Source organism: Haliotis rufescens, unplaced genomic scaffold, assembly GCF_023055435.1.
Source record: "Haliotis rufescens isolate VD_foot unplaced genomic scaffold, xgHalRufe1.0.p SCAF_12, whole genome shotgun sequence".
Classification (NCBI taxonomy): domain Eukaryota; kingdom Metazoa; phylum Mollusca; class Gastropoda; order Lepetellida; family Haliotidae; genus Haliotis; species Haliotis rufescens.
The window spans coordinates 38,557,462-38,672,405 of NW_025963802.1; the positions used below are offsets into that span (position 1 = coordinate 38,557,462).

General features: G+C 38.1%; 3 protein-coding genes across 7 annotated transcripts; all 3 read left to right on the forward strand.

Moving 5' to 3' along the window:
• Positions 1 to 5,438: 5,438 nt before the first annotated feature.
• On the forward strand, positions 5,439 to 30,139 carry LOC124136553 (benzoate carboxyl methyltransferase-like). Of its 2 annotated transcripts, XM_046502470.2 has the most exons (3): positions 5,439 to 5,501; positions 15,112 to 15,169; positions 27,285 to 30,139. In XM_046502470.2, exon 3 carries the CDS (start codon positions 27,337 to 27,339, stop codon positions 28,558 to 28,560), a length of 1,224 nt encoding a protein of 407 aa, XP_046358426.2. In that variant the 5' UTR covers positions 5,439 to 5,501; positions 15,112 to 15,169; positions 27,285 to 27,336; the 3' UTR covers positions 28,561 to 30,139. The 2 variants fall into 2 exon arrangements, with proteins under 2 accessions (XP_046358426.2, XP_048249571.1); XM_048393614.1 differs by lacking the exon at positions 15,112 to 15,169 and having other exon boundaries at positions 5,443 to 5,501.
• Positions 30,140 to 32,836: 2,697 nt separating this feature from the next.
• LOC124136505 lies at positions 32,837 to 97,107 on the forward strand. 2 transcript variants are annotated; one of them, XR_007220160.1, is made up of 4 exons: positions 32,837 to 32,912; positions 54,542 to 54,637; positions 61,500 to 62,303; positions 93,927 to 97,107. XR_007220160.1 is itself a non-coding variant. In XM_046502424.2 (3 exons), the coding sequence occupies exons 1-3, from the start codon at positions 32,856 to 32,858 to the stop codon at positions 62,040 to 62,042; spliced, it is 696 nt and encodes a 231-aa protein (XP_046358380.2). In that variant the 5' UTR covers positions 32,837 to 32,855; the 3' UTR covers positions 62,043 to 62,307. The 2 variants fall into 2 exon arrangements, 1 of the variants encoding a protein (XP_046358380.2); XM_046502424.2 differs by lacking the exon at positions 93,927 to 97,107 and having other exon boundaries at positions 61,500 to 62,307.
• LOC124136504 (benzoate carboxyl methyltransferase-like) lies at positions 48,469 to 108,132 on the forward strand. 3 transcript variants are annotated; one of them, XM_048393615.1, is made up of 3 exons: positions 98,576 to 98,725; positions 99,287 to 99,376; positions 106,103 to 108,132. In XM_048393615.1, the coding sequence occupies exon 3, from the start codon at positions 106,538 to 106,540 to the stop codon at positions 107,273 to 107,275; it is 738 nt and encodes a 245-aa protein (XP_048249572.1). In that variant the 5' UTR covers positions 98,576 to 98,725; positions 99,287 to 99,376; positions 106,103 to 106,537; the 3' UTR covers positions 107,276 to 108,132. The 3 variants fall into 3 exon arrangements, with proteins under 3 accessions (XP_048249574.1, XP_048249572.1, XP_048249573.1); XM_048393617.1 differs by lacking the exons at positions 98,576 to 98,725; positions 99,287 to 99,376 and adding an exon at positions 48,469 to 49,833; XM_048393616.1 differs by lacking the exons at positions 98,576 to 98,725; positions 99,287 to 99,376 and adding an exon at positions 102,843 to 104,459.
• The last annotated feature ends 6,812 nt before the right edge of the window (positions 108,133 to 114,944 follow it).

Here is a 114,944-nt window from a genome sequence, read left to right on the forward strand (position 1 = left end):
AAACGAGGTATAACACCCAAGCCAATAAACTTCGCTCAGGAACACCAGAGTAAGTCAGTACAAGATTGAAAGCTGCCCCATAATTAGGTATGACAGGCTAGTCGGGTATTGCTACATGTATATGTGAAAACAATGTTATTAAAATGAAGAACAAAACTGATGAAAATTACCAATAAACGTGTATAAGTGTTATATCGTCACTGCAAAAATAATGAGTGTTTGTCTTTAGTATTAACATTCAATAACATTGTCTTAGTTCCACCGGTGAGTAAGCGTCAGCCTTACTATCTCGTAGTATAAATAATGAAAGAAATTGTATTTCTGAAGACATCACGATACAGTTTTTACGATGCATCACGTGTGCACTCGCCCTTGATAACAGCCTTTTGTTTGGGTGTTTCAGTAGTTTAAATCGCTGCTCTTGATTTTGTTGATTAAACGTTGATATGATGAACAATATAATGTTATATGAGAGTATGACTTTAGAACGGTAACATGCGTTAATGTATTTAAAGGATGACATGAATAGAACAATGAGTAGTACGTCCAACATTTGATAATTAAATTCATCAACTCCCCTTTTAAGTCTTTTTTCCTGACTTAAAAGTAAATGCAAGAACACAATCGGCCGGAATTCAATGTATAATTCTGGTCCACTTCCATATGACTATATAGCATACACTAAGCTTTCGGGTCCCGTTTGGATCGGTTTGGGTGGCAGCCTAGATAGCCATACAATAGGTTCATCTCGGAATCTCCCATATCACTGGGGCTTCTCTTCAATTTAAATGGAGTTACTTGTTTCTTTTAAAACTATACAGTTTTAGAGACTAAGCATTAGTCTGAATAGACATCACCCGTTTGGAATTTTAAGATTCCGAACTTATCACGAGACTGTGTTTATGAATCGTTGTCAAATAGTGGTAACATTAAATCTAGGAAACAATACGCGAAATCGCGCCTGCACAGAACGGAAAATTTGGACAAGGCATTAAGTAATCCGCATGCGCAGAACGATTGATTTCAGTACTTCCGCTAAGCGCTTTAAGGCGCCAAAGACGACTGGGCCACCCGTGATCAAAGAGAATGAGTAATGTCGCAGGTAATGAAGATCTTACCTACAATAACCTTAAATTTACACTGAGGTTCTCACACCCTTCATAGAGCCAGTTCCTCCTTGGAATTCAAGTATCAACAATCTTCTGAGCAGTAAGAGATCTGAACAGACAACTAGTCAGTAGTAATTAGGGAATCATCTTGTGACATGTTTATGGCTAGTGTGTCAAGTCAGTGCTAGCAGTAGCTCGCCTGTATTCAGTTGTTTGAGCCCTCAACAGACCAATGAACCCCCCAGTATAAACTATCAATTTCCACTTTCCCCAGTTTGGCTTTAGCAAGTCTAGAAATAGACAGATACACACTTCCAAGGAAGGTTGTAATACATCAATCTATACAGATGTTCACAGTTCAACCTAGGACATTTTATACAGAATATCATCATACAATCTACACTTAATGGAAGGTTAAGATTTGTTCTTGACTGTTGATAGTAAATCACATTTCAAACTTGTGAGCAGAACCTGAGTGCCATGGGTCAATATTTCTAATTTTAAGATATTTTTGACTATATTATTACTCATCTTGCCTTGACCAGAAATGGGATAACACCTTTAAACTTTACAATTAAGGTAATCTTAATATTTTCTTTTGGCTGCGGATAGTATATCACATTTCTAGCTTTTGAGCAGAATCTGAATGCTATGGGTCAATATTTCTATTTTTAAGAAATTTTCTACTATATTATTACTCATATCACCTCGACCAGAAATGGGATAACACCTATAAAATCTACAATTATTGGAATCTTAAGATTTCTTCTTGGCTGATGATAATAAATCTCATTTCAAACCTGTGAGCAAAGCCTGAACACTATGAGTCAAGATTTCTAATTTTAAAAGATTTTTTTACTATATTATTATTCATATCACCTTGACCAGAAATGGGATAACACCTTTAAAATCTACAATTAATGAAACTTAAGATTTCTTCACTGATGATAGTATATAACATTTCAAACTTGTGAGCAAAATCCGAATGCTATGGGTCAATATTTCTAATTTTAAGAGATTGTTGACTATATTATTACTCACATCCCCTCGACCAGAAGTGGCATAAATGTAATGCTTTCAAGAATGAAAGGAATCTTGAGAGTTTTGTTTTCTGAACATTGTCATCCACATTTACAACCTTTGAGAAACATGTACTTTGACAATAAGCTTTGCATATAAAACTACACAGTTTGAAAGAAAGCTTCGTCCCCTTCACAGCTGTAATAGGCTAACTGATCATCATGGAGGGACTGACCGCACAATGTATGACATTGTGCTAGGTCTATACCTGCCTTGATAGAAACCACAGAAAAAAAGTAAAAAGTAAAGGTATAATGACTTACCTACACATTCTCGTCTTTCAAAGATAATTATCTTAGAAACTTCAGCCACTTGGCCTTCAAAAGCAATTACCAGACGACCATTTTGATCAAGTTGTGAAGGGAGGATAACTCTTACTGTTGCTTTGTCTTGCAAATATTCATGTCAATGATGACAGAGTATGAGATAACAAGTTCAGTTCTCTATTAGTAATGGGTTTATTAAATATATGTTATCTGTCTTAAGTTGGTAATTTTGAAACCTTTCTAAATATTTCAATCATATTAAATAATATCATTTAGATTCAATATGGTCTCCCCAGAAATCTGAGGACATTTTGCTGGCAAAACGGCTATGAAAGCTTCAACGTATATATGTCAATAAGCTACCAGGAATGGTTCAATGAGTTTCCCAGTTATTTTAATGCTGACCAGGAAGGAGATTTTGTCATACCGGGTATTACATATGGTATTTTTTCCTTTAAAACAATGAGAAAAAGAACAGGGTGGTAGGTGAATCAAAGGAACATTAAAGAAATTTTTTTCAACAAGAGAAATCTTTTTCAACAATTTCTACTCTAATATTTCTATATGTAATTATTTTCTTTTATTTTTTAAGTTAGACTTCTCAGATGAAGCACAAACTCTCTCACATCCTGCATCTGCTATGCGTGGAAGCAGTTTCATACACCTCCACCATTAATATAAAAAATAGTTCCTTTTATCATCATGTACACAATAATCAAATGGAGTGATTTTGAATAATTGTTACCACTAAAATCTAACATGATAATGATAGTAATATTTACAAAAAATGACTTTGGGACTTGAGAATACAAACAAAAACACACGCATCAGTTGCCAGAGGGCTGTGAGGTGTTGGTGCTTAGAAATCCCTTGAATAGTACAAATTTAACTGTACCCCTTTCAACTCTGACATGTTGAGTAGTCATTGTTTGATGTTAAATGACACACTTAGTTATATTCAAAATACTTAATATTATTATATTGATGTACATACCCTCCCAAATATATTTTGTGAACATCATCGCCTATTGTACAATGTCATGAGTATTTATTCCTAGATATTTACCTGCTGTGTTACTGTGTATGAGAAGAAATATGTCCAACTCTCATAACTCTTGAAAAATAGCATAACACAAACATCCTAGGAACTTGAATTATTACACTTGTATCCCCACCAATGAGTGGCAAAACATCTTTAAAATACATAAATTAGAGAATAATTTTATTTTCATTTGGCTTTTGCTATTTTGTAGGAAAACACTGTGTTCAGAAGTGGCCAAGATAGCTATTTAACAGAAAACTTACTCTGTTATTAAACATGTCTACACCTCACCAAGGTTATGATGTGATAGACAATTAAATAATACATTTGGGAGTGATATCATGGTTAGAAATTAAACATGGCAATGGGCAGTAATTACAGATAATAAGCAACACGACCATTTTTATAGGAATTGCATTTTTTCATGAGCGATCTGCATAAAACTATATATATATTTAAAATTATAAGAACCACAAGTGTAGCATTTTGGTACTGGTGATTGCTGTTGCAGGATATTTTCACGTATGGAACAATTTGACCAGTCATCCTAGGGACTTCCCGTGCTACATGTATTTCGATTGCGAAAACGTTATGTTGGCATATATTAGCCAAATTGCCACAAATATGACTTTTGACGAGTGAAAGTAGGGCCTTTTTTTCATATATGTATCCATTCTCTAGCAACTAAAATTCGTTTCAATGCGTCAAAAGCGGTAATCTGACCGTGGTTGCTGTATCTCTTCACACACGATTTCACCTAACTTAATGAAAACAATATTAAATGAAATTTTGAGTAAAATTAATAAAATATATTACCAACACAAGTCAAGATATATAATGAACACGTTTTAATAACAAGATAGTATAATAATGGTATTGAATTGCGTTCTTCAGCTCGGACTTGCTGACTTGTATTTCCATTGTTATGTGCTTGCGGGGATCAGCTGATAATGTTTAATGAGATGGGGAAAAACATCTGTCGGTGTAAAACCTGAGCTTATTTAAAATGTAAGTACGTTTTTGGGAGCCATGTGTTACCGCGCGCTATAACAAAGTTAGCGGTTTATTGAAAGGCACAATAGCGAGGAAACGCTGTACTTGAGATTTGCGTTCCGTATCGTGGCGTATCGATAAATGGGCCCACGTTTATCGTATATCGTATCGTGGGTCAAGTATCGCGATGCATCAGAATATCGGTGTATCGTTTCACTCTTAATTATTACACTTGTATCCCCACCAATGAGTGGCATAACATCTTTAAAATACATAAATTAGAGAATAATTTTATTTTCATTTGGCTTTTGCTATTTTGTAGGAAAACACTGTGTTCAGAAGTGGCCAAGATAGCTATTTAACAGAAAATTTACTCTGTTATTAAACATGGCACCACCTCACAAAGGTTATGATATGATAGACAATTAAATAATACATTTGGGAGTGATATCATGGTTAGAAATTAAACATGGCAATTGTGAGTAATTACAGATAATAAGCAACACGACCATTTTTATAGGAATTGCACTTTTTCATTAGCGATCTGAATAAAAAGAAGCATTTGTATTCCGCTTTAGTTCCGCATTACCACTTTTATACGCTGCTATATTTAGCTGCAAATGTCGGATATCGAGTCAGTAGCATTACCATTGGCGCACTTTGCAGAACGGAGTAAAAATACAAAACAGAAGAAGTGCAGATGATTTTGCTCTTATTAAATGTTTGTGAATTAAACACATAGTTGCATGCCAGAGATATAATTCTCTACGGTGTTTATCCCAGTTCTGGTCGTATCCCAGTTCTGGTCGCTACACACGTCTCGTCCTGCTTTCTGTTCGGACTAACTTTCGTTCCGGTCCGTTGAATATTTAGATATTGTTACGACGCACGTTTGCAGGTTGTTTGAAAGACTGTTAAGTAGGTCAGACTGCTTATTTTGTGCTTGCTGGTGGAGCAGTCTGGTTGTGTGCATTTGGAGGAGCTGCACTTATAGAGAAAACGCCTTTGAATGTAAGTGTATACGAATGTGTGTTCATGCACGTGTTGATAGACAGGGAACTGTTCACCTGAAAAAACAACACGGAATCATATAAGCAAAATAGAGAATTGGATCGGACATAATTTTGGTCCGGGTTGCTTCAAATTTGGAAATGTCCTCTTTATGTTTACCATAGAACTTTGTGGAAGCCTTACCAAGGCATTGACTGTTATCATGATCAAACGACTTTTGAGCAAGAGTTGTATGGCGCTCTTTAAAATCTTCGTACAAGAGCATGCTTTACCTCAATGGAGATTCTTGAGGTTCTTGAACAACAGTCGAGATAAAGGGAAAATTGACTTTTGGAAAGATAAAGTCATCCATCTTGTCATACAGTCTTGTGGGGAGGGGAGTTTTCGTCACTCCTTACAATGATAAATATGATGCAGATGTGACAGCTAGAACGCCGAGGTTCAAGAAAACTATTGACTTTTTATTGACTATTTATGTTAAAAACACGTCCCATTTTAATTCTGGAAACCCAATAGTCCAGAAACTCTACAACACGTCCCATTTTAATTCTGGAAACCCATAAGTCCAGAAACTCTACGGTCTTTGCCCAGTCTCGGTTAAAGGTATTTACAAAACATGCTGGTTTCATGGGAACATACCAAGGAAGAAAAAAAAAAATTGTTCAAAAACTCAATATTTACACTGGGCGAAGACTGGCCCATGGGCAGGCCCATGGGCGAGAATATGTTCCTTTACTCAAAACTCATGTTTTTGTTTCGCAAATACATTAAATGTATTTATTCAAGTATCATGACACAAAATTTAACTCCTTTTAACTTAATTCAACGATTTTATAGCGATATTGAAATATTTCGCCCATGGGCGAGAAAAAGGTAGAAATGTTCCTTTACTCAAAACTCATGTTTTTGTTTCGCAAATACATTAAATGTATTTATTCGAGTATCATGACACAAAATTTAACTCCTTTTAACTTAATTCAACGATTTTATAGCGATATTGAAATATTTCGCCCATGGGCGAGAAAAAGGTAGTAAAGTTCCTTTACTCAAAACTCATGTTTTTGTTTCGCAAATACATTAAATGTATTTATTCAAGTATCATGACACAAAATTTAACTCCTTTTAACTTAATTCAACGATTTTATAGCGATATTGAAATATTTCGCCCATGGGCGAGAAAAAGATAGAAATGTTCCTTTACTCAAAACTCATGTTTTTGTTTCGCGAATACATTAAATGTATTTATTCGAGTATCATGACACAAAATTTAACTCCTTTTAACTTAATTCAACGATTTTATAGCGATATTGAAATATTTCGCCCATGGGCGAGAAAAAGGTAGAAAAGTTCCTTTACTCAAAACTCATGTTTTTGTTTCGCAAATACATTAAATGTATTTATTCAAGTATCATGACACAAAATTTAACTCCTTTTAACTTAATTCAACGATTTTATAGCGATATTGAAATATTTCGCCCATGGGCGAGAAAAAGGTAGAAATGTTCCTTTACTCAAAACTCATGTTTTTGTTTCGCAAATACATTAAATGTATTTATTCAAGTATCATGACACAAAATTTAACTCCTTTTAACTTAATTCAACGATTTTATAGCGATATTGAAATATTTCGCCCATGGGCGAGAAAAAGGTAGAAAAGTTCCTTTACTCAAAACTCATGTTTTTGTTTCGCAAATACATTAAATGTATTTATTCAAGTATCATGACACAAAATTTAACTCCTTTTAACTTAATTCAACGATTTTATAGCGATATTGAAATATTTCGCCCATGGGCGAGAAAAAGGTAGAAATGTTCCTTTACTCAAAACTCAAGTTTTTGTTTCGCAAATACATTAAATGTATTTATTCAAGTATCATGACACACAATTTAACTCCTTTTAACTTAATTCAACGATTTTATAGCGAAATTGAAATATTTCGCCCATGGGCGAGAATATTTTCCTTTACTCAAACCGTATGTTTTTGTTTCGCAAATACATGCAGGTGTTCTAACCATTTTCATGGCACATGATGTAACTCAATTTTACTTAATTCAGCTATTTTATAGCGTTATTGAAATATTTCGCCCATGGGCGAGAATATTTCCCTTTGCTCAAAACTTGTGTTTTAGTGTCGCATATATATAAAGGTGTTCTTAGAAGTTTCATGTCACATAATTTAACAAATTTAAACTCAATTCAACTATTTTACGGCGTTATTGAAATATTTCGATACATCACACTGGGCAATTACGTGACACTAGGTATGCAATATACAGGTACGCGTGCACGTATTTTAATGGAAAAACTATTCGTCTTTTAATGCATAAAGTTTGGCTGAATATCTTACATTCTAACTAACGAAATAATTATTTAATTACATGCGGTGTCCGTAGGAGTAAATTAACACCTTCAGCGCTTTCCGCGGAAGGCGCCCTATGAATATTCATGAGCCTATTGTTATGCTGATAGACATGCATGACGTCACAATGAGAACGGAGTCATTATGCATGCATGTTAAGAATGTCAAGAATGCGGCCTTTGTTAAGAATGTCAAGAATGCGGCCTTTGTTAAAATGTCATAGTTGAGGAATTCTTTAGGAATGCCAGCTATGTGGAATTCTTTAGGAATGCCAGCTATGTGGAATTTAGTCGGGGTAGAATCCTTCAGATTTATACTAGAATGATCCTCATCAAATGGAATGTCATCCCTTTCGTAAAGAAATTTGGAATTCTTTAGGAATGCCAGCTATGTGGAATGTAGTCGGGGTCGATACTTTCAGATGTATACTAGAATCATCGTCATCAAACGGAATGTCACCCTATCGTGAAACAATAGCTACTCATTAATAAGTAGAATGTCGTCATCGAGACGAAGAGGAGAATGTACGAGTTCATTCACCATTTGATCATCACAGTCGACTGCGAGGAAATATATTTTTTTGTCTAACAAAATACAGACGGACCTTTCATTTTTGGATGGAAAAAAGCTGATTCAACCAATACCATCAATCATGTTCACTAAAATAAATGAATAAAAAATAGTAGAGTTTTATAAAATATTTCTCTATTTTATTCACGCCGTGATATATTTCGTTGTAAAAAGTCAGTCTTATTCTTATTTTCAATCTTAATTTTCAACTTTGTGATATATTTCGTTGTAAAAAGTCAGTCTTATTCTTATTTTCAATCTTAATTTCCAACTTTGTGATATATTTCGTTGTAAAAAGTCAGTCTTATTCTTTTTTTCAATCTTAATTTCCAACTCTGAAAGATTTCCTGTTTAGAGATAATACGTTAGTATGTACTCTGAAAATAATGTTTACCTCATCCGACATCTGTATGAATAAAAAATAGTATAGTTTTATTAAAAAAATCTCTACTTTAAAGTCGTAGTAAAAAACTAGTATATGGTCAGAACAAAGCCCAAAACCTCCCGTTGTGGTAATAGGAATGTCTGGAATGTGGGGAAGGGTATGGCACGTCTGGTCTATTATGGAATGTTTGGAATGTTGTAGAATGTCTGGAATCGTATGGTACGTCTGCTCTGTTATGGACTATTGAGAATGAGTATTGGCATGTCTGGAATGTTGTAGAATGTTAGAATCGTATGGTACGTCTGCTCTGTTATGCTCGGAATATTGAGAATTGGTATGGAACGTCTGAAATGTTATAACACGTCTGATCTTTTATGGAATGTCTGCAATGTTCTAACGCACCTGATTTATTATAGAATGTCGCAAATATGTACCCCCAGTTTCATTACACAGATATATTCAACAAAAGCTTTGTACGTTAATTTCCAACTCTGTGATATATTTCGTTGTAAAATGTCAGCCTTATTCTTATTCTTATTTTCAATCTTAATTTCCAACTCTGAAAGATTTCCTTCACTCATATCGTACCCTAAGTTTCCCATCTAAACCCTAAATCCGACCATACACGTTCTTCTTAATTTATATCCGGTTCACATCACATATTATTCACCGAACATGTGATAAATGAATGTAAGTATGTTGTAAAAGCTAGGTTGAAATGAAACACCCCCAGTTCTTTTTAAGGATACATGAACAGTTTCCAAATCCTATTGAAATTCACGAAACACATATCTTCCGTGTAGCATGTATGGGCTTTAAGAATTTTTACCCACCTCAACCCTACGCTGTGATATACCACCGTACATGGTCTTATAGAAATTGCGGGCCTTCGTCTCAAGCAGTTACATGTAACACCTGTTCCAAAAGTTTCAATCGTAAAGACAATTTAGATTCGCATACGAAAACGTACCATTTACATGACAGAGATAATTTGACGTGTCAATTTCTGTCATACCTTTCTTCCGAACTATCCCACCTATAGAAGTCATGTTTCTCACAATCATTGTGGTTCAAACAGTACTCAATCTGCAAGTACTAGCTCTGCTTCTACCAATTAAACGTTTAATTGTAGAACGTGTTCCAAATCTTTTCCTTCCACGAAAGCTCTCACGTCGCACTTAAAACGAAACCATCTGTCTTCTCAAACTGGTCGTGGGGCAGACTCGGCAGCCAAACGCCGGAGACCCAACGAGGCTTTGCAGGGGTGCTATTCTCGACAAGCATAAGGAGGCCGGGCTAGGGAATATGATTTCATTCCTCATGGTAGGGAAGGCCACGATCCATATTTCAGTTTATTGAAAATTCAACCCATTGTTATTCAACATTTAGAATCTGAATTGGCGCAAAAACGAGCCATCAAATGGGGCTTATGCGTCAATTTTAAACTGAGTAAGACTGGACCAACAGGCGAGAAAACTTATATCACGCCTTATTTCAGAACTAGAATGGAACCGACTACTGTAGCCGACGATTTAGACACGCAATTCTTATCATACACGAATAAAATCATGAGAGATTTAGACAATTTTGAAGGGGATAGTTCCAATTTAAACTTTGAAGAGGTCATCAGTGTGAAATTATCCGTTGTGAAATTTCAACCTTTTCGCGGCTCTTCCTACATTCCCCTTCCCAGTCAGCTGCAATGGAAACGTTCTCTGTTGAATATTAAAAACACAGAGGACGAGAAATGTTTTCTGTATTGTGTACTGGCTCACCTGCTCCCTGTTGGGTCAGAGCATGTGCGAGAACAAGTGCATTTTTTCACGGCACATGAGTCTAAACTTCACGTCAAGGGCTTTAACTTTCCCATGCCGTTGAACGATATCGGTCGTTTTGAACCAGAACTAGGATAAACACAATAGAGAATTATATCTGTCACATGCAACTATCTGTTTAATTGTCAAACATTTAATAAGAGCAAAATCATCTGCACTTCTTGTGTTTTTTATTTTTACTCCGTTCTGCAAAGTGTGCCAATTGCAGTGCTACTGACTCGATAACCGTCATTTGTAGCTAAATATAGCATCGCATAAAAGTGGTCATGCGTAACTAAAACGGAATACAATTTCTTCTTTTTATACAGATCGCTAATGAAACAATGCAATTCCTATAAAAAAAGGTCGTGTTGCTTATTATCTGTAATTATTACACATTGTCATGTTTTATTTCTAACCATGATATTACTCCCAAATGTATTATTTGATTGTCTATCATATCATAACCTTCGTGAGATGGTGACATGTTTAATAATAGAGTAAAGTTTTTTGTTGAATAGCTATCTTGGCCACTTCTGAACACAGTGTTTTCCTATGAAATAGCAAAAGCCAAATGAAAATATAAATTATTCTCTAATTTATATATTTTAAAGATGTTATGCCACTTCTTGGTGGGGATATAAGTGTAATAATACAAGTTCCTAGGATGTTTGTGTTATGCTATTTTTGAAGATTATTTTAATTATTCTTCTCATACACAGAAACATAGGAGGAAAATATCTAGGCGTATACACTCATGACATTGTACAATAGGCGATGATGTTCACACTATATATGCAGGAGGGTATGTACAGTAATATAATTATATTATTATTTTGAATATTACTGAGTGTGTCATTAAACATCAAACAGAGAATATGATACACAACAGAGTTAAAAGGGGTACAATTACATTTGTACGATTCAAGGGATTTATAAACCCCAATGCCTCACAGCCATCTGGCAACTGATGCGTGTATTTTTGTTTGTATTCTCAAGTCCAAAAGTCATTTTTTGTGCGTAAATATGATTATTTCTATAATGCAAGAATCTTGTGGTAACAATTATTCAAAATCACTCCATTTGATTATTATTTTTTATTATTATGATGATAAAAGCAACTATTTTTTTTATTAATTTTGGAGGTGCATGTAACTGCTTCAAGGCATAGCAGATGCGGAATGTTAACGATGAAACTCATTGGACCATTCCTGGTAGCTTATTGACATATATACATTGCAGCTTTCATAACCATTTTGCCAGCAAAATGTCCTCATATATATGGAGAGACCATTAAATATTTTATGGTCTCTGATACATATGGAATCTAAATAATATCATTTAATATGATTGAAATAATTAGAAAGGTTTCAAAATTACCAACTTAAGGCAAATAACATATATTTCATAAAACCATCACTAATGGAGAATTGAACTTGTTATCTCATGCTCTGTCATCATTGGCATTACAATTTGCAAGACAAAGCAACAGTAAGAGTTATCCTCCCTTCACAACTGTAATAACCCGCAATTTCTCTGATGCCTAACTAAAGCTCGTTTGGAGCTGTATACCTTTTGACAAAACACACAGGTATAAACAGGGGTGGTAAAAGGGGACGACATGATGAAGTGCAATAACAACCAGATAAGAAACCTACAAAATTGTCTAGTTGCTGAAACAGACAAACGTAAATATCAAGGACAAGAAAACGAGGGAGATCGTATGTTACAAAACGTCGTGAACAGTAGACAGTGTTTCACGATTTACATAATTTTCTTTGATTACAATTTCATATTACTAATACCATGACAATGTTTCTTAAATTTGAGAGAAACTAAGATAAATAAACGTGATTTACTGTATCGTTTACGCCTGAATGTAAACTGAGAGTTTTGTTTTTCCTGTCTATTTTCATAGGTCTTATCAGTAGCAGTGCCCACATGCGCATGTGTTACGAGCCGAGATCATTTCGCCTAAAGCTGAACTTCTTGTGAAATACTATGGGTTCGCGCGCTCTTTTAACACTTGAAACGTTTGATGCGTGTCATTTAAATGCATTATAATATCGTTGGATGAAAAGGGTTAACCTCACGATCATTTGCTACCAACGAGACAAGCCTGCGTGGTTGACTGGTCAACACTTCAGTCTAGAGAGAACTTAAGAATTCCTGATAAACTATTCAAAGTGACATTCCACTTCGCTCAGCCACTCAACATGAAGAGAAAGATGGAAGTTTGGATCAACTATCCAGTGCGACATTCCAATCCATTTAATGAATACCATTTTCAAAATGATAAAACTTTTTTTCGACACGGGTGACCCACATCGTCTCCCAAAGTGGCAGCCTGTATCAGCCTCAATCAGTACAAAGGGTGTCCCGCCCATTCATACAGCCGGATATCGGATGAGGTAAACATTATTTTCAGAGTACATACTAACGTATTATCTCTAAACAGGGTACTGTAACTAAAACAAGGGTTATCATAAGGTATGTGTGTGTGTGTGTGTGTGTGTGTGTGTGTGTGTGTGTGTGTGTGTGTGTGTGTGTGTGTGTGTGTGTGTGTGTGTGTGTGTGTGTGTGTGTGTGTGTTTGGGGGGCGGTTATTACTATAAGACCATTTACGGTGGTATATCACAGCGTAGGGTTGAGGTGGGTAAAAATTCTTAAAGCCCATACATGCTACACGGAAGATATGTGTTTCGTGAATTTCAATAGGATTGGAAAACACTATCGGTGAGATAACGTGTTATAACATTTCAGACGTTCCATACCCATTCTCAACATTCCGAGCATAACAGAGCAGACGTACCATACGATTCTAACATTCTACAACATTCCAGACATGCCAATACTCATTCTCAATAGTCCATAACAGAGCAGACGTACCATACGATTCTAGGCTTTCTACAACATTCCAAACATTCCATAATAGACCAGACGTGCCATACTATTCCCCACATTCCAGACATTCCTATTACCACAACGGGAGGTTTTGGGCTTTGTTCTGACCATATACTAGTTTTTTTACTACTACTTTAAAGTAGAGATTTTTTCAATAAAACTATACTATTTTTTATTCATACAGATGTCGGATGAGGTAAACATTATTTTCAGAGTACATACTAACGTATTATCTCTAAACAGGAAATCTTTCAGAGTTGGAAATTAAGAGTGAAAATAAGAATAAGACTGACTTTTTACAACGAAATATATCACAGAGTTGAAAATTAAGATTGAAAATAAGAATAAGACTGACTTTTTACGACGAAATATATCACAGAGTTGAAAATTAAGATTGAAAATAAGAATAAGACTGACTTTTGCAACGAAATATATCACAGAGTTGGAAATTAAGATTGAAAACAAGAATAAGACTGACTTTTTACAATGAAATATATCACGGCGTGAACTATACTACTTTTTATTCATTTATTTTAGTGAACATGATTGATGGTATTGGTTGAATTAGCTCTTTTCCATCCAAAAGTGAAAGGTCCGTCTGTATTTTGTTAGACAAAAAAATATATTTCCTAGCAGTCGACTGTGATGATCAAATGGTGAATGAACTCGTACATTCTCCTCTTCGTCTTGATGACGACATTCTACTTATTTATGAGTAGCTATATCAAGAGATCGAGGACTGTTTCACGATTCAGATATACAACCGGTATAAAACTGAGAACTGAGATGCCAAGTACAACCTGCATTCACACACGGGAGCAATATACTTGTGTGTATGCCCTCTCCTCTGAAAAATGTATCACAAAAGTATTTGCATTGTAATAAATATAGTTTATAGTTTAGATAAAACTTGGTAATTTGGTAGGTCTCCGACAGATATGATTTTCAGTTTTTTTACACCTTTGATTGATACGGATTACGTACATGTAGTCTAGTCACTGTCTCTAATGTATCTGCTTGTTAGAAATTTCAAATGTCCTGTTATAGCACTGTTCCTAATATAAGGCAGTTTCTTTTATCGGGTATAAATAGTTGATTCGTCTTGTCACGCAGTCATTTTTACTTGATCGAATGATTTCCACAAAAAATTCCGGCAGAGAGTTTTGTATTTTATTATATACTTGTATTGTTATTTGTAGAAGATGCTTACATCACTGTATCTCAGAACGCAAAACTGATAACATTCAAACATGTAATTAGTACACAGTTAATTGTTACATATAATTTCCTTCATATTCCTTTTTGAACAAAAAGCCTACATGTATACTGAAATCGGTGTCAACTGTTAAAAGACTATTAGTGCAGTTAGCCATGGTAAATGGAGAGACAATAATAAGGTGATTAATTATACTCTGTTGCAGAATATGCGGTATAAGTGTAGTCATTTATACATATACACATTATACATATACAGATGAAATACACGATATGATACAGTGCAAGAACAAATTAAGATACGGGTAATATTAAAAATAATTATACGATTATGAATTTAATTAGCATGTTTAAATTTTCAGGCCAACACGGTTGAGATACAGCATCGGCATACTCAACTGGAGTTGTTTTCTGCAGGTCGTAAGTTCATTGTTTGACTGAGCACACTTGTGTCGGGGTTGCGATATTTTCTTCTCTTTGTTGGCATTCTGCCACCGGCCTGAATTTTGAGAAAGGTCTCAGCATGGGACTGTTAATTTCTTCTTAATGATGTCTACAAGCTTACAAACTTGTAGATGTTGGGGCGGTTAGGACCAAACTTGTTCAGCTCAGAGTGTTAGTGGCCCTGGAACCCATAGTGTCAAACAGGTTCTGCACAATACGTCCATCAGATTCTACTGTTCAGCAACATTGTCACTGAAGCTGTCAATCCCTTATAACAACGGTAACAACAACCAGGGTGAGGACACAGTAAGGTTAAACCGTGTCCAACAGACAATCTCAGGTGGCTAACGCCATATCTCCCATCAAGTCAGCTCTGTTTTTAAGCGCATAATTATGTTTTTACATATTGAGATAAAAGGAATTAAAAAAATCATATTTAACAAACCTACACATTACCAAATACAAAACTTTATAACCCTTTCTAGACTTCGTTCCAATTAACCTGGATCATTCAACACGCTCGCGAAGGTCGTTACGACTTTAAAATGAATACGTCTAAAGTGTACAAGTAAATTTTAACTGTATCATATATACTCATGATAAGCAATTATTTTCGTTCCTAATTCGAATGAGCACATTCTGACGCTAAATCTGCAAAAGGACAGACAAAATATTTTTTGTACAATGCAAACGATACAAACGTAGCGGCTGATAATAGAGACAATGATTTAATAATCTGCAATATATCATTTGTTCTCGTTCAATCTATTGTACAAATTGAAGTGATTATAAAGTTTCAAGGAGTACTAAAATGTTGTGGTATTATGAATGTATTTAGAATATGAATAGCGAAAAACAGTCACCATATCGGATGTACATGTATAACTTGTCTTCCAACACCACGCTTGTGCCGAGGCCCACGGACATAAAACTAATGGGTCCCATAAAAGGAGCAAATAGTTTCGCAGATACTACTTGCTATGGTTCACTCGGAATTGTCAGACGACATAATCATCAGTCAGACCAGTCAAGTGTGACCAGCGTGCCTGCCTGGTTTTACCTCCTCATTACTGAGCTGCCCAATACTGTCATACTGTGGGCAGTGTAAGCGGCTCTAACTCGTTGAGTGTTACAGATTAACCAGATTATGATTGTGTTTGTAAGTTGCGTTTAATCTGTGTCGGGTTGCAGTTGTTTTATAAGGCAAGATCAGGGGTAATTTTTTCAATGAAACCTTTTAGCCGTTGAGTTTGTTTTACATTCATTTCATTAAATACATTGTTAGGTAGAATAATAACACGTTATATAGATTAAACATCTCCCTAACCTGAGTATAATCTCACATGTACTCTAAGTACCGTACTATATTACTTTGCGGAGACACTGAGTATAATTTTTGAGTTGGCATTGCATGCTGTCTGAATGACTTCACACAAATCCCTGCGTCAATGGACCCGTGAAGATCTTCAACAACCCATTCTTGGCGTAAATGGGCGACAGCGCTTGTCGTAAGAGGCGACTACCGGGATCGGGTGGTCAGGCTCGCTGACTTGGTTGATGCATGTCATCGTATCCCAATTGCGTGGATCGATGCACATGATGTCAATCACTGGATTGTCTGGTCCAGACTCGATTATTCACAGAGGGCCGTCATACAGCTGAAATATTGCTAAGTGCGGCGTTATACAACTAACAAACAAACAAAACTTTAAAAATTTGAGGAATTCACAACAATCACTATGACGAGGTATGCATATCTTGCAATCAACCTGAATCCAGTTACTGGAATGTCAAACCCGGGCTTGGTTAAAACAAGAATTGCAGTTAGATCCGCTATATGCTGTAGATCTCCTGTAGTCAAGAGATGCAATAGCGAGGCAGAACTATGTAAATTTATGAGGGACAGACAACTACTCGAACATATATAAACATAGCAGCCAAAGATAAAAACGAAATCATATCATGTACGAAAAAAGAAATCATATCAACACAAAAAGAGAAAGTGTATGAGTACTAAAACTTGCAATAGATATGCGTACCCTACGTACACACATGAGTCCCATTCGACAGTCTACAACACACGAATAACTGTCAAACAAGTTTGGGTACCCCTTCTGTTCAGGCAAGTTATTTAGTTCAATAATTTTGTATTAATATCCTTTTCAATTTGTTTTCACCATTTTCCCTAATCCATGCATGTTTATGTTGCTACATCTTATTGCTCATGTTTCCAAGTAGTGTAAAACACTTTAATGTTTCTCCTTCTTAATCTAACGTTATAACATTTCAGGTCATTACCATCATCTAATACACAAGAGATGATACCAAGACATATTTTATTCGGTTTTATGGTCTATGCGGTCTTACAATTGATTTTATTAGTCTTTAAACCTTATGTCTAGTAAATATTTTCACAAACAGGGCTGTTAGCTGATACAAGGAATGTAACATCCAGTTGAGGACTGAATACGACGTACGTTAGTCTGTTAACGACGTATCTACAATTAATATTTTGAATAAGCCGATAATACGCCAGTTGTGACAGGGATGATGGTATGGTAGCTGTTGCAGACAGATTGACAGCCGTTGTTACGTGAGTCACTAGGTTATTAGTACGGCATTGGCCTTGTTGATTGTTACTATACTTTGAGGATTTCTGTGGCCAGTGGCGGACGTAATTCAAACTCCTTCCACACTGACATCGCACCAAATATATTTGTGTACCGATGACATAACTCTTACTGACAGGGTAGGGTGGTAGTTCACGCGAAACGGACGACACTGTGTAAATTGAGCGGCTCCTTTGATATCGCCTCACAACATACTTTTAATGAATGACCCATTAAACGATGATACACATCAGGATCGCGGAGAAAACACAAGATTCGTTCTCGTTGAATATATATATCAAGGCACTAATTCATCTTTCATAAACTTTTTGTGTCGTTGTGCTTAATATATCCACATATCAACGAAAATAAGTAATACATGTATCCACAAAAAAATATACATGTACAGGCTAGGTATTTGCCCACAGCAACACATGCATAACTGTTTATTCACGCGTGATGTGGCAGATTGTAATTGACCGAGAGCAAGTATTGTAGAATCACCTGTAAATAAGGCCGACACTGTCATTAGACAAAACGTACTAATGAGAATATGAGAATTATCATAAGAAGGCTGTTGCGTTTTTCTTAACTATTACCATTTTCATACCAAAAGTGACAATGCAGTTTAAAGGTGCTTTAGTGTCACAATATTCACTCACGTTTTCCTCAATCGCATTGAAACATAATTGCCACTGGTCAGTTCGACACCGCATGTAATTAAATAAATATTTCGAGATTTCGTTAGAATGTAAGATATTCAGCCAAACGTTATGCAATAAAATACGTATAGTTTTTTTCCATTAAAATACGCGCACGCGTACCTGTATATTGCATACCTAGTGTCACGTAATTGCCCAGTGTGATGTATCAACGGGACATAAAATGGGAAATGAAATAGAAACTAACTAAACTTTAATGTTGTGGAAAATAACTCCAATGAATTTGAGTACACGCACATGAAATCGTATGATAAACTGTCAAAACGTTTTGAGAGGTAAGGCCGGGTTCATTAAAGATCGCTATAATATGTAAAACAGGTGAAATTTGTAGAACTTCTATAAAGGAAACATCCAACCAAATGCCCTTTTTGAATAGTAATGTAATGATATAATATAAAGTATATTTCACATGATACAGTACACTTTGCACACAGTTAGTTGATGCTTTAAAGGGACTGACGAAAACATGGGAGAAATATTTTAATAACGCCGTAAAATAGTTGAATCATGTGTCATGCTTGTAGATACACCTTTATGTATTTGCGAAACTAAAACTGTTCAGCAAAGGAAAATATTCCCGCCCATGGGCCAATCTTTCTCGTCCAGAGCGAAATATTTCAATAACGCCGTAAAATAGTTGAATTAAGTTAAAATTTGTTAAATTATGCGACACTAAAACACTAAGAAATCTTTTTCAACAAGAGAAATCTTTTTAAACAAATTCTGCTCTAATATTTCTATATGTAATTATTTTCTTTTATTTTTTAAATTAGACTTCTAAGATGAAGCACAAACTCTCTCACTTCATGCATCTGCTATGCGTGGAAGCAGTTACATGCACCTCCACCATTAATATAAAAAATAGTTGCTTTTATCATCATGTACACAATAATCAAATTGAGTGATTTTGAATAATTGTTACCACTAAAATCTAACATGATAATGATAGTAATATTACAAAAAATGACTTTGGGACTTGAGAATACAAACAAAAACACACGCATCAGTTGCCAGAGGGCTGTGAGGTGTTGGGGCTTAGAAATCCCTTGAATAGTACAAATTTAACTTACCCCTTTCAACTCTGACATGTTGAGTAGTCATCGTTTGATGTTAAATGACACACTTAGTTATATTCAAAATACTTAATATTATTATATTGATGTAGATACCCTCCCAAATATATTTTGTGAACATCATCGCCTATTGTACAATGTCATGAGTATTTATTCCTAGATATTTACCTGCTGTGTTACTGTGTATGAAAAGAAATATGTCCAACTCTCATAACTCTTGAAAAATAGCATAACACAAACATCCTAGGAACTTGAATTATTACACTTATATCCCCACCAATGAGTGGCATAACATCTTTAAAATACATAAATTAGAGAATAATTTTATTTTCATTTGGCTTTTGCTATTTTGTAGGAAAACACTGTGTTCAGAAGTTGCCAAGATAGCTATTTAACAGAAAATTTACTCTGTTATTAAACATGGCACCACCTCACAAAGGTTATGATATGATAGACAATTAAATAATACATTTGGGAGTGATATCATGGTTAGAAATTAAACATGGCAATGGGCAGTAATTACAGATAATAAGCAACACGACCATTTTTATAGGAATTGCACTTTTTCATGAGCGATCTGAATAAAAAGAAGCATTTGTATTCCGCTTTAGTTCCGCATTACCACTTTTATTCACTGCTATATTTAGCTGCAAATGTCGGATATCGAGTCAGTAGCATTGCTATTGGCGCACTTTGCAGAACGGAGTAAAAATACAAAACAGAAGAAGTGCAGATGATTTTGCTCTTATTAAATGTTTGTGAATTAAACACATAGTTGCATGCCAAAGATATAATTCTCTACGGTGTTTATCCCAGTTCTGGTCGTATCCCAGTTCTGGTCGTTACACACGTCTCGTCCTGCTTTCTGTTCCTTACTAACTTTCGTTCCGGTCCGTTGAATATTTAGATATTGTTACGACGCACGTTTGAAGGTTGTTTGAAAGACTTTTAAGTCGGTCAGACTGCTTGTTAGTGCTTGCTGGTGAAGCAGTCTGGTTGTGTGCATTTGGAGGAGCTGCACTTATAGAGAAAACGCCTTTGAATTTAAGTGTATACGAATGTGTGTTCATGCACGTGTTGATAGACAGGGAACTGTTCACCTGAAAAAACAACACGGAAGCATATAAGCAAAATAGAGAATTGGATCGGACATAATTTTGGTCCGGGTTGCTTCAAATTTGGAAATGTCCTCCTTATGTTTACCATAGAAGCCTTTGTGGAAGCCTTACCAAGGCATTGAATGTTATCATGATCAAACGACTTTTGAGCAAGAGTTGTATGGCGCTCTTTAAAATCTTCGTACAAGAGCATGCTTTACCTCAATGGAGATTCTTGAACAACAGTCGAGATAAAGGGAAAATTGACTTTTGGAAAGATAAAGTCATCCATCTTGTCATACAGTCTAGTGGGGAGGGGAGTTTTCGTCACTCCTTACAATGATAAATATGATGCAGATGTGACAGCTAGAACGCCGAGGTTCAAGAAAACTATTGACTTTTTATTGACTATTTATGTTAAAAACACGTCCCATTTTAATTCTGGAAACCCAACAGTCCAGAAACTCTACGGTCTTTGACCAGTTTGGGTAAAAGTTATTTACAAAATTAAACATACTGTTTTCATGGGGATATAAAAGGAAGAAAAAATATTTAAAAAAAACTCAATATTTACACTATGTCGCCCATGGGTAGGCCCATGGGCAGGAATATTTTCCTTTGCTCAAAACTCTTGTTAGTAGTGGAAAATGTATAACTTCGAATTCATGAAAAGAATAGGGGAATCCTCTAAACAAATAGACCGATGAATAGACAGACGACGGGGTACAATGGAGCGGGTAAATATTGACGGAGGGTTTGGGGAGGATTTAGAACAATGGCCGGTGACCTCACCGTGGCCTATATAGATAGCCCGCGTCGTGTATCAAAGCCGCTGACTTTCCGCACTGTACACACGTTGAAGTTTATAGGTCACCAGTGTCATGAAGGAAACGGGTGAATGTGGTAGCCCTTACCCGCTGTGTAAACAGTCAGTAGTTTATTCAGTAGTACGACCACATGACCTACTCAGTGCTGGTAAAGCTGTAGTGAGGTAAATATCTTAATCTAATACTTGAGTACATTGTTGCGTATGCTTGACACGGAGTGTGTTTACTGTCGAGAATCAGCGACTATTCATGAACAGCTGTAAGTTGACTTTCACTGGTTTTTAATATGATAAAACAGTCGTCTGAAAACCTTTTTCATCGTCACAGAATGAGACCACGAAGAACTACAGACCGTACGTAATGCAGTTATGTGCAGTTGATAATGTTAACTGTTTATTTCGAGTACTACGGATACAGTTATTTTCCAACCCTGAACAAAATTTGAAAAGAAGGAATCTCGATCATACATACATAACTTAGGGTAAGTAGTACCAACTTATACCAATACAAACGTACACACACACACACACACACACACACACACACACACACACACACACACACACACACACATACATACATAATAATATATATATAGTAATAATTTAATAAGTGGAGTAAGATTGAACACAGTTTTAATTGGTTAGCGCTTTCACCTCATACTACGTTCGAGTCTCATCAGGCCATAACTGAATAACGGACATGAAGTAGTAACATATAGTTACGTGACGTCATAACATTTAGGAGAACTATGGCGTCACAATACCAAGGTGACAATGGACAAATAAATTACGCCTTTACATTTCACTTAGGCGCGTATTTATGAATGAAATGTTGCTCTTTTTGAAACAATGTAGGTTCATGATCAAAATTTAGCTTATATAGCGGGAAAACTAAAAAGTTGCCACTTCCACATGTATCTAAATGTTCACTGAGTGGAATCGTGCGGTTGTGTGGCTGCTTTATTTGTGAACGGTGAAGATTCATTCTTCTTTTTAATTTAAGTTCTGTCTTTCCGATATACTTTTGATTGCATCCACTACAAACAATCAAGTAAATAACATTTCTAGTATCACAAGTCATATTTTGTTTAACAGTAAATTTAGTGTCCTTTGAACAGCCTTCAATTATATTGCTGCAAGTTAGGCAACGTTTGTCGCCGCACTTAGAAACCTGTGGAGTGATGACAACAGAATCAAATTTAGAACTTGTCAAAATCTTTCTAAGATTTTGGGGTTGTCTTTGGCTGTTGATAATTTTGTATTTGCTCAATATCTTCTCCATTTTAACACTTTGATTCAAAATAGGCAGGTATCGTTGAACCATTGATAATGATTTTTCATGATTAGGGTTGAAGGTAGATACTAGAGTTAAATTATTCCCCATATTGTTTTCTTCAAACTTTTCTCTCAGTTTTAGTTGCTCAATACTTAGCGCCTTCAGTATGCTATCTTCAATTAGCTTTGCGGATAATTTTGATGCAGTAGGAAACTCTTAAGTTCTGCAAGGGGGGTAGTTTTAACATCATTCCCAGAAACAATGGTACAAATACGTCTTCCGAGACAGTGAGGGATATTACGTTTTGTATGATACGGGTGACATGATCCAAATTCCAAATATTGGTGCGTATCAGTATCTTTATAAAAGATATCAGTTTGTACAAATCTCCCAGATATTAAATTGATTCTTACATCGAGAAAGGTAAAACTGGATTTGCTTTTTTCCATAGTGAAATTGAGTGACGCATTAAGTGAATTTAAAATTTCATGAACAGCTGTAAGTTGACTTTCACTGGTTTTTAATATGATAAAACAGTCGTCTGAAAACCTTTTTCATGAATATTCAATTTGTTCTTTCATAGATTCACCAAGAGTATCTCTCACCTTACCATAAAACATATTCTCTAAAAATCCAAACACAAGGGTGGCATAAGTAGGGGCTACCTTAGTACCCATGGCTACTCCTTTCTTTTGTGAATAATAAGATCCATCAAAATAAACCATGTTATTGGTAATAACCAACTTCAATGCATCAATGACTCAAAATATATATATACAGGTTAGGTATTTGCCCACAGCAACACCTGCATAACTGGTGCATAACACGCGTGGTGTGGCAGATTGTAATTGACCAAGAGCAGGTATTGTAGAATCACCTGTAAGTAAGACTGACAGTGTAATTAAATACAACGTATTAATGAGTGAATGAGTAAAATGAGAATTATCATAAGAAGGATGTTTTTTGTCTGAACACATTTTTATACTAAAAGTGGCAACGCATTTAAAAGTTGCTTTTGTGTCAAAATGTTCACTCAAAATTTCTTCAATCGCCTTTATTGGTCAGTTCGACACCGCATATAATTAAATAATTATTTTAGGATAATGCTTTAGCAGAAGTAGATGCTGCACCATTGCAAGAAAAAACACAAAGACTTGAGTTGGATGTAAGGCCACAGGTTTATATACAGAAAAGTACAAGGACTGGAGAACTCTCCAGGGCTGGGAAACGCTAAACACGGCTGACTGTCAATCCGAAGGTGCCCGGACAGAACAGCAAACGCGGCTCCGAGGGTACAAACCATACGGAGCCAAATGATCGGACCCCCTCAGGGAAAAGCACATAGGGGGTCTGCTGTAGGCTCTACAACCACCATTATACAATAGGGCCTAGAGGGTAAGCCTCAAATACCTCCAAAACACCAAAATCACTACTCCCAGCCCAAAAGTGTTCCGCGACGCATACAAACCAATTGTCGTGCGATGTTATGTGTAGAATGTGCTAATCCATGATCTTCACCTGTTGTGCACATACAAACCCCTGTGACTTGTTCGACGCATGTTTATGCCAGGACAGCTCTTGCCTCGCATATACTGAATTGTCCAAAACTTGCCACAACTACAATATAAAGGTAAACAAGCAGCAGTACATGTTACCGACACATACAAATACTTGAAATTAGATTAACTATCAACTGAGGAAAAGTTATACAGATACATTGGCGGATACAGAGGGCGCGGGGTGTATGGGTGGTGGTGGGGGTGGGGGTGGGGGTGGGGGTGGGGGTGCGGGGGTTCGCACACACCCCTTTTTATTTCGAAAAAAATCTTTATTTCTGTATAAATTACCACCAAAGAAAATAAATAGATCTTAATTGTGCACCCCCCCCCCCCCCCCCCCCCCCCCCACCACCCAACCCCCCTTTTCAAAAGAGCTGTATCCGCCCATGAGGTATATATGTTTAAAAAGAGAAGTAATGGGAGGGATGGGAGGGAATAAACGTGTTACCGGTGTGGTTGTGTGGATGAAAAAGAGGATGTAGCAACTAAATTCAGCTGCAACACGGGTTACTTCCCATGTGAAGAACAATTCCTTGATAGTACACTGATAAGGTACCTTGCACTATTAAACCAGGAAGAGTAGCTTCCCTTGCACTATTAAACCAGGAAGAGTAGCTTCCCTTTGACCGTGGAACACAAATGCAGGGGGAGAAAGCCCCTTGAATTGGAATAATGTAAGATTACCAAAATAATGCATTTTATTAATTAATAATATATTTAGTTATTTCGAGATTTCGTTATGCAATGAAAGACGAATCGGGGTTTTTTTCCATTAAAATACGCGCACGTGTACCTGTATATTGCATACCTAGTGTCACTTAAATTGCCCAGTGTCATGTATCAACGGGACATAAAATGTGAAATGATAAAGAAACTCACTAAACTTTAATGTTGTTGAAAATAACGCCAATGAATTGGAGTACACGCGCATGAATTTGTATGATAAACTATCAAAACGTTTTGAGAGTTTGGGCCGGGTTCATTAAAGATCGTTACAATATAAAAAAAGGTAAAATTTGTAAAACCTCTATAAAGTAAACATCCAACCAAAGGCTCTTTTTAAATAATAATCTAATGATATAATATAAAGTATATTTCATAAGATACAATATACTTTGCACACAATTAGATAATGCTTTAAAGGGACTGACGAAAGCATGGGAGAAATATTTTAATAACGCCACAAATTAGTTCAATTAAGTAAAAATGAGTTGAATCATGTGTCATGCTTGTAGACACACCTTTATGTATTTTTGAAACTGAAACTGTTGAGCAAAGGAAAACATTCTCGCCCATGGGCCAAACTTTCTCGTCCAGGGCGAAATATTTCAATAACGCCGTACAATAGTTGAAATCAAGTTAAAATGAGTTAAATTATATGTCATAAAACTTCTAAGAACACCTTTATGTATTTGCGAAACAAAACCACGAGTTTTGAACAAAAGAAAATATTCTCGCCCACGGGCCAAACGTTTTCTCGCCCATGGGCGAAATATTTCAATAACGCTATAAAATCGTTGAATCAAGTTAAAATGAGTAACAATAACATTATGGGTCATGAAACTTGTAAGAACACCTGTATATATTTGGGAAACAAAAACATGGGTTTTGAGCAAAGGAAAATATTCTTGCCCATGGGCCAAACCTTTTCTCGCCCATGGGCGAAATATTTCAATATCGCCATAAAATCGTTGAATTAGGTTAAAATTAGTTAAATTGTATGTCATGAACTTGTAAGAACACTTGTATGTATTTGGGAAACAAAAACAAGAGTTTTGAGCAAAGGAAAATATTCTCGACCATAGGTCAAACCTTTTTTTCGCCCATGGGCAAAATATTTCAATATCGCTATAAAATCGTGGAATTAGGTTAAAATGAGTTAAATTTTGTGTCATGATACTTATAAGAACTACATTTATGTATTTGGAAAACAAAAACATGATTTTTGAGCAAAGGAAAATATTCTCGCCCATGGGCCTACCCATGGGCCACACTTCGCTCATGGGCAGGCCATAGTGTAAATATTGAGTTTTTGAACAATTTTTTTTCCATGTTTTCTTTCTTAGTATGTTCCCATGTACAGCATGTTTATTTTTGTAAATACCTTTGACCCAGTTTCTGGACTATTGGGTTTCCAGAACTTAAATGGGACGTGTTAAAATGAAATACAACGTGAAAACGTCACTGCTACACATACAAGGCGGTTTCACTGATCTCTTTCATTTCCAGGTCAGATGGATAAAACAGTGGAAGGGAATGATCTGTTTGAACATTATTGAACAAAACGTCAGGAAGCCAGTATACAATCATGTAAAGTCAACTTCGAAATGTCAGAAACCTGAAAATGAAATCAGATCAAAATACATTTAGCAACACCTAAATTTGGTAATTAATATCCAATCAAATAATACTATGTATATCATTATTCAGTATCTACAATCATCCTCAACAAGATCACTAAGACTAACCAGTCATCTTCAGCACATGTAATTACTTATCCCTCATCTAAGAAGGGACAGTCGTGTGGTGATATGCATAATTCTTCTTATCAATAATCATCCTCAAATTCATACTCATGTAGGACTGTATGTCTTTGTTTGGTAACATAAATACAGGCTAATTGTGCGCTATATGTGTCCAAGTAAGCCCTCAGTCAATGACAGAAATGATTGAGTTGCATTAGTGAACATACACCTTTATATTTTCCTGTACAGGTTCGAAGTTCCTGAAGATGTGCATTTGAATCTTTTGTACCTAATCTAACATAAAGAGAACACATAATAGTGCATTTACATTAAATGCTGTTTGCAAATCCTACCTTCTAATTTTATCATTTACATAGAACTGGAACATTTTGACAAATATATACTTAGAAGTGTGTATTTGTTCTACGCATGAAATTTGTTATGCTATTTTATACTTTCAGCATTTTTACAGATAAAACAAAAGAAGGCTGACGAAAGACCTGCATCTCAAGGATGTCCGTCCGTATACTCTCTTCAGCGATACGAACACATTTACATATTCACAAAATACATACAGCTGTATCTGTGAGATACTATGCAGGTCGCCCAAGAGCATATGTGCCATATGGAAAAACAGGAGACGGAAATTATGGATCAACACTCGGAAAGCAGAATGCTGGCTACATGGAACCAGTACGAGACAAGATCCTTAACTTGGTCAAATCCATTCCATTCACTGCCAAAGACTCAGTGTTCAACATAGGCGACTATGGCGCAGCTGATGGCTCTGCTTCCATGGTCTTCATTGGGCAGATGTTGGCAACTCTGAAAGATCAGCACGGTCCAGAGGCACAATTCCAGGTCATCTATGAAGACTTGGAAGTGAATGATTTCAATTCCCTGTTCAAACGTATGTCAGGAATCATTCCCGAACCTCCTTCATACCTTCTGGAAATGGACAACGTCTATGTTTTCGCTGATGGGACAAACTTCTACAAACAATGTGTACCTTCAAATTCAATGCATTTCATCATGAGTATGATCTCTGTTCACTGGCTGTCGAAGACTCCAACAAACTTTAAGGACTCAATTTACAAAACCCCTGAGAGTAGTGCTGAGGAGAAGATGGCTTTAGAAAAACACTCTGAGATCGACTTCGAGACCTTCTTACTTTGGAGAAGTCGAGAAATGAAAAAGGGAGGCCTGCTTATTCTTGGTGCCGGATGTGAGACTGTAGACAAGAACAGTGGAAAAATCAAGTATATTGTTGAGACGTTCATAACGTTACTCACTAAGGTTTGGCAGGAATATAGAGAATCTGGGAAAATCTCAAAAGAAGAATTTTTGAATACAAATCTTTCATTTTGCCTTCACAGCATGGCTCAGCTGAGAAAACCATTCGATGACAAAATGTCAGCAGTTTCCAAATCCGGACTCTGTCTCTTGTCAGCTGAAACGGTTATCAACCCTGACATATTTTACACAACATGGAGGGAAAAGAAAGACAAGGAAGGGATTGATGACAGTGAGGAGTTTGCTCGGATGTACACATCGGCCCATAGGAACTGGAGCAATAGCACCTTCATGAACGGCCTCTCAGACTCCCGCTCACAGGAGGAGAAGAAGAAGATAGTGGATGAGTTCTATGACAGTGTTGAAAAACGAATTTCAAAGCTGAGCCCCGAAGAATTCAAGGATGATTTGCGATTCACATATCTTGTGATCAGAAAAGAATAGCCAGCTTACAATCCTCAAGAAGAGCAAGACTTTGTATCATGTCCACATACATACATATAAATGCATAATAACTAATACTATGTTATCGATTTTAATTCTTTAATGTCCCACAATACTTGAAATTTCAAGAAGCACGTTTCAATTTCGAACACCACACGAACACCATTTCACCCAAGTTGTTTAACTTTAGGAACAGGATATGGATTTGGCATCTTGTGATGTAATTCCACTACTTGTGGCTGCCAAGACTGATTATACTGCTTCCAACACGTTGGTCATGCATACAAACTGGTGACTTCTCTAATATTGACAACCTTCGTCAGTTATTCAAATGTGAATCAACATGTCGTAAGGAGCCTCCTGTCCGTTGAGATTACAACTTTAAAATAATGATGGATACTGTCAAAGAATCTGCCAACACATTATTCCCAAGAGCAGAGGAACCTGTTTTTCAGAGTGTGTTAGGTCAGTACGTGATGTTGTCATTGGGAGAATGAAATTGAAAAATGGGAACCAGAACTGGAGTAAATATATTCTGTTCCAACCAGATGTCATCTAAAGTCTGGTTTCCCTCCCTATATGAAATGTTTGCAGTTTGTCCCACTGCAAAGGTCTCAAATAACATAACCATTATATCTTATGTCATTACAATTAATAACATTAGAGGAAAATATGAAGAGTGTATATCATTTTATTGAGGACAGAGCAGGATTACATGCTTCTCATCTTCTAAAACAGAGCATTTAATACAAAGAATATCATTAATATGTACAGTACTTCAACGTATTCGTAGTTTCTGTAAGCTAATACATTATACCCACTTCCAGATTGTTAATTACTTCTATGTGATATGTGCAAATATCAATAGACAGATATGTCACCGACATATTGAGCAAACCATAAGAAAGGCAGAGTAGCCCAATTTGGGTATGTTCTATTGCAGGTTTGTTGCAGCGTATCATATTATTGAAATATCTTGTGGCAGTGAAACCTGATTGAGTCAGTCCCGAATAAGACTCACTGAACTTTCGGTTGACTAATTCCGTAATATCTCTTTGTGTAAATTCTCATATCTCACTTCCATAAGTACAATTTCCTGAATAAATTTTCGAAAGCATTTATGAGTTACATTTCCTCCAATACGTATTACAATTAACAACACTAACACCACAAACATTGGAGAAGTACTATCAGACCCTATTTAGTGTAATCTTCAGTTTTAGAAAACCGATTTCATTATAAGAAATTATTTTAAGGGAATTTACACTATGAAAGATCTCTGTAATGAAGATGAGATAGTGCCCTTTAGTGAACTGAAAACAAAATACTAAATTAAAATTAGTGACTATTACCAAGTTCTATTAAACATACCAAAATCCTGGAAAGATACTATAAGAAATAATCACATTATCTTATATAATCAACATTTAAATACAAATTTGATGGACTTGTTTGTAGCGCCTAAAGGCTCCAGATATTTTGATATGCGTGTTTTAGTGCTGACATTGATTTAATTTTGTTGATATGACTCATGTCATTTGAATTGTTAGTGCTGTAAATAAACATATGAGTAACAGTTTGTGGTGTTCTTTCCTTACTCCTTACTGGCTGACAAATGGATGAAGAAAGGACTGAGTCGTAGGTAACAGGCATGGGATTAGTAATGAATCAACCATTACTAAAAGTGTCTAACAAATGGGATGTCTGACAGATGTCTAACAATGAATGTAAAGACACAAGACAACGACGACCACCGGACTTTGTCGGATGGTGCCGGAAGACAGACAATTAAGCGAGAGGGAAACGGTACGGTCACTAGACCGTGACTGTACTGTTTTTCTCCTTTTTTCCAACATTTGAAATAATTGGTTCACGTTTCTTTGTTCCCACATATGTTGATACCTTTGCCATCAAGGCTCATATGACCCCACCCCCCGTCATAAAGTTGTCCTTTGTAGTGAATTCAATATGAAATCGGCTGTTAACTCAAGGTGTGAAAGTCTTTCTTGTTTTATTTCCTGAAAGATGAGGATAAGTTGTCCTGCTTTTGATTTAATAGAAGTTAGATCAATAGTTGAAGTCAAGTTTTTGAAGATAGCAAATGGTAGTTTTCGATCGAACTGCCACCAAAACTACATCATAGAATTCTAAGTCGACAGTCTTGGTGTTTTCGTTGCTGGTTAGCTTTTACAGGTCAAAAGCAAAGTTAATCGCATTACTTTCGTAGCGCATTTTAGGCTGTCATACAGTTCCTTAACCAAATATATCCGATACAGCCGATGCAAGTCAATAATATTTGGCAAGACTAGATTACTGCAGTTATATATTTTATTAATATAATTAAACAATTGTTTTTTAATTTTTGTAAAATATGTTCATTTCAGAAACTAGATGTTAGTCTAGCCAGCGGTCTAAACTCGCATTAATTTGGTTACACGTTTCATGATTTACAGTATTCGTGAAGAATATTTAACAATTAGCCACAATTAGAGCCTTTGGTAGGAGTAGAGGGAATGATAAGCATAGACTTGCTAAGTATTTTCTGATATTCATGCTAGCTCAAAAGAAACTTTGATTTATGATTGTAGTACACCCCCCAAAACAGGGATTACACAAGTGATATATTAAGATGACATACAACTTATACATACTTACGTGTATAAACTACTATCAAACAGTGAGGATGACAGGTGTTTGCAAAAAGGTGAGCGTATCCTGCAAACACATGCAAAGGCAAGCAGAGAATTTCATCGGACATAACTCCATTTGCTACTTCTGTGGTAGTCACCAATCAACCCATTTATACTTCCAAAAATAGCTTTAAACAAAAAAAAGCTTTTGAGAAATTCAAAAGTATGGGTATGGTCTGACAAAGCAAGAAGCACACATGGGGCATGTTTCGGCCAATGATAAGGAGTTTTCTTGCAAGTCTAAGGGTCCAACTGGAGTTATTTCTGCGACATGCTATTTGAAAACCCAAAATTCAGAGTGCTATTTATGAAACGAAAAAATGAAATAATACAAGTATAAATTCCTTCCAGGTGAAGGCTATCGATTGAAATCAAAATAACAAAGCAGATTTTAGTCAAAGACACATCTCTTGTAATTGGGGTAGAAGTTCATCTCTGTCACCATTCTATGGTATTTCTGGAAAGGAAAGTTAACATACAAAGTTGTAATATACGTGAAAGGCTGAATGTTGCTGATTAAGCGCAAAGATATAAACTCTCACTGACTGCTCAGTAACATTCATGTAATATTAATAATATATCCCGGGCTGTTACGTTTGGGATATCTGTCCTTCAAACACAGGAGTCCATCAGTAGGTCCACAACACTTTATTTGTGATATAACAGTTACAGCATGAGCATAATCACGATTGTGGTAATGGGACAGACATGGCCAGGCAGCATATCAGAGGCGTCAGAGAGCCAACCTGCCTAGCCGCTGTCCGAGGGACAAGTCCCGACTCACAGAAAGCGTACTATCTTTAACCCTCACTGTCAGACTGTAATGTATCGTGTTACGTTACATACATGGTCAGCCTGCAGTATCCCGCACCTCATCCGCAAAGTTAAGCTTCAGTGGCCAACCGGCCATTCTCTGGCACTAATTAGGAGCCACTGACCTGCACATGACTCTGTTCTGTTGGCCATAGTAATAATAGCCCAGCTGGTGTTATAATTTGATTTGGGCATCGATGTGAATATTTATCTATATATATATTTAACTTATTTAACTCAGGGAATATATAAGACATATATATATTCGCTGATAAAACCTATACTCTGCCAAACTGCCTACGATAAATATTCAAATAATTGTACCTGCTCTTGGTGTGTGTGACGTGGATACATATATATGTAAGCAACCAATGTATTATGATCAGGGTCCATTGGTATCCCTTCAGCAAGTGCGAATCAGGTCCTGACATATCTGTTTTGTCATGTATCACGCGCTATACAGTCAAACCTCGCTTATCCGGACAATTGCTTTTTCTAAAATGATGTCCGGATAAACGAGTTTCTAGAGATCTGAATACCTTGTGAACTGACCAGAAGTCCTTCCCCTACCTCAATTCTACCGAGGCATATGTGAAATGAATGGCCAAAATATGATTTATGAAGGATCGACCAATAACTAATAAAATACATTTTTACTGTACAGACCTACGCAGCATGCTGTGACAGCGCACTGCATTATTGAAACAGCTGAAGAAATGCATATGTGACCTAGTTTAGACAATGCACTTGTTTGTACGGATGTGACGGCGAGGTTAGGGCAACCTGACACACATGAGTATTAATAGCCACGTTTACCTGTACGAGTGGACTGCCAAGGTTGTTTCGCAGGTAGGTTTTGTTAAGATTTGTTATCTTGTCCTCTCTCTACCCTCTACTTCCTTAATCCCAATTTAAATCCTAAATAGACTTTCGGGCTTAACACTGTCGCTATTTTAGACCCTCTGTTTCTGTTTTTACTCGAGCTCATTTCCCCTAATGTTTACATCATATCATAAGACTAAGTCGTCAATGATGTCAAAGCTGCCTGACATGTTTCTTATGAGCAGTTTATGAAGCTGAACAATGTCCAAGTGACTGAGGCAAAACAATACGCGCTATCTATTTGATCGACGTTTGTATGTGCTTATTGGGGAGAGGAGGTGCTGACTACTAGTTAAAAACAGAGATCATATTAGATTACTAATGAGATGGTGATAAGGCTCGGGTTTTGAAACAATCTGAACTCACAGTCTTGAATTACTACACAATACGCTGCCTGGGACCCCAGCTTCGATGGCTAAAGTGTGCAAAGATTGTTTGTGAATGAGATAAGCTATAAGCTATATTCTCCGGATAGTAGTCCTTGAAATGCATGACGTAGCAGTCCCCCCATGTACTCAATATATGCTATTTCAGTATCCAAGTATATTCAGGCGACATTTCCCAGACAGTGGAAAATATTCATCCTTATTCAAACACAATATTTACAAGCAAATGAGGAAAAGAGACAAACGATTTCTGTGATGAGTGAAGCACTGTATGTGTGTGTGTGTGTGTGTGTGTGTGTGTGTGTGTGTGTGTGTGCGTGCGTGCGTGCGTGCGTGCGTGTGTGTGGCTATGTTTGTGTATGTGTGTGTATATATATATATATATATAATTCTTGCAAAATACTACACCTCTATCACATCATTGCCGTAAATTCCTGTTTATGCTGAGAACCACACTATAAATTTTTATAAATTTTCAACAGACGTCCACTACACTGCCAACATATCCATAGTTGTGAGGAAAACCCTATCACTTGCCATGGACGCTACCGCGCATGCGCAAGGCGGGAATCTAATCACTTCTTTCCTGTGTGTCTTGATGACAACAAGGAAAAATATTTTGGTTGCACATCAGTACATGTGATTGAGTTCCACACTACTAAGCAAATTGATCTTCAAGAATCACAGTCTGCAAGCAGTGAACAGTTCTACTAGAAAGGGGGTATAAGAAGATCGGACGATCTCGTAAGTAATTAGTTTATGGGAAGTGTTGTGGGATGAAATCCTCATCTCAAAAACAGACACCCGTCTGTTCGGGCTGTGGCCAACACCAAGTCCCTGGTGACCCTCACCCCAGATGTCTTGCTTGCAAGAAAAGCAGTTGTACACAGAAGTCTAGATGCATCTACTGCGAACCTCTATCAAAAGAAAAATTTGATAAGCTCGCCTAGGCATGGGCCAATAATCCGGACTATAAAAAGTGTACTAGAGCGTCTACTTCTATTAAAAGGAAAGTGATTAAACCATCGGGGTTTTTGATCACGTGGGTGACAAGAAAGTGTCGCGAGAGGATGAGGTTAAAAGACCTCGTGCCTCATCCCACTCACCCACTCAAGTTAAGGAGCAGATGTATTTTACCGAGTTCGAAGATCTCCCTAACTTACATCCGGCGGCGTTAGGCATGGCTGATCGTCGTAAAAACGACGTTCCCCCGCTGCCGCATCACCCCTTTAACTTAAATGAGTTCACGGACAAGCTAACTAATTCAATGTCTGTTATGATTGACAATCGAATGCAATCTATGTCTCAAGAAATATCAGAGCTAAAAGATTCTTTGTCTCAAACCCGGCATGGCCAATCAAGGGTTGATAATGAATTTAGACAAAGATCTAAAGCTGTTTATGAGCACACCTTCATACAGCAGAAATACACAAGGCTACGTTAAATCAGATTATGAGGACAATAGGAGAGTCATTCATAGAGACAGAGAGTATCAGAGATTATCTCCCTACCATGAACATCATAGGGCGCACCGTGAATCACGGACTAGGCATAGAGATACCATCAATCTCCCTCTAGCTCCTATGACAAAAGATCTGACATAGACCGTGCATATCAGCATAGAAAACCTAGGCGTTCGCCTTCCCATACGGTATCTAAATCCAGATCTAGGGACAAAAAAGCGAGACAAGGATTACGTCACCTTCCTCCAGTTACAGAACACGTGACTCCCACTTAGCTTATAGTAGGTCCGACAGTCGGGATTACGCAACCCCCAGCCATTCGTCTCACCCCCAGCGCAATCAGAATAGGGGGTGCGGGTCTTTAGGTCTTACTGACTTTTCAAGCTATGGGGACACTACTATTGATGATGAATTCAGACCTAACAATTATTCTCTTATAGACATCGTTGCTGAACTTTATGAGCTAATTATAATGCCGTCATTAAAACCAGAAACGGATAAGACTACTAAACCCTTGTTAGAACGTGCAGGATATGAGGAGCCCGGCAGGGGGACTGTGACGACGTTATCAAGAAAACAGAACATTCTTTGAATTTTACTACGGGCACTAGCTCAAAATTGAGGTCTACGTACAACAAATATGCGTACAAAATTCATGATGATCCCTTTGCAGAACAGATTAGCATTGATGATGAATATCATGAGTTGGTTAAGAAACCTAACCCCATGATGCGCACTGAAATGTCCAAAATCAAGTACTTAGACAAAATCAACAAACAGATGATTAATGTCAGCTCTTACATTAACTGGTTAGCAGCGGGCAATCGCCACTCTTTACCCTCGTACAACCAGACCACTGATCTACCATTAGACGCTCCCTTGGAGATGTCACATCACGAGGCTCGTTTCATACACAGTTCATTGGACCACATACTGAGGATGCAGGAAGAACTACAAACTTCACAGGTATGGATGTCAGCAAAGTTTCTGACCAAGCAAAGAAAACACTTAATACATCAAATTAATCATGCTATACCAGAACCGTTAAAGAACTTATTGATGGCACAGTCTATTACTTCACCTAAGATGTTCAACGGTAGATTGGAATCAGTGAAGGAAGCCATTGCCTCTTCTACCAGTCAGAAATTTCAAGAATCCACCATATCGTTAGCCTCCAGTTTGCATAGACGTCCTACAGAGATTCGTCACCAACAGAATCCTAGACGTCGACGTGTCCAGTCTGACCGGGATTCTTTTCGTCCCTCTACGCAGAAGTACAGATCATATCAACCCAGGTACAGGAACTCCAAAGAGCATTATCCCACTTCACAGAGAGGTGTTAGCAAAGGAAGAAGCAGTCGCGGAAGGGGCCTCCTCCGGAGATGACTCAACCAAGATTCTACAGACACGCCCAGACCCTATCGACATCGCCTGCCCAATGGACAACGATTTAGATTTACGGAAGATCAAAGACATGACCACTTTAGATCCAGTCGAGCTAGCCGGTCTCACAGACATCGACCCAAGACTACCCAAGTTCAGCATTCATCCTTCTCCGGGTACAGTAGGAGGCAGTCTTATGAAGTACGCAGACGAAGCAAGTTGTAAGAAGAGGCTACAAACTTCACTTCTTAAAAAGGCCAAGGCTAGTCACCCATCCTACCGGACCTAGATATCACCTATCAGGACCGAAATTGATTGCAGCAGAAGTGGCCTTAGGAAAACTTCTTGCAAAAGGAGCTATCAGCATCCTAGAAGAATCAGACACCACTCTCGGATTCTACTCCCCAGTATTCCTGGTACCAAATAAAAATACAACAGAGATGCGACTTATCATAGACCTGAAAGTTCTGAACAAAGGATATCTGGAAAGACCACCCGAGTTTCAGATGGAGTGTATAAAGAAGTTGAAGAGCTCTTTAAGACAAGCAGATTGGATGACAAGTATAGATCTTCAAGACGCGTATCTTCACGTATCTATCCATCCAAGTCATCGGCGGTACCTACCGTTGCTGTCAACGGCCAGAGATACCAGTTCAGGGTACTTCCATTCGACATATCCATCGCCCCATGGCTATTCACCAGGATCACCAATCCCGTCATCGGTTTCGCACATCTAAAGCTCATAAGACATCACGGCTACATAGAAAATTTTCCTATCGGCCGATCAGGACAAATCGCAAATCAGCTTAAACACAATGTGTATCATCCAACTTCTCACTCATCTAGGATTCCTGGTTCATCCCCAAAAATCAGAGCTAGTACCTACTCAAGACATCACCTACATAGGCGCAAGATTTATACTCAACAAGGGCAGAGTAGCACCTCCAGAGGACAGATATGCAAGAGTAGAACACATGATAACAAACGCTCTCGATCAACCCATTAAGTCAAGACGCTGGTGGATGTCATGTCTAGGCACGCTCACATCTATCCAAGATCTAACCTACAGAGGCAGAATACAGTTACGACCTCTACAGATTTGGATGAACACCACCACACACCTAGAGCTGGAAGTATTAATCCATCCTCCACAAGATCGCATATCAGAACTCCATTGGTGGCTAAATCGTCAAAATGTCATGCCAGGCATTCCACTCTATTACCCCACCCCTCTACATCAACTCTACACAGATGCGTCAGGAGAAGGTTGGGGTGCCCATATGGACGATGTTACCATTCAGGGAAAATGGTCCTCCCAAGAGAAAGAATTACACATCAATTGTCTAGAAATGAGAGCGATTTATCTAGCATTAACAGCATGGCTAGATCGACTACACCATTCGTCTGTAAAAATCGCCACAGACAACTCAACCGTGGTCGCTTATATTCAGCACCTAGGAGGCACAAGATCCCTATCTTTACTGAAGGAGGTTACACGTTTATATGCCTTGGTAGACTCAGTAAATTGCAAGATCGAAGCAAGACACATACCCGGGCAAGCTAAATATCCTAGCAGATTATCTATCCCGACAGAACAAGATAGTACCCACGGAATGGTCACTACCTCCCGAGGTGTTCAAGTGGATAACCCATCTATGGGATACTCCGAACCTAGATCTTTTCGCCACAAGTCTCAACAACAAATTACCAGTCTACGTCAGCCCAGTACCAGATCCACTAGCACTCCAGGTTGATGCGCTCTTCATGGAATGGGAGGGGATGTTCGCGCACACATTTCCCCCTTGGGCTCTCCTAGACAAAGTAGTGAAGAAAATAGAGGAAACAGACTGCGTCATTATCCTCATAGCCCCGGCATGGCCGAACAGAACTTGGTTTGTGAGATTACTACAACTACTGATAGATTTACCTCTGAAACTCCCAGTACGTCACGACCTATTGAGACAACCAAAGACGGACATATTGGGGTGGTGGTGAAGATTTCAGAAGTACCTCATGAACTCAGGGTAAGTTGACCTTTCTTACTGTGCAAAGCTCAGGGCAGGCAACACTGAAATCATAGATCGTAGGATTAAGTGATATTCGGTAGCCACCGGAAGTGACGGAAGAGACAACCCACCGGTCTAACGTCAGGATACGTTAATATCACTATCCACAATGGAAATAACGGTAAATTACGTCATTGTGATATGGAAATGGAAGACACATACCACAAGAAACACCGGAAGTGACGTCATAGATAACGTCATCAACGGAAGTGACGTCACAGATGACGTCATCACAGGGAATGACGTCATTATATGTCTAAATATCACAAGGGAGTATATATTATATACCCTTCATATGACGAAATTTGAAAATGATATATGTCTAGTCTTGTAAGTGTCCATTAGACACAGCCGTTTACCCCTTTTTTGGGCATATAATCCTTAAGTTTTACCACTTCACTAGCCAAATATCTAAGGGATGCTAGATACCAGAACCCACCGGTCCCTCTGGTGTATACTGACAATGATGTGATGGAGGTGTAGTATTTTGCAAGAATTATCAAACAATAGTTATCATTGTGAAAAATTCTAGGAAATACCACCTCCATCACATCAGGAATAATCCCTCCCACCTCCCCAAATAAAATATCTGCATCTAGTTGATGAGAAAAATGGGTTGAAAAGAAGTGATTAGATTCCCGCCTTGCGCATGCGCGGTAGCGTCCATGGCAAGTGATGGGGTTTTCATCACAACTATGGATATGTTGGCAGTGTAGTGGACGTCTGTTGAAAATTTATAAACATTTAGTGTGGTTCTCAGCATAAACAGGAATTTATGGCAATGATGTGATAGAGGTGGTATTTCTTAGAATTATTCACAATGATAACTATTGTCTGATATATATATATATATATATATATATATATATATATATAGTGCACTATGTTTCCCAAATGACTTCAAGTGTAAAGTGTTCATTTCCGATGCGAGATATTATGTTTAATTGTAATTAGCGTGGAAGTGGCAATATGTATGGCGCTTGTGCCCCATCACTCTGTCTCCTTGGACAATAAAATATATTTGGAACAAATAAAAAAAACCCACATACATCATACCATATTACATGTCTCTTATTCCTGCGTGTAGTATATTAGACACACTGCAAAAAAAACAGAACAAGTAAGTGTGTAGACTTTATGGTCAAATGCACGGAGCGGATGAGCAGTCGGAGGTGATTGCATTGGCGGTGACTTCTTTATTATAATCACTTGAAAGTGTTGAAATCGATTTGTGCTGAGCTCAGATTGGTTTGTACGGGATGCCGCGAAGTGATTTGTAACATGCTCTCGTGCGCATAGCAGATTAGCCAACTGAGTGGATTGCACAGAGGATGAGAGCTATATCATTATTACTTAAAGGTGTTGAATTTGGTTTGTACGGTTTAATTGTACGGTAAATATTGTTATAATGTGAAATCTCCGCGGAAAATCGCGTTTTTTGAAACAGCAGTGCTCGGAAAAATCATCTTCCGCGTAAAAATATAATCAAAGATGTAAAAGAAAATACTCCGAAAAACCGTCGCGGATTGTCCTGTTTTTGATCAGAGCTTTCAGCACCAAACATGCCTTTATTATTATTCATAACACAATACTATTATTATCTGATCTTAAGTTTCCGGATATCATACGTTTTCTATCACGAATACTTGCACTATAACGAGGGGTGTAGCACACAGAAATTGTAAATACTCCGATCATGGCTTGTTTTTTTATGATAACGTTGTCTTTTATAAATGAATGAGATGTTTTACAGTTGATCATGTGAAAAAAAATATGAATGTTTATTCAGCGTCCGAAAACTCATAACACGGGGATATATGTTGTATTAATGTCTTATGTTTTACAAAAGGTCAGTAAGTACAAGGTAAGCTTTTCTCAATATGCTTTAACATGGGAAAGGGTCAGACATTGCACGTTTGCAGCAGTACTGCTCGCAGGCCTTGGCGGTGCGCTGAAGCTATTCCCAATTTTTTTAAAGTTCTGATTTAACTTGGAAATTTTACTGTATCCGCCATCTTTGTTTATTTGACTTTTGCAACTGACTTATCACATTTGTTGGTATGAATATTGTCCAAACGGCACGAAATTGCTAAAAATGCAATGTTTAAAAAATTTCTGGGGGCTCAGTCAACAAACTACGACCGTAAATGTATTGTACAACCGATGCAATAAAATAAAAATAAAATAAAATGTTACAAATCCAAACTATTAACAAGTGGAATATGAATACTAATACCTGTACTTTCTAGAACAAGAAATTTACAAATAGACGTATTCAGATTTAATTGATATTTTGCTTTACTTATATCAATGCGAATTGTATTTATTGTGTTTCTTCATCTACAATTCCACGAGGCACAAAATTGCTTAAATATAAAACAAATAATACTCTGGTTATTGCGCAAAGAAGAATCCAGTACCAATGAAAGTACCAAAGCAATCATATAACATATCGCAACTCATTGTTGTTAACAATCAGGCCGTCAACATAATGACGGTTGTTTAGGCACATCGTAGTATTTGAAGTTAAAAAAAGATAACTTCATATTTATACTCATACAAAATGAACTCTTATATTTGTACAGTAATTGAGTACATGCTTTCATTGGCAGCTTCAAGAGATATATTTTGTATGATTAAAATAGATGAGAGAACAACAGTATCGCTAAATGATTCCCCGTTCCGTACCATTTCCAGGAAACGGGTGAACAGTTTGGTATCAACTTTTTTGTTTCGCAAGGTTCATAAAACATGGTTTTACACATAGGCTCGTTTCGTATTTTATTAATCGCCTCTTTTATGCAAACCCAATTATCTAAAACGAACGGATGGACAATGAAAAACATTATTTATATTAAAGAATTATAAGTTATAGATTTGCAAAACCCGATAAAAATGAGTTACAGTTTTAAGTAAGGATATGTTGCCTACGTGCAAACATTTTTGAGATAAGTGCGGCAAGAGGTTTTATATATGTGTTACAGTTCATTAAGAACACTGTCTGGTCCACAGGAGAAAAAATAAATATAGGATCAGACTTTATAATTCTCGACCATAAATCATATCTTAAGGCAGAATAAAATGGAAAGTTAATGAGAAAATGTATCTTCTACAGCTTTATTATCACATAATTTACAAATTCTATCCTGTAAAGGCGTGATAGGTTTAGCAAATCTACCAATTTCAACTTGTAAGGGTAATGTGCCGCAGCGTAACTTGCTTAGGATACTACGATGAGACCTGTTCATAATACATGTAACATAGGGTTCAGCAGACAGCGAGGGTTTGAACAATCGATAAGTACAAAGCTTATTTCCATTTTGTAAACCTCTATCATTCCACAATTCTGAATACAAATTATGCTCATCTAACGCTAATAACTTATATTTTAGACGGGTAAATTCGAATTGGGTTTAATGCAGACCGTCAGAGACAGTAAGATCTAAACTATTAGGCAAATCCAAAATATTGTTTACCCAGGATTTACGGAATTTTGTAGACCATTTACTAATCGAACAAAGAAGTCTATTGGGATCGACCGCTTGAATTCGCCGCCAAAAACGAAATATTTCAATATGCTGTTTTGTAAGTGGGCTTGTTCATCATGATTTGCCACGGACTGATAGATTTGGAGTTTTGTAATTAACCGCAAAGTAGAAACGAGCAGCTCTGTTTTGAACAGAATTAATACAGCTGAATTGCCTGAAGCCCCTGATAGCCGAACCGTACGAAAGTATTGGCTGAACAAGATTATCATACAGTTTATTAAAAACTGAAAATGACAAACCACCCGCTAATTTAAATTTAAAGATAAAAACACCAAGAGCTCTATTTGCTGACATGTAAATATATTTCCGATTATAGTACTTGTTGTTCATGCATATGTTCTAGCAATAATCAATTTGATAAATATTCGGTTTGCTTAATTTCTACTTTGAAAAGCTTCGTTGGTCTGTATAATTTAGCACGCGCATGGTTGGGTGCAAACCAAATTATGTTTATTTCTCATAAATTAATCCACTAGCGGCGGTACTGGAGCATATATCTAATGTCATACAATACAGAGTAGTACATCAAGGATGCAGTTTCCATGTAAAGATTATATATTTTTCTGAAGCTATGTACAATATATCTTGATAACTGTGTTTAATCTTAAATCTTTTGTGACAATAATAGTGGAAATGGTTGAGTACATGAACTGGCTGAGTGACGTAATTTACGTGATTTACAAATGTACATCATTAAAATATAAAACAATCTACACAGTGATACAAGTATAAATGGCGAGTTGTGATTTATTTAAGAAGGAAGTCAGTAATTGGGGATTTAACCTGCGCTTTCCGACATTATGAGTTTTTCGCACACGGTTAAGAACGAATTGTAATTCATCTATTCATACCAAGTACGAATGCATCAATCCCCCCGTGTTGTATCAACTTACATGTTCATTAATGCCAAAGCTTAAGGGCACCAACATCACAGGACTAAGTAAATAGTTTGTTGAATGTTGTTTCGTGAATACACATATTGCGTAACACATTCCCAGAGCACAAGCACAAATGGGCCGTCCCTTTGTGACAGGTATTAATTGGGGAATGTATTGCCACCACATTATGTCCCGGCACTTTTATGACATGTAATGAACCTACTGAACAACTTTATAACATCAAAGTAACATGAATGTTACGTAATTCGTATTAAATAAAAAATCGACTTCAAAACGACACAGAGTATAGTCTTTTTCTTACTTTGTGGAGCCCCAATGGTTCCCGAACAAGAGGCAATGACTCTTCCAAATCAATGGTATTATTTGGCCTTGATCTTTTCTTTTGACCATGGCTGCGTCATCATGTTTTGGTGTGAAATGGTGTTGGTATGAGAAAATGAAACTTTTTGTGTTTCCTGAAATTTGGAGTATTGTGGGAAATTAACATAGTTAAAATCGATAACATAGTATCAGTTATCATGCATGTATGTGGAGCTGTTTCAGAGTCCTGCTCCTCTTAAGGATTGTAGTTGACTATTTTTTTCTGATCACAAGATATATGAATCGCAAATCATTCTTAAATCCTCGGGGCTCATCAACTAACTTCTTCTCCTCTTGTGAGCGGGAGTCTGAGAGGACGTTCATGAAGGTGCTGTTGCCTCAGTTCCTATGGGCCGATGTGTACATCCGAGCAAACTCCTCCCTGTTATCAATCCCTCCTACCTTGTCTTTCTTTTCCCTCCATGTTGTGTAAAATATGTTAGGATTGATAACGGTTTCAGTCATGGTTTTGAAACTGCTGACATTTTATCATCGAACGGTTTTCTCAACTGAGACATTATGTGAATTTGAAGGTACACATTGTTTGTAGAAGTTTGTCCCAGTAGCGAGAACATAGAACGTGTCCATTTCCAGAAGGTACGAAGACGGTTCAGGAATGATTCTTGACATACGTTTGAACAGGGAGTTGAAATCATTCACTTCCAAGTCTTCATAGATGACCTGGAATTGTGCCTCTGGACCGTGCTGATCTTTCAGAGTTGCCAACATCTGCCTAATGATGGCCATTGAAGCAGAGCCATCAGCTGCGACATAGTCGCCTATGTTGAACACTGAGTCTTTGGCAGTAAATGAAATAGATTTGACCAAGTTGAGCATCTTGAGCATCGTACTGGTTCATGTAGCCAACTGTCGGCTTTCCGATTGTTGATCCATACTTTCCGTCTCCTGTTTTTCCATATGACATGTATGCTTTTGGAGGACTTCCATATTATCTCACAGGTACAGCTGCATGTATTTTATGCAAATGCAAATGTGTTCGTATCGCTTAAGAGAATAAACGGATGGACATCCTTGAGTTGCATGTCTCATGCATGCCTTCTTTTAGTATATTTGTTAAATACAGAACGTATCAAATAATACCTCCTACTAAGTATATATTTACCAACATCTTCAAGTTCTACATACATAGTTAAATTGGAAGTTAGGATTTGCAAACAGCGTTGAAACTATAATGTATCCTTTTCATGTACAAATAAAATCAAAAGCACATCTTTTGTCACAAACACGGAAATCTACAGGAACATATACAGGTGTATATTGAATAATACGACACAATGCTCCCTGTCATTGAATGAGAGCTCACTTGGACACATTTCGCGCACATGTAGTGGTAGCCCACTGAGATATCATGCTGCAGTTTAATATGGATACCACACTCAGAAACAATATACTGACTCCAGTCCTTGTTTTAGCCCCTTAATGCCGAGCACCCTGAAAGGTAACAACAAGTACCGTCTTTTAACGTCTTTTGGTATGACGCGGCCGGGGATCGAGCCCCCGAGTTTCCGCTCTCCGGGCAGACGCTCTATCCACTGGCCCATGGAGGCAGTCTTCCTGTGGTGTATGTGAATGGTCGTCTCTAATATATACATCAGCATTGTTCAGGACGCTTGTAGATGTGTATTAATGTTTGAACAACAAAACACCTATAATTTGATAAGATATTGATTTGGGTGTTGCTAAATGTATTTTGATCTCTGTTCATTTTCATATATCTGGTGGTTCGACGTTGAGCTATGACTCTATACAGGTTTCCTGACGTATTGTTCATCAACGGTCAAATGGACCATGCCCTTCCACTGCTCTGATCTCCATGTATGTAGAAATAAAGGTGACCAATGAAACAGCGTCATCTGGTTCATATTTAGATCTATGCCGCAGGACTGACAAACATATTATCCACAAGACCGTATGACAAGAGGGATGATTTTTCTCACGTGTCGGTTCTTCTCATTTTGACAACCACCCTCTTGCTACTCGACCTCAGTAAATGGATGGCAATGCCATGCTTCATCGTTCGCATGCAGTCGTGGATTACATGAGGGCCAATGCAATAACGACTCTGCCCTGGCCAGCAATGAGCCAAGATTTGAACCACCTTGAACATGTTTGGGATATTCTGGGGCGTCGCATACAGGCACGAGATCCTTCTGTACAATATTTACGCCAATTGGAAGCAGCATTGCATCAGGGGTGGTTGTTGTTGACCCATCAACAGATCCAAAGTCTGACTGGAGGCATGAGACGTAGGTTGGAATGCGTCATCCGGGCACGGGGTACGTCTGATCTGTTTTACGTGTCATGTCAAGTCATGAAACATCAAACGTAAATCGTTTACTTAATCCTGCAGCTCCATACGTTTTTGAGGTGTAGTCTAAGGTCAAAAACAGTACCTGTGTTACCATCATGTTTTTTTCAGTAAATTTCAATCACAACTCACCATTATCGTCTTTATTTATTGTCAAATGTTTGTTCTATCCGATGACATTGGTATATATATGAACACACATTCTTATAAACTTACATTCAAAGGCGTTATTGCTATAATTGTGGCTCCTCCAAATGCGCACAGCCACACTAGGTCAGCACAAAGTACAAATATAACCTTTCAGACCTAGATAACATTCTGACCTTGACAATCTTCAAACGATCGTCACAACACTATCTAGAGGGGGCAAACGAATGTGGAACGGAAAGCAGGATGGAACCTGCATACTACTCATAATAATGTAACCCTACACAAATAGGTTTGTCATATAACGAGGTCTCCATTCAACCAACTTTATGCTTGAAATAAATACATGGCTGTTTACACGTTTAGCAGTCATGCCCATGTGCTTGACTCTCCCAACCCATACCAGTCGGCAGGCGGTATAAATCGGAATGGAGAAGCGCTCAATAATTTTGCCAGTACATGACATATCCCCCTTTTATAGAGATTGTTAAATCTTACACCATGTTCACATGATCATCAGGTCATTCCAAATAATCCCTAAAACTTATGAAAATTGTGAATTAAATCTTTAAGGGTGTCGTTGAAATTTTCATATCACTGCCTGTAAAAGAGTAAAGAACTTTCCCAACAACACATCTCTATTCTAACTTCAACACAGTTAAATGTTGATTAGAACTCCACGTAACAACTGAAAGGTATTTCCTCATAATGTCCCTGTCCATCAGTAATATTACACTCATTAAGAAAAATGCTTTGATGCATTGATGAATCAACCTGATCTGGTTGTTAGTGTCTCAGTAATCTGGTATCAGTGGGGTTAAGTCCTGAAGTAACCACTGAACTTGGAGTGTTGGGCTTGGCTGGCTTGGTAGGGGTTGCTGGGACAGGCAACTTGTTTTCGCCTGTTGTGCTGTTGAGTGACCTATCTGGAAGAATATGACAACGATATCTCCTGTAGGCTCCCCGGGGAGTAGCAACAACATATTTTCTCTTCAGCGGGTCACCGGACAGCACAACACCCTGAGCTGACCACTATTTCTCATCGTCCAACCGAAGACGTACTGGCATTCCTTGTTCTGATACTGGTAAGGTCTGTGTAGAATGTCTCAGGTTATAATATTTCTCATACGACTGCTTCATCGCATCTTCCCGAGGCAAGGGAATTTACACAACTATAAAAGTCCAGTTTCCACCCTTTCGAACTAGGCTGGAATTATGGAATTTTGGCTGGACTAACGTTATATAAAAGTAGAAAACAAACTTACTTTTAAAATGTTTTCACAACAATGACTTCCTGAAACGTTTGTTATTGTTTTTAAGGAACATGGGGAATTAAGTTGACACAATCATAGTGGTATACATGATACTGTTGACATTGATACATCTACAGTGGTAAAGTTCTTAATAGTTTTTCATAATAAATCTTTTCAAAGTAACAATGTTGTAATATTGTTTTATAATAAAGAAGCTCTGCACATGGAGCCATGCGGATATTGTTAAAATTGAAACCAACAACGTTGTGAGTGCGTTTGTTATTTATAACCATAGACAATACTTGTCTATGAGAGTGACCTCCCTGATGGTAATATGTGTACTCCTGTAGCCTGACTCGCCAATTATTCACACTGTCCAAAAGTGCTAATATCTCGCTACACGGAAACTGGGTCAACGTTATCCGCATAGCGATTGGACTGTTCCCGACCCTCTCATATGTTTCCCGCATATCGATATGCTGTTGGCCTGTCCCCGTTCCGCTTGACAGTCAGACCCGATTCACAGAAATGGGTCAACGTTAAATCCGTAACATAATGTTGTATGGGGAAAAAGGTCGGATGCGCCGGACTGGTAGCCTGCATATGGCCTTCTAGCGGCTGCAGGCGAGGATCGCAAGCGCTCTAGTGCAGGTAAACCAGTCTAGGACAGGACGTGACTCCCTGTTATGAATGTTGCCGAATAACCTAAACATGTTTAGTGTAATAATTTACAGTTAGGAATGTTTTAGAAAATATTTTCAGAATTATTTACTTTTGTATTTCGTATGTACGCATATCTTTTTACACATGTGAGACAAATATATAGCTTCTTTTAAAAGTTTGGTTACATCTTTCCAAAGATTACTCATCCCCATTGCCCCCATGTACTTTTCTCAAACCCATAACAAACAAGAAAACTTTGATGCATCTGAGTTGACAGTCCATTACATGATATGTCCAGGTATTTGAGTATCTCCATTCGCACTTGGAGTGGATCATATATAATAATGGTAGAATCGATCTATCACAATCTATTAACGCCAATACCAAAAGAGACATAAAAATGCGCATTACTACCATAGCTTTAGTTAATCCACAAACCATTGAACAACACTCACTGCGCACATATGTGTCTCTGACTTGCGATACTATTTGTCCAGTTTGTCAGTGTCACGTGGAATGAGATATCACTTGCTTGCCAGTTGTAACACATATGGTTTGTTTATGGGTAAACAAAAATCACCCTTTCCCTTTAAATATGTACGAAAGCACATATTTTTCCACTTTCCATACACCGTACTTGTTTCGGAAACATAATTGAATTTGCATAACTATTCTCATTATTTTGAACAAATAAAATGCAGGCTGTAAATGTGTATATCCTAAGTGTTTTTGGCTGACAGTTATGATCACATAAGTTAAATCTATAACAATGTAAAAATATTACACATTTGGTGAGTCATCTGTAGGACATGAAGTTAAACGTATACATAACAAGGAAATATCTGGACTTTATGTATAAAGACATAAATTAAGAAGTCTAGAAATATACTAACGGAAAAAGTAACTGTGCTTCATATAAAGATACAAATACATAGAGGTTATCACGCAATGTATTTAGCGAGCCTTGGCGAGCTAAATACATAGTGTTTATTCCTAATGCAGGATATTTACCATCCCCAAACACACGAGCGTGATAACCTCTTTATCATATAATGTCATTCTTAACTTTTACCGTTGAAAAAAGTATTCTCATCTCCCACAAACATTGCAAGTTTTCCTGAAATGTGCGCATTAATATATTACGTCACACAGTAAGTGATAAGTCACTTAGACTGGTTCCCGTTCGTTCAACCGGACATAGACAACAGACAATATAGTTCCAACAGAAACTTGTATTTTTAGACACTGATTATTGGCATCTGAGACTAATTATTTGATAATGAAAACAAAAACGCGTTATGAAGGGAGAATGTGCTTCAATGAACGTTTGAAAATAACAACAAAGGTTTGTTTTGGTTCAAATTTCTGCACGTGGGCAGTGTAACGGGTCATCAAGTTAGGAGGCGAAACAACGACATCAGTCAAGAGTTTCCTGGCTACTGTCTGAGTCAATTATTGCCAGACGCCGGTATTTTCGCGGTGGTGAGGGTTTCTGCTCAGGAACAACATTCACAGTGATTTTTCCCCCCATGACAGGACCTGCGAACAAAGTGTTGACACCGCCTGACACATTCACAGTCATTTCGTTTTGTGACCTAGTTGTGGAAGTCGCACATGGCGCGGCCAAGCTAAAGGTGCCGATCGGTGGGACAGGATAGCACAAGACAGGATTGAATGAACTGAAACTGGGTCTAGTTGTATCTGACAGAACTCGGGAGATGTCACGATGTTGCTGTTCATTTAGTTTACTGTAATTGTTTATTGATTGCATGTTTTTGTGCCCCGAAAGCTGCATTATTTGATTGGGAGGGACGTTGCAGTCTGACAGTTTTTGAATCAGATATTTCCTTGCGCTGTGGTTTGTAAGGCGTTTGGATGTTTCGAGTGCTGCCGACTCATTCATGGATTTCATAAGTGAACACAGTTTTCTATCTCCAATTGGTTGGCGACGAAACCATGTGTTGGAATCACCATATTGTGCGTTTGGACCAAGAGTGTTTGTCGAAATGTAAAAAGGATCATTTGGTTCATTATAATCAAGCGGACGTTTTGCTGCATACACCTTGTAGATTTTAACAACACACCTATCAGGATCCTCAAGATTTTCCCACATTTTGGGAGTAACATCCCGGATATCCTTTGGATTTGTACCTGGACGTGTCTTGGTTTGTTTTTCATTGAAAGTGAGAAACTCCAACCCGTTTGAATCACGTTTCAACAACACATCTCCCCAACACATGGATCGATGCTCGTCCCCACCCCTGAGGCCAAAGTGGACTGTGTTGTGAAACCACAATGTGTTTATGATTGCATGGGGAGAGTGTGCGCCAAACTGACCCGTTTCCCAAAGTTTATTCACTTCTTCGTCGGATAACGGATCTGATCTGTTGGGTAAGTTGCCTTTCCCTTTCTTTTTGAGAGCTATTTGTCGACATTTCAGAACTTCCCGTACTTTGCCAAACTCTGGGGAGTGGGAAAGTGTACTTCCATATTCTTTTCGCTTCAAATATCTGTCAATGCTTGAAATGTATGTCCGAAGGGTTAAAGGTTCGGGGTCAGAGCCGTCTTTCTTCGTTATGCCAACGAGAAATTTGCATATGTAAGGTGAAAGTTCACATGGGGGGATGGTGTCAATAGGCCTATGTTCATTTTGAGAGGAAAGAAATTCGCCCACAAGGTTCATTGTGTACAAAGTCTTTTTTGCGGTGTTTTTGTTTTCGTTTGTCTCAATGATTTCATCGATATCCTCATCTACAACTAAACGAAACCTTGTATTCGTCTGCTCGGATACCGGCATTATCGGAGGTGTGACTGGACATGGAATCTTACTTAAACGATGTCGATCAAGTCGTCCTTCGTAATCAGTCCCATCGATCAAAACAAAGAAGGACTTCTCAATTGAACTTCGATCTATAATTCCAGTAACGACTCCACATCCGCGATTATCAATTCTGACTCGATCGCCGATTGCCAAGAGCGACGCCATGTTTGTTTGTAAACCGTGAAAGTAGTCCCTACTTAACCTTTGATATTTGCATCTTTATCCGCATATGACCCCAACGGATATCGTTTTTATCCGCTAGATTTATCCTGCCGAGAAACCTACCCATTATATGATAAATATAGTTATTCTGAAATTAAATAATTCATCTTTTAATACATATTCATGAAGACATCTCCACGACATGAATGCCATATTCGGTTGGTGCATCTACGGAATCGATACCAAACTGGAACGTTAACTAACATCTCGGGCAAGTCCTGGGTTAAGACCAATTTGTGTCAGAGCCGTACGCAACTTCCGACCACGACGTCCAGTAATGCGCCTAATTTTGAGTCCAGGAGAAGGGTTTGCTCTCGTCCAGGAGAACTTTTCGAGAAGCTTGACTTACTCATCTTCGTCAGTTTTGTGGTGGAAGTGTAACAGTATGGGATGGGATCACAACTCAACGCAAGATCATGTTCTGCCCTTTGTTCTAATGCAGGGACGTAACGTCACATTGCCAAATATGACACGCCAAATATTGTGTTGCTACTTCCAGAACATAACATCTACACTAACTTATATAAAGCACAGTTACTTTTTTCCACCAGTATACGTTTCAAGCGTTAAATTTTAGAATTATTCTCAGAAAGCCAGTACGCAGACATTCAATGTTAGCGTCAAACGTGTAGAAATAGAGAAAATACGTATTTACAAAAAATTCACACAGTGCACGAAAGATTACATATGAAATCTAACTGGTGCACAGGCTTTTCAGTGATATGATACTATCGCGTGCTTGTCGAAATAGAACAGGCTTTACAATTGTTGACCTTGTTGACTGTGTGTTATCTGACCCTGATGGCGGGCATGTTGTACGTGTAATCAGACGTTTTCTCGCTATTCCTGCACCATTGTTGAATTGCCACTCTTACGAAAGGACGAGCTTCGTACTGCTTTCTGTTCGTCCCGGTCCTTTGAATATTTTGATATTGATACGACGCACGTTTGAAGGTTGTTTGAAAGACTGTTAAGCAGGTCAGACTGCTTGTTTGTGCAGTCTGGTTGTGTGCATTTGGAGGAGCTACACTTATAGAGATAACGCCTTTGAATGTAAGTATATACGAATGTGTGTTCATGCATATAGATAGACTAATGATGAATTGTCACCACTACTATTATATCAAGCTCATTTGCGAGCGAACATATTCACGAACACGACGTCTTGTATCTTTGATGTGGCCTCATTGTGTTCCATTTTTTATTTGAGTGTGTCATATGAAGATGTGTTGCCTGCTTTATGCTTCATTTGCAGCTGTTCTGGTGCGATCTTTTTTTTTTTCATGTGACATATCACTATAATGAACGGTTGCCTATATACATGTTTTAATTCAGTTACATGTTATATAGCACAATTATATGTTCAGACTTCACATGAAGTGTTTAGAAAAGGTACTACTAGGAACATTTCAGACATTATAGCTGTGTTGTGTCGCGGTTATACATTTCAAGGTTTAACTTGTCAAATAATTTCATTTCAAATTTGTTTCTCCAAATTGGCTGATTTGCTAATTTCATTTTCGAATATCAGTTTATGAATCTTTATTGTAGTTGGAGAAAACATGTTAATGATAAATATAGGCTAAACATATTTTCCAAAATCAGTGTAAGTGTAAGTCAATTGTCCGATTCCGTCTATACCATAAACATGTGTTCATGAATTGTTGTTAAATAGTGATTGTGACGGATCTGGGGGGTTCGCTTATTTATACATGATGCCACAGTTAGCCTTTTCCAAATAACCACAGAACAAGATATCTTTGTTCAACAATACAACTGTAATTTATTTACATGAATTAACCACTCAAACTATATTAATAAAGATTTATATATATATCCTATTCTACTTAATACATACATGTACACAATGTATTATCTCCAACAGTGCCAAATATGAATTGGTGGCAGCGTGTTAATACATACTTACAATCTCATGCGACCGACTCCGTTCAGTCCTCCTCTCAGTCTCACTCATCTAACCGTAAAAAAACAGCAAAGGACGTCACAACCAGCTGATCGGCTCTAACGGTAAACAAAACGTGACGTCACAGCTGGTCACTGAACGAATAACTGAGATATTATTTTATAACACAAAGCATACGACTAATATAATAAATTAAGAAACTGACTGAAGTAAAGGAAATTAAAATACGGCACTTTATGCAATAATTGTAATGTAACCGAGGGAACACAAATATCGATGACGTCATGATCCCAAAATGGCGCGGCCAGGTAGCCTGGCATGTCGCTCTGTGCAGTCCGTCATCGAAATACAAACTTACGGTAATTTACGGCAAATAAACATAATCCCTACGTCAATTAAATTGTTACTCACGTAAACACAAATGTTATACACAAATTAACTTGGAATAGTGCCTATAACTGGAGATGAACGAAAACAGGACAATGTTACGCGCGATATATGAGAACTCTTGCACATAACAATACCCCTTCTTTTTTAAATCTTAACTCGTCCGCGAGTTTATACTAATATACTATCAGGGCATATCATTTACAAGGAGAATTATCTGAAACAAGTACAAAATATCTGTCATAAACACTGAACATGCTGGAGATTGAAATTATCAGTTTCACCCGATGATGACTCTAGCACACATGAATAATCTGATGTTATCAGAATAAGATATATTGTAACGGCGATAATGAGACACATATAAGAGAACGGTTGATTTTATACTTACACTTATTATACAAAGAATACTAAAGAATCACGTAAATCACAACAATATCACATACAATCAATTTTACAATCACCACTTAGAACATTTCAATTTCCTGATTTCATTGTCTGCTGCCCGTGTCTGCTCTCTCTCTCCTCTCAATCTCTTCGCCTCTGCCGCCTGCAACACCCTCATACTCTCCCAACCGTCTCTCACAAACTCGTCTATCCTCCTGTCTGGTATGTCCTCGAACTTGGGCCATCTAATGCTGACTTCCATAGTAGCCGCCCTTGCCTCTGCTGGAGCACTCTCCAGGGCCACATTGTGCTCTTCAAGAGCAGCAATGCGACCTCGGAGGCTCGCTTCCAGAGATGCTGAACTTGGAGTCCCTGGAACAGGCGCTTTGGTGACAGTGCTGATAGGTCTGTTGGTTTTCTGTTCCGGCTTGGCCACTTGCTTGGTCCCACCTCTACCCCCTCGTGGCCTCCACTTTTGCCAGGACAGGGCAAAGGTCCCAGGGTCAATACAGTTCTCATTTGTCTCCATTGTTATCTCGGCCCCCGAACAAAACTTTTCAACTTCCGCATTTATTATTCTTGTCTTCATATGCACATTTGCGGCATGGAATTTTAGGGCCCTTTTTGTTGATTTAATTGTTCGGCAACCACTCTGAGGGCAGGCAAAGTGCTTCTGAAATATCAGATTCACCTGCGCCCGGTGAGAATCGAGGTGGTTTTTCTCCTTGTTGTTTCCCATCCTGCACACAGGACAGGTCATGCCTGGACAAAAATTTAATGAAATTTGTCCCTGCCCCCCCCCCCCCCCCCCCCCCTCAATGTCTCCATCTAACTCCCCGAACTCCCTGTCGTCTACCTTGACCTCAAGGTCTTCCATATTCCTGTTAGAATAATAGGGATAAATCTATTGTATCATATTGACACAATCCAACATCAATAAAAATATTTAAAAACTATAAGTTATCATAATTCCTAGGTTTGGTCCAACTCCAAAAATATCTAGTAATTATCTACTCAAAATAGCTACACAAAAGTTTAGTGGGGAAAGCTTCCGACAAGCACAAATTTTAAATCTCCCACTAACACGTTGATGGTACTATCTTGACTAATTAACTTTTCCATCATCTGCATACTTATATGTACCATGCATCCAACATGCATCTCTACTATTGATGTAGTAAACAAGCTCAAATCTTTCATAAATCTCTAAAGAGATTAAAAGAACAGGCAAGGCAAATAAGGTCAGCATCTTTAGTGCGACCATTTTTGAATTTTCAAGTTTATTTTATGTAATTATGTCTATCAGAAATAATCTGTAATTGATTTTGTCATAACTCTTTCATTATAATTCTTAACAGATCCACCAAGTTGGCGGATCGTTCCCCTGGCATGGCATTAGTCTATCAACATGTACCACCCTAGGTGTATTGTCTGGACACTCTTGGAACCTAAAGGTAATGTCATCAATTTTCTTTGTAATGACCAAACCTTTTTTCCAACAAGTGACAAATTTCTTCCTTTTTGACAAGTCTTGTTTGGGTTGTATAACCAAACAGGTTGACCAACTCGCAGGTTTGATTGTTTTAAATGAAGGTCATATCTCGAGCGGTTGTAAAAGCATGATCAAACTTTTCCTGCAAGTCAGAAACATACTCATCAACCCCCATGTTGGTAGAGTTAGGGTTCCCTGTTAACGCATGAATGGGAAATAGTACCTCCCTACCAAGTACTAGCTCATTCGGACCGGAATGAGTAGACTCATGTTTTGATGACCTATAAGCAGCCATTACAAACGGAAGGTGTTGATCCCATGTTCTGGGTTTCCCATCTGCATAAATGCTTAGCATGGCGCTCAGTGTGCGGTTGAACCGCTCGACCTGACCATTGGCTTGAGGTCTTAGAGCTGTGGTTCTCGTTTTTACCACACCCAGCAATTTGCACATCTCTTGGAAAAGACGAGCTTCATATTGTCTCCCTTGATCACTGTGCAGCAAAGCTGGAGCAACAAATCGGCACACCCATTCCTCAAAAATCTTGGCGGCTATTGTTTTTGCCTCAATGTTTGGCACTGCATACGCCTCCGTCCAACCACAATTGTTATGTGCAAGAGTTCTCATATCTCGCGCGTAACATTGTCCTGTTTTCGTTCATTGTTTATCTTCAGTTATAGGCACTATTCCAAGTTAATTTGTGTATAACATTTGTGTTTACGTGAGTAACAATTTAATTGACGTAGGGATTATGTTTATTTACCGTAAATTACCTTAAGTTTGTATTTCGATGACGGACTGCACAGAGCGACATGCCAGGCTACCTGGCCGCGCCATTTTGGGATCATGACGTCATCGATATTTGTGTTCCCTCGGTTACATTACAATTATTGCATAAAGTGCCGTATTTTAATTTCCTTTACTTCAGTCAGTTTCTTAATTTATTGTATTAGTCGTATGCTTTGTGTTATAAAATGATATCTAAGTTATTCGTTCAGTGACCAGCTGTGACGTCACGTTTTGTTTACCGTTAGAGCCGATCAGCTGGTTGTGACGTCATTTGCTGTTTTTTTACGGTTAGATGAGTGAGATTGAGAGGAGGACTGAACGGAGTCGGTCGCATGAGATTGTAAGTATGTATTAACACGCTGCCACCAATTCATATTTGGCGCTGTTGGAGATAATACATTGTGTATGTATTAAGTAGAATAGGATATATATATATAAATCTTTATTAATATAGTTTGAGTGGTTAATTCATGTAAATAAATAACAGTTGTATTGTTGAACAAAGATATCTTGTTCTGTGGTTATTTGGAAAAGGCTAACTGTGACATCATGTATAAATAAGCGAACCCGCCAGATCCGTCCCAGTTTTTGGTGTCACAAGTGGGATTAATTAATGAATAACAGTCTTGGGCAATTCATATTTTTGAATAAATATTGATAAATAACATATTTTTTATTCTTCAACTATCAACAAATCTTGGCCAATCATACTTAATACATTACTTTGTTCTGCCATGGATAAAAATTACAATCTTAGGTCACGCTCAGTTGTAGCAAACGCTCCTGAGAATGTCGAACCTCAGGAGATTCCTACTAGTCAGGCTTTTCAAAGTGATGACGTTGGTGGTTTGCCTGGTCCCTCTAGATCCTATAGTGAAGGATATATTGGTGAACCTAATAGGCAGTCCTATGATCATCCAGGAATTCAGCATGGCTGGTCTAATCGGTACATGACTACTCCAAATACAGAACCATTCATGGCGACTATTTTAACCCAATTGTCTAAATCTGTTTTGAGCTTGGCGGACCGTGTAAACGCAATGCCAGTCAATTCAAACACAAACTCTGCTGCTGGTGTAGCGCGGGTTTCGTTGCACTTACCAAAGTTCAATCGAAAAATGATTTTGCAGCTTTTGAAGCGCAATTTAAACTTTTAGCCACTCAGTCCAAATGGGATGATTTTCAATCAGCCCAGATGATGGGATGTGCCATGGAGGGTATAGCCCAGGAGTTCTATGCTCGTTTACCTGAACATGAGCGTCAGAATTACCAGTGTTTGTGTAGAGCTTTGAGACAGCAGTATTGTTCTGTGCTGCCTGATGTGCGCAAGGAACAGTTACTCAATCGCGTCCGAAAATCAAATGAAAAAATTGAGGATCTAAGTGATGATCTTTGGCGTTTGTCTTGTGAGGCATATCCAGATCTTCCTTATGAGTTGCAAGAACGCATGGCTCTTGATGCTTTTAAGCGAGCAGTGAGTAAGGAACTTCGTCTGCGACTTGTCGACCGTGGAGTTTCTACTCTACGACAGGCAGTTGAAACAGCACAGTTGTACGAGTCTGTTGTTGGCACTTCGGGGTCACATCACTCTGTTCGGGCTGTCACTCCTTACCAATCTGCTGAGCGTCGTGTCAGATTTAGTTCTGAAAATGAAAGTAAAAATAATGAGCATTTGGGAACAAAGTTGGATACTCTGACAACTCAAATACAAGAATTGCAGAAAACAGTCAGCCAACTGGCTCAGCTGAAATTGAATCAAGGCGCTGAACAATACAACAGAGGTCGCCCTCATTTGCGGCAGACCGAAAGCTCGCTATCAAGAAGTCCCAGTGTTGGACGATCTCGTTCAGCAAGTCGCACACGATCCAACTGTGTGTGTTATAGTTGCGGACACCCGGGCCACTGGGCAGCCGAATGCCCTCAGAATAGATCTGGCTCCCATTCGGGAAACGCCAAGCCACCAGGTCAATATTAGGCCTTGTTTTCAGATGGGTGATGAAGGTCATCTGATCAATATTGATATTAACGGGAATTATTTTACCCTGTTAATTGACACAGGAAGTGAAATATCACTTATCTCACCTTCTTCTTTCCGGCGACTATCGAGAGGCATTTCCCTCAGTCCCGTTGATCTGAACTTGCGCGCAGTGAATGGAACGCCCTTTCCGGTTAATGGCATTTTTCAAGCTCCAGTCAGGTTATCTGAAAAGACAAACCCAGTTAGGGAGGAATTTATAGTGGAAGAAATTGAGAATAGTTATGAGATGGATGGTATCTTGGGCATAGATATAATGCGCAAAGCTGGTGCCGTGGTTGACTTAGCCAATAATAAAATAAAATTGTACGAAAATTGCCTACCTACATTTCAATCACAAAAAACAGCAAATGACGTCACAACCAGCTGATCGGCTCTAACGGTAAACAAACCGTCACGTCACAGCTGGTCACTGAAAGAATAACTTAGATATTATTTTATAACACAAAGCATACGACTAATATGATAAATTAAGAAACTGACTGAAGTAAAGGAAATTAAAATACGGCACTTTATGCAATAATTGTAATGTAACCGAGGGAACACAAATATCGAAGACGTCATGATCCCAAAATGGCGCGGCCAGGTAGCCTGGCATGTCGCTCTGTGCAGTCCGTCATCGAAATACAAACTTACGGTAATTTACGGCAAATAAACATAATCCCTACGTCAATTAAATTGTTACTCACGTAAACACAAATGTTATACACAAATTAACTTGGAATAGTGCCTATAACTGAAGATAAACAATGAACGAAAACAGGACAATTTTACGCGCGATATATGAGAACTCTTGCCCATAACAGTGATGATGCCAGGTGTCTGCCAAAAATGGGACAACACAGAAGCATATAAGCAAAATAGGGAATTGGATCGGACATCATTTTTATCCGGGTTGCTTCAAATTTGGAAATGTCCTCCTTATGTTTACCATAGAACTTTGTGGAAGCCTTACTAAGGCATTGAATGTTGTCATGGTCAAACGACTTTTGAGCAAGAGTTGTATGGCGCTCTTTAAAATCTTCGTACAAGAGCACGCTTTACCTCAATATTAAAGGCTGGAGATTCTTGAGGTTCTTGAACAGCAGTCGAAATAAAGGGAAAATTTACTTTTGGAAAGATAAAGTCATCCATCTTCTCGTACAGCTTTGTGGGGAGGGGAGTTTTCGTCACTCCTTACAATGATAAATATGATGCAGATGTGACAGCTAGAACGCCGAGGTTCAAGAAAACTATTGACTTTTTATTGACTGTTTATGTAAAATGAAATAGAACGTGAAACCGTCACTGCTACACGGATCTCTTTCATTTCCAGTTCAGATGGGTAAAACAGTGAAAGGGAATGATCTATTTGACCATTATTGAACAAAACGTCAGAAAGCCAGTATACAATCATGTAGAGTGGGCGAAATATTTCAATATCGCTATAAAATAGTTGAATTAAGTTAAAATGAGTTAAATTTTGTGTCATTATACTTGAATGAATACATTTAATGTGTTTGCGAAACAAAAACATGAGTTTTAAGTAAAGGAACATATTCTCGACTGGGGCAAACCTTTTTCTCGCCTTGATATATATATTTAACGAGAACGAATCTTGTATTTTCTCCGCGATCCTGATGTGTATCATCGTTTAATGGGTCATTCATTAAACGTATGTTGTGAGGCGATATCAAAGGAGCCGCTCAATTTACACAGTGTCGTCCGTTTCGCGTGAACTACCGCCCCACCCTGTCAGTAAGAGTTATGTAATCCGTACACAAATATATTTGATGCGATGTCAGTGTGTTGTAAACTGTCGAATGGGACTCATGTGTGTACGTAGGGTACGCATATCTATTGCAAGCTTTAGTACTCATACACTTTCTCTTTTTGTGTTGATATGATTTCTTTTTTCGTACATGATATGATTTCGGTTTTATCTTTGGCTGCTCTGTTTATATATGTTCGAGTAGCTGTCTGTCCCTCATAAATTGACATAGTTCTGCCTCGCTATTGCATCTCTTGACTACAGGAGATCTACAGCATATAGCGGATCTCACTGCAATTCTTGTTTTAACCAAGCCCGGGTTTGACATTCCAGTAACTTGATTCAGGTTGATTGCAAGATATGCATACCTCGTCATAGTGATTGTTGTGAATTCCTCCAAGTTTTGTTTGTTTGTTAATTGTATAACGCCGCACTGAGCAATATTTCAGCTGTATGACGGCTTTCTGTAAATAATCGAGTCTGGACCAGACAATCCAGTGATTGAAATCATGTGCATCGATCCATGCAATTGGGATACGGTGACATACATCAACCAAGCCAGCGAGCCTGACCACCCGATCCCGGTAGTCGGCTCTTACGACAAGCGCTGTCGCCCTTTTACGCCAAGAATGGGTTGTTGAAGATCTTCACGGGTCCATTGACGCAGGGATTTGTGTAATGTCATTCAGACAGCATACAGTGCCAACTCAAAAATTATACTCAATGTCTCCGCAAAGTAATATGACGAAAACATGGGCGAAATATTTTAATAACGCCGTAAAATAGTTGAATCATGTGTCATGCATGTAGACACACCTTTATGTGTTTGCGAAACTAAAACTGTTGAGCAAAGGAAAATATTCTCGCCCATGGGCCAAACTTTCTCGTCCAGGGCGAAATATTTCAATAATGCCGTAAAATAGTTCAATTAAGTTAAAATTTGTTACATTATGTGACATGAAACTTCTAAGAACACCTTTATGTATATGCGACCCTAAAACAAGTTTTGAGCAAAGGGAAATATTCTCGCCCATGGGCCTGCCCATGGGCCAAACCTTTTCTCGCCCATGGGTGAAATATTTCAATAACGCTATAAAATAGTTGAATTAAGTAAAATTGAGTTACATTATGTGCCATGAAAATGGTAAGAACACCTGCATGTATTTGCGAAACAAAAACATAAGTTTTGAGTAAAGGAAAATATTCTCCCCCATGGGCCAAACCTTTTTCTCGCCCATGGGCGAAATATTTCAATATCGCTATAAAATAGTTGAATAAAGTTAAAATGAGTTAAATTTTGTGTCATGATACTTGAATGAATACATTTAATGTGTTTGCAAAAGAAAAACATGAGTTTTAAGTAAAGGAACATATTCTCGACTGGGGCAAACCTTTTTCTCGCCCATGGGCGAAATATTTCAATATCGCTATAAAATAGTTGAATTAAGTTAAAATTAGTTAAATTTTGTGTCATGATACTTGGAGAATACATTTAATGTGTTTGCGAAACAAAAACATGAGTTTTGAGTGAAGGAACATATTCTCGCCCATGGGCGTACCCATGGGCCAGTCTTCGCCCATGGGCCACACTTCGCCCATGGGCAGGCCCATGGGCGAGATAGTGTAAATATTGATTTTTTGAACAATTTTTTTTCATTTTTCCTTCCTTGGTATGTTCCCATGAAAACAGCATGTTTAATTTTGTAAATACCTTTGACCGAGAGTCGGCAAAGACCGTAGAGTTTCTGGACTTTTGGGTTTCCAGAATCAAAATGGGACGTGTTTTAACTGTGTATATCATTATTCAATATCTACAATCATCCTCAACAAGATCACTAAGACTAACCAGTCATCTTCAGCACAAGTAATTGCTTATTCCTCATCTAAGAAGGGACAGTCGTGTGGCGATATGCATAATACTTCTTATCAATAATCATCCTCAAATTCATACTCATGTAGGACTGTATGTCTTTGTTTGGTAACATAAATACAGGCTAATTGTGCGCTATATGTGTCCAAGTAAGCCCTCAGTCAATGACAGGAATGATTGAGTTGCATTAGTGAAACACCTTTATATTTTCTTGTACAGGTTCGAAGTTCTGACAAAAGATGTGCATTTGAATCTTTTGTACCTAATCTCACATAAAGAGAACGCATGATAGTGCATTTACATTAAATCCGAACTTCTAATTTTATAATTTACATAGAACTGTTCTACGCATGAAATTAGTTGTGCTATTTTATACTTTCAGCATTTTTACAGATGTAACAAAAGAAGGCTGATCCAAGACCTGCATCTCAAGGATGTACGTCCGTATATTCTCTTCAGCGATACGAACACATTTACATTTTCACAAAATAGATGCAGCTGTATCTGTGAGATACTATGCAGGTCGTTCAAGAGCATATGTGCCATATGGAAAAAAACAGGAGAAGGACATCATGGATCAAGACTCGGAAAGCAGAATGTTGGCTACATGGAACCAGTACGAGACAAGACCCTTAACTGGGTCCGATCTATTCCATTCACTGCCAAAGACTCAGTGTTCAACATAGGCGACTATGGCGCAGCTGATGGCTCTGCTTCCATGGTCATCATTGGGCAGATGTTGGCAACTCTGAAAGATCAGCACGGTCCAGAGGCACAATTCCAGGTCATCTATGAAGACTCGGAAGTGAATGATTTCCTGAACCTCCTTCATACCTTCTGGAAATGGACAACGTCTATGTTCTCGCTGCTGGGACAAACTTCTACAGACAATGTGTACCTTCAAATTCAATGCATTTCATCATGAATATGGTCGCTGCTCACTGGCTGTCGAAGACTCCAACAAACTTTAATGACTCAATTTACAAATACCCTGAGAGTAGTGCTGAGGAGAAGATGGCTTTAGAAAAAACAGTCTGAGATCGACTTCGAGACCTTCTTACTTTTGAGAAGTCGAAAATTGGAAAAGGGAGGCCTGCTTGTTCTTGGTGTAGGATGTGAGACTATAGACAAGAGCAGTGGAAAAATCAAGTATCTTCTTGAGACGTTCGTAACGTTACTCACTAAGGTATGGAAGGAATATAGAGAATCTGGGAAAATCTCTAAAGAAGAATTTTTGAATACAAATTTTTCAGTTTGCCTTCACAGCATGGCTAAGATGAGAAAACCATTCGATGACAAAATGTCAGCAGTTTCCAAATCCGGACTCTGTCTCTTGTCAGCTGAAACGGTTTTCAAACCCTGACATATTTTACACAACATGGAGGGAAAAGAAAGACAAGGAAGGGATTGATGACAGGGAGGAGTTTGCTCGGATGTACACATCGGCCCATAGGAACTGGGGCAATAGCACCTTTATGAACGGCCTCTCAGACTCCCGCTCACAGGAGGAGAAGAAGAAGATAGTGGATGAGTTGTATGACAGTGTTGAAAAACGAATTTCAGAAATGAGTCCCGAAGAATTCAAGGATGATTTGCGATTCACATATCTTGTGATCAGAAAAGAAAAGTCAGCTTACAATCCTCAAGAAAAGCAAGACTTTGTATCATGGCCACATACACACATACATACATACATGCATGCATGCATGCATGCATGCATCCATCCATCCATCCATCCATCCATCCATCCATCCATCCATCCATCCATCCATGCATACATACATAATAACTAATACTATGTTATCGATTTTAATTCTTTTATGTCCTACAATACTTGAAATTTCAAGAAGCACGTTTCAATTTCGAACACAACACGAACACCATTTCACCTAAGTTGTTTCACTTTAGGAACAGGATATGGATTTGGCACCTTGTGATGTAATTCCACTACTTGTGGCTGCCAAGACTGATCATACTGCTTCCAACACGTTGGTCATGCATACTAACTGGTGACTTCTCTAATATTGACAACCTTCGTCAGTTATTCAAATGTGAATCAACATATCATAAGGAGCCTCCTGTCCGTTGTGATTACAACTTTAAAATAATTATGGATACTGTCAAAGAATCTGCCAACACATTATTGCCGAGAGCAGAGGAACCTGTCTTTTAGAGTGTGTTAGGTCAGTACGTGATGTTGTCATTGGGAGAATGAAATTGAAAAATGGGAACCAGAACTGGAGTAAATATATTCTGTTCAAACCAGATGTGACCCAAAGTCTGGTATCCGATTCCATTACTCACGGAGGGCAACGATCAACGCTTGTCTCGTGAAGGGGGGATGTTGATGTTTCCGAAGACAACGCCCCAGCTGGTCCCAGAGATGTTCTATGGGTGACAGATCTGGTGATCGAGCTGGCCACGGCAGGAAAGTCACGTTGTTGGCGTTGAGGAAGTCTCTAGTAATACGGGCTCTCTGGGGTGTGGCGTTATCTTGTTGGATGAATTGAAGAACCACTGGCCATAAGATATTGTCAATGTAGCGTTGTGCTGTCAGATTGTCTTCGATGATGACAAGTTCCGTCTTCTCGTCCCCGCAAATGCCGCCCCAGACCATCACACTTCCGCCCCCGTAAGGTTCCACCTCCTGGACACAACAAGGAGCCGTACGTTCACCACGTCGTCGATAAACTCGCGTCCGCCCAACAGGTTTGAAGAGTTGGAACCTGCTCTCATCACTAAACAGCACTCGCCGCCATTCCCTTTGTTGCCATCGCTGAGTTTGCCTGCACCACGTCAATCTGGCAAGTCGATGTTGACGGGCCAAGGTCATGCCCTTGGCGATAAGCCCGGAGACCGTAATGTCGTAGTCGTCTGGTCACTGTTTGTCTGCTGACCGGATGTCCTAAGCTGTTGGCAGCTGATTACGTCACAGTAAGAAATCTCTTCCTCAGATGAATACCCGTAAAAAGCGGTCATCCTGCGGGGTCGTGACCTTTGGTCTGCCACTCCGTGGTCTGTCTGCGGTTCTGCCAGTCTGTCGGAGACATGCGACCAGTCTGGTAATGGTCATCTTGGAGCAGTTCGTGTAAATGGCAACCGCTCTCTGTGTCGCTCCCATCTGCAGCATACATGTACCTATGGCTCTCTCACTCTGGACAGCGGTCAGTCTTGGCATGTTCGTTGGTGTTAATCATCGCAACCAATGATAGGACACAGATCCGTGCGTAATTTATACCCGGAAATTGCACGATAATTTTGGAAATAATGTTTTAAAAAATTGCTGACAAACACCAATATCTCCCAAAATCCGCAAAGCACGTGCAAAAGAACGACAGAGAACATGAAGGCTGTATTCGTGAGATGTGTTCTTTACTGTTTTTGAACAGGTTGGCATCTTTGTTTCAAAGTGGCAAATCAGTTAATGTTGGTAACGTTTCTTTTGGCCCTCAAAGCCTGCACCTTGTTGCCTTTGAGAGAGTCTGTGTCTGTAGAGCTGATTTGGTCCTTGTCTATTTGGTATTCACTCGCTTGAACACAAATTTAGGATATTAGCATTGTATTGTGATTTTAAGCATCCGGGTGCATATATCACATGTAAATATATTTCCGATTATATCACTTGTTGTTCATGCATATGTTCTAGCAATAATCAATTTGATAAATATTCGGTTTGCTTAATTTCTACTTTGAAAAGCTTCGTTGGTCTGTATAATTTAGCACACGACTGGTTGGGTAATTCGTATTAAATAAAAAATTGACTTCAAAACGACACAGAGTATACTATATGAGTATAGTATATGAATCTACACAGTGATACAAGTATAAATGGCGAGTTGTGATATATTTAAGAAGAAAGTCAGTAATTGGGGATTTAACTTGCGCTTTCCAACAATATGTGTATTTCGCAAACGGTTAAGAACGAATTGTAATTCATCTATTCATACCAAGTACGAATGCATCAATCCATCCGTGTTGTATCTACTTACTTGTTCATTAACGCGAAAGGACACCAACATTACAGGACTAAGTAAATACTTTGTTGAATGTTGTTTCGTGAATACATATATTGCGTAACACATTCCCAGAGCACAAGCACAAATGGGCCGTCCCTTTGTGACAGGTATTAATTAGGGAATGTATTGCCACCACATAATGTCCCGGCACTTTTATGACATGTAATGAACCTAGTCAGTCCATGGGTCTGTAACAACTTTATAACATCAAAGTAACATGAATGTTACGTAATTCGTATTAAATAAACAAATGACTTCAAAACGACACAGAGTATAGTCTTGTTCTTACTTTGTGGAGTCCCAATGGTTCCCGAAGAAGAGGCAATGACTCTTCCAAATCAATGGTATTATTTGGCCTTGATCCTTTCTTGTGACCATGGCTGCGTCATCATCTTTGGATTTGAAATGGTGTTAGTATGAGAAAATGAAACTTTTTGTGTTTCCTGAAATTTGGAGTATTGTGGGAAATGAAGATAATTAAAATCGATAACATAGTATCAGTTATCATGCATGTATGTGGACATGTTTCAAAGTCCTGCTCTTCTTGAGGCTTGTAAGTTGACTATTCATTTCTGATCACAAGATATATGAATCGCAAATCATCCTTAAATTCTTCGGGGCTCATCAACTAACTTCTTCTCCTCTTGTGAGCGGGAGTCTGAGAGGACGTTCATGAAGGTGCTGTTGCCCCAGTTCCTATGGGCCGATGTGTACATCCTGGCAAACTCCTCCCTGTTATCCATCCTTTCCTTGCCTTTCTCTTCCCTCCATGTTGTGTAAAATATGTCAGGACTGATAACTTTTTCAGTCATGGTTTTGAAACTGCTGACAGTTTATCATCGAATGGTTTCATCTAGTACATGAACTAGTTGAGTGACGTATTTTACGTGATTTACATCATTAAAATATAAAAGAATCTACAAACTGATACAATTATAAATGGCGAGGTGTGATATATTTAAGAAGAAAGTCAGTAATTGGGGATTTAATTTGCGCTTTCCGACATTATGTGTATTTCGCACACGGTTAAGAACGAATTGTAATTCATCTATTCATACCAAGTACGAATGCATCAATCCACCCGTGTTGTATCTACTTACTTGTTCATTAATGCCAAAGGACACCAACATTACAGGACTAAGTAAATACTTTGTTGAATGTTGTTTCGTGAATACATATATTGCGTAACACATTCCCAGAGCACAAGCACAAATGGGCCGTCCCCATTGTGACAGGTATTAATTAGGGAATGTATTGCCACCACATAATGTCCCGGCACTTTTATGACATGTAATGAACCTAGTCAGTCCATGGGTCTGTAACAACTTTATAACATCAAAGTAACATGAATGTTACGTAATTCGTATTAAATAAACAAATGACTTCAAAACGACACAGAGTATAGTCTTGTTCTTACTTTGTGGAGTCCCAATGGTTCCCGAAGAAGAGGCAATGACTCTTCCAAATCAATGGTATTATTTGGCCTTGATCCTTTCTTGTGACCATGGCTGCGTCATCATCTTTGGATTTGAAATGGTGTTAGTATGAGAAAATGAAACTTTTTGTGTTTCCTGAAATTTGGAGTATTGTGGGAAATGAAGATAATTAAAATCGATAACATAGTATCAGTTACCATGCATGTATGTGGACATGTTTCAAAGTCCTGCTCTTCTTGAGGCTTGTAAGTTGACTATTCATTTCTGATCACAAGATATATGAATCGCAAATCATCCTTAAATTCTTCAGGGGTTCATCAACTAACTTCTTCTCCTCTTGTGAGCAGGAGTCTGAGAGGACGTTCATGAAGGTGCTGTTGCCCCAGTTCCTATGGGCCGATGTGTACATCCTGGCAAACTCCTCCCTGTTATCCATCCTTTCCTTGCCTTTCTCTTCCCTCCATGTTGTGTAAAATATGTCAGGACTGATAACTTTTTCAGTCATGGTTTTGAAACTGCTGACAGTTTATCATCGAATGGTTTCATCTAGTACATGAACTAGTTGAGTGACGTATTTTACGTGATTTACATCATTAAAATATAAAAGAATCTACAAACTGATACAATTATAAATGGCGAGTTGTGATATATTTAAGAAGAAAGTCAGTAATTGGGGATTTAACTTGCGCTTTCCGACAATATGTGTATTTCGCACATGGTTAAGAACGAATTGTAATTCATCTATTCATACCAAGTACGAATGCATCAATCCACCCGTGTTGTATCTACTTACTTGTTCATTAATGCCAAAGGACACCAACATTACAGGACTAAGTAAATACTTTGTTGATATTGTTTCGTGAATACATATATTGCGTAACACATTCCCAGAGCACAAGCACAAATGGGCCGTCCCTTTGTGACAGGTATTAATTAGGGAATGTATTGCCACCACATAATGTCCCGGCACTTTTATGACATGTAATGAACCTAGTCAGTCCATGGGTCTGTAACAACTTTATAACATCAAAGTAACATGAATGTTACTTAATTCGTATTAAATAAAAAAATGACTTCAAAACGACACAGAGTATAGTCTTGTTCTTACTTTGTGGAGTCCCAATGGTTCCCGAAGAAGAGGCAATGACTCTTCCAAATCAATGGTATTATTTGGCCTTGATCCTTTCTTGTGACCATGGCTGCATCATCATCTTTGGATTTGAAATGGTGTTAGTATGAGAAAATGAAACTTTTTGTGTTTCCTGAAATTTGGAGTATTGTGGGAAATGAAGATAATTAAAATCGATAACATAGTATCAGTTACCATGCATGTATGTGGACATGTTTCAAAGTCCTGCTCTTCTTGAGGCTTGTAAGTTGACTATTCATTTCTGATCACAAGATATATGAATCGCAAATCATCCTTAAATTCTTCAGGGGTTCATCAACTAACTTCTTCTCCTCTTGTGAGCAGGAGTCTGAGAGGACGTTCATGAAGGTGCTGTTGCCCCAGTTCCTATGGGCCGATGTGTACATCCTGGCAAACTCCTCCCTGTTATCCATCCTTTCCTTGCCTTTCTCTTCCCTCCATGTTGTGTAAAATATGTCAGGACTGATAACTTTTTCAGTCATGGTTTTGAAACTGCTGACAGTTTATCATCGAATGGTTTCATCTAGTACATGAACTAGTTGAGTGACGTATTTTACGTGATTTACATCATTAAAATATAAAAGAATCTACAAACTGATACAATTATAAATGGCGAGTTGTGATATATTTAAGAAGAAAGTCAGTAATTGGGGATTTAACTTGCGCTTTCCGACAATATGTGTATTTCGCAAACGGTTAAGAACGAATTGTAATTCATCTATTCATACCAAGTACGAATGCATCAATCCACCCGTGTTGTATCTACTTACTTGTTCATTAATGCCAAAGGACACCAACATTACAGGACTAAGTAAATACTTTGTTGATATTGTTTCGTGAATACATATATTGCGTAACACATTCCCAGAGCACAAGCACAAATGGGCCGTCCCTTTGTGACAGGTATTAATTAGGGAATGTATTGCCACCACATAATGTCCCGGCACTTTTATGACATGTAATGAACCTAGTCAGTCCATGGGTCTGTAACAACTTTATAACATCAAAGTAACATGAATGTTACTTAATTCGTATTAAATAAAAAAATGACTTCAAAACGACACAGAGTATAGTCTTGTTCTTACTTTGTGGAGTCCCAATGGTTCCCGAAGAAGAGGCAATGACTCTTCCAAATCAATGGTATTATTTGGCCTTGATCCTTTCTTGTGACCATTGCTGCGTCATCATCTTTGGATTTGAAATGGTGTTAGTATGAGAAAATGAAACTTTTTGTGTTTCCTGAAATTTGGAGTATTGTGGGAAATGAAGATAATTAAAATCGATAACATAGTATCAGTTATCATGCATGTATGTGGACATGTTTCAAAGTCCTGCTCTTCTTGAGGCTTGTAAGTTGACTATTCTTTTCTGATCACAAGATATATGAATCGCAAATCATCCTTAAATTCTTCGGGGCTCATCAACTAACTTCTTCTCCTCTTGTGAGCGGGAGTCTGAGAGGACGTTCATGAAGGTGCTGTTGCCCAAGTTCCTATGGGTCGATGTGTACATCCTGGCAAACTCCTCCCTGTTATCCATCCTTTCCTTGCCTTTCTCTTCCCTCCATGTTGTGTAAAATATGTCAGGACTGATAACTTTTTCAGTCATGGTTTTGAAACTGCTGACAGTTTATCATCGAATGGTTTCATCTAGTACATGAACAAGTTGAGTGACGTATTTTACGTGATTTACATCATTAAAATATAAAAGAATCTACAAACTGATACAATTATACATGGCGAGTTGTGATATATTTAAGAAGAAAGTCAGTAATTGGGGATTTAACTTGCGCTTTCCGACATTATGTGTATTTCGCACACGGTTAAGAACGAATTGTAATTCATCTATTCATACCAAGTACGAATGCATCAATCCACCCGTGTTGTATCTACTTACTTGTTCATTAATGCCAAAGGACACCAACATTACAGGACTAAGTAAATACTTTGTTGAATGTTGTTTCGTGAATACATATATTGCGTAACACATTCCCAGAACACAAGCACAAATGGGCCGTCCCTTTGTGACAGGTATTAATTAGGGAATGTATTGCCACCACATAATGTCCCGGCACTTTTATGACATGTAATGAACCTAGTCAGTCCATGGGTCTGTAACAACTTTATAACATCAAAGTAACATGAATGTTACGTAATTCGTATTAAATAAAAAAATGACTTCAAAACGACACAGAGTATAGTCTTGTTCTTACTTTGTGGAGTCCCAATGGTTCCCGAAGAAGAGGCAATGACTCTTCCAAATCAATGGTATTATTTGGCCTTGATCCTTTCTTGTGACCATGGCTGCGTCATCATCTTTGGATTTGAAATGGTGTTAGTATGAGAAAATGAAACTTTTTGTGTTTCCTGAAATTTGGAGTATTGTGGGAAATGAAGATAATTAAAATCGATAACATAGAATCAGTTATCATGCATGTATGTGGACATGTTTCAAAGTCCTGCTCTTCTTGAGGCTTGTAAGTTGACTATTCATTTCTGATCACAAGATATATGAATCGCAAATCATCCTTAAATTCTTCGGGGCTCATCAACTAACTTCTTCTCCTCTTGTGAGCGGGAGTCTGAGAGGACGTTCATGAAGGTGCTGTTGCCCCAGTTCCTATGGGCCGATGTGTACTTCCTGGCAAACTCCTCCCTGTTATCCATCCTTTCCTTGCCTTTCTCTTCCCTCCATGTTGTGTAAAATATGTCAGGACTGATAACTTTTTCAGTCATGGTTTTGAAACTGCTGACAGTTTATCATCGAATGGTTTCATCTAGTACATGAACTAGTTGAGTGACGTATTTTACGTGATTTACATCATTAAAATATAAAAGGATCTACAAACTGATACAATTATAAATGGCGAGTTGTGATATATTTAAGAAGAAAGTCAGTAATTGGGGATTTAACTTGCGCTTTCCGACAATATGTGTATTTCGCACACGGTTAAGAACGAAATGTAATTCATCTATTCATACCAAGTACGAATGCATCAATCCACCCGTGTTGTATCTACTTACTTGTTCATTAATGCCAAAGGACACCAACATTACAGGACTAAGTAAATACTTTGTTGAATGTTGTTTCGTGAATACATATATTGCGTAACACATTCCCAGAGCACAAGCACAAATGGGCCGTCCCTTTGTGACAGGTATTAATTAGGGAATGTATTGCCACCACATAATGTCCCGGCACTTTTATGACATGTAATGAACCTAGTCAGTCCATGGGTCTGTAACAACTTTATAACATCAAAGTAACATGAATGTTACGTAATTCGTATTAAATAAAAAAATGACTTCAAAACGACACAGAGTATAGTCTTGTTCTTACTTTGTGGAGTCCAAATGGTTCCCGAAGAAGAGGCAATGACTCTTCCAAATCAATGGTATTATTTGGCCTTGATCCTTTCTTGTGACCATGGCTGCGTCATCATCTTTGGGTTTGAAATGGTGTTAGTATGAGAAAATGAACCTTTTTGTGTTTCCTGAAATTTGAAGTATTGTGGGAAATGAAGATAATTAAAATCGATAACATAGTATCAGTTATCATGCATGTATGTGGACATGTTTCAAAGTCCTGCTCTTCTTGAGGCTTGTAAGTTGACTATTCATTTCTGATCACAAGATATATGAATCGCAAATCATCCTTAAATTCTTCGGGGCTCATCAACTAACTTCTTCTCCTCTTGTGAGCGGGAGTCTGAGAGGGCGTTCATGAAGGTGCTGTTGCCCCAGTTCCTATGGGCCGATGTGTACATCCTGGCAAACTCCTCCCTGTTATCCATCCTTTCCTTGCCTTTCTCTTCCCTCCATGTTGTGTAAAATATGTCAGGACTGATAACTTTTTCAGTCATGGTTTTGAAACTGCTGACAGTTTATCATCGAATGGTTTCATCTAGTACATGAACTAGTTGAGTGACGTATTTTACGTGATTTACATCATTAAAATATAAAAGGATCTACAAACTGATACAATTATACATGGCGAGTTGTGATATATTTAAGAAGAAAGTCAGTAATTGGGGATTTAACTTGCGCTTTCCGACAATATGTGTATTTCGCACACGGTTAAGAACGAAATGTAATTCATCTATTCATACCAAGTACGAATGCATCAATCCACCCGTGTTGTATCTACTTACTTGTTCATTAATGCCAAAGGACACCAACATTACAGGACTAAGTAAATACTTTGTTGAATGTTGTTTCGTGAATACATATATTGCGTAACACATTCCCAGAGCACAAGCACAAATGGGCCGTCCCTTTGTGACAGGTATTAATTAGGGAATGTATTGCCACCACATAATGTCCCGGCACTTTTATGACATGTAATGAACCTAGTCAGTCCATGGGTCTGTAACAACTTTATAACATCAAAGTAACATGAATGTTACGTAATTCGTATTAAATAAAAAAATGACTTCAAAACGACACAGAGTATAGTCTTGTTCTTACTTTGTGGAGTCCCAATGGTTCCCGAAGAAGAGGCAATGACTCTTCCAAATCAATGGTATTATTTGGCCTTGATCCTTTCTTGTGACCATGGCTGCGTCATCATCTTTGGGTTTGAAATGGTGTTAGTATGAGAAAATGAACCTTTTTGTGTTTCCTGAAATTTGAAGTATTGTGGGAAATGAAGATAATTAAAATCGATAACATAGTATCAGTTATCATGCATGTATGTGGACATGTTTCAAAGTCCTGCTCTTCTTGAGGCTTGTAAGTTGACTATTCATTTCTGATCACAAGATATATGAATCGCAAATCATCCTTAAATTCTTCGGGGCTCATCAACTAACTTCTTCTCCTCTTGTGAGCGGGAGTCTGAGAGGACGTTCATGAAGGTGCTGTTGCCCCAGTTCCTATGGGCCGATGTGTACATCCTGGCAAACTCCTCCCTGTTATCCATCCTTTCCTTGCCTTTCTCTTCCCTCCATGTTGTGTAAAATATGTCAGGACTGATAACTTTTTCAGTCATGGTTTTGAAACTGCTGACAGTTTATCATCGAATGGTTTCATCTAGTACATGAACTAGTTGAGTGACGTATTTTACGTGATTTACATCATTAAAATATAAAAGGATCTACAAACTGATACAATTATACATGGCGAGTTGTGATATATTTAAGAAGAAAGTCAGTAATTGGGGATTTAACTTGCGCTTTCCGACAATATGTGTATTTCGCACACGGTTAAGAACGAAATGTAATTCATCTATTCATACCAAGTACGAATGCATCAATCCACCCGTGTTGTATCTACTTACTTGTTCATTAATGCCAAAGGACACCAACATTACAGGACTAAGTAAATACTTTGTTGAATGTTGTTTCGTGAATACATATATTGCGTAACACATTCCCAGAGCACAAGCACAAATGGGCCGTCCCTTTGTGACAGGTATTAATTAGGGAATGTATTGCCACCACATAATGTCCCGGCACTTTTATGACATGTAATGAACCTAGTCAGTCCATGGGTCTGTAACAACTTTATAACATCAAAGTAACATGAATGTTACGTAATTCGTATTAAATAAAAAAATGACTTCAAAACGACACAGAGTATAGTCTTGTTCTTACTTTGTGGAGTCCCAATGGTTCCCGAAGAAGAGGCAATGACTCTTCCAAATCAATGGTATTATTTGGCCTTGATCCTTTCTTGTGACCATGGCTGCGTCATCATCTTTGGGTTTGAAATGGTGTTAGTATGAGAAAATGAAACTTTTTGTGTTTCCTGAAATTTGGAGTATTGTGGGAAATGAAGATAATTAAAATCGATAACATAGTATCAGTTATCATGCATGTATGTGGACATGTTTCAAAGTCCTGCTCTTCTTGAGGCTTGTAAGTTGACTATTCTTTTCTGATCACAAGATATATGAATCGCAAATCATCCTTAAATTCTTCGGGGCTCATCAACTAACTTCTTCTCCTCTTGTGAGCGGGAGTCTGAGAGGACGTTCATGAAGGTGCTGTTGCCCAAGTTCCTATGGGTCGATGTGTACATCCTGGCAAACTCCTCCCTGTTATCCATCCTTTCCTTGCCTTTCTCTTCCCTCCATGTTGTGTAAAATATGTCAGGACTGATAACTTTTTCAGTCATGGTTTTGAAACTGCTGACAGTTTATCATCGAATGGTTTCATCTAGTACATGAACAAGTTGAGTGACGTATTTTACGTGATTTACATCATTAAAATATAAAAGAATCTACAAACTGATACAATTATACATGGCGAGTTGTGATATATTTAAGAAGAAAGTCAGTAATTGGGGATTTAACTTGCGCTTTCCGACATTATGTGTATTTCGCACACGGTTAAGAACGAATTGTAATTCATCTATTCATACCAAGTACGAATGCATCAATCCACCCGTGTTGTATCTACTTACTTGTTCATTAATGCCAAAGGACACCAACATTACAGGACTAAGTAAATACTTTGTTGAATGTTGTTTCGTGAATACATATATTGCGTAACACATTCCCAGAACACAAGCACAAATGGGCCGTCCCTTTGTGACAGGTATTAATTAGGGAATGTATTGCCACCACATAATGTCCCGGCACTTTTATGACATGTAATGAACCTAGTCAGTCCATGGGTCTGTAACAACTTTATAACATCAAAGTAACATGAATGTTACGTAATTCGTATTAAATAAAAAAATGACTTCAAAACGACACAGAGTATAGTCTTGTTCTTACTTTGTGGAGTCCCAATGGTTCCCGAAGAAGAGGCAATGACTCTTCCAAATCAATGGTATTATTTGGCCTTGATCCTTTCTTGTGACCATGGCTGCGTCATCATCTTTGGATTTGAAATGGTGTTAGTATGAGAAAATGAAACTTTTTGTGTTTCCTGAAATTTGGAGTATTGTGGGAAATGAAGATAATTAAAATCGATAACATAGAATCAGTTATCATGCATGTATGTGGACATGTTTCAAAGTCCTGCTCTTCTTGAGGCTTGTAAGTTGACTATTCATTTCTGATCACAAGATATATGAATCGCAAATCATCCTTAAATTCTTCGGGGCTCATCAACTAACTTCTTCTCCTCTTGTGAGCGGGAGTCTGAGAGGACGTTCATGAAGGTGCTGTTGCCCCAGTTCCTATGGGCCGATGTGTACTTCCTGGCAAACTCCTCCCTGTTATCCATCCTTTCCTTGCCTTTCTCTTCCCTCCATGTTGTGTAAAATATGTCAGGACTGATAACTTTTTCAGTCATGGTTTTGAAACTGCTGACAGTTTATCATCGAATGGTTTCATCTAGTACATGAACTAGTTGAGTGACGTATTTTACGTGATTTACATCATTAAAATATAAAAGGATCTACAAACTGATACAATTATAAATGGCGAGTTGTGATATATTTAAGAAGAAAGTCAGTAATTGGGGATTTAACTTGCGCTTTCCGACAATATGTGTATTTCGCACACGGTTAAGAACGAAATGTAATTCATCTATTCATACCAAGTACGAATGCATCAATCCACCCGTGTTGTATCTACTTACTTGTTCATTAATGCCAAAGGACACCAACATTACAGGACTAAGTAAATACTTTGTTGAATGTTGTTTCGTGAATACATATATTGCGTAACACATTCCCAGAGCACAAGCACAAATGGGCCGTCCCTTTGTGACAGGTATTAATTAGGGAATGTATTGCCACCACATAATGTCCCGGCACTTTTATGACATGTAATGAACCTAGTCAGTCCATGGGTCTGTAACAACTTTATAACATCAAAGTAACATGAATGTTACGTAATTCGTATTAAATAAAAAAATGACTTCAAAACGACACAGAGTATAGTCTTGTTCTTACTTTGTGGAGTCCAAATGGTTCCCGAAGAAGAGGCAATGACTCTTCCAAATCAATGGTATTATTTGGCCTTGATCCTTTCTTGTGACCATGGCTGCGTCATCATCTTTGGGTTTGAAATGGTGTTAGTATGAGAAAATGAACCTTTTTGTGTTTCCTGAAATTTGAAGTATTGTGGGAAATGAAGATAATTAAAATCGATAACATAGTATCAGTTATCATGCATGTATGTGGACATGTTTCAAAGTCCTGCTCTTCTTGAGGCTTGTAAGTTGACTATTCATTTCTGATCACAAGATATATGAATCGCAAATCATCCTTAAATTCTTCGGGGCTCATCAACTAACTTCTTCTCCTCTTGTGAGCGGGAGTCTGAGAGGACGTTCATGAAGGTGCTGTTGCCCCAGTTCCTATGGGCCGATGTGTACATCCTGGCAAACTCCTCCCTGTTATCCATCCTTTCCTTGCCTTTCTCTTCCCTCCATGTTGTGTAAAATATGTCAGGACTGATAACTTTTTCAGTCATGGTTTTGAAACTGCTGACAGTTTATCATCGAATGGTTTCATCTAGTACATGAACTAGTTGAGTGACGTATTTTACGTGATTTACATCATTAAAATATAAAAGGATCTACAAACTGATACAATTATACATGGCGAGTTGTGATATATTTAAGAAGAAAGTCAGTAATTGGGGATTTAACTTGCGCTTTCCGACAATATGTGTATTTCGCACACGGTTAAGAACGAAATGTAATTCATCTATTCATACCAAGTACGAATGCATCAATCCACCCGTGTTGTATCTACTTACTTGTTCATTAATGCCAAAGGACACCAACATTACAGGACTAAGTAAATACTTTGTTGAATGTTGTTTCGTGAATACATATATTGCGTAACACATTCCCAGAGCACAAGCACAAATGGGCCGTCCCTTTGTGACAGGTATTAATTAGGGAATGTATTGCCACCACATAATGTCCCGGCACTTTTATGACATGTAATGAACCTAGTCAGTCCATGGGTCTGTAACAACTTTATAACATCAAAGTAACATGAATGTTACGTAATTCGTATTAAATAAAAAAATGACTTCAAAACGACACAGAGTATAGTCTTGTTCTTACTTTGTGGAGTCCCAATGGTTCCCGAAGAAGAGGCAATGACTCTTCCAAATCAATGGTATTATTTGGCCTTGATCCTTTCTTGTGACCATGGCTGCGTCATCATCTTTGGGTTTGAAATGGTGTTAGTATGAGAAAATGAAACTTTTTGTGTTTCCTGAAATTTGGAGTATTGTGGGAAATGAAGATAATTAAAATCGATAACATAGTATCAGTTATCATGCATGTATGTGGACATGTTTCAAAGTCCTGCTCTTCTTGAGGCTTGTAAGTTGACTATTCATTTCTGATCACAAGATATATGAATCGCAAATCATCCTTAAATTCTTCGGGGCTCATCAACTAACTTCTTCTCCTCTTGTGAGCGGGAGTCTGAGAGGACGTTCATGAAGGTGCTGTTGCCCCAGTTCCTATGGGCCGATGTGTACATCCTGGCAAACTCCTCCCTGTTATCCATCCTTTCCTTGCCTTTCTCTTCCCTCCATGTTGTGTAAAATATGTCAGGACTGATAACTTTTTCAGTCATGGTTTTGAAACTGCTGACAGTTTATCATCGAATGGTTTCATCTAGTACATGAACTAGTTGAGTGACGTATTTTACGTGATTTACATCATTAAAATATAAAAGGATCTACAAACTGATACAATTATAAATGGCGAGTTGTGATATATTTAAGAAGAAAGTCAGTAATTGGGGATTTAACTTGCGCTTTCCGACAATATGTGTATTTCGCACACGGTTAAGAACGAAATGTAATTCATCTATTCATACCAAGTACGAATGCATCAATCCACCCGTGTTGTATCTACTTACTTGTTCATTAATGCCAAAGGACACCAACATTACAGGACTAAGTAAATACTTTGTTGAATGTTGTTTCGTGAATACATATATTGCGTAACACATTCCCAGAGCACAAGCACAAATGGGCCGTCCCTTTGTGACAGGTATTAATTAGGGAATGTATTGCCACCACATAATGTCCCGGCACTTTTATGACATGTAATGAACCTAGTCAGTCCATGGGTCTGTAACAACTTTATAACATCAAAGTAACATGAATGTTACGTAATTCGTATTAAATAAAAAATTGACTTCAAAACGACACAGAGTATAGTCTTGTTCTTACTTTGTGGAGTCCCAATGGTTCCCGAAGAAGAGGCAATGACTCTTCCAAATCAATGGTATTATTTGGCCTTGATCCTTTCTTGTGACCATGGCTGCGTCATCATCTTTGGATGTGAAATGGTGTTAGTAGGAGAAAATGAAACTTTTTGTGTTTCCTGAAATTTGGAGTATTGTGGGAAATGAAGATAATTAAAATCGATAACATAGTATCAGTTATCATGCATGTATGTGGACATGTTTCAAAGTCCTGCTCTTCTTGAGGCTTGTAAGTTGACTATTCTTTTCTGATCACAAGATATATGAATCGCAAATCATCCTTAAATTCTTCGGGGCTCATCAACTAACTTCTTCTCCTCTTGTGAGCGGGAGTCTGAGAGGACGTTCATGAAGGTGCTGTTGCCCCAGTTCCTATGGGCCGATGTGTACATCCTGGCAAACTCCTCCCTGTTATCCATCCTTTCCTTGCCTTTCTCTTCCCTCCATGTTGTGTAAAATATGTCAGGACTGATAACTTTTTCAGTCATGGTTTTGAAACTGCTGACAGTTTATCATCGAATGGTTTCATCTAGTACATGAACTAGTTGAGTGACGTATTTTACGTGATTTACATCATTAAAATATAAAAGAATCTACAAACTGATACAATTATAAATGGCGAGTTGTGATATATTTAAGAAGAAAGTCAGTAATTGGGGATTTAACTTGCGCTTTCCGACAATATGTGTATTTCGCACACGGTTAAGAACGAATTGTAATTCATCTATTCATACCAAGTACGAATGCATCAATCCACCCGTGTTGTATCTACTTACTTGTTCATTAATGCCAAAGGACACCAACATTACAGGACTAAGTAAATACTTTGTTGAATGTTGTTTCGTGAATACATATATTGCGTAACACATTCCCAGAGCACAAGCACAAATGGGCCGTCCCTTTGTGACAGGTATTAATTAGGGAATGTATTGCCACCACATAATGTCCCGGCACTTTTATGACATGTAATGAACCTAGTCAGTCCATGGGTCTGTAACAACTTTATAACATCAAAGTAACATGAATGTTACGTAATTCGTATTAAATAAAAAAATGACTTCAAAACGACACAGAGTATAGTCTTGTTCTTACTTTGTGGAGTCCCAATGGTTCCCGAAGAAGAGGCAATGACTCTTCCAAATCAATGGTATTATTTGGCCTTGATCCTTTCTTGTTACCATGGCTGCGTCATCATCTTTGGATTTGAAATGGTGTTAGTATGAGAAAATGAAACTTTTTGTGTTTCCTGAAATTTGGAGTATTGTGGGAAATGAAGATAATTAAAATCGATAACATAGTATCAGTTATCATGCATGTATGTGGACATGTTTCAAAGTCCTGCTCTTCTTGAGGCTTGTAAGTTGACTATTCTTTTCTGATCACAAGATATATGAATCGCAAATCATCCTTAAATTCTTCGGGGCTCATCAACTAACTTCTTCTCCTCTTGTGAGCAGGAGTCTGAGAGGACGTTCATGAAGGTGCTGTTGCCCCAGTTCCTATGGGCCGATGTGTACATCCTGGCAAACTCCTCCATGTTATCCATCCTTTCCTTGCCTTTCTCTTCCCTCCATGTTGTGTAAAATATGTCAGGACTGATAACTTTTTCAGTCATGGTTTTGAAACTGCTGACAGTTTATCATCGAATGGTTTCATCTAGTACATGAACTAGTTGAGTGACGTATTTTACGTGATTTACATCATTAAAATATAAAAGAATCTACAAACTGATACAATTATAAATGGCGAGTTGTGATATATTTAAGAAGAAAGTCAGTAATTGGGGATTTAACTTGCGCTTTCCGACAATATGTGTATTTCGCACACGGTTAAGAACGAATTGTAATTCATCTATTCATACCAAGTACGAATGCATCAATCCACCCGTGTTGTATCTACTTACTTGTTCATTAATGCCAAAGGACACCAACATTACAGGACTAAGTAAATACTTTGTTGAATGTTGTTTCGTGAATACATATATTGCGTAACACATTCCCAGAGCACAAGCACAAATTGGCCGTCCCTTTGTGACAGGTATTAATTAGTGAATGTATTGCCACCACATAATGTCCCGGCACTTTTATGACATGTAATGAACCTAGTCAGTCCATGGGTCTGTAACAACTCTATAACATCAAAGTAACATGAATGTTACTTAATTCGTATTAAATAAAAAAATGACTTCAAAACGACACAGTGTATAGTCTTGTTCTTACTTTGTGGAGTCCCAATGGTTCCCGAAGAAGAGGCAATGACTCTTCCAAATCAATGGTATTATTTGGCCTTGATCCTTTCTTGTGACCATGGCTGCGTCATCATCTTTGGATTTGAAATGGTGTTAGTATGAGAAAATGAAACTTTTTGTGTTTCCTGAAATTTGGAGTATTGTGGGAAATGAAGATAATTAAAATCGATAACATAGTATCAGTTATCATGCATGTATGTGGACATGTTTCAAAGTCCTGCTCTTCTTGAGGCTTGTAAGTTGACTATTCTTTTCTGATCACAAGATATATGAATCGCAAATCATCCTTAAATTCTTCGGGGCTCATCAACTAACTTCTTCTCCTCTTGTGAGCAGGAGTCTGAGAGGACGTTCATGAAGGTGCTGTTGCCCCAGTTCCTATGGGCCGATGTGTACATCCTGGCAAACTCCTCCCTGTTATCCATCCTTTCCTTGCCTTTCTCTTCCCTCCATGTTGTGTAAAATATGTCAGGACTGATAACTTTTTCAGTCATGGTTTTGAAACTGCTGACAGTTTATCATCGAATGGTTTCATCTAGTACATGAACAAGTTGAGTGACGTATTTTACGTGATTTACATCATTAAAATATAAAAGAATCTACAAACTGATACAATTATACATGGCGAGTTGTGATATATTTAAGAAGAAAGTCAGTAATTGGGGATTTAACTTGCGCTTTCCGACATTATGAGTATTTCGCACACGGTTAAGAACGAATTGTAATTCATCTATTCATACCAAGTACGAATGCATCAATCCACCCGTGTTGTATCTATTTACTTGTTCATTAATGCGAAAGGACACCAACATTACAGGACTAAGTAAATACTTTGTTGAATGTTGTTTCGTGAATACATATATTGCGTAACACATTCCCAGAGCACAAGCACAAATGGGCCGTCCCTTTGTGACAGGTATTAATTAGGGAATGTATTGCCACCACATAATGTCCCGGCACTTTTATGACATGTAATGAACCTAGTCAGTCCATGGATCTGTAACAACTTTATAACATCAAAGTAACATGAATGTTACTTAATTCGTATTAAATAAAAAATTGACTTCAAAACGACACAGAGTATAGTCTTGTTCTTACTTTGTGGAGTCCCAATGGTTCCCGAAGAAGAGGCAATGACTCTTCCAAATCAATGGTATTATTTGGCCTTGATCCTTTCTTGTGACCATGGCTGCGTCATCATCTTTGGATTTGAAATGGTGTTAGTATGAGAAAATGAAACTTTTTGTGTTTCCTGAAATTTGGAGTATTGTGGGAAATGAAGATAATTAAAATCGATAACATAGTATCAGTTATCATGCATGTATGTGGACATGTTTCAAAGTCCTGCTCTTCTTGAGGCTTGTAAGTTGACTATTCATTTCTGATCACAAGATATATGAATCGCAAATCATCCTTAAATTCTTCGGGGCTCATCAACTAACTTCTTCTCCTCTTGTGAGCGGGAGTCTGAGAGGACGTTCATGAAGGTGCTGTTGCCCCAGTTCCTATGGGCCGATGTGTACATCCTGGCAAACTCCTCCATGTTATCCATCCTTTCCTTGCCTTTCTCTTCCCCCCATGTTGTGTAAAATATGTCAGGACTGATAACTTTTTCAGTCATGGTTTTGAAACTGCTGACAGTTTATCATCGAATGGTTTCATCTAGTACATGAACAAGTTGAGTGACGTATTTTACGTGATTTACATCATTAAAATATAAAAGAATCTACAAACTGATACAATTATACATGGCGAGTTGTGATATATTTAAGAAGAAAGTCAGTAATTGGGGATTTAACTTGCGCTTTCCGACATTATGTGTATTTCGCACACGGTTAAGAACGAATTGTAATTCATCTATTCATACCAAGTACGAATGCATCAATCCACCCGTGTTGTATCTACTTACTTGTTCATTAATGCCAAAGGACACCAACATTACAGGACTAAGTAAATACTTTGTTGAATGTTGTTTCGTGAATACATATATTGCGTAACACATGCCCAGAGCACAAGCACAAATGGGCCGTCCCTTTGTGACAGGTATTAATTAGGGAATGTATTGCCACCACATAATGTCCCGGCACTTTTATGACATGTAATGAACCTAGTCAGTCCATGGGTCTGTAACAACTTTATAACATCAAAGTAACATGAATGTTACGTAATTCGTATTAAATAAAAAAATGACTTCAAAACGACACAGAGTATAGTCTTGTTCTTACTTTGTGGAGTCCCAATGGTTCCCGAAGAAGAGGCAATGACTCTTCCAAATCAATGGTATTATTTGGCCTTGATCCTTTCTTGTGACCATGGCTGCGTCATCATCTTTGGATGTGAAATGGTGTTAGTAGGAGAAAATGAAACTTTTTGTGTTTCCTGAAATTTGGAGTATTGTGGGAAATGAAGATAATTAAAATCGATAACATAGTATCAGTTATCATGCATGTATGTGGACATGTTTCAAAGTCCTGCTCTTCTTGAGGCTTGTAAGTTGACTATTCATTTCTGATCACAAGATATATGAATCGCAAATCATCCTTAAATTCTTCGGGGCTCATCAACTAACTTCTTCTCCTCTTGTGAGCAGGAGTCTGAGAGGACGTTCATGAAGGTGCTGTTGCCCCAGTTCCTATGGGCCGATGTGTACATCCTGGCAAACTCCTCCATGTTATCCATCCTTTCCTTGCCTTTCTCTTCCCTCCATGTTGTGTAAAATATGTCAGGACTGATAACTTTTTCAGTCATGGTTTTGAAACTGCTGACAGTTTATCACTGAATGGTTTCATCTAGTACATGAACTAGTTGAGTGACGTATTTTACGTGATTTACATCATTAAAATATAAAAGAATCTACACAGTGATACAAGTATAAATGGCGAGTTGTGATATATTTGAGAAGAAAGTCAGTAATTGGGGATTTAACTTGCGCTTTCCGACATTATGTGTATTTCGCACACGGTTAAGAACGAATTGTAATTCATCTATTCATACCAAGTACGAATGCATCAATCCATCCGTGTTGTATCTACTTACTTGTTCATTAATGCCAAAGGACACCAACATTACAGGACTTAGTAAATACTTTGTTGAATGTTGTTTCGTGAATACATATATTGCGTAACACATTCCCAGAGCACAAGCACAAATGGGCCGTCCCTTTGTGACAGGTATTAATTAGGGAATGTATTGCCACCACATAATGTCCCGGCACTTTTATGACATGTAATGAACCTAGTCAGTCCATGGGTCTGTAACAACTTTATAACATCAAAGTAACATGAATGTTACGTAATTCGTATTAAATAAAAAATGACTTCAAAACGACACAGAGTATAGTCTTGTTCTTACTTTGTGGAGTCCCAATGGTTCCCGAAGAAGAGGCAATGACTCTTCCAAATCAATGGTATTTTCTTTGGCCTTGATCCTTTCTTGTGACCATGGCTGCGTCATCATCTTTGGATGTGAAATGGTGTTAGTATGAGAAAATGAAACTTTTTGTGTTTCCTGAAATTTGGAGTATTGTGGGAAATGAAGATAATTAAAATCGATAACATAGTATCAGTTATCATGCATGTATGTGGACATGTTTCAAAGTCCTGCTCTTCTTGAGGCTTGTAAGTTGACTATTCTTTTCTGATCACAAGATATATGAATCGCAAATCATCCTTAAATTCTTCGGGGCTCATCAACTAACTTCTTCTCCTCTTGTGAGCGGGAGTCTGAGAGGACGTTCATGAAGGTGCTGTTGCCCCAGTTCCTATGGGCCGATGTGTACATCCTGGCAAACTCCTCCATGTTATCCATCCTTTCCTTGCCTTTCTCTTCCCTCCATGTTGTGTAAAATATGTCAGGACTGATAACTTTTTCAGTCATGGTTTTGAAACTGCTGACAGTTTATCACTGAATGGTTTCATCTAGTACATGAACTAGTTGAGTGACGTATTTTACGTGATTTACATCATTAAAATATAAAAGAATCTACAAACTGATACAATTATACATGGCGAGTTGTGATATATTTAAGAAGAAAGTCAGTAATTGGGGATTTAACTTGCGCTTTCCGACATTATGAGTATTTCGCACACGGTTAAGAACGAATTGTAATTCATCTATTCATACCAAGTACGAATGCATCAATCCATCCGTGTTGTATCTACTTACTTGTTCATTAATGCCAAAGGACACCAACATTACAGGACTAAGTAAATACTTTGTTGAATGTTGTTTCGTGAATACATATATTGCGTAACACATTCCCAGAGCACAAGCACAAATGGGCCGTCCCTTTGTGACAGGTATTAATTAGGGAATGTATTGCCACCACATAATGTCCCGGCACTTTTATGACATGTAATGAACCTAGTCAGTCCATGGGTCTGTAACAACTTTATAACATCAAAGTAACATGAATGTTACGTAATTCGTATTAAATAAAAAATTGACTTCAAAACGACACAGAGTATAGTCTTGTTCTTACTTTGTGGAGTCCCAATGGTTCCCGAAGAAGAGGCAATGACTCTTCCAAATCAATGGTATTATTTGGCCTTGATCCTTTCTTGTGACCATGGCTGCGTCATCATCTTTGGATGTGAAATGGTGTTAGTAGGAGAAAATGAAACTTTTTGTGTTTCCTGAAATTTGGAGTATTGTGGGAAATGAAGATAATTAAAATCGATAACATAGTATCAGTTATCATGCATGTATGTGGACATGTTTCAAAGTCCTGCTCTTCTTGAGGCTTGTAAGGTGACTATTCTTTTCTGATCACAAGATATATGAATCGCAAATCATCCTTAAATTCTTCGGGGCTCATCAACTAACTTCTTCTCCTCTTGTGAGCGGGAGTCTGAGAGGACGTTCATGAAGGTGCTGTTGCCCCAGTTCCTATGGGCCGATGTGTACATCCTGGCAAACTCCTCCATGTTATCCATCCTTTCCTTGCCTTTCTCTTCCCTCCATGTTGTGTAAAATATGTCAGGACTGATAACTTTTTCAGTCATGGTTTTGAAACTGCTGACAGTTTATCATTGAATGGTTTCATCTAGTACATGAACTAGTTGAGTGACGTATTTTACGTGATTTACATCATTAAAATATAAAAGAATCTACAAACTGATACAATTATACATGGCGAGTTGTGATATATTTAAGAAGAAAGTCAGTAATTGGGGATTTAACTTGCGCTTTCCGACATTATGAGTATTTCGCACACGGTTAAGAACGAATTGTAATTCATCTATTCATACCAAGTACGAATGCATCAATCCATCCGTGTTGTATCTACTTACTTGTTCATTAATGCCAAAGGACACCAACATTACAGGACTAAGTAAATACTTTGTTGAATGTTGTTTCGTGAATACATATATTGCGTAACACATTCCCAGAGCACAAGCACAAATGGGCCGTCCCTTTGTGACAGGTATTAATTAGGGAATGTATTGCCACCACATAATGTCCCGGCACTTTTATGACATGTAATGAACCTAGTCAGTCCAAGGGTCTGTAACAACTTTATAACATCAAAGTAACATGAATGTTACTTAATTCGTATTAAATAAAAAAATGACTTCAAAACGACACAGAGTATAGTCTTGTTCTTACTTTGTGGAGTCCCAATGGTTCCCGAAGAAAAGGCAATGACTCTTCCAAATCAATGGTATTATTTGGCCTTGATCCTTTCTTGTGACCATGGCTGCGTCATCATCTTTGGATGTGAAATGGTGTTAGTAGGAGAAAATGAAACTTTTTGTGTTTCCTGAAATTTGGAGTATTGTGGGAAATGAAGATAATTAAAATCGATAACATAGTATCAGTTATCATGCATGAATGTGGACATGTTTCAACGTCCTGCTCTTCTTGAGGCTTGTAAGTTGACTATTCATTTCTGATCACAAGATATATGAATCGCAAATCATCCTTAAATTCTTCGGGGCTCATCAACTAACTTCTTCTCCTCTTGTGAGCGGGAGTCTGAGAGGACGTTCATGAAGGTGCTGTTGCCCCAGTTCCTATGGGCCGATGTGTACATCCCGGCAAACTCCTCCATGTTATCCATCCTTTCCTTGCCTTTCTCTTCCCCCCATGTTGTGTAAAATATGTCAGGACTGATAACTTTTTCAGTCATGGTTTTGAAACTGCTGACAGTTTATCATCGAATGGTTTCATCTAGTACATGAACTAGTTGAGTGACGTATTTTACGTGATTTACATCATTAAAATATAAAAGAATCTACACAGTGATACAAGTATAAATGGCGAGATGTGATATATTTGAGAAGAAAGTCAGTAATTGGGGATTTAACTTGCGCTTTCCGACATTATGTGTATTTCGCACACGGTTAAGAACGAATTGTAATTCATCTATTCATACCAAGTACGAATGCATCAATCCATCCGTGTTGTATCTACTTACTTGTTCATTAATGCCAAAGGACACCAACATTACAGGACTAAGTAAATACTTTGTTGAATGTTGTTTCGTGAATACATATATTGCGTAACACATTCCCAGAGCACAAGCACAAATGGGCCGTCCCTTTGTGACAGGTATTAATTAGGGAATGTATTGCCACCACATAATGTCCCGGCACTTTTATGACATGTAATGAACCTAGTCAGTCCATGGGTCTGTAACAACTTTATAACATCAAAGTAACATGAATGTTACGTAATTCGTATTAAATAAAAAATTGACTTCAAAACGACACAGAGTATAGTCTTGTTCTTACTTTGTGGAGTCCCAATGGTTCCCGAAGAAGAGGCAATGACTCTTCCAAATCAATGGTATTATTTGGCCTTGATCCTTTCTTGTGACCATGGCTGCGTCATCATCTTTGGATGTGAAATGGTGTTAGTAGGAGAAAATGAAACTTTTTGTGTTTCCTGAAATTTGGAGTATTGTGGGAAATGAAGATAATTAAAATCGATAACATAGTATCAGTTATCATGCATGTATGTGGACATGTTTCAAAGTCCTGCTCTTCTTGAGGCTTGTAAGCCCCAGTTCCTATGGGCCGATGTGTACATCCTGACAAACTCCTCCCTGTTATCCATCCTTTCCTTGCCTTTCTCTTCCCTCCATGTTGTGTAAAATATGTCAGGACTGATAACTGTTTCAGTCATGGTTTTGAAACTGCTGACAGTTAATCATCGAATGGTTTTCTCAACTTGGACTTTCTGTGAAGGCAAAATGATTTTGTTTTAATTCAATCATTCTTCTTTTGAGATGTTCCCAGATTCTCTATATGCCTTCAATACCTCAGTAAGTAACACCGTGTCAGAAAAGTGCTTGATTTTTTCCACTATTTCAATCTTAACACTCACAGCTGGCACAAATGACAAGAAGGCCTCCCTTTTTAATTTGTCTACTTCTCACAAGTAAGAAGGTCTCTAAGTCGATTTAAGACTGTTTTCGAAAGCCATCTTCTCCTCAGCACTACTCTGAGGGTATTTGTAAATTGAGCCATTATAGTTCGTTGGAGTCTTCGACAGCCCGTGAACAGCGACCATATTCTTAATGAAATGCATTGAATTTGAAGGTACACATTGTTTGTAGAAGTTTGTCCCAGCAGCGAGAACATAGACATTGTCCATTTCCAGAAGGTATGACGGCGGTTCAGGAATGATTCCTGATATACGTTTGAACAGGGAATTGAAATCATTCACTTGAGTCTTTGAGTTGCAGGTCTCACGACAGCCTTCGTTTAGTATATTTGTCAAATTCAGAAAGTTTCAAATAATACCTCCTACTAAGTATATATTTACCAACATCTTCAAGTTCCTCATAAATAGTTAAACTGGAACTGAGGATTTGCAAACAGCGTTGAAACTATAATGTATCCTTTTCATGTTGAAATAAAATCAAAAGCACATCTTTTGTCACAAATACGGAAATCTACAGGAACATATACAGGCGCATATTGAATAATACGACACAATGCTCCCTGTCATAGAATGAGAGCTCACTTGGACGCATTTCGCGCACATGTAGTGGTAGCCCACTGAGATATCATGCTGCAGTTTAATATGGATACCACACTCAGAAACAATATACTGACTCCAGTCCTTTTTTTAGCCCCTTAATGCCGAGCACCCTGAAAGGTAACAACAAGTACCGTCTTTTAACGTCTTTTGGTATGAAACGACCGGGGATCGAGCCCCCGAGTTTCCGCTCTCCGGGGGGACGATCTATCCACTGCTGTCCACTACTGTCTTGCTGTGGTGTATATGAATGGTCGTTCTAATATATACATCAGCATTGTTCAGGACGCTTGTCCCAGTTCCTATGGGCCGATGTGTACATCCTGGCAAACTCCTCCATGTTATCCATCCTTTCCTTGCCTTTCTCTTCCCTCCATGTTGTGTAAAATATGTCAGGACTGATAACTGTTTCAGTCATGGTTTTGAAACTGCTGACAGTTAATCATCGAATGGTTTTCTCAACTTGGACTTTCTGTGAAGGCAAAATGATTTTGTTTTAATTCAATCATTCTTCTTTTGAGATGTTCCCAGATTCTCTATATGCCTTCAATACCTCAGTAAGTAACACCGTGTCAGAAAAGTGCTTGATTTTTTCCACTATTTCAATCTTAACACTCACAGCTGGCACAAATGACAAGAAGGCCTCCCTTTTTAATTTGTCTACTTCTCACAAGTAAGAAGGTCTCTAAGTCGATTTAAGACTGTTTTCGAAAGCCATCTTCTCCTCAGCACTACTCTGAGGGTATTTGTAAATTGAGCCATTATAGTTCGTTGGAGTCTTCGACAGCCCGTGAACAGCGACCATATTCTTAATGAAATGCATTGAATTTGAAGGTACACATTGTTTGTAGAAGTTTGTCCCAGCAGCGAGAACATAGACATTGTCCATTTCCAGAAGGTATGACGGCGGTTCAGGAATGATTCCTGATATACGTTTGAACAGGGAATTGAAATCATTCACTTGAGTCTTTGAGTTGCAGGTCTCACGACAGCCTTCGTTTAGTATATTTGTCAAATTCAGAAAGTTTCAAATAATACCTCCTACTAAGTATATATTTACCAACATCTTCAAGTTCCTCATAAATAGTTAAACTGGAACTGAGGATTTGCAAACAGCGTTGAAACTATAATGTATCCTTTTCATGTTGAAATAAAATCAAAAGCACATCTTTTGTCACAAATACGGAAATCTACAGGAACATATACAGGCGCATATTGAATAATACGACACAATGCTCCCTGTCATAGAATGAGAGCTCACTTGGACACATTTCGCGCACATGTAGTGGTAGCCCACTGAGATATCATGCTGCAGTTTAATATGGATACCACACTCAGAAACAATATACTGACTCCAGTCCTTGTTTTAGCCCCTTAATGCCGAGCACCCTGAAAGGTAACAACAAGTACCGTCTTTTAACGTCTTTTGGTATGAAACGACCGGGGATCGAGCCCCCGAGTTTCCGCTCTCCGGGGGGACGATCTATCCACTGCTGTCCACTACTGTCTTGCTGTGGTGTATATGAATGGTCGTTCTAATATATACATCAGCATTGTTCAGGACGCTTGTAGATGTGTATTAATGTTTAAATAACAAAAACCTACTATTTGATAAGATATTAATTTGAGTGTTGCTAAATGTATTTTGATCTCATTTCATTTTCATATATCTGATGGTTCGACGTTGAGCTATGACTCTACACTGATTTCCTGACGTATTGTTCATCAACGGTCAAATAGACCATTCCCTTCCACTGCTCTGATCTCCATGTATGTAGAAATAAAAGTGACCAATGAAACAGCCTCATCTGATTCATATTTAGATATATGCCGCAGGAGTGACAAACATATTATCCACAAGACCGTATGACAAGAGGGCTGACTTTTCTTACGAGTCGATTTCCAAATTGAAACAATGTGTTAACCCAGAAATCTGCACGTAAAAGAACCTAGGGTGAAAACCAACCAACAACCAACGACCAACAAATGGTATACAATTAACCACTGTATTATAAAAAATCGCTAGGTTTACAAATCAAAACAAATTACTACAGTCGCTGTTAAACAATAACATACACTGCCACGTAACACTTTAACTTTCCAATAGTCAACTTTCCAGTTAAATCTTGAAATATATAACTATGACACAACACGACTATTATGTCTTAGTGTCATATCATAAACTGTCAACATATAATATTGTATATATATTCCTAAACCTGTCAACACACCTTGATATGGTTCATATATTGTAATACAATGAGACCATACTTACGACACAAAACATCATTTGGAGAAGGAAAGCCCAGGGAATGTAAATTTCAGGTTTTACCATGCAATGAATGAGTGAATGAGTGAGTATGTATGTACGGCGGGGGAATGACGTCAAATAGAAATGACGTCACAGCTGAAGATCATTCGACATTGACGTCATTCGACAAATTGTGGTTCCGCTGCTGTTGCGACTTGCTGTCTTTACACATGTATGTAAACACTAAAATTCGTCTCTGTATGTAGCCATCTGGTTCATGTCATACTATATTTACGACACTCGTGCCTAAATACCGGAATTTAGACACTCGCGTCGTAAACGTAGTATTGCACGAACACTCATGTAATCATGTAAGTTAAGCACACCCTAATATATTTCATTATTGTTTGGTCCAAATATTTGTAACAGTCGTGAAAGATATAATTATGGGAAGAATTATGTTTTCTCGAGATGATGTTATCAGTCATGCGTGACGAAAGGTCACGTGGCATGCATGGTATGCCCGTGCAGCATGCTACCCTCGATTTTCTCTAAAAGCAGTATATCCAAACGTTAAAATTGCTTTCTTACGGTCGGTTTTAAACAGTTATTCCATGACATTGTATGACCACGACACGAAGGCGATTGTCAAACGCCACGAGATGGCAAATAATCGGCATGCACAACACAGGAATGTCGCGTAATGCCATTGGTCGGAATTTGGGTATTATCACACTGTCGTAAGCCGTTTAGTCGAGAAACATGCTCAGACCGGTGAGGTACAGGACCGTTCCATATCCGGAACAACTCCTGTGACGACACATCGCGAAGACAGGGACCTTCTTCGTCTCATACGCCGAGAACCCTTTTAACAAGGACTCGTCTGAAACAGCTGTGGTTGCCAAATCGTCGTTTCAGCACCAGAGCTGTCAGGAACCGGCTGAAAGCAGCAGGACTGAGGGTTAGACGAGTCATAAAGCGTCCCTTGTTGAGAGATCACCAAAAGCTGCTCGTTTAGCATGGTGTATTGCGCGACAGAACTGGAATCTTGGAGAAGGGTCAATTAGTCAGACGAAAGTCGCTTTCTGCTCCACGTCACTGATGGAAGAACGAGAGTTTAGAGGCACCGGAACACGGCCTACAACACCAAGAACATTAAACCGACTGTTGCATTGGGCGGGGGCTCGGTAATGGTTTGGGGCTGTATCTCTCACGATTGCAGGTTGGATTTAGTCACCATAAGGTCACAATAAGTCACCAGTGTACGTTTCAAGCGTTAAAACGCCGTGATATAACTGGAATACTGTTAAAAGCGGCGTTAAACCCAACTCACTCACTCACTCACTCAAGCGTTAAATTTTAGAATATTTCTCAGAAAGCCAGTACGCAGACAACAATGTGAGAGTCAAACTGGAAGAAATAAAAAAATAGGTTTATACAACTATTTCACAAAGTGCACAAAAGATTAAATATGAAATCTAACTTGTGCATAGGCTTTTCAGTGCTATGATACTATATATAGTTTTCATGACTTGTATCGCTTGCTTGTCGAAATAGAACAGGTTTACACAATGGTTGACCTTGCTGACGGCGTATTTTCTGACGCTGAGGTCGTGCACTGTTGTTCGTGTATTCAGACATTGTTCTAAAGCTTTCTCGTGCCCCTGCACCATTGCTGAATTGCCACTCTTACGAAAGGACGAGTCTCGTCCTGCTTTCTGTTCGGATCAACTTTCGTCCCGGTCCGTTAAATATTTTGACAGCGATACGACGCACGTTTGAAGGTTGTTTGAAAGACTGTTAAGTCGGTCGGTCAGACTGCTTGTTTGTGCTTGCAGTCTGGTTGTGTGCATTTGGAGGAGCTACACTTATAGAGACAACGCCTTTGAATGTCAGTGTATACGAATGTGTGTTCATGCATACTGATGTTGATAGACTAATGATGAATTGTCACCACTACTATTATATCAAGCTCATTTGCGAGCGGACACATTCACGAACACGACGTCTTGTATCTTTAATATGGCCTCATTGTATTCCAATTTTTATTTGAGTATGTCATATGAAGATATGTTGCCTGCTTTATGCTTCATTTGCAGCTGTTCTTGTGCGATCTGTCTTATTTTTCATGTGACATGTCACTATAATGAACGGTTGCCTATATACATGTTTCAATTCAGTTACATGTTATATAGCACAATTATATGTTGAGACTTCACAGGAAGTGTTTAGCAAAGGTACTAGTAGGAACATTTCAGACATTTTAGCTGTGTTGTGTCGCGGTTATGCATTTCAAGGTGTAACTGGTCAAATATTTTCATTTCAAATTTGTTTCTCCAAATTGGCTGATTGGCTAATTTCAGTTTCGAATTTCAGTTTATGAATCTTTATTGTAGTTGGAGAAAACATGTTAATAATAAATATAGGCTAAACATATTTTCCAAAATCAGAAAAAATCTGAACATAAGTGTAAGTCAATTGTACGATTCCGTCTATACTATAAACATGTGTTCATGAATCGTTGTTAAATAGTGATGGTGCCAGGTGTCTGCAAAAAATGGGAGCGTATCCTACCCGTCACAAACACATACAAAGCCAAGGAAACTGTTCACCTGAAAAAACAACAATACAGAAACATATAAGCAAAATAGGGAATTGGATCGGACATCATTTTTATCCGGGTTGCTTCAAATATGGAAATGTCCTCCTTATGTTTACCATAGAACTTTGTGGAAGCCTTACTAAGGCATTGAATGTTGTCATGGTCAAACGACTTTTGAGCAAGAGTTGTATGGCGCTCTTTAAAATCTTCGTACAAGAGCACGCTTTACCTCAATATTAAAGGCTGGAGATTCTTGAGGTTCTTGAACAGCAGTCGAAATAAAGGGAAAATTGACTTTTGGAAAGATAAAGTCATCCATCTTCTCGTACAGCTTTGTGGGGAGGGGAGTTTTCGTCACTCCTTACAATGATAAATATGATGCAGATGTGACAGCTAGAACGCCGAGGTTCAAGAAAACTATTGACTTTTTATTGACTATTTATGTAAAAAGAAATACAACGTGAAACCGTCACTGCTACACAGATCTCTTTCATTTCCAGGTCAGGTGGGTAAAACAGTGGAAGGGAATGAGCTATTTGACCATTATTGAACAAAACGTCAGGAAGCCAGTATACAATCATGGAGAGTCAACGTCGAACTATCAGAAACCTGAAAATGAAATCAGATCAAAATACATTTAGCAACTACTAAATTTGGTAACTAATATCCAATCAAATAGTACTATGTTTATCATTATTCAGTATCTACAATCATCCTCAACAAGATCACTAAGACTAACTATAACCAGTCATCTTCAGCACAAGTAATCGCTAATTCCTCATCTAAGAAGGGACAGTCGTGTGGCGATATGCATGATACTTCTTATCAATAATTATCCTCAAATTTATACTCATGTAGGACTGTATGTCTTTGTTTGGTAACATAAATACAGGCCATTTGTGCGCTATATGTATACTTAGAAGTGTGTATTTGTTCTACGCATGAAATTGGTTATGCTTTTTTATACATTCATCATTTTTACAGATATAACAAAAGAAGACTGACGTAAGACCTGCATCTCAAGGATGTCCGTCCGTATACTCTCTTCAGCGATACGAACACATTTACATATTCATAAAATACATACAGCTGTATCTGTGAGATACTATGCAGGTCGCCCAAGAGCATATGTGCCATATGGAAAAACAGGAGACGGAAATTATGGATCAACACTCGGAAAGCAGAATGCTGGCTACATGGAACCAGTACGAGACAAGATCCTTAACTTGGTCAAATCCATTACATTCACTGCCAAAGACTCAGTGTTCAACATAGGCGACTATGGCGCGGCTGATGGCTCTGCTTCGATGGCCATCATTGGGCAGATGTTGGCAACTCTGAAAGATCAGCACGGTCCAGAGGCACAATTCCAGGTCATCTATGAAGACTCGGAAGTGAATGATTTCAATTCCCTGTTCAAACGTATGTCAGGAATCATTCCCGAACCTCCTTCATACCTTCTGGAAATGGACAATGTCTATGTTCTCGCTGCTGGGACCAACTTCTACAAACAATGTGTACCTTCAAATTCAATGCATTTCATCATGAGTTTGGTCGCTGTTCACTGGCTGTCGAAGACTCCAACAAACTTTAAGGACTCAATTTACAAAAAAACCTGAGATTAGTGCTGAGGAGAAGATGGCTTTAGAAAAACAGTCTGAGATCGACTTCGAGACCTTCTTACTTTTGAGAAGTCGAGAAATGAAAAAGGGAGGCCTGCTTGTTCTTGGTGCGGCATGTGAGACTGTAGACAAGAGCAATGGAAAAATCAAGTATGTTGTTGAGACGTTCATAACGTTACTCACTAAGGTTTGGCAGGAATATAGAGAATCTGGGAAAATCTCAAAAGAATTTTTTTTAATACAAATTTGTCAGTTTGCCTTCGCAGCATGTCTCAGCTGAGAAAACTATTCGATGACAAAATGTCAGCAGTTTCCAAATCCGGACTCTGTCTCTTGTCAGCTGAAACGGTTATCAACCCTGACATATTTTACACAACATGGAGGGAAAAGAAAGACAAGGAAGGGATTGATGACAGGGAGGAATTTGCTCGGATGTACACATCGGCCCATAGGAACTGGGGCAATAGCACCTTTATGAACGGCCTCTCAGACTCCCGCTCACAGGAGGAGAAGAAGAAGATAGTGGATGAGTTCTATGACAGTGTTGAAAAACGAATTTCAAAGCTGAGCCCCGAAGAATTCAAGGATGATTTGCAATTCACATATCTTGTGATCAGAAAAGAATAGTCAGCTTACAAGCCTCAAGAAGAGCAAGACTTTGTATCATGACCACATACATACATATATGCATAATAACTAATACTATGTTATCGATTTTAATTCTTTAATGTCCCACAATACTTGAAATTTCAAGAAACACGTTTCAATTTCCTTCAGGAACACCATTTCACCCAAATTGTTTAACTTTAGGAACGTGTTGCAGGATATGGATTTGGCATCTTGTGATGTAATTCCACTACTTGTGGCTGCCAAGGCTGATTATACTGCTTCCAACACGTTGGTCATGCATTCTAACTGGTGACTTCTCTAGTATTTGACAACCTTCGTCAGTTATTCAAATGTGAATCAACATATCGTAAGGAGCCTCCTGTCCGTTGAGATTACAACTTTAAAATAATTATGGATACTGTCAAAGAATCTGCCAACACATTATTCCCGAGAGCAGAGGAACCTGTCTTTCAGAGTGTGTTAGGTCAGTACGTGATGTTGTCATTGGGAGAATGAAATTGAAGAATGGGAACCAGAACTTGAGTAAATATATTCTGTTCAAACCAGATGTCATCCAAAGTCTGGTTTCCCTCCCTATATGAAATGTTTGCAGTTTGTCCCACTGCAAAGGTCTCAAATAACATAACCATTATATCTTATGTCATTACAATTAATAACATTAGAGGAAAATATGAAGAGTGTATATCATTTTATTGAGGACAGAACAGGATTACATGCTTCTCATCTTCTAAAACAGAGCATTTAATACAAAGAATATCATTAATATGTACAGTACTTCAACGTATCCGTAGTGTCTGAAAGCCTAATGCATCATACCCACTTCCAGATTGTTAATAACTTCTATGTCATATGTGCAAATATCAATAGACAGATTTGTCACCGACGTATTGAGCAAACCATAAGAAAGGCAGAGTAGCCCAATTTGGGTATGTTCGATTGCAGGTTTGTTGCAGCGTATCATATTATTGAAATGTCTTGTGGCAGTGAAACCTGATTGAGTCAGTCCCGAATAAGACTCACTAATTGCGTAATATCTCTTTGTGTATATTCTCATATCTCACTTACATAAGTACAATTTCCTGATTAAATTTTCGAAAGCATTTATGGCGCACACATCGTGTTTACATAGTAAAGTTTTTTTCAGAATGAGAGCTTTGCAGTGCGACGAAAGTGTGCTTACATGCCTGTGTCAAAACAATTTTTAAGAGTTGTAATTAATTCCAGATATGTGTGTGCGTTAAAAACTTTAATTCCCCTCCCATTATATGCATAATGCTCATATTCTGATAATTATCCCCTGTTTCTAAATACTATAATCTTTGTTTACCATGATTTATTTAAATTCCCCACTTAAGTACAATACTGGTGCAAACAGTCTAAATATCTTTGTAAGCTTTTTGTAGAATCAACTGTAAGTATCAGCTCATCTGCAAATAATTGAGGAATAATGAGTTACATTTCCTCCAATGCATATTACCATTAACAAAACTGACTGCACAAACATTGAAGAAGTACTATCAGAACCCCTTTGGTGTAACCATCAGTTTAAAAAACCGATTTCATTATAAGAAAATATTTTAAGGGAATTTACACTATGAAAGATCTCTGTAATGAAGATGAAATAATGCCCTTTAGTGAACTGAAAAGAAAATATTAAATCAAAGGCACAATTATTGACTTTTACCAAGTTCTTTTAAAAACATACCAAAATCCTGGAAAGATACTATTAGAAATAATCACATTATCTTACATAATCAACATTTAAATACAACTTTGATGGACTTACTTGTAGCGCCTAAAGGCTCCAGATATTTTTGTATGCGTGTTTTAGTGCTGACATTGATTTAATGTTGCTGATATGACTCATGTCATTTGAATTGTTAGTGCTGTAAATAAACATATGAGTAACAGTTTGCGGTGTTCTTTCCTTACTCCTTACTGGCTGACAAATGGGTGAAGAAAGGACTGAGTCGTAGGTAACAGGCATGGGATTAGTAATGAATCAACCATTACTAAAAGTGTCTAACAAATGGGATGTCTGACAGATGGGAGGATCACCAAATTTACGGGTCACCAATTCTCCAACAATGAATGTAAAGACACTGGACAACGACGACCACCGGACTTTGTTGGATGGTGACGGAAGCCAGACAATTAAGCGAGAGGGAAACGGTACGGTCACTAGACAGTGACTGTACTGTTTTTCTCCTTTTTTCCAACATTTGAACTATTGGGTTCACGTTTCTTTGTTCTGACATATGTTGATACCTTTGCCATCAAGGCTCATATGACCCCACCCCCCGTCATAAAGTTGCCCTTTCTAGTGAATTCAATATGAAATCGGCTATTAACTCAAGATGTGAAAGTGTTTCATGTTATATTTCCTGAAAGATGAGGATAAGTTGTCCTGCTTTTGATTTACAAGAAGTTAGATCAACAGTTGAAGTCAAGTTTTTGAAGATAGCAAATGGTAGTTTTCAATCGAACTGCCACCAAAACTACATCATTGAATTCTAAGTCGACAGTCTTGGTGTTTTCGTTTGCTGGTTAGCTTTTACAGGTCAAAAGCAAAGTTAATCGCATTACTTTTGTGGCGCATTTTAGGCTGTCATACAGTTCCTAAAACAAATATATCCAATACAGCCGATGCAAGTCAATCATATTTGGCGAGACTAGATTACTGCAGTTATATATTTTATTAATATAATTAAACAATTGTTTTTTTTAATTTTTGTAAAATATGTTCATTTCAGAAACTAGATGTTAGTCTAGCCAGCGGACCGAACACGCATTAATTTGGTTACACGTTTCATGATTTACAGTATTCGTGAAGAATATTTAACAATTAGCCACAATAAGAGCCTTTGGTAGGCGTAGAGGGAATGATAAGCATAGACTTGCTAAGTATTTTCTGATATTCATGCTAGCTCAAAAGAAACTTTGATTTATGTTTGTAGTACACCCCCCAAAACAGGGATTACACAAGTGATATATTAAGATGACATACAACTTATACATACTTACGTGTATAAACTACTATCAATCAGTGAGGATAACAGGTGTTTGCAAAAAGGTTAGCATATCCTGCACCACCGGTGGAACAAACACATGCAAAGGCAAGCAGAGAATTTCATCGGACATAACTCCATTTGCTACTTCTGTGTTAGTCACCAATCAACCAATTTATACTTCCAAAAATAGCTTTAACCATTTTAAAGCTTTTGAAAAATTCAAAAGTATGGGTATGGTCTGACAAAGCAAGAAGCACAAATGGGGCATGTTTCGGCCAATGATTAAGGTGTTCTTGCAAGTCTAAGGGTCCAACAGGAGTTATTTCTGCGACATGCAATTTCAAAACCCAAAATTCAGAGTGCTATTTATGGATAGAAAATTTGAAATGATACAAATATAAATTCCTTCCAGGCGAAGGCTATCACTTGAAATCAAAATAACAAAGCAGATGTTAGTCAAAGACACATCTCTTGGGGTAGAAGTTCATCTCTGTCACCATTCTATGGTATTTCTTGAAAGGTAAGTTAACTTACAAAGTTGTAATATACGTGAAAGGTATAATGTTGCTGATTAAGCGCAAAGATATAAACTCTCACTGACTGCTCAGTAACATTCATGTAATATTAATAATATTCAAATAAGTGTACTTGTTCTTGGTGTGTGTGACGTGGATACATATATATAAACAACCAATGTATTATGATCAGGGTCCATTGGTATCCCTTCAGCAAGTGCGAATCAGGTCCTAACATATCTGTTTTGTCATGTATCACGCGCTATACAGTCAAACCTCGCTTATCCGGACAATTGCTTTTTCTAAAATGTTATCCGGATAAACGAGTTTCTGGATATCTGAATACCTTGTTAACTGTCCAGAAGTCCTTCCCCTACCTCAATTCTACGGAGGCATATGTGAAATGAATGGCCAAAATATGATTTATGAAGGATCGACCAATTACTAAAAAAATACATTTTTACTGTACAGACCTACGCAGCATGCTGTGACAGCGCACTGCATTTTTGAACGAATTTAAGAAATGCATATGTAACCTAGTTTAGACAATGCACTTGTCTGCACAGATGTGACGGCGAGGTTAGGGCAACCTGACACACATGAGCATTAATAGCCACGTTTACCTGTACGAGTGGACTGCCAAGGTTGTTTCGCAGGTAGGTTTTGTTGAGATTTGTTATCTTGTTCTCTCTTTACCCTCTACTTCCCTAATCACAATTTAAATCCTAAATAGACTTTCGGGCTTAACACTGTCGCTATTTTAGACCCTCTGTTTCTGTATTTACTTGAGCTCATTTCCCCTAATGTTTATATCATCTCATAAGACTAAGTCATCAATGATGTCAAAGCTGCCTGACATGTTTCTTATGACTAGTTTATGAAGCTAAACAATGTCCAAGTGACTGAAGCACAAAAATACGCGCTATCCAATTGATCGACGTTTGTATGTGCTTTTTGGGGAGAGGGGGTGTATTAGATTACTAATGAGATGGTGACAAGGCTCAGGTTATGAAATAATCTGAACTCACAGTCTTGAATTACTACACAATACACTGCCTGGGACCCAAGCTTCAATGGCTAAAGTGTGCAAAGATTGTTTGTGAATGAGATAAGCTATATTGTTAGATTTAATTCTCAAGATAGTAGTTCTTGAAATGCATGACGTAGCAGTCCCCTCGTGTACTCAATATATGCTATTTCAGTATCCAAGTATCTTCAGGCGACATTTCCCAGACAGTGGAAAATATTCATCCTTATTCCAACACAATATTTACAAGAAAATGAGGAAAAGAGACAAACGATTTCTGTGACGAGTGAAGCACTGTATGTGTGTGTACGTGCGTGTGTGCGTGCGTGCGTGCGTGCGTGCGTGCGTGTATATATATATATATATATATATATATATATATATATATATATATATATATATTGTGCACTATGTTTCAACAATGACTTCAATTGTAAAGTGTTCATTTCCGATGCGCGATATTATGTTTAATTGTATACATGTATAGCATAAGTGTGTGAGTTGGGTTTAACGCGGCTTTTAACAGTATTCCAGTTATATCACGGCGTGTCAGCTTAATGTGGGAGGAAAGCCCGAAGTGATGCAGGTATTGGACGTTTACCTCTTCGGTGAAACCCACGAGCATGGGTATGGTGCTGACAAACCTAGAAACATAACCGGGATTCGAACCCACAATCATTGGTTTCTGGCGTGCCCAAGAGACGCAAATCTGCACAGCGAATCGCCGCGCCTAAGACGACTGGGCCACCCGTGCCCCCACATGTATAGCGTGGAAGTGACAATAAGTATGGCACTTGTGCCCCATCACTTTGTCTCCCTGGACAATAAAATATATTTGGAACAAATAAAAAAACCCACATACATCATACCATATTACGGTTAGGTCTACTAATGCCTACAGTGACAAATGCCTACAGTGACTAATGCCTACAAAAGTTGTTGTTTTAGTGTACACACTGTTTCACGCACCCCTGCACTCCAGTGGTCTACTCTACTTAGTGTTCACTAATGCCTACATTGTAAACACAGACTAATTAATGCCTTAGAAATGTTACTGGGATTGTGAAAATATTTGACCTTTGTATAAATATATTTTCTTAGATGGTATTGTACTTTGATAACAGGAGCAGGAAATATGGATTTTCTGTCAAATGAGAGAAGAAGAATAATGTGCTAAAGTAATTGATGATAACTTTGAGAAGGAAATTTTCCAGTATAAAATATAGTTATCGAGATCTAGACATGGCAAACCTGAAGAAGGTCCAGTATCATATGTCACAAAAAGGTGGTCAGCAAGTCCTACTAGATGGCTACAGGTACAGATTCAACATGAATACTTGAATCCATACCAGTATTATATAAAAAAACCACAGGTCTCCCAACAATATTTTTATTCTGGGTAGTATTCATTTTATCACAAACCTGTCATACAGTTTCATTATATGCTTTCCTTATTATTAAACTTTGTTGATCTTCATTTTTTATTGTACTCATAATAGTTTAAATGCGATTTGCAATTGTTGATGCAGCAAGAAGGGCCGAGCATGATCTCGAACGATGTGGTCCCGGCAGCATACGCCATTAAAGTTGTCATAAGTTGTGATGCAACCATCTGCCATTACACTTCCACCCCCAAACTGACGACGTTGAGTAACGCAAGCGTCGCTAAAACGTTCTCCTGGACGCCTGTATACATATCCTTACACGATCAACAGAGTTGTAATGAGTGTTGCTCGGCTGTAGATAACGTCTCAAAAGAGATCATATTGTGATTCGATGTACATTAGCTTGTCTGGCAACTTCGTTTTGACACATTCCTGTTTGCAGCATACCCGCAGCCCGCAGGCGTTGCTTATCAACAAGCCGTTTCAACATTGCGTAAGCGTTATTTACGGTTGAATATAAGTGTTTTTATGAGCACGCAAAGTCATCGATCTAACACACTCAGCCACCACAATGTGGGAGTGGGTGTCACATGGTCGTAAAACTAGTTATAGTCACAGTCTAGTGCCTGCACCGCTTTAATTATCAGGTTGCGGACACTGTTTGGCAAAGCCCAAACCCTTCCAATACTCATCCCGTTCCACATCTTTTAACCACAGTAAACTACGGTTATAACGAACATGCTCTAACGAACTGACGGATATAACGAATATATTTTCAGTCCCGACCATTTGCTGTATATATGTTGTATATATGCTTATAACGAACTACGGTTATAACGAACTAAATTAGCCACCCCTTTGAGTTCGTTTTAACCGTGGTTTACAGTATTCCATCATTTTGCCAATCAGTACATACATGTGTGATGCAGGACATATTTCAGTTAGGTACAATAACAATAATATCCAGTCACTGATAACATGAGCATCGATCCACGCAGTTGGGATACGATTACATGCATCAACCAAGTCAGCGAGCCTGACCAACCGATCCCCCTGATAGTCGCCTCTTACGACAAGCATAGTCACCTTTTACGGCAAGCCTAGGTTACTGAATACCTATTCAATACTTGTACATGTACTTGGGTAAAAAACACATACAAATACAAGCAGAGTAAGTGAACTGAGAATGACTATAGATATAACTCAGGCCAGCCACAGCATAAGAACAAAGCTGTCGGGATACCTGAGGTCATTAAAGTTCAGTTCACAGACAAGGGCAATATTGAATAGATAATCGAAGTGGATAAGTGGGGTTGGGCAGAGGCAATCATATTGTCCAACTTATACAAAGGCATCTTCTTTAAGGCGATACCGCTCTATATGTGTACATACTTGGCAAACGTAATATATTCGTATTTCCAATTACCTCAACCCGATTTTAAGCCTATATGCCTTCATTGTCACGACATCTAAATTATCGAAGGTATGGTCTTGAATAAACATTTCGCTTGATTCGAATCACGGATAACTCGATAGGGGCAAAAGAAAGGGTACCGATTTTCTTATTTCATGAACTGAAAGAAATGTTATTTCTAACCACATGACCTCTACTATGGTTGAAATGTTAATGTGTGCCGAAAAAGGCAATTGTACTGATAAGATGTCTAAGATAATCAACAGCAGTTATTTATTATTGATTTCTTTTTTAATTTTTAAGAAAATTTTTAAATCCAATAATAATAGATATGTCAACCAATCTTTGATTAACATTAGGAAGAACATCCTCAGACTATTTTCAGCTATCAGGTGTCTTCAATGCGCCGCCGCTTACTCGTCTGTATCAACGCAAATGGTGGTCACACCCGTTACTGACATTGTTAATAGAGTTGTTACAGTACCCCAGTTCTAGGGCGTGTCGCTCTGTTCCTTGCTACCAGGTGTGGGTTTTGGCGATGGATTTGTTATGATAAAACATTGATCAAACAATTGACCAAATATTATGTTGATATTTTGAATAAAATATTAACATTTACACAATTTTGTATGAACCATAGTCACCCCCACCCCCCACCCCTGCAAGTATACGTTTCCAGCTTTACATTTTTGAATTGGTTCTCAAAATGCCAGTACGCAGGCATTCAATGTCAGCATCAAACTGGCAGAAAAATAAAAAAGGTGATACATGGCAGTGTATGTAAATGTTTGACAATGATTGTAACTGTGTTACATTGTTTCTGTTGAGATTCGATAGACGCTCATTGTATTGTGTTTGGATAGTGATTAATCGTCAGGAATTTGCTATATTTAGAAGCTGGTGTGGTGTGTAAAGGATGTTACCGAAGTTTATATGATTGTCTATGTTGTGAGGGCACTGTGAGGTACTTTCCATTAGCTAGTTAGACTATATAAGGACACAAAAGCGTGTTTGCGTATCTTTCACGCATATTGATCACATCGGATCCAGCCTTCGTGTGAGGATCGCTCATCATTCCCTGCCTAGACCATCCTGGTAGCTTGACCACTGTCGCCGCTGGGTGAATATATATAATTTATCGCTGACTTTTTTATAACCACTGTATTTTTGTATTTGATACTGACCACTGTCTTCATATTATATACTGTCGTTGAATATTGTACTACGTACCGCTCTATTGTTTACTGTTATTGTAATTGATGTGCTGTAATTCGTGTTGATTTGAAAACCAAGTTAAGTTTGTAATACATTTGTTGATTGTATACGTTCTTTTACGTACATATTTCAGGGTTAACATATTGTTTCAATTTGGGAATCGACAAAGGCGTAAACAAGAGTTCCACACAGTGCACAAAAGATTATATATGAACTCATAAGGCCTCATTGCTATGATATTTTGTTATCAAAGGGGACAGAAGAACCAGTTGGTATTGAGAAGTGAATATTCTTTAGATTATCAGAAGGGGTGTTATTGGTGTGTCACCAAACCCAACAATGTCAATATCGGACTCACAGGGCAAAAGAGAAGACTTGTTTCCCTTATATGTCGTTATAGAACGGGCGGTTAAAGTGCTTCACCTTGTTGACTTGGTGTTATCTGACCCCAAAGGCGTGCACTTTTAGTCGTGTAATCAGATGCTGTTTTAATTGGTTCTCGCTTTTCGCGCATCATCGTATATATGTCAGTCTCACAAAGAACGTGCTCTTTATATATAGATCGTGTTGCGTCGCACGTATGAAGGTTGTTTGAAAGACTGTCATCTCGGTGGGGCAGCTTAAATGTGCTCAGAGATAGCGATGTATGGTTGTGCTCATTTGGTGTAGCTACGCTGTAAGAGATAACGTCTTATAATGTAGGTTTATACAAATATGGTTTCATATATACTGATGTTGATGGACTAGTAATTAATTGTCACTACTACTATATCAGATCAAGCCCAGTACTTCATGCATTGGATTATATAATCTAGAATTTACATTCTCCGGGCTTACATTTCTCTAAACGATGTTTTGTGTAGTTGATTTGGTCTCCTTGAATTCCAATATTTATTTGAGTGAGCCATATCAAGGTAGGTTGACCGTTTTATGCTTTTTTTTGCAGCTGTTCAGATGCAATCTGCCTGTATAAGACATGTAATCATATCCGGATAAAGAACGGTTGGCTATGTCGACGTTTAAGTTTAGTTACATGTTGTCCAGCCCGGTTATGTGTTCAGAGTTTACATGAAATATTTTGAAAAGATGTTACTAGGAAACATTTAGGCACGATAGTTGTGATGTGTCTTAGGTGTACATTAGAAGGTTTAACTGGTCATCCAATATTTTAAATTTGTTTCTCAAAATTTGCTGAATTGCTTATTTCAGTTTCGAAAGCATTATTTTTGAATTGTTGCTGTCGTTTTCAGAAAAGAAGTATTGATAATGCATTACGCGTAATAATAGTCAATTCGACGATTCCGACTATGTCATATACACGTGTTTATGAATCACTATCAAATGTTGGTGATACCAGGCGTTTGCGAAAAATTGGAACGTAACTATCCTGCCACAACGGTCACAAACACATGCAAAGTCAAGTGAACTATTCACCTGAAGACAAACGACATTTAAAAATATGGTACAAGTAAAAAAATAGCATAATTTTGGTCACTGTTGCGTCAAGTTTGGTAATGTCCTCCACATGTCTAAGATTAAAATTTTGAAAGCTTTACTGAGGCCTTGAATGTTGATCTGTTGATGCGCTCTTTCACATGCGCTCTTTGAAATTTTTTTAAAAAGGGCATGCTCCATTGTACCTCAAAAGTTGTGTCGACAGCAAAGGCTGGAGCTGTTGGAATATTGCCATCATGAAGGGGAAGTTGACTATTGAACAATTTCTTTTATTTCCACTTCAGAAGCGTAAATCAGTGGAACGGAATGGCCTGTTTGGCCATTATTGAACAATACGTCAGGGCGTCAGTACACACTCATGTAGCGTCAACGTTGAAATATCAGAAATATGGAAATAAGTTCAAAATACATTCAGCAACACCCAAATTACCTAACTAAAATCCAATAAAATAGTAGTAGGTATTTTATGATTCAATATCGTCCTCACCAATGATGAATAAGACCATAGAAGGGACAGTCTTGTTGCGATATGCATAATGCTTCTTATCAATAATTATCCTCACATTCATACTTGTGAACTGTGTGTGTTCGTTTCGTAACATGAATTAAATCTAATTGTTCGTAACCTTTCATTCAATGACAGGTATCATAGTGCTGTATTAGTGAACACGCACATGTATATTTTCCTGAGTTATGTAGTTGTGACAAAAGATGTGCATTTGAATTAATTTCAAAATGAAGAAAGTACATTAAATTTTAATGCTGTTTGCAAATCCTAACTTCTGGCTTAACTATTCATGTTGAACTTGAGCTGGAACATTTTGATAAATATATCCTTATTAGTAGGTACATTTTTCTATGTATGAAATGAATTATCCTATTTCAGCACTTGACAGATATAAGAAGAAGGCAGACACGAGACCTGCACCTCAAGAATGTCCATCCGTGTATTCTCTTCAGCGATACGAACACATTTACATATTCACAAAATACATGCAGCTGTATCTGTGAGATACTATGCAGGTCTTCCAAAAGCGTATATGCCATATGGAAACACTGGAGACGGAAATTATGGATCAACACTCGGAAAGCAGAATGCTGGCTACATGGAACCAGTACGAGACAAGATCCTTAACTTGGTCAAATCCATTACATTCACTGCCAAAGACTCAGTGTTCAACATAGGCGACTATGGCGCAGCTGATGGCTCTGCTTCCATGGTCATCATTGGGCAGATGTTGGCAACTCTGAAAGATCAGCATGGTCCAGAGGCATCTATGAAGACTTGGAATTGAATGATTTCAATTTCCTGTTCAAACGTATGTCAGGAATCATTCCTGAACCGCCTTCATACCTTCTGGAAATGGACAACGTCTATGTTCTCGCTGCTGGGACCAACTTCTACAAACAATGTGTACCTTCAAATTCAATGCATTTCCTCATGTGTATGGTCGCTGTTCACTGGCTGTCGAAGACTCCAACAAACGTTAAGGACTCAATTTACAAATACCCTGAGGGTAGTGCCGAGGAGAAGATGGCTTTAGAAAAACAGTCTGAGGTCGACTTCGAGACCTTCTTACTTTTGAGAAGTCGAGAATTTAAAAAGGGAGGCCTACTTGTCATTTATGCCGGCTGTGAGTATGAAGATGGAAATAGTGGAAAAGTCAAGTATCTTTCTGAGACGTTCATAACGTTACTCACTGAGGTATGGAAGGAATATAGAGAATCTGGGAAAATCTCAAAAGAAGAATTTTTTAATACAATTTTTTCAGTTTGCCTTCACAGCATGGCTAAGATGAGAAAACCATTCGATGACAAAATGTCAGCAGTTTCCAAATCCGGACTCTGTCTCTTGTCAGCTGAAACGGTTATCAACCCTGACATATTTTACACAACATGGAGGGAAAAGAAAGACAAGGAAGGGATTGATGACAGGGAGGAGTTTGCCAGGATGCTCAAGTCGGCCCATAGGAACTGGAGCAATAGCACCTTCATGAACGGCCTCTCAGACTCCCGCTCACAGGAGGAGAAGAAGAAGATAGAAGAAGATAGTGGATGAGTTGTATGACGTTGAAAAACGAATTTCAGAAATGAGTCCCGAAGAATTCAAGGATGATGTACGATTAATATATCTTGTGATCAGAAAAGAATAGTCAGCTCACAATCCTCAAGAAGAGCAAAACTTTGAATCATGTGAACAGACATACATGCAAAACAACTGATACCATGTGATCCATTTTAATTCTTTAATGTCCTTAAAGACTTCAAAATTCAGGAAGCACAAACAATTTCACATACTGACACCATTTCACCCAAGTTGTTTAACTTTAGGAACGTGGATTTGGCATGTTGTGATGTAATTCCACTACATGTAGCTGCTAGACTGATCATACTGCTTCCAACACGGTGGTCATACATGATAACAAGTGTTTTTTTCTATTGTTGACAATGACAAGAATGACAACCTTCATCGGTTGTTCAAGTATGGACCAATATATCGTGAGCAGCGTTGTGCCGATTGCTTTCTCAACTTTAAATAATTATGGATGTTGACGAGGCATATGCCAAAAATGGGCACAAAAAGAAGAGGAACCTGTCTTTCTTGGGGTCAAGTCAGTGCGTGATTTCACTGGTAGAAGCACAAACTAATAAAAGGGAACCAGAATTGGATTTAACATATCCTGGCTGCCCGATATGAAATGTTTGTAGTTGTTCCCAAAAGCAAAGGCCTCAAATAGCATTACCATTGTATGTTAGCATCACTATATTAATGACAATGGTAATCGTGAACTGTTCTTAGGCCAAAATACCCATAATACAAATGGTTTTACTTATATAACATGGTTTTAACTTCTTGTTGTATATTTCCATGGATGTTGTGTTGAACATAGTATACACGAATTTAGTAAGCATTAATATTGTTTTCTTTTTATTTGATAAACAAATGGTTCTAATGTCATGACAATTAATGATATTAAAGTAAATGAAATGAAGAGTGTATATCATAATATATTGGGGACAGAGCAAGACCTCTTGTTCTTCATCTTCTAAAACATCATTTAATGCAACAGAATTATTTTGCAATTGGTGCCACTGCCAAGGGCCTCAAATCACAACCATTAAAACTTTTGTCATGACATGAGAGGAAAATATGAAGAGTGTGTATCATTTTATTGAGGACAGAGCAAGAGTACATGCTCCTCATCTTCTAAAACATAGCATTTAATACATTTAATACAGATCCTTTTATATGTACAGTACTTCAACGTTTCCGTAGTTTCTGAAAGCCTAATGCATTATACCCACTTCCAGATTGAAGCAATACCTTCTTATAGTTGATTTATTCTATATCATATTTGCAATCTTCTCTATTAAAATCACTTCTTCAAAGTAGAATAGAATGCTAACGATGGACTATTTATGAGTTTGTAATGCCAATCTTGATTAGAACCATCAATCAAAATTTGTTTAAAGATGCCAAGAAACAGATTTGTCACCAACGTCTTGAACAAACCACAAGAAAAGCAGATTTATAATATGTGTAGCCCAAATTGGGTGTATTCTATTGCAAGTTTGTTTTAGCGTGTCATATCATTGAAATGGATATCTGTCATGTGGCATTGAAATCAGACGGAGCCAATGCCGAATACAATTCACATGAAGAATAATCAACATATGTGGCAAGATTTGGTAACTGGAAACTAGTATTTAGTACACATTTACAGAACTTTCAGTGAACAACTTCGATAATTTTACTCCTCATATCTCACCTCCATAACCCAAAATTGGTACAGTCCTCTGATCAAATTTTCGAAAGCATATCTGGCAGTCACATTGTGTTTTATATTAAAGTTTTTGTCAGAATGAGAGTGTGACGGAAGTGCACTATATGCCTTTGTCCAAATACTTTTATCATTTTAAGTCATTATTGATCCTAAATATTTATGTGCGTTAACAACTTTCATTACTCCTCCATTATATGACCACTACTTATAATTTGATCTGGTTGTTTAATTAATTTTCAAAACTTTTATAATCATGTTTTTTATGATGCCTTTGCTGTTCTGGCCGAATTGTTCTGGAAACTGGCTTTAGAGTACGAGTTATGGGTCAGATGATTAGATATCATTTACATGGAAATCATCTCCATGCTCAACGTCCCCATGTTGCACGGCCTCTTACAAATCGTCATATTGCCAACATACGTCATTGGTGTACCCAACGTCGAAACTGGGGTAATCGTTGCTGGTCACGTGTCATGTTTTCAGATGAGTCCCGATTTACTTTGCACTTTCTAGATAGGCGAGGTCGCATCTGATGACAGATATGGCAGTGGATCCGTTATGGTGTGGGGTGGCTTCAGAATAACTGAGCAAAACCTCACTCATTGTGCAGTCCCCATGAAGAATCCGGGTTAGACCCATGCTTGTCGTACGGGATCGGGTGGTCAGGCTCGTTGACTTGGTTGATGCATGTCATCATATCCCAATTGCGTTTATCGTTGCTCATATCACTGGACTGTTTGGTCCAGAAGGCCGCCATCATATAGCTGGAATATTGCTGATTCGGGTGTTAGGCAACAAACACTGACTTTCGTCATGGGAATTGTGCTGGAGACGGGAGCCATCAGTAGGACAGGACATGTTTAATATTTTCATTAACTTCTGGTGTCATTTTCAGTGACTTCATATTTTTGGTCACTATTTTGCTTTTTACGCCCTAAGGAATCTGTTCGGTGGTTATTCAAGACTGATCATCTCTGTCGTTGACGTTTTGAAACAGCTTTACTACCGACAGTAAACTCCCTCTAAAAGTCTACCTATGCTGTTCGGGACGGTCGGGTAAACTAGGAATTAAAGCGTTCGCTCCCTACGCTGAAGACCCGGGTTCGATTGCCGATATGGGTACAATGTGCAGCCCATTTCGTGTGTCCCCCGCCGTGATATTGCTGGATAATTGCTAAAAGCGGCGTAAAATTATACTCACTCACTCACTCACTCACTCACTCACCTATGCTGTTCATTTTGGAATAATTTATAATTTGAAGTTTACACGATATACGGCCTTTCCATTGTACGAGAGGTCGGTCACATGACCGCGAAATTGACGTTCATAAGTGTATGAACGACACAATTTGACGTTCATACGTTTTTCATGAGACCGTGTTCTTGAAATGACGTAAACACTGACGGACTACTTCCATATTCCTGGGGAAACCCCTGGGAATTCCCTAGCACGAAAACATACATAAGCGTTCTTTCTGATCATTTAGAACCTTTATTCTTGGTCTCAGCGTTTCAGTATACATTGAGAAGTGTCAGAGAGCGTGACTGCATAATTGTTCACGAATATCCTCTCTGCGGCCTACCCTAATGAACAAACGATGAAATGCACATCTAAACTATCGTTGTATCGACTCGATCCGTGCCTAGGCTGACACTGACCGTCTCCAGCAATCTAAGAATTTGCCTTGGTGTCTGTTTGACGCATCTTTATTCACCTTTCAATGATCAGTCAGTTGATCAATGGTGACTAACACATGTAACCGCCATAGGTTCATTAACAACTTCGGAAATCTCTCCCGTCACGTTTATCGTGTCGGCCATTTTGACGTCTTGTACTTGATGTAAATGTATTACGACGCGCTGTCATTGTGACTGACTTACTCAGGTAGTTCTTTACAGACCTTTCTCATCTAATGAGGATATGATTTGAACACATGTGCTGCGTGAGATAGTCCTGAAGAGCAAGTTGTGCATCCATACGCCCATGTCACCTCTCTTTTTGAGTAACTATTTTACTCCGCGATATAGCTGGTTGTTGTATGGCTGTCAGTGTAAACATGAAGTCACATGTACTAAATAAAATTGTGTTTAGATTTTGGCCTACCTCCTTTGAGGTAAGAAATTGTGATAAAAAATTTATAAGAATTGACTTTCACTTTGTTTGAGTTCATTGGGGTATGAACCTTCATAGAGTGAAGGCCAAACATTGTATGAACGTCGTCGCAAGCTCCGACGTTCATACAGTTTGGCCCTCACTCTATGAAGGTTCATACTCCAATGAACTCACACAAAGTATAGGTCAATTCTTAAATAAACTATAGTCAAGCTGCGGCTTTTGCATTGAACTAATGTTCACAGAAGCTAATAGAATGACATGTCAACATACAATGTTGTCATTGTCACCGTGTCCCATGTAGGTGTGACGTCTCTGGTGCAATGTGGTAACATACGGATGGTTTTGCTACATCGATAGAAATAACAGTCATGCATGTCTACTGATGTAGGTTAAGATGGTACCATTAATATATCACTGTTGTTACTGTTACGTACAATCTTGGGATAACAAAAACAACAACAACATCTTAATTTTTTTTCTGTACAATCTTCGAATGTGATGTTTTCTCTGTTAAGGACCTTTCTTACCAACTGTCAGTCTATCAGACCACGGCAAGCCCGTTACGGCCGTTCTTACTGCTACCTGACTGTGGGTGGCTTACTAACTTCTAGTCCCTAAAAAGAAAACATTTATCCGAAAATACAGTTAAGTTATCTAAATAAAGTATAATAAAAATGAGCCCAGAGACTATTTTCATTTACATGACCTGAGGTAATCTAGGCTTGCCAACTATTTTACTTGGGATGTCTAGTGTTTATTTGTTTCAGGGTCTGTATGACAAGGGTGCACGTGCGTTTTGATAGGTTATGTTTGTGTGTGGTTTAAGTTTGCTGGCTTATCCAGGGTATTGTCCATTCATAGTTTCTTTAATGGCCGCAAAAACATTCAAGTCGTAAGTTATGAATAGGAGATTATGTCTCTCTTTGCTTCAATATATGTCTTAGCATAAAATCGTGTGTACAAACTGGTCTCTATCTACAAAGTCATTACGTAAGTTGGGGCGGTCGGGTAACCTAGTGGTTAAAGCGTTCGCTCGTCACGCCGAAGACCCGGGTTCGATTCCCGACATGAGTACAATGTGTGAAGCCCATTTCTGGTGTCCCCCGCCGTGATATTGCTGGAATATTGCTAAAAGCGGCGTAAAACCATACTCACTCACTCACTCCATTACGTAAGGTTCAGCAAGGGACAGCTTATTGAATGTCTTGAGTATGTTCGCGTATACTCCGGCTAATTCATGGCTTATTACTGATGTTGTTTATATTATTGGACCGAATATACCTTTTACAAATTCATGTTCCTCATATTGTTAAACACATTTTTGAGAGAATTAGAAAACACAACTTTATGGATAACAGCCTATGGTTTACTGCATTGAGCAAAGTTTCGATGTAGATTCTGACGCCATTTCAAACTGGAGTGACTACAACCAAGTGATGAGAGGTATATTTCATAACGAATTTATTATGCCGAAAAGTTTACACTCTCTGGTGTCCATATCGCACGTGTCATGTCAAAATGAAAACTTGACGCTTTCAACCGCACGTTGACGTGAACGGTCAAAGGGAGGCTACTCTTTAAACCTTAGAGGCCAAACCTTGTTGAACATTTTAACTATAATATTTATCAATAAAGTCACGAACGTGATCTAAAAACAGATTAATGTCCTTGCAGATCACAATTAATGACAGTAAAACACAAAACAATGTCAAACAAGAGTTTGCCACTAACGTGGCTATATCCCCCGCCCCTGTTGCATAATTTATGACATAATTAAATCTAAACAAACCCTTACCTTTTTTAACCGAGGCGGAACTTGTCATGGAAATTGTAAAAAAGTCCATCTTGTTGCCATGGAAACGTAAAAAATAAAAATTTCTAAAATTTCTAAACAGCAAAAAGCACCAGTTCAGCATGTACCTGACAAACCTGCAAAGTTTCATGAAAACATATTGAACGGTTTATGAGTTATGCTCCGGAAACGAACCCTACCCTGACAGAACCTAAGTCCATCTTGTTGCCATGGAAACGTAAAACATCTAAAATTTCTAAAAAGCAAAAGGAACCTTTTTCAGCATGTACTTGACAGACCGGCAAAGTTGACGGACGTACGGATTGACGGACGGAGCCCGTTTCTATATGCTCCGCCAACTTTGTTGGGCGGGGGATAATAACGATTTTCGGTACCAGAATTTCCACGTGAAATATGTGAGGTGGGTGTTGGAAAATCCAAGATGGCTGTTACTGACGGTATACGGGCTCATGTGGGGTCAGTAGATCTGCTCACTGATTCGTCAATCTCACTTTGAGGCATAATAGATGCATGATATGTTGTGATAAGCAGCCGATATGGATTGGCAACAATTGACTTGATTAGCTCGTCATAGGCAAACGGGATGTTAAAAATGAGGAGGTTAAAATACAGGTCTGGCCAACACCCAAGAAACAGAAAAAGCTAACTATTTTTGAATCACCCCAACCTTATACTATAATGCTGATTAGCTACAAGGTTCACTTGTGACATAATTACTTAACCCGCTCAGGCAGCCAGCTCCCCAGGTGTACTATTCAAGCAAAATTACGCAAACCCAAGCCTTCTTGTTTCAATTCAAGTCTAAATGCATCTGATATACAAACAAACATATAAAAGCATACACATAACACCCTTGATCTCTGTTGATCAAAGGTTTGTGACGGAGGATTTATGGCTTCCGAGAGTTTTCGTTTTGCGAAGTCCTGATGTTTGTAAGAGAGGATTTGGACTTTGTCAAACTGAATTTGATGGCTGGGGAACTTCTTGTCTGCTTTGGCCGTTTAGGATTTATGTTCTTTAATGGACATTTTGTCAGTTTGACATAAATACAATGTACATGTACCTCACTCAGACACAGTATACTGACTCCGAGTCGATCAGTCTTTGTTTTATCCCCTTAATACCGAGCGATTGAATGTTTACTGGATTGTATGGTCAAGACTCGATTGTTTAAGAAGCCTGAGAATGTCAAGTGGTGCCGGGGCTTTCGGAGTTAGAATATGGCACCAGTTACCTTCAATGTATCTTTGTTTGTTTGTTTGTTGTTTAACGCCGCACTCAGCAATATTCCCAGCTATATGACGGCGGTCTGTACATAATCGAGTCTGGACCAAACAATCCAGTGATTGACATCATGAGCACCGATGCACGCTATTGGGATACGATAACATGTATCAACCAAGTCAGCGAGCCTGACCACCCGACAAGCATAGTCGCCTTTTATAGCAAGCATGGGTTGCTGAAGACCTTTTCTACCCCGGATCTTCACGGGTCTTCAATGTATCTTGTAGTAAGAGGCGAACAAATGGATCGGGTGATCAGATTTGTTGACTTGACTGATTGCATCACATGATACCAAGACGAAGTGGATCGTTGTGCACAATGAATTGTCTGGTCCAGACTCATAAATCTGGAATATTGCTCAGAGCGGCGTTAAACAACAAACAAACAAAGTCTGAACGTATGAATAAATTCTGGAATTTTCGTGATGTTATCGCTCAAGTATATTTTTAGGTTGCAGTATATGCGGTAGGAACTGTTTGTGTCGGAGGGTAAAGTTTACGTACCCTTTGAAGATTTACCATTGTTATACATGATGTTCAAAAGACAATGTAACAGAGCTATCTTTGAACCTTGGCACCAGTCAGTAACAATTATATTTCAAATTGATTCTTATTTCACTGACCACATCTGTGTGATTCCGTTTCTGAAACCAGTTTGTCTTTGATGTGTCTTCTAAAAATAATTATATTAAATAAATTAGGAAGAACAAAATTTGTTCACGGTTGACGGT

Bases quoted from the DNA above. Each gene is read 5' to 3' on its own strand.
- LOC124136553 (XM_046502470.2), top strand. From the start codon at position 27,337: ATGTCCGTCCGTATACTCTCTTCAGCGATACGAACACATTTACATATT.
- LOC124136505 (XM_046502424.2), top strand. From the start codon at position 32,856: ATGAGTATTAATAGCCACGTTTACCTGTACGAGTGGACTGCCAAGGTT. The intron at 32,913-54,541 runs GTAGGTTTTGTT...AATTCTTAACAG, and splicing joins CTGCCAAGGTTGTTTCGCAG to ATCCACCAAGTTGGCGGATC. The intron at 54,638-61,499 runs GTAATGTCATCA...TTATACTTTCAG, and splicing joins GACACTCTTGGAACCTAAAG to CATTTTTACAGATGTAACAA.
- LOC124136504 (XM_048393617.1), top strand. From the start codon at position 106,538: ATGTCAGGAATCATTCCTGAACCGCCTTCATACCTTCTGGAAATGGAC.